This window comes from Capra hircus, chromosome 5 (genome assembly GCF_001704415.2).
Source record: "Capra hircus breed San Clemente chromosome 5, ASM170441v1, whole genome shotgun sequence".
Classification (NCBI taxonomy): Eukaryota; Metazoa; Chordata; class Mammalia; order Artiodactyla; family Bovidae; genus Capra; species Capra hircus.
Window position 1 is genome coordinate 101,210,829 of NC_030812.1, and position 144,179 is coordinate 101,355,007.

The 144,179-nt window shown below is 42.6% G+C and overlaps 3 pseudogenes across 1 annotated transcript; all 3 read left to right on the plus strand.

The window, feature by feature from the left end:
• Positions 545-63,932, plus strand: LOC102185542 (annotated as a pseudogene). The gene is made up of 21 exons (XR_001918146.1): positions 545-560; positions 10,602-10,922; positions 23,813-24,121; positions 24,210-24,527; positions 27,790-27,882; positions 27,959-28,273; positions 38,394-38,708; positions 48,607-48,921; positions 53,006-53,314; positions 53,444-53,761; positions 57,119-57,210; positions 57,284-57,598; positions 58,816-59,129; positions 59,490-59,531; positions 59,620-59,933; positions 60,188-60,220; positions 60,769-60,906; positions 61,295-61,384; positions 61,649-61,696; positions 62,186-62,329; positions 63,747-63,932. The product of XR_001918146.1 is annotated as an antigen WC1.1-like (transcript).
• LOC106501783 lies at positions 86,077-94,559 on the plus strand (annotated as a pseudogene).
• The window catches only part of LOC102185816, a 298,507-nt pseudogene continuing 264,972 nt past the window's right edge, over positions 110,645-144,179 (plus strand).

Here is a 144,179-nt window from a genome sequence, read left to right on the forward strand (position 1 = left end):
ACAAATATTCTTGTATTTCAAGTCTTCTTCTAGTACTCAGCTTCCACCCTGAGCTTAGCACTTGGAAGATCAGTGCTTGATTCCACTAGAGTTATTCCCCATGGGCCGATTGAGTCCACAACCTGACCCTGCAAAATCTCACAGTCCTTGGGGATTGGCCAGGGTGATCAGAGGAAAGAAAGGTACTCATAGTTTTCTACACCAGCCCTGATTACGGGGCCTGACTCTCAGGACCACGGAAGGAGGAGGTCAAAAGACTGTGTTGCTCATATAAGGAGATGTTGAAGATTCAGAAGCTTATTGGTGTCTGAGCTTCAGAAAGTGGCTGAGGCAGCCTCCGATAGTGCCTGAAATGGTGAGAGGTGTTGCTATTGGCTCTCAGGAGGGAGGGTGTAAGGGGTGGTCTATATAGACCCCAGTCGGCACCCTGACGCCTCCTCACCGGCTGATCCTGCAGCTGGGACTGTGACCTTGAGAACGTGGGGTCAGGATGGCTCTAGGCAGACACCTCTCCCTGCAGGGACTCTGTTTCCTCCTCGGCACCATGGTGGGTGGTCAAGGTAAGAGCTGCCCCTCTGTTCTGGGTCCACATCAGGCAGTGCATGTCTTTGTGAAGGGAAAGGTGTTTGGAGTTCTGGAACTGAGCCTCAGTGTTTTTGACTAAAAAGAAGCCACGCTGACTGTGAACACTGGTCCGTCTCCTGTGCGGGGTCCACTGGTCATAGCAGCAGATTTTACAGAGCAGTGAGGTTTGGTCTGGACCGAGCTGGGTCAGCCTGAGTCCCCTCCGCTGTTTCCCTTGTTCTCAGGGAGCTTCTAGGGTCCCAGTGGCTCCCAGTGTGTGGAAGGTCCAGCGGCTGACCCCAGCTGGGACTCTGGGCTGTTCCCACATGCTCCACGTGCCTGGTGTGTGAGCACTGCCCCTGGGTCCCTGTTTCCTGCCTATGCTCCTGTGGGCTTTGTGCTTGTATGAGTGTATGTGAGGGTGAGAGAGGAGTGTGTAAGGGTGTGTTTGTGTGAGGGCAGGTGAGAGTGTGTGTGTGGGGTGTGTGAGAGAGTGTGTGTCAGGGTGTGTGTGTGTGTCTCAGGGTGTGTGAAGCCTGTCTGTATGAGAGAAATGGGGCTGCTGAGCAGGGACTGAGTCTGTTGGTCTGTGAAGCACACAGGGTCCCACAGGGCTGGGTCACTGCATGTAACCAGATCAGAGACAATCGTGCCCCTGCCTGCCTCTCTCTGGCTCCTCTCCCCCACTCCCTGGGCTCTCCTCTGCTTGTTGCCCTGTCTGCCCAGCATTGGGCTCTGTAACAGACTCTGCCTGCTGGCCTCGCCTGTTCCTACCAGGTGTCCACTGTGGAGCAGAGGAGCCAGCAGCCAGGAGAGGGGACCTCTTGTCTGTAGAGATCAGTTGATACACAGCCCCAAGTGTATAAGTTCCCGAGTCTCTGCCCTGGTTCCCGTGACTTGTTTCCTGATGTGCTGGGGGCCTGGGATGGTCCTTTCCCCTCCCAGGATCTGCTGTGACTCTATGGGGAATACTTTCTTTTTCGTGCCCTCTCCAGTCCCTCCCTAGAGCTGGTTTCCCCTGAGTGAAAGGATGGTGGGGGTCAGGGCTGGGGCTGCAGAGAATTTGGTCTCCAGCCTGGAGGAGGTGGCTCTCTCAGATGTGGGTGCTGGTCCGCTGAGACTCAGTGCAGCCCTGTCTTATCTCAGAGCTCACTCTTGTCCCCTAGATCGCAGCCTCTAGTCTGCAGCTCTCCTTGGGAAACCCCCTCCCTCTTTGTCTCTGCTCCTTGAGTGCTGGGTGCTGGGTAGATGCTGATGAAGTGTCTCTTCTTGAGGGCTCTGGAGGACAGAGGTGGATTTTGTACCTCCGAATGGGGAGACAACTTGTGTTCTTTGCAAGGCATCCACCCTTACTAGAAAACTAGGAAACTTCTTTAGAAGTTACTTATGAAGCAAGACCATTTTGCCAAAGGAAGTGTTCTTCTCATTTTGTTGTTCCAATGAAACAACACTGTTCATTATTATTCTACCAAAAAGTTTATTCTTATTTTACTTCATACAACATTTGTCTTGTATAACAGTGGTCTCCTTGTATAACAATATTCCTGGCTTCTGTGAGCATTTGATGATTTCTAGGATCGGCACACATTATAGGAGTCTCCACCATGAGATCCATGATGGGCATTGGTGAAAAATGGTCCCTTCCAGCATAACAGATATCCTTATACACAATAACATAGACCCTCAAGATTAGGTAATTATTTTGTAACCTGGTTTTAAAAGTTAACAATATATTTTGCACATATTTCTATATCATTATGGGCTTTCCTTGTGGCTCAGATGTTAAAAGAATCTGCCTGAAGCCAGAGACCAGGGTTCAATCCCTGGGTCAGGAATATTCCCTGGAGAAGGGAATGACTACACACTCCAGTGTGCTTGCCTGGAGAATCCCATGTACAGAGGGGCCTGTCAGGTTACACAGTTCATGGGGTGGCAAAGAGTTGGGCACGACTGAACGACTAACACTTTTACATCATTAAGTATTCTTTCACCCAGCAAAAATGTTTAGTCATAGTATTACAAAAATATAAGATATTCCAGGGAAAATATGGAATTTTTTAATTTCCTCCAGTTATTTTGCTACATAATTAAAACACAATATACTCACCTAATCACCTGTGTTACACATATCAAAACAAATTCAATTAACAATCAAGTTAAGGAGGAAAAAAAGGAATTTTATTCCACCCACATTGAGGCTAATAACCTTGGAAGCAGCTATTTGGAAAAACTCTGGGTAATCTTCATGTTAGAAGATGAAAGCATAGTCATATACAATTTTGAGACAAAGGATCATATATCAGAATGATATACTGATATATTTTACACGAAGTTCACCAAGTATATATATATATATATATATATATATATATATATATATATATATATATATATATATATGTCAGTTAAGCATCAAGTCACCATGACCCCCAACAGAGCTGGGAAAGAATGCTAGTCTTTTAACAAGTTACAATGCTATTATCAGAAGAAAAAAATAATTCGTCTTCCAGGCCGAGCAGGCACTCCCATACTTGAGAAGTCCTGGTTACTCTGCAATACAGATGCACACTGCACATTAGGAGGAGGACCAAACAAACATACAGAAACATTTTATTTAACGTTTTTTGTCCTGCCTTAAAAGATAAATTTTATTTCGTCAGGCATTTAGTAGTTTCCGACATTTCTGCTATCATGAAAAGAGTTGCTCTGAACTTTTCTGTATTTAAATATAAGGACCATTCATAATTATTTCTCTTAACAATATTTTCTAGCTGGAATTGCTATTTTATAGGTTATGAATATCTTTAAGGCTTTTGGTACATAGAGATTAAGTGCCTTTTGAAATATTTGCACTGAATTTTATTTCTACTAGTATTGTGTGAGACTATTAGATTCCACTTATCCTCACTAACATTTGCTTTTTTTTGGGGGGGGGGGGTTTGGTTTGTTTGTTAACCTTTTTTAAATTTAATTTTATTATTATTATTTTTATTTTTACTTTACAATATTGTATTGGTTTTGCCATACATCAACATGAATCTGCCACAGGTGTACACGTGTTCCTAATCCTGAACCCCTCTCCCACCTCCCTCCCCATACCATCTCTCTGGGTCATCCCAGTGCACCAGCCCCAAGCATCCTGTATCCTGAATTGAACCTGGACTGGCGATTCATTTCTTATATGATATTGAATCAGTTCTAAAGAGGTGGATGAATCTGGAGCCGATTATACAGAGTGAAGTAAGCCAGAAAGAAAAACACCAATACAGTATACTAACGCATATATATGGAATTTATTATTATTTTTAAAAATTTTCATTTTTACTTTATTTTACTTTACAATACTGTATTGGTTTTGCCATACATTGACATGAATCCACCATGGGTGTACATGCGATCCCAAACATGAACCCCCCCCACCTCCCTCCCCACAACATCCCTCTGGGTCATCCCCGTGCACCAGCCCCAAGCATGCTGTATCCTGCATCGGACGTGGACTGGTGATTCAATTCTTACATGATAGTATACATGTTTCAATGCCATTCTCCCAAATTTAGAAAGATGGTAACGATAACCCTGTATGCGAGACAGCAAAAGAGACACAGATGTATAGAACAGTCTTTTGGACTCTGTGGGAGAGGGAGAGGGTGGGATGATTTGGGAGAATGGCACTGAAACATGTATAATATCATATAAGTAACATTTGCTTTTTACCTAGTTTTAAAATCTTACCCAGCTTCATAGGCAAAAAACTAGTGTGTATTCACCAATTTAATGCTTCATGTATCCCCTCATTGCTTGTTCACATTTGTGCTTTTTAAGTTGTGATGTTTGTCATTTTGTTATGATTTATATGGGAGCTCTTTACACTATGACTGTGACTGCTACACTACCAGGTACCTATATGAACTTGAGTGCACAACAGTCCTACTAGGCAGGGTATTTTTATCACAAAAAAATATTTCAGGAAACTGAGGCAAAGCAAAGTTAAATCACTTGCCTAAATAATACAGGTATGTGAGTAAATTGTACAGGTAAGATTAGAACCCAAGCTTCCAGGTGGCACTAGTGGTAATGAAGCCACCTGCCAATTCAGGAGCTGTAAGAGACACGGGTTCAATCCCTGGCTCAGGAATATCCCCTGGAGAAGGAAATGACAACCCACTCCAGTATTCTTGCCTGGAGAATCCTGTGGACAGAGGATTCTGGAGGGCTGCAGTCCATGGGGTCGCAGAGTCAGACACGACTGAGCAAGCATCTCGGATACCTTGTTTCTCTTAATGATGTCCATAATACCTGTAGGTTTTTTAAAAAAATTCCTTTTCATTCTTTTTACTCCTCTGTATAATTTCAACTGATCTTTCTTTTAACCCATTGATTCTTCTGCTTGGTCGTCTTTTTTTTTTTTTAACCTTTTATTTTATATTGTAGTATAGGCATCTGGCCCCATTATTGCTTGGCAAATAGAGAGGGAAAAGGTGGAAATAGTGACAGATTTCCTCTTCTTGGGCTGCAAAATCACCGAGGATGGTGACTACAGCTATGAAATGAGAAGACAACTGCTTCTTAGCAGGAAAGGGATGACAAACCTAGACTGTGTTGAAAAGCAGAGACATTACCAACAAAGATCCATATAGTCAAAGTTATGGTCTTCCCAGTGTCATGAATGGTTGTGAGAGCTGAACCATAAAGAAGTCAGGATGCCAAAGAATTGATGCTTTTAAACTGTGGTTCTGAAGAAGACTCTTGAAAGTCCTTTGGACAACAAGGATATCAAACCAGTCAACCTTAAGGGAAATTGACCCTGAATATTCACTGGAAGGACTGATGCTAAAGCTGAAGCTCTGGTATTTTGGTCATCTGATGTGAACAAACAACTCTTTGGAAAAGTCCCTGATGCTGGGAAAGATTGAGGGCAGAAGGAGAAGAAGATGTCAGAGGATGAGATGACTGGACCGCATCACCGATGCAATGAACATGAACTAGGTCAAACTCTGGGAGACCATGAGGGATGGGGAGGCCTGGCATGTTGTAGTCCGTGGGGTCGCAAAGAATCGGACATGACGGGATGACTGAACTGTTGCCCTAATGGTCCGGGAGTGAGTGATGAAAATGAAGAGAGAACATGAAATCTGGTGCAATGGGTCTGGGGGCCTGCAGCCTCTGTTGGACTGAGGTGCAGAGTCCACTCGGAATACAGCTTTTATTCCTAATTGCAGACTCAGTTCAGTTCAGTTCAGTTGCTCAGTCGTGTCTGACTCTTTGTGACTCTATGGACTGCAGCACGACAGGCCTCCCTGTCCATCACCAACACCCAGAGTTTACTCAAACTCATGTCCATTGAGTCAGTGATGCCATCTAACCACCTCATCCACTGTCATCCCCTTCTCCTCCCACCTTCAATCTTTCCCAGCATCAGGGTCTTTTCAAATGAGTCAGTTTTTTCCCATCAGGTGGTCAAAGTATTGGAGTTTCAGCTTCAGTATCAGTCCTTCCAATGAATATTCAGGACTGATTTCCTTTAGGATGGACTGGTGTTATCTCCTTGCAGTCCAAGGCACTCTCAAGAGTCTTCTCCAATACCACAGTTCAAAAGCATCAATTCTTTGGTGCTCAGCTTTCTTTATAGTCCAACTCTCACATCCATACATGACTACTGGAAAAACCATAGCTTTGACTAGACAGACCTTTGCTGGTAAAGTAATGTCTCTGCTTTTTAATATGCTGTCTAGGTTGGTCGTAACTTTTCTTCCAAGGAGCAAGCTTTAATTTCATGGCCGGAGTCACCATCTGCAGTGATTTTGGAGCCCCCCAAAATAAAGTCTGTCACTGATTCCCCATCTATTTGCCATGAAGTGATGGGACCAGATGCCATGATCTTAGTTTTCTGAATGTTGAGCTTTAAGCCAACTTTTTCACTCTCCTCTTTCACTTTTATCAAGAGACTCTTTAGTTCTTCTTTGTTTTCTGCCATAAGGGTGGTGTCATCTGCATATCTGAGGTTATTAATATTTCTCCCAGCAATCTTGATTCTGGCTTGCGCTTTATCTAGTCCAGCATTTCTCATGATGTATTGTGCAAATAAGTTAAATAAGCAGGGTGACAATATACAGCCTTGATGTACTCCTTTCCTTATTTGGAACCAGTCTGTTGTTCCATGTCCAGTTCTAACTGTTGCTTCCTGACCTGCACACAGATTTCTCAAGAGGCAGGTCAGGCGGTCTGGTATTTCCATCTCTTTCAGAATTTTCCATAGTTTATTGTGGTCCATACAGTCAGAGGCTTTGGAATAGTCAATAAAGCAGAAGTAGATGTTTTTCTGGAACTCTCTAACTTTTTTTGATCATCCAATGGATATTGGCAATTTGATCTCTGGTTCCTCTGCCTTTCCTAAATCCAGCTTGAACATCTGGAAGTTCATGGTTCGTGTACTATTGAAGCCTGGCTCAGAGAATTTTGAGCATTACTTTACTAGCATGTGAGATGAGTGCAATTATGCAGTAGTTTGAGAATTCTTTGGCATTGCCTTTCTTTGGGATTGGAATGAAAACTGATATTTTCCAGTCCTGTGGCCACTGCTGAGTTTTCCAAATTTGCTGGAATATTGAGTACAGCACTTTCACAGCATCATCTTCCAGGATTTGAAATAGTTCAACTGAAATTCCATCACTTCCCCCAGCTTTGTTTGTAGTGCTTCTTCCTAAGGCCCCCTTGACTTCACATTCCAGGATGTGAACCTGGAATGGCTTTAGGTTGGTGATCACACCACTATGATTATATGGCTCATGTAAATCTTTGTTGTATAGTTCTTCTGTGTATTCTTCCCACCTCTTCTTAATATCTCCTGCTTCCGTTAGGTCCATACTATTTCTGTCCTTTATTTTGCCTATCTTTGCTTTTTTTGATCTTATTTTTTCCAAGACACTGCACTGACATAGTCCAGATCTCCTTGTTTTTACCTTGCTAGTCTCAGCAACAATCAGTAAGTGCATAGGCAGTGTTCATGCCTGATGCCAACCCGATGTTCCAAGTTCCATGCTTTCATGATCCCAGTCATACTCCCTTCTGGGTCTGGCCTTGGGGTTTGTAACAAGGAGATTATTCTTTTTTTTTTTCAGATTATTCTTAAGAAAAACACAGTTTCTTAATATATGCTGTTTTTCCAGGTGCAATTTCTGTGAAATTTTTTCAAGGCTGTGAAAATACATTATTAGGAATTCCCACTACACTGAACAATGAACATATCCAATTAACAATGTTATGATAGTTTCAGGTGAACAGCAAAGACACTCAGGCATAAAGATCCGTGTATCAATTCTCTCCTAAACTACCCTCCCATCCAGGCTACCACATAACACTCAGTAGAGTTTTCTGTGCTGTATAGTAGGTCCTTGTTGATTATCCACTTTAAATATAGCAGTGTGTAGGAGTTGATCCCAAACTCCCTAACCCTTCACCCTATTATTTCCCCATAACAAACACAAGTTCAGTTCTCTAGCTCTGTGAGTCTGTTTCTGTTTTGTAAATAAGTCCACTTTTTCATTTCTTTTTAGATTCATATATAAGGGATGTCATATGATATTTTTACTTCTCTGATGGTCAAGACTGTTTCTGATGCTCTGTATTGAATTCTTCAGTTCACTAATTGTATTATTCAGCTCCAGAATTTCTGGTTAGTTTTTCTCCCTTTCTTCTTGTTTTATGTTTTCTATCTCTTTGAATCTCAGTGAATTTACATGTTCCCTTCAGAGTTGGCTCAATTTTCCCTTCCTACTTTATCAGGTCTTTAATGTTTTTAAGATAATTTTTAGTAAATTAATTATACTTTTTCAACAGAAAAAATAGCCTCAATAAGCAAGCCCACCGTTACTGAGAAAATCTAGAATTTTTCACAGTAATGAAATAATCTCCTTGTTTGTGTCATGAACTAGATAAAAACTACATGTAGGCGAGGACATTGTCTTACTATATTCTGTATTTACAGTACTTAAAAAGGCCTGGACCTCTCCAGGTCTATGGACTGAATTGTGTCACTCCATAATTAATATATTGAACCCTAGCCCCTAGTTTGACTCCAGTGGAAATAGGGTCTTTATGAAGTAACTGAGGTTAAATAGGCTTCCCTGGTGGCTCAGTGATAAAGAATCCTTTTGGCAATGTAGGAGAGGTGAGTTTGACCCCTGGGTTGGAAAGATCCCCTGGAGAAGGAAATGGCTATCCACTGCGGTATTCTTGCCTGGGAAATTCCATGGTCAGGGGAGCCTGGCAGGCTAGAGTCCATGAGGTCGCAAGAGTTGGACATGACTTAGTGACTAAACCACCACCAACAACGTTAAATAAGATCATAAGGATGTGGCCCTAATCTAATAGGAGACTTTATAAGAAGAAGAAGAGGCAGATCTCCCTCCCTCTTTGGTAGATCTCTCTCCCTCTCTCCCTGTGTACCTGTCCTGAGGAAAGGTGAGGTGAGCACACAGTGAGGGAGCCATGGCCTGCAAGCCAAGATCAGAAGTCTCGTAATGAACACAGCCCTGCTAGCACCTTGATCTTGACTTACCAGCCTCCAGAACTGTGATAAGATAAATACGTTTCTGTTGTTTAACCAGTCAGGCTGTGATATCTTGTTGTGGCCACCTGCCTGAGCCGACTACGCACCAGGATCTTCTCCAGTTCAGCATTTCCCCAGATGTCCCCTTTGTGATGTACCACTTCTTTTTCCAGAGTGAGAGCACGTGGGGGGGGTCATGGACCTGAGAAGTGTGAATCGTATGCCAGGGACCACTTCTCCTTAGACTATAAGATTCTCATTTTCTGACCTGAGTTAAAACCTAATGGAGCTGATTCATGGAAACTCATTTCTCAGTTCCCAACAGAAAGGCAGGAGCCTGGGACATAGGGTGAGACCTGATGTGACAGAGAGTAATGGTTTGGGTTCTAGTTACAGGTGGGACCAAGCAGCAGACCTGGTCACACAGAAAGAAGTCTCATCTGGGTGAAGCAGTGAGGGCTCATGTATAACCCCCCAGCTTGCTGACCCCTTTCTTCTGACTCTGGACAGAAGCCATGCATTAGTTATATGTCATTGAGCAAAAAATTAGTTCTGAACTTGGAAGCTTAAGTCAGCAAATGCCTAGTATCTCACACTTTCTGTGGGCCAGGAATTGACATATCCTATCTGGGTTCTCTGACTCATTTCATATCTTGCAAGGATGCAATCACCTGAAGGTTCAACAAGGGCTCGTTATCGCCGAAATGTACTCACCTGGATGTTGGCAGCATCCAGACCTTGGTGGACTGTTGAACTGAGAGACTCAGTCCCTTCCTGGCTGTTGGCTAGGGCCCTCCCTCCTTTCCTTGTCATGAGGGTCTCTCAATAAGTAGTTCACATGTGGCAGTTGGCTTATTCAGAGCAAGAGAGAGAGCAAGATATGTCACCAAAGGAAAAACCAAAATCATCTTGAAGCATAATCTCTTCAGCGGCATCTCGTCATTTTTGCCATATTCTATTTGTTACATGCATGTTACTATGTACGTTCCAGTGTAGGGATTACACAAGGACGTGAACACCAGGCAACAGTAATAATCAGGACATTTTAGAGCCTGTTACCCAGCCCTCTGTTCCTAGGCTGGATGAGATGCTCCCTATGGACAGGGAAAAAGAGGCAGGATTCCTCCCTAGATCCTGGGCCATGAGCTGTAACTGAGATGGGGAAGCTGGGCCCTTGTAGTCTTGAGCACATCTATAGGGAGGGCAGCATCCAGAGTCTCTGAAGGCCTCAGTGGTGTCCCTGGAGCTGGTTCTGCAGGCTCATGGGAAATACCTGGCGCCTCCCTTCCTGCTCCACGTTCAGTGATGGCACATTTGGAGATTTGAGTTGGCCATTATAGGAATATTTATACCACAGAAGTCAAGAAATGCTATTCACAAGGATTTTCTTTTTCAGAGATCAGAGTATTCATTTTTTAATCACTTGCCAGTATACTACTGCATGGTATCCTAAAATCTCTCCTGTGTCCTGTGTCTGTGTCTCTTACAGCTGCGAGTCTGAGGCTGAAGAATGGAGGCCACCGCTGTGAGGGGAGAGTGGAAGTGAAACACCAAGGAAAATGGGGCACAGTGAATGATTACAAGTGGAGCTTAGAAGAGGCAGCTGTGGTGTGCAGACAGCTGGGGTGTGGAGCTGCTATTGATGCTCCCCAAGGATCTTATTTTGGACCAGCAGTTGGCCCCATTTGGTTTCCTTTTATTTCCTGCACAGGGACAGAGTCAGCTCTCAAGCAGTGTAGGCATCCTACAGTGAAAGACTATCGTCCTCAGGGTTATTCCCATGACCATGATGCTGGAGCACTTTGCTCAGGTAAGTCCTGTCTGATACAGGATGGGATCACCAGCAAGGAAAGCCTCAGTCTCATTCCCAGAGTAACCATGAGAATACAGATCACCTTTAGTATATTCTTGGGTGAAGATTCCAGTCACACAGTTATTCCTAGAGCATTAGGTGTTGAAGGGAGCAGAAGAGTTTGCTTGGCCCTGGAAGTAAAGACTCCAGATCCATCGGTCACTGGGCCCTTCAGGTCTGTGTGATATGTCATAGGAGGCAGGGAGGTGAGGCCAAATATTTCATACAGGTACAACTGCCTGGTTGAACCTACATTAATTAGGTTCATCATGGTAGCGTGTTGTATTCTTTCATGGGATGGTCAGACAAGTACCGCTATAAGAGGGGATATAGGAAAGGTGCAGGCAAGGAGGGGTGTGAGTTTATTATACTCACAACTCCTAGAGAGACAAAGCATCATCAGGTGGGTACTTGGGGGAAGTGCGAATAGAACCCGCTGACCCAAGCAGTGGTGACCCCCAAATGGGGTGTGAAGACCCATGGACAAGTGACAATACATATATAAGGGTCTTGTTTTTGTTTTCATCCAGCCAGTCTATGTTTTTTGTTTGGAGTACTGAATCAGTTTACATTTAAGTTAATTATAGATATGTGTGTTCTCACTGACATTCTGTTAATTGCTTTGTATTTTTTTGGTAGGTCTTTTTTTCTTCCCTTCCTCTTTGATTCTCTTCTCTTATGATTTGATGGTATCTTTAATGCTGTGTTTGGATTCCTTTCCTTTTTTGTGTGAATATATATTGTAGATTTTTGGTTTGTGGTTTCCATGAGGATTTGATATGCAGCCTATTGTAAGTTGCTGGTCTCTTAATTTCCAAAGCATTTCCAATAGTCTGCATTTTAACTCTCCTCCTGATTGCTAGTTTTGGTATCATATTTGTGTGTGAATTTTTTCGTACCTTTACTGTATGTTTGCCTTTACTGGTATGCTTTCTCATTCATAATTTTCTTTTTTCTTCTATGTCTTTATTTTCTTCCTAGAAAAGTTCCTTTAGCATTTGTTGTAAGTTGGTTTAGTGGTGTTGGATTCTTTTAGCTTTTGCTTGTCTATATAGATTTTGATTTCTCCATAGAAACTTAACAAGAACCTTGCTGGGTAGAGGAGTTTTGATGGTAGGTTCCCCCCTTTATCTGTTTAAATATATCATGCCACTCTCTTTTGGCCTGCAAAGTTTCTGCTGAAAAATCAGCTGATAAACTTATGAGGATTCCTTGTAAGTTATTTGTTGCTTATAATAGTTTCTCTTTGTCTTTAGCTTTTGTCAGTTTGATTAATGTGTGTCTTGACATGTGCCTTCTGGGGTTTATACTGGACTTCAGTGGCTATTTCCCTTCCCATATTAGGGAAACTTTCAGCTATTATCTCCTCAAATATTTTCTCAGGCCTCTTGTCCTTCGGGGGCCCCTAAAATGTGCATGTTTGTGCATTTAATGTTGTCCCAGAGGTTTCTTAATGTTGTCCCAAAGATTATCTTCACATTTTTACATTCTTTTTTCTGTCCTACAACAGTGATATTCACCATTCTGTCTTCTAGCTCACTTATCTGTTTTTCTGCCTCATTTGTTCTGCTATTGATTTCTTCTAGTATATTTTTTCATTTCTTTTACTGCATTCTTCAACTCTGTTCTGTATATCTCCTAGATCTCTGTTAAACATTTCTTGCATCATCTCATTCCATGCCTCCATTCTTTTTCTGAAATCTTGGATCATCTTTACTATCATTACTCTGCATTCTTGTTCAGGCAGATTGCCTATTTCAACTTCACTTAGTTGTTCTTCTGGGATTTTATCTTGTTGCTTTGTCTGGAATATATTCTTCTGCTATCTCATTTTGTCTAACTTTCTGTGTTTATGGTCACTCTTTCACAGGCTGGAGGATTGTCTTGCTTCTTCCTTTTGGTGTCTGCCCCTGGTGGGTGAGACTCATCTAGAGGCTTGTGCAGGCTTCTTGGTGGGAGTGACTGGTGTCTGACGACTAGTGGGTGGAGCTAGTTCTTGATCTTCTGTGTGCAGGACCATGTCAAAAGATGTGTATAGAGGCAGCTGTGAGCTCAGGAAGAGTTTCGGTTCAGTTCAGTCACTGTCATGTCAGACTCTGTGACCTCACGGACTGCAGTAAAACAGGCCTCCCTGTCCATCACCAACTCCAGGAGTTTACTCAAACTCATGTCCATTGAGTTAGTGATGCCATCCAACCATCTCATCCTCTGTCATCCCCTTCTCCTCCTGCCTTCAGTCTTTCCCAGCATCAGGATCTTTTCAAATGAGTCAGCTCCTCGCATCAGGTGGCCAAAGTATTGGAGTTTCAGCTTCAACATCAGTCCTTCCAATGAATACTCAGGACTGATTTCCTTTAGGATGGACTGGTTTTATCTCCTTGCAGTCCAAGGGACTCTCAGGATTCTTCTCCAACACCACAGCTCAAAAGCATCAATTCTTTGGTGCTCAGCTTTCTTTATAGTCTAATTCTCACATCCATTCATGACTACTGGAAAAACCATAGCCTTGACTAGATAGACCTTTGTTGGCAAAGTAATGTCTCTGCTTTTTAATATGCTGTCTAGGTTGGTCATAACTTTTCTTCCAAGGAGTAAGTGTCTTTTAATTTCATGGCTGCAGTCACCATCTGCAGCCCCCCCAAAATAAAGATTTTGGAGCACCCCAAAATAAAGTCTGTCACTGTTTCCACTGTATCCCCATCTATTTGCCATGAAGTGATTGGACCAGATGCCATGATCTTAGTTTTCTGAATATTGAGTTTTAAGCCAAATTTTTCACTCTCCTCTTGCATTTTTATCAAGAGGTTCTTTAGTTCTTCTTCACTTTCTGCCATAAGGGTGGTGTCATGTGCATACCTAAGGTTACTGATTCCAGCACAAGTGGAATCAAGATTGCTGGGAGAAATATCAATAACCTCAGGAAGAGCTATGAGCTTCCCTCATAGCTCAGTTGGTAAAGAATCTGCCTGCAATGCAGGAGACCTGGGTTCGATCCCTGGGTTGGGAAGATCCTCTGGAGAAGGAAATGGCAATCCACTCCAGTATTCTTGCTTGGAAAATCCCATGGACAGAGGAGCCTGGTGGGCTACAGTCCATGGGGCTGCAAGAGTTGGACATGACTTAGTGACTAAACCACCACCACAGGAAGAGTTTAGAGTGCCTGTCTGCTAAAGGGCAGGGCTATGTTCCTGCCCTGTCGGTTGTTTGACCTGAGGCATCCCAGCACTGGAGCCTGCAGGCTGTTGGGTGGGGCCAGATCTTGGTTTCAAAATGGCAGCATCCAAGGGAGCTCACACCAATGAGTACCCCTTGGTACCTCTGCCACCAATGTCCTTGTCCCTGCAGTGAGCCACAGCTGTCCCCACCTCCCCAGAAGGCCCTATAAGACAAGCAGGTAGGTCTAGTCTTTGCCTCTGTGAAGTCATGACTTTTTCCCTGGGCCCCAGTGGGCTTCCCTGGGAGCTCAGCTAGTAAAGAATCTGTCTACAATGCAGGAGATCCTGGTTCAATTCCCGAATTGGGAAGATCTACTGGAGAAAGGATAGGTTACCAACTCCAGTATTCTTGGGCTTTCCTGCTGGCTCAGACAGTAAAGAATCTGCCTGCAATGCGGGAGACCTGGGTTCAGTCCCTGGGTTGAGAAGATCCCCTGGAGGAGGGAAAGGCTATCCACTCCAGTATTCTGACCTGGAGAGCTCCATGGACATAGGAGCCTGGCAGGCTACAGTTCATGGGGTCACAAAGAGTTGGACATGACTAAGCAACTTTCACTTCACTTCACTTCGCTTCACTTCCCTTGTTTCTGTAGAGTTCCTATGATCAAGCCCCCTGGCCTTCAAAATCAAGTGCTCTTGGGGCTGCTCTTCCTATGCCAGACCCCCAGGGTGGGGAGCTTGACCTCAGTTTCAGAAACATTCTGTGGGGAATCTGTCATATAATTATTTTCCAGTTTGTGGATCACTCACCTGGTGGGTATGAGATTTAATTATATTGTAAATTCACCCCTCCTACCATCTTATTGTGGCCTCTTTGTCTTTGGATGTAGAGTATCTTTTTTGATAGGTTACATGCTTTTTAAACTGCTATTCAGCAGTTAGTTGTTATTTTGGTGCCTTTGTGAGAGGAGGTGAGCTCAAGTCCTTATACTCATTCATCTTGCTCATTTTACCTGAAAATGATAAGTGAAAACTGAAAATCACTCAGTTGTGTCCAACTCTTTGTGACCCCATGGACTATACAGTCCATGGAATTCTCCAGGACAGAATACTGGAGTGGGTTAGCCTTTTCCTTTTCCAGGGGATCTTCCCAACCCAGTGATCAAACCCAGGTCTCCCGCATTGCAGGTGGATTCTTTACAATTCTAACAAGGGAAAACTAAGAATATTGGAGTGGATAGTCTATCCCTTCTCCAGCAGATCTTCCCAACTCAGGAATCAAATCAGGGTCTTCTGCATTGCAGGTGTATTCTTTACCACCTGAACTATCAGGGAAGCCCTTAAAATAATAGCTTGTCACTTAACAAATAATGAAACAAATTAATAAATCTTATAAAGTGTTGTGGTTATTTTTGCCTTCAATATTCTATTATTTCAAAAATGTGCAATAGTTTTTGTATTTACCCACAGAATTATCATTTAGAGCAGTCTTCATAGCTTTGGACATTTTTCTTTGGCTTGAATGCTTTACTGTAACATTTTTTGTGTGTAGCGATGGTCTGGTGGTCTCAAATTCTATCATCTTTTTTATATGAAAAAAATTTAACTATTAATAATTTAAAAAAATATTTTCACTGGTGACTGAATTCTATTTTAGAAAATTTCTTCACACTACTTAAAGATGCTTTTACATTGGCCTATGACTAGCATTGCCTCTAATAAATAGCCAGTAGTACTTATTTTTGTACCCCTTTACATAACATGTCAATATTTCGTGGTTGCTTCTAGGATTTTTTGGGGGGGATTATCACTGGTTTTCCACAATTATATTATCAAATGTCCTGGATGTTCTTTGGAAGGAATGATGCTAAAGCTGAAACTCCAGTACTTTGTCCACCTCATGAGAAGAGTTGACTCATTGGAAAAGACTCTGATGGTGGGAGGGATTGGGGGCAGGAGGAGAAGGGGACGACAGAGGATGAGAAGGCTGGATGGCATCGCTGACTCAATGGCCGTGAGTCTGAGTGAACTCCGGGAGTTGGTGATGGACAGGGAGGCCTGGCATGCTGCAATTCATGGGGTCACAAAGAGTCGGACACCACTGAGTGACTGAACTGAACTGAACTGAGGTAGTTTTCCTTATTTTCATATTTTAGAGTTTGTTTAGCTTTTTGGTTTATAGCTTTCATTAAATTTGGAAAAATTTCATCCATTATTTGCAACTAGTTTTCTACTCATCCCTTATTTTGAGTCTCCAAATACACATATTTTTGCATGGTTTACTCTTGTCCCAAGTGCCAGAGTTTCCATTCGTGCTTTGTTTTTTTTCTTTTTTCCTCTCTGCTTCAGTTTGAATAGTCTCTATTGATATGTGCTTAATTTCCTCATCCCACCCTTTTTTTTTGTTCTGCCATATCTAATTTCTTTTTATGTTAATCCAGATAATTTTTCATTATATATATTGATTTTTCAGTTTTAGAAACTCCATTTGGTTATTTTTTTGTCTCTGCTTTATTTTTTTGCTGCATAAAAAGCATATTTATGTTAGTGTCTTAAAATATTAGCAGCCAGTTAAATAATTTCTGTAATTCTTGAATCTGTTTTTAGTGGCTGCTCTTTTAAAATTTTGCTATGATTTATATTTTTCTTTTTCAGAAAGTCTTGTGACGTTTGGATTGGAAGTTGGACATTGCTAGGCAGTCGTTTAACAGAAAGAATTCTAGCAATAAATAATCAGAAAAGAGTCTGATAGCAGGGAATTGCACTTGATGAATCAAACAATGTTTTTCATTGCATTCTTTTCAAAATATGTTCCTTGGGTGGCAAAGTGATGAATTTTTATTTAAGTTTCTCTTCTTTATCTTCAAAACTTCTTGTTATCCCATTTTGCTTGCCACATACCCAAATTACACTCCACTTCTACAGCAGTTGCTTTCCCTTTTCCATTTTGTTTGCCATCCATCCATATCTTTTAAAATTGCATTTGCTTCTCTGAAGTGGGAGAAATGAGAAAGGATGGAACAGTTAGGTGGCATATGAGAGGAGGAGAGTGAAATGAAATATGCTAATTACTAATTTGACAATTATTTTCCCCAAATACTTGTACATTTTATACAGATTGAGGCTTTTGAAACTCAGAATTCTACAAATTAGGCCTTACTTGATTTCTGCTTCCTTCTTCTTACTCCCTTCTCACTCTCTTTTGGCAGCATGTCACCTTCTTTCAAAATTGTAAAACATATATGAAAAAAATTAATGAAGATATAGATAAATGAAAAATGTCTTGTGTTCATGGATTGGAAGAATCAATATTGTTAAAATGTCTATACCGCTCAAAGTGATTTACAGGTTTTATGCAATCCCTCTCAAAAACCTAATGGCATTCATTATAGATATACAAAGTATAATCCTAAAATACAATCTAAAATATGTATATTGTTTACTTTCAATCTATTCATGATTTTTTTTATTTCTTACCACTGTTGACTTTTTTTAAAAATTTTATTTTTACTTTATTTTACTTCACAATACTGTATTGATTTTGCCATACATTGACATGAATCCACCACTGGTGTATACGAGCTCCCAATCCTGAATCCCTCTCCCACCTCCCACCCCATATCATCTCTCTGGATCATCCCCATGCACCAGCCCCAAGCATCCTGTATCCTGTATCGAACATAGACTGGCACTTCGTTTCTTACATGATAGTATTCATGTTTCAATGCCATTCTCCCAAATCATGCCACCCTCTCCCTCTCCCTCAGAGTCCAAAAGTCCATTCTATACATCTGTGTCTCTTTTGCTGTCTCGCATACAGGGTCATCATTACCATCTTTCTAAATTCCGTATATATGTGTCAGTATACTGCATTGGTGTTTTTCTTTTTGGCTTACTTCACTCTGTATAATCAGCTCCAGTTTCATCCATCTCATTAGAACTGATTCAAATGTATTCTTTTTAATGGCTGAGTAATACTCCATTGTGTATATGTACCACAGCTTTCTTATCCATTCATCTGCTGATGGACATCTAGGTTGTTTCCATGTCCTGGCTATTATAAACAGTGCTGCAATGAACATTGGGATACATGTGTCTCTTTCAGTTCTGGTTTCCTCAGTGTGTATGCCCAGCAGTGGGATTGCTTTAGTTTCATTCCATTGTGTTCAGAAAAGATACTTGGAATAATTCAAATTTCTTGAATTTGTTAAGACTTGTTTGTAGCCTAAATACAAGTGTTTTTTTTTTTTAAATCACAGTAACACACTCATTGCAGAAAATGTGTAATCTACACAAAAGTATAAAGAAGAAAAAAATCACCCATTATACCATTATTCACAGATAACCATGGTTATTATTTTTACATTTGCTTTACATCTCTTTCCATGCATTTCCGGTCTGTTTTCTTGTACCTTAGATATTACTACCATGACCTTATATATTACTACCGCTACCTTATATATTACTACTGCTACTACACCCATGATACCACTAAAGACTTGTATTTATCTTGGAAAATATTCCATGTGGGCTTGAGAAGAATGCATATTGATTTTCTTTTTGAATGATCAATTAATTATAGAGAGTGGGAAATTGAAGTTTTCTACTGTTAATGTATCACTTCTACTTCTCCCTTAAGAGCTGTCCATGCTGTCTTGTATGTTGAAATGCTATAATGTTCCATGCATATATATCTGTAGTTGCTATATCTTTCACTTGAATGGTCTCTTGTGACAGCTTTTGACGCAAAGTCTCTTTTGCCTGACTTTGATCTCTTTTGGCTATTATCTGCATGGCATGTCTTTTTCCACCTGTTCACTTTCAACCTACGTGAGTCATAATATCTAAGGTGAGTCTCTTATATACAGTATGTAGTTGGATCTCACTTTCAACCCATTCAGATAATCTATATATTTGATTGGAAAGTGTAGTATATTTATATTTATAATCATATTGAAAGGTAAGGACTTACATTGCCATTTTATTCATTGTTTTATAGTTTCTGGATCCTGCTTTCTTCTGTGTTGTATTTGTGGCTTGATGATTTCTTATAGTGGTAGTCAGTTCAGTCAGCTCAGTCACCCAGTCGTGTCCAACTCTTTGCAACCCCAAGAATTGCAGCACGCCAGGCCTCCCTGTCCATCATCAACACCTGGAGTTCATTCAGACTCACGGCCATTGAGTCAGCGATGCCATCCAGCCATCTCATCCTCTGTCATCCCCTTCTCCTCCTGCCCCCAATCCCTCCCAGCATCAGAGTCTTTCCCAATGAGTCAGGTCTTTGCATGAGGTGGCCAAAGTACTGGTGTTTCAGCTTTAGCATCATTCCTTCCAAAGAAATCCCAGGGCCAATCTCCTTCAGAATGGACTGGTGCCCTGATTAATTTCTCTTTTTCTGTGTGTATGCACTATACTTTTTATTGTAGTTACCATGGAACTTGTATCTAACATTTTATAACAGTTTATAGCTGAAGTTAAGTACTGTTATAAAAACAACTTAATTTCAACAGTATGCAGAAACTGCATTTTACTCCTCCCCTACACTTTAAGTGATTGATGTCAGATTTTGCTTGTTTCTATAATGTGTTTCCAACAGTAGCTTTCTGTAATTATAGTTACTCTTATGATGGCTTTTGATTTATATTTACATACTAATATTAAAAGCAAGTTATGTATCACTATTACAGTATTACAATATTCTCTATTTCTCTCTAGATTTACCAGTAAGATTTACAAATTCATATGTGAAGATACTTTTGTATCATTGTTTTGTGTATTCATTTAAACTTGAAGAACTCTTTTTAGCACTTCGGTATTGTAGTGATGATGAATTCCCTCAAATTATGGTTGTCATATATATATATATACACACATGCTTAAAGCATCACTATGAACAAAGCTAGTGGAGGTGATGGAATTCCAGTTGAGCTATTTCAAATCCTGAAAGATGATGCTGTGAAAGTGCTGCACTCAATATGCCAGCAAATTTGAAAAACTCAGCAATGGCCACAGGACTGGAAAAGGTCAGTTTTCATTCCAATCCCAAAGAAAGGCAATCCCAAAGAATGCTCAAACTGCCATACAATTGCACTCATCTCACATGCTAGTAAAGTAATGCTCAAAATTCTCCAAGCCTTGCTTCAGCAATGTGTGAACTGTGAACTTTCATATGTTCAAGCTGGTTTTAGAAAAGGCAGAGGAACCAGAGATCAAATTGCCAACATCTGCTGGATCATCAAAAAAGCAAGAGAGTTCCAGGAAAACATCGACGTCTGCTTTATTGACTATGCCAAAGCGTTCGACTGTGTGGATCACAAGTGTGGAAAATTCTGAAGGAGATGGGAATACCAGACCACCTGACCTGCCTCTTGAGAAACCTATATGCAGGTCATGAAGCAACAGTTAGAACTGGACATGGAACAACAAACTGGTTCCAAACAGGAAAAGGAGTATGTCAAGGCTGTATATTGTCACCCTGCCTATTTAACTTATATGCAGAGTACATCATGGGAAACCCTGGGCTCAAAGAAGCACAAGCTGGAATCAAGATTGCTGCAATAAATACCAATAACCTCAGATATTCAGATGACACCACCCTTATGGAAGAAAGTGAAGAAGAACTGAAAAGTCTCTTGATGAAAGTGAAAGAGGAGAGTGAAAAAGTTGGCTTACAGCTCAACATTCAGAAAACTAAGATCATGGCATCTGGTCCCATCACTTCATGGCAAATAGATGGGGAAACAGTGGAAACAGTGTCAGACTTTACTTTTGGGGGCTCCAAAATCACTGCAGATGGTGAATGCAGCCATGAAATTAAAAGACGTTTATTCCTTGGAAGGAAAGTTATGACCAACCTAGATAACATATTAAAAAGCAGAGATATTACTTTGCCAACAAAGGTTCATCTATTCAAGGCTATGCTTTTTCCAGTAGTCATGTATGGATGTGAGAGTTGGACTGTGAAGAAAGCTGAGCACTGAAGAATTGATGCTTTTGAACTGTGGTGTTGGAGAAGACTCTTGCGAGTCCCTTGGACTGCAAGGAGATCCAACCAGTCCATCCTAAAGATCAGTCCTGGGTGTTCATTGGAAGGACTGATGCTGAGGATGAAACTCCAATAATTTGGCCACCTCATGCAAAGAGTTGACTCATTGGAAAGGACCCTGATGCTGGGAGGGACTGGGGGCAGGAGGAGAAGGGGACAACAGAGGATGAGATGGCTGCATGGCATCACTGACTTGATGCACATGAGTTTGGGTGAACTCTGGGAGTTGGTGATGGACAGGAAGGCCTGGTGTGCTGCAGTTCATGGGGTCACAAAGAGTCAGACATAACTGAACGACTGACCTGAACTGATGTATGTGTGTATATGTTTCCCCAGTGGCTCAAATGGTAAAAAATCTGCCTTCCATGCAGGAGACTCAGGTTTGATCCCTGGTTTTGGAAGATCCCCTGGAAAAGGGATTTTCTACCCTCTCTAATATTCTTGCCTACAGAATTCCATGGACAGAGGAGCCTGGTGGGCCACAGTCCATGGAGTCTCAAAGAGTTGGACATGACTGAACAACTAACACACACACACAAATGTATACGTAGTATGTATACATTATATAGCATATACACACATGTATTATATAACATATATAATATGCATATATTGTTGTTGTTTTGGTGGTGGTGGTAGTTGGGATTGAACCTGCATCTCCTGCATTGCAGATTCTTTACTGCTACCTGGGAAGCCCTTTTGTGTGTGTGTATACATATACACACACGCATATATATATCTAACCTCCATTTTTGAAGGACAGTTTAGCTGGGTAAAGTTTTGATGATTGGGTTGGCAGGGTTTTTTCCTCGTGGTAGTTTTGATGCATCATCCTGCTCTCTTGGCCTTCAAGGTTTCTAGTTTTAAAGGTTTTTGTCTTGGTGACAAGTCACTTTATTTTCTGTTTTCAAAAATTTTTTCTTTGTCTTTAAATTTTGGTAATTTAATCATAGTGTGTCTTGGTGTGGACCTCTTTGGGTTTCCACCTATTTGGGGACTCATGGGCCTCATGAGTCAAGATGTCCATTTACCTCCCTAGGTTTGGGAATTTCTCAGTTATTATTTCTTTGAATAAGCTTTCTGCTCCTTTCTTTCTTTCTTTCTTTCTTCCTACTGGGATCCTCAAATATATATATATTGCTTGTGGTATCCCATATCTGCTATGTGTTCTATTCACTGTATTTTCTTTTTGTTTTTCTAACGATAATTTCAAATGGAATGTCTTCAAGCTTACTGATTCTTTGATTTCCATGATAGAGTTTGCTTGATGCTTTCCTTTGGATTTTTAATTCAATTATTGAATCCTTGAGCTCCAGAATTTCTGTTTGGTTCTTTTTCTTTTCTTTTCTTTTTCTTTCTTTCTTTCTTTCTTTCTTTTTTTTTTTTTTTACTGTTTTCTAGTTCTTTATGAAGCTCCTAATTTTCTCATTTTTATAGTTTTGCCTATAATTGTTCATGTATACTTGTGTTTATTTGTCTCTCTGCATTCTCTTGTAGGTCACTGAGCTTCAAAACAATGAATTTGAATTTTGTGTCAAGCAGTTCATAGATCTCTATTTTCTTAGGATCAGTTTTGTTGCTGGGGATACCCTGTTTCTGTGAGAGAATGAGAGCAGGGGAATCTCCTTTTCTGTCATCTTGATGTCAAATATGAATACAGAATAAGCACAATAACAGAATTAAAATCAGTTAAATATCACCCCTTTAGCATTTTCCATGACTCCTGTCTCAGAAGAAAAATCTGTAACAGGAACTGTTTGGCACAGTCCTGAAACTTCCAATCAGAACTCACTCTCTCTCAAGTTCATTGACAAATCCTGGGGTTTCAAGAGAGATGGTTAGGACCACACCACCTCTTCTATGACTCTCTGAGCTTTCTTAAATCATGTTCTTTCCCACTGAAGTCACCTGAGAAATTCCTGGAATTTTTTCCATTAGAAATTATCAGAAAAATCTAATACAAAAACCATAAAAGTGGATTATTTACAATGTCTATATTTCTTCTCTCAGACAACCTCTCTACAGGGTGGCATGCACTCATGGATCCTGCTTCATGATTTTCCTTACCTAAGTCACTTGAAGACTAGCTCCTGGGAGAGAAAACTATTCAAAATAATAGCCTCACAAGTCTCAGGACAGTTTTTTAACATTGTCTGGATGACAGATCTCTACTCTGTCATAGTCCATGTCTCTCTGGGGTGGTTCTGTTATTCATATCTCTGCATTCATGTTTGAGGGCCAACACACTATGCAATTTCCTTGGGCTCTGTAAACCTGGGCTCCTAAATGTGAAATTCACTTCTCCAATCAATGATAAATTACATGTTCCTGGTATTTAGCCATTTCTGACGATAGGTCTTGTGCTCTGTAGTTTCCAGGCCTGTAGAAAAGGAATTCATTTTTCCAAACAAGTTCAGAGTATCCATTGTTGGGATACAGTCATCCCAAACTGACCCTGCAAATTCTTTTGAATTTCTCTTCAGATTCTTGTTTATGAAAAGGCAATTCTGATGCCAACTATCAAATTCTTTCTCCATGTCCACTCCTGGAAAAGAAAAGCATTCACATCATTGCCTATGATGTGTTGTTTCCATTTTTCAAGTCAGGATCAAGAACACTCACTGGGTTTCCTTGTTTGTTCCTCTTAGGATTTATGCGTCTAGCTGATGGAGACAGACCCTGCTCGGGGCGAGTAGAAGTTCATTCTGGAGAAGACTGGACCCCAGTGTCTGATGGGAACTTTACACTCCCCACTGCACAGGTCATCTGTGCAGAACTGGGATGTGGCAATGTTGTGTCTGTCCTGGGACACGTGCCCTTCAGAGAGTCAGATGGCCGGCTCTGGGCTGAAGAGTTCAAGTGTAAAGGGGAGGAGCCTGAGCTCTGGTCCTGCCCCAGAGTGCCCTGTCCAAGGGGTACTTGTCACCACAGTGGAGTTGCTCACATTGTCTGTTCAGGTGAGATGTAGATCAGGTTTATAACTTCTCTGCTTACCTTGTTCAGGTGAGAAAAATCAGACTTTGTTGAAACCCTGTCTTCTACCAATATACACAGAAGTCCGACTCATGAAAAATGGCTCCTCTCAGTGTGAGGGGCAGGTGGAGATGAATATTTATGGACGATGGAGAGCACTCTGTGCCTCCCACTGGAGTCTGGCCAATGCCAATGTCGTCTGTCGTCAGCTCGGCTGTGGAGTTGCCATCTCCACTCCCAGAGGACCACACTTTGTGGAAGGAGGTGATCAGATCTCAACAGCCCGATTTCACTGCTCTGGGGCTGAGTCCTTCCTGTGGAGTTGTCCTGTGACTGCCCTGGGTGGTCCTGACTGTTCTCATGGCAACACAGCCTCTGTGATCTGCTCAGGTAAGAGAGGGAAGGGCTACTGGTGCTCAGGATGCTCCTGGAGTGAAATGTCCTGAAGAGCAGGGAGTGACAGGAAACTGACATCAAAAGTCAGATATTTCATGGTGAAATGTGGTTCTTCTCAGTGTTCATTCATTTTCCAAGTCAGGGCAAGAAGTAGAAAGGGGAAAGGGGAAATAATGTATTCTTAAGCAACAATATTATTAATATTATTTAAATATAATCGTAGAAAACAATGTATAAGCAGTAAGTGTAGACTTCAGTCATGTACCAAGATCAGCAAAGAGAACATTCCCAGCACTACAGTCACTGTTGTTTTCCCATAATTGTGTCTCCTTCCTCTCCAGTTAAGACTGTTTACCTAACTTCTACTACCATAGAGTGTTTCACTGTTTGAACTGTATATAAAATTATGCAGTATATTTCCTTTTGTGTATAACTTTGAGTCACCATATTTGAGATTCATCCATGATGTTGCTTAAAGAAGCATTTTATTCATTTTTATTTCTGTAGAGTAGATCTTTGAATGATCACATGACCATGAATTGATCCATTCCACAATAGATAGTAGAGATTTGAGTTGTTTCCTATTCTTGACTAATGCAAATATGATGCTACAACTTACCACGACAATGACTTTGGGTACAAACATGTTATTTATCTTGTGTGTTTAACCTTTAGTCTTTCATTTTCATTTTCTTAATGGTATGGTGTCCTTTGATGAGCCAAGCTCTTAATCTTAAGAAATAATAACTTACCAACTTCTTCCTTTACTTTTAACACTTCTTATATCCTTTAAAAAGAACTTTGTCTACTCCAAGACCATAAAAACATTCCCCAAGAGTATCTCATAGAAGTTTAACTCTTTTTCTCTTGCATAGAATTGTGCATCCCTTCTGCAACTGATATCCGTGTAAGTTAAGATCAAGTTTCATATGACATCCAATTGACTCAGAATCTTTTTCTGAGAAGACTCTTTTCCCCACTGCAGTGCCACCTTTGTCATAAGAAGAAAAGCATATGTCTGAGTCTTTTTAAAGACTGTCTATTCTATTCCATTGTATCATTGTCTATCCTTGCACCAATATTACATTTTCTTAATTATTATAATGTAAGTCTGGGTAATTTGAATGTAAAGAGTTACTTTATATTATTCACTCTTCTACCTTTGTTGCTTTGTTGGTCAACTGTATTGGTCATTCTTGTTCTTTTTTATTTTATCTTAATTTTGGAATCAGCTTTTCATTTTCTTAAAAAATTATATATCTACGGTGTTGGGTGTTAGTTGCAGCACATGGATCTTCATTATGTCTTGTGGGATCTTCTGTCTTGACACACAGAGTGCCTAGTTGTGAGGTTCTAGCTCAGATGCTCTGTGGCATGTGGGATCTTAGTTCTCACATCAGGGATCGAACCTGAGTCCTCTGCATTGCATGGCTGATTCTCAACCATTGGACCAGGAGAGAAATCCCCCAGCTTTTCATTTTTCACCAAAAAAAAAAAAAGCATAAGCATATTTTGTTTGAAAAGAGTTAATCTACACAGAAATTGGGGGTGATTGACTGACAATGTTGAGTTTTTCAATTCATTGACATTATATATGTTTATTCCTCCATTTAGTTAGGACTCCAATTTCTCTCAGAGGTTTTGCTCATCTTCTGCTATGTTTTTCTCCTAGGCATTTAAGTTTTTGATGTTATAAGCATTTCTTTTAGTGGAAGTGTCCTAGGAATGATTTATCTCTGACTTGTTTTTACCTTTCCCTTTTTAAATTTTGATGTAATTTGATACTTACAGAAAAGCTGTAAGAATAATATAAAAATCCAGAAGACTTTTAGCTGGATTTCCCAATGTTAGTATTCTGCTTTGATCTCTTCCCTAGTTGACATCTCGCTCTATCTCTGTTTCTGTCTTTCCTTCTTTGTCCCCCTCCCACCACATTTCTCCATGAATATGTGAAATCCTTCTGAATTAGGTTGCAGACATGATGTCTCTTTACCCCTAAAATTCTTCAAGGGATTTCCGTATGTAACCACACTTCAGTCAAGTCATCAGACCACTTCAGCCCCAGATGACATCTAAGTGCAACCACATGAAAGACTCTAAGACAGAACTGCCAAGTGGGATCTTTCCCAAATTATTTATCCAGGAAGTCTTAAGCAAAATGAGGTATATATAATATACCTTTTGCTTAAGTGGCTAAATTTTATGGGCAAATTTATTACACAGCAATATAACCAGGACACGCTTCCCTGGTGGCTCAGTGGTAAAGAACCCACCTGCCAAGTCAGGAAACATGAGTTCCACCCCTGGGACTTGACGATCCCCCGGAGAAAAAAATGGAAACCCACTCCAATATTGTTGCCCTAGAAATCCCAAGGACAGAGGAGCCTGGTGGGCTACAGTCCATATGATCGCCAAAAAAATCAGACATGATTGATTGACAACAGACATGATTGCTAAACAACAACTATAGCAACAGGACACTTATTATGTGACTTGCATCTCTGAATAGAAGACTATTTGTCCTCTTATCTTCTATTTAGTGTTTCTACCTTATGCCGAGCTAATGTGCTGAAACGCTCGTCCTTTACTTAACATCGGCTGTTAAGTTTTTCAGCTCTATAATTTTTATCTGTTGTTATTTTGTCAATTTCTTTTGTCAGTTAATTCCACGAGGCCTTCAATAATGCCGAGTTAAATTCTCCATCAGATAACCCTAGTAACTGAATAACTTGGGAAATTCTTTCTAATGTCTTTTTCCTCCTGGTTTTCCATGAGATCTCTTTTATATGTGTATTGTTTTTAATAACAGACATTGTAGATGAAAAAGTGGTAGAATCCCTTTGGAAAAGATTTTATTCTGTTTTTCCTGTTTACACATATATTTAGAGACAAAACAGCTTACTTAACTCACTCTTAGTGCAATGGTTGGCTGAAAATAATTGTGGCACTGTCGGAAGAACTCTCCCTGCTGCTGCTGCTGCTAAGTTGCTTCAGTCGTGTCTGACTCTACGACCCCATGGACAGCAGCCCTCCTGGCTCCCCCGTCCCTGGGGTTCTCCAGGCAAGAGTACTGGAGTGGGTTGCCATTGCCTTCTCCACAGAGCTCTCCCTAGAGAAGGTGAATCCTAAGATCATGATAACCTTACTGTTATGTTAACATTGCTTATCTCAGACTTCATCACTAGGTCACTATTTAGCTTAATTCAATTTCTTATTCTTCAACCCATGAACCCTCTGATCATTGCTGTTTCTGCAGGAAACCAGACCCAGGTGCTGCCCCAGTGCAACAACTCCCGCTCGGAACCAGCAGGCTCTGCAGGTTCAGAAGAGAGTGCCCTCTACTGCTCAGGTGAGGGTCCTACAGGACAGAAGACCATTCTCATCCCCCAGGTCAACGCCCTATTGTTCCTTTTCTCTCTCCTCAGACAATAGACAGCTCCGCCTGGTGGAAGGAGGCGGTCCCTGCGCCGGGAGAGTGGAGATCCTTGACCAGGGCTCCTGGGGCACCATCTGTGATGACAGCTGGGACCTGGACGATGCCCGCATGGTGTGCAGGCAGCTGGGCTGTGGAGAAGCCCTCAATGCCACGAGGGCTGCTCACTTTGGGGCAGGATCAGGACCCATCTGGCTGGACGACCTGAACTGTACAGGAAATGAGTCTCACGTGTGGAGGTGCCCTTCCCAGGGCTGGGGGCAGCATGACTGCAGACACAAGCAGGACGCGGGGGTCATCTGCTCAGGTCTGTGCTGCACACTGTCCACAGGCTAGGGGAGGGGTGATAGCCCTGGAGAAGGGGAGGTCTGAACCCTGAGGAAAAGGTGCTGAAACGCTAGAGAAGGAAGCTTCCTCCCATGAAGCCTGTCTTTCCAGCAGATGTGAAGATGAGGTGCTTTCACTTCCTCCTGCAGCAGCTGACGTTCTAGTCCTTTCTTCTCAGCACTGTTTCCTGGCAGAGCCAATTCTTCCAAGTCCAGCTGAAAGTTAGGCTCACCTTGCCTTACATATGTGAGGAAAATCTTAAGCCCATGGTACTAGTTCCTGTTTGCTTCTGTAACAAATTGCCACATATTGTTTTAAAAGAGCATCTATTTATTTCCTTTTTTTTAACATTTTTTTAAATTTTTTATTTTTTTTAAATTTTAAAATCTTTAATTCTTACATGCGTTCCCAAACATGAACCCCCCTCCCACCTCCCTCCCCACAACATCTCTCTGGGTCATCCCCATGCACCAGCCCCAAGCAAGCTGCACCCTACGTCAGACACAGACTGGCGATTCAATTCTTACATGACAGTATACATGTTAGAATTCCCATTCTCCCAAATCATCCCACCCTCTCACTCTCCCTCTGAGTCCAAAAGTCCGGTATACACATCTGTGTCTTTTTTCCTATCTTGCATACAGGGTCGTCATTGCCATCTTCCTAAATTCCATATATATGTGTTAGTATACTGTATTGGTGTTTTTCTTTCTGGCTTACTTCACTCTGTATAATTGGCTCTAGTTTCATCCATCTCATCAGAACTGATTCAAATGAATTCTTTTTAACGGCTGAGTAATACTCCATTGTGTATATGTACCACAGCTTTCTTATCCATTCATCTGCTGATGGACATCTAGGTTGTTTCCATGTCCTGGCTATTATAAACAGTGCTGCGATGAACATTGGGGTACCTGTGTCTCTTTCAATTCTGGTTTCCTCAGTGTGTATGCCCAGAAGTGGGATTGCTGGATCATAAGGTAGTTCTATTTGCAATTTTTTAAGGAATCTCCACACTGTTCTCCATAGTGGCTGTACTAGTTTGCATTCCCACCAACAGTGTAGGAGGGTTCCCTTTTCTCCACACCCTCTCCAGCATTTATTGCTTGCAGATTTTTGGATCGCAGCCATTCTGACTGGTGTGAAGTGGTACCTCATTGTGGTTTTGATTTGCATTTCTCTAATAATGAGTGATTTTGAGCATCTTTTCATGTGTTTGTTAGCCATCCGTATGTCTTCTTTGGAGAAATGTCTATTTAGTTCTTTGGCCCATTTTTTGATTGGGTCGTTTATTTTTCTGGAATTGAGCTGCATAAGTTGCTTGTATATTTTTGAGATTAGTTGTTTGTCAGTTGTTTCATTTGCTATTATTTTCTCCCATTCAGAAGGCTGTCTTTTCACCTTGCTTATATTTTCCTTTGTTGTACAGAAGCTTTTAATTTTAATTAGATCCCATTTGTTTATTTTTGCTTTTATTTCCAGAATTCTGGGAGGTGGATCATAGAGGATCCTGCTGTGATTTATGTCTGAGAGTGTTTTGCCTATGTTCTCCTCTAGGAGTTTTATAGTTTCTGATCTTACATTTAGATCTTTAATCGATTTTGAGTTTATTTTTGTATACGGTGTTAGAAAGTGATCTAGTTTCATTCTTTTACAAGTGGTTGACCAGTTTTCCCAGCACCACTTGTTAAAGAGATTGTCTTTACTCCATTGTATATTCTTGCCTCCTTTGTCAAAGATAAGGTGTCCATATGTGTGTGGATTTATCTCTGGGCTTTCTATTTTGTTCCATTGATCTATATGTCTGTCTTTCTGCCAGTACCATACTGTCTTGATGACTGTGGCTTTGTAGTAGAGCCTGAAGTCAGGCAAGTTGATTCCTCCAGTTCCATTCTTCTTTCTCAAGATTGCTTTGGCTATTCGAGGTTTTTTGTATTTCCATACAAATCTTGAAATTATTTGTTCTAGTTCTGTGAAAAATGTGTCTGGTAGCTTGACAGGGATTGCATTGAATTTGTAAATTGCTTTGGGTAGTATACTCATTTTCACTATATTGATTCTTCCGATCCATGAACATGGTATATTTCTCCATCTATTAGTGTCCTCTTTGATTTCTTTCATCAGAGTTTTATAGTTTTCTATGTATAGGTCTTTAGTTTCTTTAGGTAGATATATTCCTAAGTATTTTATTCTTTTCGTTGCAATGGTGAATGGAATTGTTTCCTTAATTTCTTTTTCTACTTTCTCATTATTCGTGTATAGGAATGCAAGGGATTTCTGTGTGTTGATTTTATATCCTGCAACTTTACTATATTCATTGATTAGCTCTAGTAATTTTCTGGTGGAGTCTTTAGGGTTTTCCATGTAGAGGATCATGTCATCTGCAAACAGTGAGAGTTTTACTTCTTCTTTTCCAATTTGGATTCCTTTGATTTCTTTTTCTGCTCTGATTGCTGTGGCCAAAACTTCCAGAACTATGTTGAATAGTAGCGGTGAAAGTGGACACCCTTGTCTTGTTCCTGACTTTAGGGGAAATGCTTTCAATTTTTCACCATTGAGGATAATGTTTGCTGTGGGTTTGTCATATATAGCTTTTATTATGTTGAGGTATGTTCCTTCTATTCCTGCTTTCTGGAGAGTTTTTATCATAAATGGATGTTGAATTTTGTCAAAGGCCTTCTCTGCATCTATTGAGATAATCATATGGTTTTTATTTTTCAATTTGTTAATGTGGTGAATTGCATTAATTGATTTGCGGATATTGAAGAATCCTTGCATCCCTGGGATAAAGCCCACTTGGTCATGGTGTATGATCTTTTTAATGTGTTGTTGGATTCTGATTGCTAGAATTTTGTTGAGGATTTTTGCATCTATGTTCATCAGTGATATTGGCCTGTAGTTTTCCTTTTTTGTGACATCTTTGTCAGGTTTTGGTATTAGGGTGATGGTGGCCTCCTAGAATGAGTTTGGAAGTTTACCATCCTCTGCAATTTTCTGGAAGATTTTGAGGAGGATAGGTGTTAGCTCTTCTCGAAATTTTTGGTAGAATTCAGCTGTGAAGCCGTCTGGACCTGGCCTTTTGTTTGCTGGAAGATTTCTGATTACCATTTCAATTTCCGTGCTTGTGATGGGTCTGTTAAGATTTTCTATTTCTTCCTGGTTCAGTTTTGGAAAATTGTACTTTTCTAAGAATTTGTCCATTTCTTCCACGTTGTCCATTTTATTGGCATACAACTGCTGATAGTAGTCTCTTATGATCCTTTGTATTTCTGTGTTGTCTGTTGTGATCTCTCCATTTTCCTTTCTAATTTTATTGATTTGATTTTTCTCTCTTTGCTTCTTGATGAGTCTGGCTAATGGTTTGTCAATTTTATTTATCCTTTCAAAGAACCAGCTTTTGGCTTTGTTGATTTTTGCTATGGTCTCTTTTGTTTCTTTTGCATTTATTTCTGCCCTAATTTTTAAGATTTCTTTCCTTCTACTAACTCTGGGGTTCTCCAACTCTTCCTTTTCTAGTTGCTTTAGTTGCAGAGTTAGGTTATTTATTTGACTTTTTTCTTGTTTCTTGAGGTATGCCTGTATTGCTATGAACTTTCCTCTTAGCACTGCTTTTATAGTGTCCCACAGGTTTTGGGTTGTTGTGTCTTCATTTTCATTTGTTTCTATGCATATTTTAATTTCTTTTTTGATTTCTTCTGTGATTTGTTGGTTATTCAGAAGTGTGTTGTTCAACCTCCATATGTTGGAATTTTTAATAGTTTTTCTCCTGTAATTGAGATCTAATCTTAATGCATTATGGTCAGAAAAGATGCTTGGAATGATTTCAATTTTTTTGAATTTATCAAGTTTAGATTTATGGCCCAGGATGTGATCTATCCTGGAGAAGGTTCCATGAGCACTTGAAAAAAAAGTGAAATTCATTGTTTTGGGGTGAAATGTCCTATAGATATCAATTAGGTCTAACTGATCTAATGTATCATTTAAAGTTTGCGTTTCTTTGTTAATTTTCTGTTTAGTTGATCTGTCCATAGGTGTGAGTGGGGTATTAAAGTCTCCCACTATTATTGTGTTATTGTTGATTTCCCCTTTCATACTTGTTAGCATTTGTCTTACATATTGCGGGGCTCCTATATTGGGGGCATATATATTTATAATTGTTATATCTTCTTCTTGGATTGTTCCTTTGATCATTATGTAGTGGCCTTCTTTGTCTCTTTTCACAGCCTTTGTTTTAAAGTCTATTTTATCGGATATGAGTATTGCCACTCCTGCTTTCTTTTGGTCTCTATTTGCGTGGTATATCTTTTTCCAGCCCTTCACTTTCAGTCTGTATGTGTCCCTTGTTTTGAGGTGGGTCTCTTGTAAGCAGCATATAGAGGGGTCTTGTTTTTGTATCCATTCGGCCAGTCTTTGTCTTTTGGTTGGGGCGTTCAACCCATTTACGTTTAAGGTAATTATTGATAAGTGTGATCCCGTTACCATTTACTTTATTGTTTTGGGTCCGAGTTTATACACCCTTTTCGTGTTTCCTGTCTAGAGAATATCCTTTAGAATTTGTTGGAGAGCTGGTTTGGTGGTGCTGAATTCTCTCAGCTTTTGCTTGTCTGTAAAGCTTTTGATTTCTCCTTCGTATTTGAATGAGATCATTGCTGGGTACAGTATTCTGGGCTGTAGGTTATTGTCTTTCATCACTTTAAGTATATCTTGCCATTCCCTCCTGGCCTGAAGAGTTTCTATTGAAAGATCAGCTGTTATCCTAATGGGAATCCCCTTGTGTGTTATTTGTTGTTTTTCCCTTGCTGCTTTTAATATTTGTTCTTTGTGTTTGATCTTTGTTAATTTGATTAATATGTGTCTTGGGGTGTTTTGCCTTGGGTTTATCCTATTTGGAACTCTCTGTGTTTCTTGGACTTGGGTGATTATTTCCTTCCCCATTTTAGGGAAGTTTTCAACTATTATCTCCTCAAGGATTTTCTCATGATCTTTCTTTCTGTCTTCTTCTTCTGGGACTCCTATAATTCCAATGTTGGAGCGTTTCATATTGTCCTGGAGGTCTCTGAGATTGTCCTCATTTCTTTTAATTCGTTGTTCTTGTTTCCTCTCTGATTCATTTATTTCTACCATTCTATCTTCTATTTCACTAATCCTATCTTCTGCCTCCGTTATTCTACTAATTGTTGCCTCCAGAGTGTTTCTGATCTCATTTATTGCATTATTCATTATATTTTGACTCTTTTTTATTTCTTCTAGGTCCTTGTTAAACCTTTCTTGCATCTTCTCAATCCTTGTCTCTAGCCTATTTATCTGTGATTCCATTTTGATTTCAAGATTTTGGATCATTTTCACTATCAATATTTGGAATTCCTTCTCCGGTAGATTCCCTACTTCTTCCACTTTTGTTTGGTTTGGTGGGCAACTCTCCTGTTCCTTTACCTGCTGTGTATTCCTCTGTCTCTTCATCTTGGTTATATTGCTGCGTTTGGGGTGGCCTTTTTATATTCTGGGAATTTGTGGAGTTCTCTTTATTATGGAGCTTCCTCACTTTGGGTGGGGTTCTATCAGTGGCTTGTCAAGGTTTCCTGGTTAGGGAGGCTTGTGTTGGAGTTTTGGTGGGTGGAGCTGGGTTTCTTCTCTCTGGAGTGCAATGGAGTGACCTGTAATGGGTTACGAGACATCAAAGGTTTTGGGATAATTTTGATCTGCCTGTATATTGAAGCTCAGGGGAGTGTTCCTGTGTTGCTGGAGAATTTGCATGGTATGTCTTGTTTTGGAATTTGTTGGCCCTTGGGTGGAACTTGGTTTCGGTGTAGGTATGAAGGCATTAGATGGGCTCCTATTGCTTAATGTTCCCTGAATTCAAGAGTTCTCTAATGTTTTCAGGCTTTGGATTTAAGCCTCCTGCTTCTGGTTTTCAGTTTTATTTTTACAGTAGCCTCTAGACTTCTCCATCTACACAGCACCGATGATAAAACATCTAGGTTAAAGATGAAAAGTTTCTCCACATTGAGGGACACTCAGAGAGGTTCACTGAGTTATAAGGAGAAGAGAAGATGGAGGGGGTAGTTAGAGGTAACTGGAATGAGATGCGGTGAGATCAAAAGAGAAGAGAGCAAGCTAGCCAGTAGTCACTTCCTTATGTGCACTCTATAGTCTGGACTGCTCAGAGGTATTTACAGAGTTATACGGGGAAGAGGAGAGGGAGGAAGTAGACAGAGGTGACCAGGAGGATCAGAGAGAGGAATGAGTAGGAGAGAGACAAATCCTGCCAGTAACCTGTTCCTTAGGTGTTCTCCACCGTCTGGAACACACAGAGATTCACAGAGTTGGATAGAGGAGAGATGGGGGAGAAAAGAGACAGAGGCCACCTGGTGGAGAAAAAGGAGAGTCCAGAGGAGGAGAGAGTGGTCAAGCCAGTAATCTCGCTCTCAGGTAAACTGGGATAGTGAAGTTTGGGTTTTTAAATGTACAAAATTGACCACAAAAACCTAAGAGCAAAGATTAAAAATCTAGAGTAGAGGTTGGATTTTCAAAGATACAATATTAGAGAGAAGCAGAAGGAAAAAGGAAGAAAGAAAGAAAGAAAAAAAAAAAGAAAGAAAAAGAATTATTAAAAAACAAACAAACAAACAAACAATAAAAAAAAAAGCCATCAACAACCATCCAAAGACTGTATATGGTTTTTGCCTTAAAAAAAAAAGTCTTTTTAAAAAACAAAAAAAATATAGTAATAATAGGTTATAGAAATAAAAATTAGAGGAGAAATAGAAGACTTAACAATTAAAAAAAAGTTAGGAAAAAAAAGCAAAAAAAAAAAAAGGAATGATTTTAAAAATATTAAAAATATCTGGCCCTTTCTGGTGTAATGGGCCGTGTGGGATCACTTCCAAGGTGGTTCCCTCTGTTTAACTTCTTCTGTTTGCTGGCTTTTTAGGCTCACTAGTTCAGTTGCGCTGTGGGGAGGGGGGCTGCTGCTAACAAATAGCTCTGTCGTGTGCACGCAGTATCTCTGCCCGGCTTGACCTGTCCTTTCTCGCTGCACACAAACCGCTCCGACTCTAGGATGCTCAGCCGGGAACCATCTGGGGCCGGCCCTAGGCTGCGTGCACTTCCCCGGTCCAAGCCGCTCAGGTTCGGCGCTCAGGCAGCCCTCAGAGGCACAGATTCGGCTGGAACTGCGCTTTGTGCCCTTCCCGGGTCCGAGTAGCTCAGGAGTTTGGCGAGCACGATCGCCGCGGCTTGTCACCTTTTCTGCCGCTGCTGCTCAGCTTTCTGGGCGGACCGCTGGCGCACCCCGTGCAGTAGATTGTGGCTGTCCAGCACCCCCAGAAGTCTTAGCAAAGGAGCTTGCTTGCAGCTAGGTAAGTAAAGTCTCTCCGAGTCTGCAATTGCCCCTTTCCAGTCCTTACGACTCTGGCTGCCTGTCCCCGGCGGGGGATGGTCTTTTCCCGTTCCGTCCTTTGTTCTGTGCTCGGTCCTGGCGGTGTCTTATGTTCGAGCTTTTCGCTTGGTAGCTATCCCACAGTCTGGTTTGCTAGCCCAAGTTAGATCGTTCTGGTTGTGCGTGGGGCGTTCCTGCCCGATTCTTACAAAGCTCTGCAGCCCGCGCCTCCCGCGCGTCCCTGCCCTGCCCCCAATTCCCAGTGGCGGATGCAGGCGTCTGTGCTGCTTTTCCGCTGGGGGAGTTACTGTTGGGCTTGTAATCTGTTGGTTTTAATTATTTATCTATTTTTCCTTCCTGTTATGTTGCCCTCTGTGTTTCCAAGGCTCGCCACAGACTCGGCAGGGAGAGTGTTTCCTGGTGTTTGGAAACCTCTCTTCTTAAAATTCCCTTCCCAGGACGGGCTTCCCTTCCCGGGACGGAGCTCCCTCCCCACCTCCTTTGTCTCCTTTTTCGTCTTTTATATTTTTTCCTACCTGTTTTTGAAGACAATGATCTGCTTTTCTGGTTGCCTGATGTCCTCTGCCAGCCTACAGAAGTTGTTTTGTGAAGTTTGCTCGGCGTTTAAATGTTCTTTTGAGGAATTTGTGAGGGAGAAAGTGGTCTTCCCGTCCTATTCTTCCGCCATCTTTCCCTCTCCCCCCTATTTATTTTCTTAAAGTTCCCTAGGTTTGATGTTCAGCAGGATCTCCCTGGAATCAAGGTTTCAACAGGGCCACATCACGTCTGAGGCTTTGGTGAAGAATCCCATTTCTTATATCAAGTTTCTTTTCAAACCACCTGAATTCCTTGGCTCATAGACCCCCTTGATCCATCATCAGACCAGCAATGCTGCACCTCTTTAATCATTATCCAGAGTCACACCTCCCTCTAGCCAGAGCCAAGAAAGAGTGCTTCTATTGGTTTGGCCAAAAGGTTCCTTCGTTGTTTTTTTTTTTTCGTAAGATGGTCTAGTAATACTTAGCTCTCTTTCACTTCATTTGAAACAATTTGGTTAGATTGTTTTTTGGCAGCTATCATATCAGCACACATATTTTTTTTTTTAAACCATCAAAATGAGTGAATTTCTGTGTAGCAATTTTAACATTGAAAATGGAAGAAAAAAGCAAAATTTTCTTCATATCATGCTTTATTATTTCAAGAAAAGTTAGAAACGCAACTGAAATGCAAAACAAATTTGTGGAGTGTATGGAAGTATGGTGACTGAAAAAACTCATCAAAAGTTGTTTATGAAGTTTTGTGTTGGAGATTTCTCACTGGACAGTACTGCAGAGTAAGGTAGACCAGATGAAGTTGATCACAGTCAAATTGAGATATTATTTGAAGACAATGTTATATGATGTAGGAGATATCCAACATACTCAAAATATCCAAGCATTGAAAGTCATTTGTACCAGCTTGGTTATATTAATTGCTTTGAGGTTTGGGTTTCACATAAGTGAAAAAAACCTTCATGGCAGTATTTCTACATGAGATTCTCTACTTAAACATAAAGAAAACGTTTTGCTTTTGAAACAAATTGTGATGTGTGATGAAAAGTGGATACTTCACAATAATGTGGAATGGAAGAGATTGTGGGGCAAGTGAAATGAACCACCACCAACCACACCAAAGACCAGTCTTCTTCCAAAGAAGGTGATGTTGTATATGTGGTGGTATTGGAAGGGAGTCCTCTCTTAAGGGAGTACCTTCCAGAAAACTGAATGCTAATTCCAACAAGTACTGTTCCCTATTAGACCAGCTGAAAACAGCACTTAATGAAAAGCATTCAGAATTAACCCAAAGAAAATGCATAATCTTCCATCAGGATAATGCAAGGCCACATATTTCTTTGTAGGCCAGGCAAAAACTGCCACAGTTTGGCTAGTTCTGATTTATCAGCTGTGTTGACCAGACATTGCAATTTTGGATTTCCATTTATTTTGATTTTTACAAAATTATCTTAATGGAAAAAAATTATATTCACTGGAAGACTATAAAGTGCACTTGGGTTAGTTCTTTGCTTAGAAAGATAAAAGTTTTGGGAAGAGGGAATTATGAAGTTGCCTGAAAATGGCAGAAGGTAGTAGAACAAAATGATGAATATGCTGTTCAATAAAGTTCTGTGTGAACTTGAAAAGCGTCTTTTATTTTGACTTAAAAACAAAAGGAACTTTCTGGCCAACCCAATAAGAATGTGATTAGACTGGGTTCACATAGTTAATCCACAATAGTCCAACTTAACTTCACCATCCCATGATTCTTACCTTAATCACATCTGTGAAATCCCTTTTGCCAGGTTAGGTAACATATTCATGTTTCCAGGGACTTGGATGAGACTTCTGTGTGTTCATTATCCTGCCACCACCTCAATATCCGTATCACATCCCTTTCACATTCTCTTAGAAGTTTAGTCAAGAAGCAGAATTCAGCTCTCCTCCCTGAAGGTGCCCAGGTGGCTCTTCCTCTCTGCTCATATTCACTCCATCATTGTGGTAGAAATGTTTAAAAAGATAGACACAAATGGATAAAGTCAGGTAAAAGGGAGACAACTTTCACTCTTATTACCTAATGGGTATCTCTTCAGCTGGTTCAGGGATGAATGGGCACTATTTCTGGGAGAGAGGAAAACCCAGAGCACTGACAGTTCTCATCAGTCCTGATTTCTCCCTTTTTATCTTAGAGTTCCTGGCCCTCAGAATGGTGAGCAAGGATAAGCAGTGTGCTGGGTGGCTGGAAGTTTTCTACAATGGGACCTGGGGCAGTGTCTGCCGAAGCTCCATAAAAGACATCACTGTGTCCATCATCTGCAGTCAGCTTGGCTGTGGGGACAGTGGAAGTCTCAACTCTTCTGTTGCTCTTAGAGAAGGTTCTAGACCCAGGTGGGTAGATGGAATCCGGTGTCAGAACACTGACACCTCTCTCTGGCAGTGTCCTTCTGACCCTTGGAATTGCAGTTCATGCTCTCCAAAGGAGGAAGCCTACATCTCATGTGCAGGTGAATTACTGTCTGTTTCTGTGTCTGTCTTAAACCCATAGAATGTTAATAATGAGATTTTATATTTTCATATTTAAGTAATTAATTTAACATAGGTCCACAAAATGAAGTTAAGACCAGCTCAGTTCAGTCACACAGCTGTGACCAACTCCTTGCAACCCCGTGGACTGCAGCACACCAAGCTTCCCTATCCAACACCAACTCCTGGAGCCTACTCAAAATCATGTCCATTGTGTTGGTGATGCCATCCAACCATCTCATCCTCTGCCATCCCCTTCTCCTCCTGCCTTCAATTTTTCCCAGCATCAGGGTCTTTTCCAATGAGTCAGTTCTTCCCAAAAGGTGGCCAGAGTATTGGAGTTTCAGTTCAGCATTGGTCCTTCCAGTGAGTATTCAGGACTGATTTCCTTTAGGATTGACTGGTTTTATATCCTTGCAGTCTAGGGGACTATCAAGAGTCTTCTCCAATGCAGCAGTTCAAAAGCATCAATTCTTTGGTGCTCAGCTTTCTTTATAGTCCATCTCTCACATTCATACTGGACTAATGAAAAAAACCATGGCTTTGACTCGATGGACCTTTTTTTGGTAAAGTAATGTCTCTGCTTTTTAATATGCTGTCTAGATTGGTCACAGATTTTCTTCCAAGGAGCAAGTGTCTTTCAATTTCATGACTGCAACCACTATCTGCAATGATTTGAGAGGCCCCTCAAATAAAGTATCTCATCTATTTGCCATGAAATGATGGGACTGGATGCCATGATCTTAGTTTTCTGAATGTTGAGTTTAACACCAATCTCAAACTCAAATGTTGAGTTTTTAGAGAGTTTTATCACTCTCTTCTTTCACTTTCATCAAAGGCTCTTTAGTTCTTCTTCGCTTTCTGCAATAAGGTTGGTGCCATCTGTGTATCTGAGGTTACTGATCATTTTCCTGGCAATCTTGATTGCAGCTTGTGCTTCATCCAGCCTGGCATTTCACATGATGTACTCGCATATAAGTTAAATAAGGAGGGTAGCAATATACAGCCTTGATGTACTCCTTTCCCAATTTGGAACATGTCTGTTGTCCCATGTCCAGTTCTAACTGTTGCCTCTTGACCAGCATTACAGATTTCTCAAGAGGCATGTCAGGTGGTCTGGTATTCCCAAGTCTTTCAGAATTTTCCACAGTTTATTGTGGTCCACACAGTCAAGGTTTTGGCATAGTCAATAAAGCAAAAGTAGCCATTTTTCTGGAACTCTCCTGCTTTTTCAATGATCCAGAGGATGTTGGCAATTTGATCTCTGGTTTCTCTGCCTTTTCTAAATACAGCTTGAACATCTGGAAGTTCATTGTTCACATATTGCTGAAGCTTGGCTTGGAGAATTTTGAGCATTACTTTGCTGACTTGTGAGATGAGTGCAAGTGTGCTATAGTTTGATCATTCTTTGGCATTGCCTTTCTTTGGGATTAGAAGGAAAACTGACCTTTTCCAGTCCTGTGGCCACTGCTTAGCTTTCCAAATTTGCTGACATATTGAGTGCAGCACTTTCACAGCATCATCTTTTAGAATTTGAAATACCTCAACTGGAATTTCATCACCTCCATTAGCTTTGTTTGTAGTGATGCTTCCTAAGGCACACTTGACTTCACATTCCAGGATGTCTGGCTCTAGTTGAGTGATCACACCATTGTGGTTTTCTGGGTCATGAAGATCTTTTTCATATACTTCTTCTGTGTATTCTTGCCACCTCTTTTTAATATCTTCTGCTTCTGTTAGGTCCATACCATTTTTGTCCTTTATTGTTCTCATTTTTGCATGAAATATTCCCTTAGTGTCTCTAATTTTCTTGAAGAGACCTCTAGTCTTTCCCATTCTTTGTTTTCATATATATATATACATATATATATATATATATTTTTTTTCACTGATTGATGATGAAGGCTTTCTGATCTCTCCTTGATACTCTTTGGAACCCTACATTCAAATGGGTATATCTTTCCTTTTCTCCTTTGCCTTTAGCTTCTCTTCTTTTCTCAGCTATTTGTAAGGCCTCCTCAGACAACCATTTTGCCTTTTTGCATTTCTTTTTCTTGAAGACTGTCTTGATCACTGCCTCCTGTAGAATGTCACAAACCTCTGTCCATGGTTCTTCAGGCACTCTGTCTGTCAGATCTAATCCCTTGAATCTATTTGTCATTTCCACTCTATAATGATAAAGGATTTGACCTAGGTCATAGCTGAATGATCTAGTGGTTTTCCCTACAGACACTGAGCCAGAACTATGTCTGGGTGTCTCCTGTGGAGGTGCAGGTCAACACTGGCCTGCTGCAGAGGCTCTGGGTGCAGCAGACCTGGGTATAGCATAAGCCCTTTTGGAGGAGGTCGTCATTAACTCTACCATAGAACCACCATAAATCACACAGGACTGGGGAAACAGACTCTTGGAGGGCAGAAACAAAACCTGTGTGCACCAAGACCCAGGAGAAGAGCAGTGACCCCACAGGAGACTGACTCAGACATGCCCATGAGTGTCCAGGAGTCTCTGACAGAGGTGTGTGTCGGCAGTGGCTTGCTTCAGAGTTGGAAGCACCAAGTGCAGCAGTGGGTGCAGGGGACCTTTTGAAGGAGGTCACCATTATCTTCAGTACCTCCACCATAGTTTGGCCTCAGATCAAGCAACAGGGAGGAAACAGCCCCACTCATCAATAGAAAATTGGATGAAAGATTTACTGAACATGCCCCTGCCCATCAGAACAAGACCCACTTTCCCCCTCTGTCTGTCTCTCTCATCAGGAAGCTTCCATTAGCCTCTTAACCCTATCCATCAGAGGGCAGAGAGAATGAAACTACAGTCACAAAAACTAACCAAACTGATCACATGGACCACAGCCTTGCCTAGCTCAGTGAAACTATGAGCCATGCTTTGTAGGGCCATCCAAGACAAACAGGTAATGGTGGAGAATTCTGACAAAATGTGGTCCACTGGAGATGGGAATGGCAAACCATTTCAGTATTCTTGCCTTGAGAACCCCATGAACAGTATGAAAAGGCAAAAAGGTATGACACTGAAAGATGAACTCCCCAGGTTGTTAGGTGCCCAGTACACTACTGGAGAAGTGTGGAGAAATAACTCCAGAAAGAATGAAGAGACAGAGACAAAGCAAAAACAACACCTAGCTGTCGATGTGATGGGTGATAGAAGTAAAGTCCATTGCTGTAAAGAGCAATATTGCATAGGCACCTGGAATGTTAGGTCCATGAGTGAAGGGAAATTGGAAGTGGTCAAACAGGAGATGGCAAGAGTGAACATTAATATTTTAAGAATCAGTCAACTTTCTTATCCATTCATCTGCTGATGGACATCTAGGTTGCTTCCATGTCCTGGCTATTATAAACAGTGCTGCGGTGAACATTAAGGTACATGTGTCTCTTTCAATTCTGGTTTCCTCAGTGTGTATGCCCAGAAGTGGCATTGCTGGGTCATAAGGCAGTTCTATCTCCAGTTTTTTAAGGAATCTCCACACTGCTCACCATAGTGGCTGTACTAGCTTGCATTCCCACCAACAGTGTAAGAGGGTTCCCTTTTCTCCACACCCTCTCCAGCATTTATTGCTTGTAGACTTTTGGATAGCAGCCATCCTGACTGGTGTGAAATTGTACCTCATTTTGGTTTTGATTTGCATTTCTCTGATAATGAGTGCTGTTGAGCGTCTTTTCATGTTTGCTAGCCATCTGTCTGTCTTCTTTGGAGAAATGTCTGTTTAATTCTTTGGCCCATTTTTTGATTGGGTTATTTATTTTTCTGGAATTGAGCTGCAGGAGTTGCTGTGGTACATATACACAATGGAGTATTATTCAGCCATTAAAAATAATACATTTGAATCAGTTCTAATGAGGTGGATGAAACTGGAGCCTATTATACAGAGTGAAGTAAGCCAGAAAGAACACCAATACAGTATACTAATGCATATATATGGAATTTACAAAGATGGTAATGATAACCCTGTATGCGAGACAGCAAAAGAGAAACAGATGTATAGAACAGACTTTTGGACTCTGTGGGAGAGGGAGAGGGTGGGATGATTTGGGATAATGGCCTTGAAACATGTATAATATCATATATGAAACAAATCGCCAGTCCAGGTTCAATGCAAGATACAGGATGCTTGGGGCTGGTGAACTGGGATGACCCAGAGGGATGGTATGGGGAGGGAGGTGGGAGGGGTGTTCAGGATGGGGAACACGTGTACATCCTTGGCAGACTCATGTTGATGTATGGCAAAACCAATACAATATTGTAAAGTAATTAGCCTCCAATTAAAATAAATAAATTTAAAAAATCAGTGAACTAAAATGGAAGGGAATGGGTGAATATAACTCAGAATTTAACATGAAGCTGATTTAATCCACATGTTCCAACACTACTTTTTAAAATTTGTAGTTGACATATAATTCACATTACAATATTAGCATTAGTTTCAGGTGTACAACATAATGCTGATGTATTTGTTCATTTCAGTTCAGTTCAGTCACTCAGTCATGTTCAATTCTTTGCGACCCCATGAACTGCAGCACGCCAAGCCTCCGTCCATCACCAACTCCTGGAGTCTACCCAAACCCATGTCCATCGAGTCGGTGATGCCATCCAACCATCTCATCCTCTGTTGTTCCCTTCTCCTCCTGCCTTCAATCTTTCCCAGCATCAGGGTCTTTTCAAATGAGTCATCTCTTCGCATCAGATTGCCAAAGTATTGGAGTTTTAGCTTTAGCATAAGTCCTTCCAATGAACACCCAGGACTGATCTCCTTTAGATGGACTGGTTGGATCTCCTTGCAGTCCAAGGGACTCTCAGGAGTCTTCTCCAACACCACAGCTCAAAAGTGTCAATTCTTCAGCCCTCAGCCTTCTTTATAGTCCAACTCTCACATCCATACATGACCACTGGAAAAACCATAACCTTGACTAGGTGAACCTTTGTTGGCAAAGTAATATCTCTGCTTTTTAATATGCTGTCTAGGTTGGTCATAACTTTCCTTTCAAGGTGTAAGTGTCTTTTAATTTCATGGCTGCAATCACCATCCGCAGTGATTTTGGAGGCCCCCCAAAATAAAGTCTGACACTGTTTCCCCATCTATTTGCCATGAAGTGATGGGATCAGATGCCATGATCTTAGTTTTCTGAATGTTGAGCTTTAAGCCAACTTTTTCACTCTCCTCTTTCACGTTCATCAAGAGGCTCTTTAGTTCTTCTTCACTTTCTGCCATAAGGGTGGTGTCATCTTCACATCTGAGGTTATTGATATTTCTCCCAGAAATCTTGATTCCAGCTTGTGCTTCTTCCAGCCCAGCATTTCTCATGAGGTACTCTGTATATAAGTTAAATAAGTGGTAAAGAATCCCCTTGCCAATGCAAGAGACATAAGAGATGTGGGTTCCCTCCCTGGGTTGTGAAGATCCCCTGGAGGAGGAAATGGCAACCCTACTCCAGTATTTTTGCCTGGGAAATCCCGTGAATAGAGAAGCCTCTCAGGCTACAGTCCATGGGTTACAAACAGGTGGACAAGACTGAGCATGCACACATTAACTGTACTCCCCATACTGTACACTACATCCTCATGACATTAATTTTAGTGCTGGAAGTTTGTGCCTTTTGACTACCTTCATCCATTTTGCCCACCTTCATCCATTTTGCCACATCAACACACTTCTGGCAACAGCAAATTGCTCTTTGCATCTCTGAAACCTTTTTTTAAAAATCTATTTTAAGATTCCACCTATAAATGAGATCATATGACATTTTTCTGTTTCCATTAGGTTTAGCTCACTTAGCATAATGCCTTCAAGGTACATTCATGTGTTGCAAATGATGAGAATTTCTATTTTTGGTGACTGTATGTATATATAAACATTATATATATATATATAAACATTATATGTAAGTTTATATATTATTTGTATACAATATATCTTATATATTATCTATATTTACATATAAATGATATTGTATATATAAACATTATATATATTTATAAACATTTTCTTTATCCATTCATTCATCAATGAAGGCTTACATTATCTGGTTATTGTAAATAATTCTGCAGTGAACATTGGGTTGCACATATATTTTCAAGTTAGTATTTTCATTTCCTTCAGATAAATACTCAAAAGGAAAATTGCTAAATCATACAGCAGTTCTGTTTTTAATTTTTCAGGAACCTCAAAACTTTTCCATAGGGGATGCTCAACTTACATTCCCTGAAACTGTGTAGAAACTTTTTCTTCTCTTCACATTATCACCAATTCTTGCTATTTCTTGTCTTTTTGATAAAAGCAATTCTGTGAGGTGATATCTTATTGTGGTTTTTATTTACATTGACCTGGTGGTAACTACTAATATTGTGCACCTTTTCATGTACTTGTTGGCCAAATGGATGTTTTCTGTGAAAAAAAAAAATGTCTATTTAGGTCCTCTGCCCATTTTGAAATCAGACATTTTTTTTATTCTGCTATTGAGTTGCAAGTTCTTTAAATATTAATAGTTTGGATATTAACTCTTCTGAAGTACATATTATTTGGTAATATCTTCTTTAATTCCACAGATAGTCTCTTCATTCTGCATATCATTTCCTTTGTGCAGAAGTTTTTAAGTTTTATGTAGTTTCACTTGGCAGTTTTGGTCTTCTTGCCTTTGTTTTTGGCATCAAATCCAAAATATCATCACAAAGACTGAGGTCAAGGACATTTTCCCCTTGCTTTTTCTTCTAGGATTTTTATGACTTCAGTACTTATGATTAAGTTTTTAATCCATTTTGAGTTGAGTTTTGTGAATGGTGTATGGACAGTGGTGCCATTGCATCTTTTGCATGTAGCAGTCTAATTTTCATAACACCATTCATTGAAGAGACTGTCATTTTCCCATTGTAGATTCTTGGCTCCTTTTTCAAAATCTAATTGGCTGTATATATTTGGATTTATTTCTGGGCTGTCTATTCTCTTCTGTTGATATCTGTGCCCATTTTTATACAAATACCATACTGTTTTTATTAGTACAACTTTGTAATATAGTTTGAAATCAGGATGCATGACACCTCCTGCATTGTTCTTTCTCAAGATTGATTTTGACATTCAGGGTCTTTTGTGGTTCCAGAGAAACTTTAGGATTGTTTATTCCATATGTGTGAAAATTTCCACTTGGATTTTGTTAATGATTACAGTGAATCTGTAGATTTCTTTGTGTAGCATGAGCATTTTAACAATATAAGGTCTTCCAACCCATGATCACAGATTATCTTTCCACTTATTTGTGTCTTCTTCAATATCATTCATCACTGTCCTATAGCTTTCATAATTCAAGAGTTTTACCTCCTTTGTTAAATTTATCCCTAAGTATTTTATTGGTTTTGTACAATTGCCTATGTTTCATACTGAATAATAGAGAAGAGTAGCTTATAATCTATTTAATAATTTTCCTTTAACATTATGTAAGTGAAATTTTGAATATAAATTAATTCTGTACTTAGAGACAAATTAATTTTGTTGTTGTTGTTGAATCACTAAGTTGTGTTCAACTCTTTTCCACCCCATGGACTGTAGCCTGCCAGGCTCTTCTATCCATAGGATTTTCCAGGCAAGAATACTGGAGTGGGTTGCCATTTCCTTCTCCAGGGGATCTTCCTGACCCTGGCATCAAACCTGCATCTACTGTATTTCTAGCAGATTCTTTACCACTGAGCCCACTGGGGAACCCAACAATGCCTACCTAATAGCAATGCTGTGTGGTAAATTAAACTTATTTTTAATATGCACTATTTATTTTCACAAACCATTGCTTTTAACTTACATTTGCTTTACTATTGATGTTTCATTGATTAGCATGAAGCTAAAGGACTTCTGTTTCACTGAATTTTATTTGTCTACACATTTATTCAATAAATATTTATTAAGTAACTATCAAGGTATTTAGAAAAAGTTCTCCATATACATACTTGTTGAATCTTGTTGAATGAGTGCATACAATATGTAGGTAACTGTCCTAACAGCAGAAAAACAGGGTAAATAAAAAATTCAAAGTCCTTCCTCTAGTGAAACTTTAATTCAGGTAGGGGTGTGTGTATGTGTGTGTTCACATTTGTAGATGTCTGTATGTCTGTTTTTATATTTGTTATCAGATGCAGGGAGTGATAAACAAGTAAATATTTAAAGTTATTTTAGAAGACTTTATGATAGCTTTCATTACCATTTTTCTCTAGAATGTTTAAAATTTTCTTTTTTATTTATCAGTCAGTTCAGTCACTCAGTCATGTCTAACTCCGTGTGACCCCATGGACTGCAGCATGCCAGGCTTCCCTGTCCATCACTAACTCCCCGAGCTTGCTCAAACTCATGTCCGTTGAGTCAGTGATACCATCCAACCATCTCTTCCTCTGTTGTCCCCTTCTCCTGCATTCAGTCTTTCCCAGCATCAAGGTCTTTTCCATTGAGTCAGTTCTTCCCATCAGGTGGTCAAAGTTTCAGCTTCAGCATCAGTCTTTCCAATGAATATTCAGACTAACTTCCTTTAGAAATGACTGGATCTCCTTGCAGTCCAAGGAACTCTTAAGAGTCTTCTCCAACACCACAGTTCAAAAGCATCAATTCTTCAGTGCTCAGCTTTCTTTATAGTCCACATCTCACATCCATACATGACTACTGGAAAAACCATAACTTTGACTAGACAGACCTTTGTCTGGCTTCCCTGGTGGCTCAGTGTTAAAGGATTTACCTGTCCGTGCAGGAGATGCCTGGCTGATCGATGGGTTGGGAAGATTCCCTGGAGAAGGAAATGGCAACTTACTCCAGTAGTCTTGCCTGGGAAATCCCATGGACAGAGAAGCCTGGCAGACTACTGTCCATACAGTCACAAGAGAGTTGGAAATGACTTGGTGACTCAAAAACAACAATGCAGAACTCTACAAATCAGAAGATTAATACCAATAGGACTTGGGTGACATCAGCTGTCTCACACTACTCAGTAGGGTAATATTTCCTATTTTTGCCTCTTTTCAACCTTATTATTCTCATTGCTACTATGAGATACCAGACCCAGGTGCTTCAGTTCAGTCGCTCAGTTGTGTCCGACTCTTTGCGACCCCATGAACGCAACAGGCCAGGCCTCCCTGTCCATCACCATCTCCCAGAGTTCACTCAGACTCACATTCATCGAGTCAGTGATGCCATCCAGCCATCTCATCCTCTGTCGTCCCCTTCTCCTCCTGCCCCCAATCCCTCCCAGCATCAGAGTCTTTTCCAATGAGTCAACTCTTCTCATGAGGTGACCTAAGTACTGGAGTTTCAGCTTTAGCATCGTTCCTTCCAAAGAAATCCCAGGGCTGATCTCCTTCAGAATGGACTGGTTGGATCTCCTTGCAATCCAAGGGACTTGCAAGAGTCTTCTCCAACACCACAGTTCAAAAGCATCAATTCTTCAGCGTTCAGCCTTCTTCACAGTCCAATTCTCACATCCATACATGACCACAGGAAAAACCATAGCCTTGACTAGACGGACCTTAGTCGGCAAATAACGTCTCTGCTTTTGCATATACTAACTAGGTTGGTCATAACTTTTCTTTCAAGGGGTAAGCGTTTTTTAATTTTATGGCTGCAGTCACCATCTGCAGTGATTTTGGAGCACCTCCTCCCAAAAAAAATAAAGTCTGACACTGTTTCTACTGTTTCCCCATCTATTTCCCATGAAGCCATGGGACCAGATGCCATGATCTTCATTTTGCTTGCCGGAGTGCAAAGCTCCGTGTCTCAACCAGCAGGCTCTGCAGCCTCAGAGGAGACTCAAGACCTGAAGACTCTTCTCATTCCCACCACCCGGTCCCAGGCCCCTACGCCCCGTCAACCCCTCATTGTCTCATTTCTCTCTTCTTAGACAGCAGGCAGCTCCGCCTGGTGGACGGGGGCGGTCCCTGCGCCAGGAGAGTGGAGATCCTTGACCAGGGCTCCTGGGGCACCATCTGTGATGACGGCTGGGACCTGGACGATGCCCGCATGGTGTGCAGGCAGCTGGGCTGTGGAGGAGCCCTCAGTGCCTTGCAATTTGCTGAATTAGGTCGGGGATCAGGGCCCATCTGGCTGGATGAACTGAACTGCGGAGGAAAGGAGTGCCACGTGTGGAGGTGCCCTTCCCGGGGCTGGGGGCAGCACGACTGTAGTCATGCAGAGGATGCTGGGGTCGTTTGCTCAGGTACGGTCAGTGCATTGTCCATGGGCTGAGGAAGTAGAAAGTCCCAAGGAAGTTGGTGTCTGATCACCTGACGATAGAAGATGACTGAGTTATAGAGGTCTAGACATCTACCCATCCTCCCTGAGGGCACATTTATCTGTGAGGATGGGCTTCCTACTTTCCTCTTGTCAGTCTCTGATATTTATTCTCCAGTGATCTTACCTGACAGAGTTTAATCTATTATTTCCAATTATAATTGATCTTCATAATTTTTATATAATTTTTGGGAGAATGAAATACTTGCAAATCACCACACACAGACCTCTTTGCACAGTGAACCCATATAAGGGGGGGACAAGAATGAGGGTCCACCTCCCTGGGTGGAGTTGTTTCTGTAGTTACCCTATGATACACTATTTTGCACTAGGTCAGTAGGAGTGGAGGAACAGGGGACATCATTAAACAAATCAGAAAGCAATTTATGGATTTATGCCAAAGTTCAAGTCTCCTTTACAAATTTAAATGTAAATATTCACAGCCATTTGGCTGGTAGAACCAGAGAACTGTGGATGAAATGCTTCTCCTTCCATTGTAATTAGAAAAGATTCTTTGTCCATATTTTCTTTTAAAACATCTGCATAAACCAAATCTTTGAAAGAACACGTTAGCCATGCACTGACACATCAAAGGTGGAGGCAATGAAATACTGATTTTGTGTTTTATAGTAAGAGATTATATAGTTTACACCTGATGATTTCAGCGATATAAGAGAATTGCAATTGGGAGTTTATTTGCTAGAAATAGAAGTAAGGGGACAAGCTGGAATAAGAAGCTGGAAGAGAGTTATCATAGCTAGGAGGGATGGAAGGGCAATGGGAGCTGACAAAGTCACCTGTGGGGTTCTCTGAGCAGCACTGAAGGTCCAGGTGTGGTGTGGAGGATGCTACGTGCACCTAAGGACACAGGATGTCTGTACAGCAAGAGAAACCAGACAAGGATAAATCTGACCAAAGTTTCATTTTGCCTTTGTTGCAGTCTATTCATATAAATAAATGGCCCTCTGGAAGGGCAATTTTCCCTTTCTTTGATTATCCAAGTCTCTCATAAACATTTTGGAGGGCTTTGAACTGTCTACTTGTTTTTCTCCTGCACTTCTAAAAAGATAAGGGCATTGTTTTATTGTGACTTACATTCCCAACATCGGTCAAAATTCTTGAATATAACAGTCTCTAAAAAGGTGCTTGTATTTGTAATAAACCACATGAAAATAGATTCTCAATATTACCTTCAAGTAACATCCTCCTACTTAAACATCAGACCTCTGCAGAGGATTCAGATATGACTCCCTTGTAGCCTCTCCTCTCTCTCTCCATTTCATTTCCCAATCAGAGGTTCTATTTCTGGGCCTCTAGGGATGCACTCTCCTTGGCCTTTGCTGCACCTTGATGGAAAGGTCACGCTGATCCCCTCTGGCTCTCAGAGGAGAATGGGCAGCCAAAGGGTCGAGGGCAGGTCTGGTCTTCCAGGAAGATACTTGATCTTTGTGGATCTCTGAGAGGCCACATCCCTCACCCAACAAGGATATTTCCTACACCTCAGGCCACACAGTACTCTGTTCCAGTCAAGCCAGTAGGAGTCCAGAGAGATGGGTGAGGAGCCAGAGGGTCCAGGGTCAGGTCAGGCTGAAGGTCAGAGGGCTGAGAGTTGGTCTGGAGGCAGATGCATCACAGCTACAGGGAGAAGAGAGGAGGCCACCTTGGTCAGAGGGAGAGAAGTAAGGATGTGATCTACATGAACAATGATGAAAATCTACCTGGTCCCTCAGGCTCTCGTGGTTCCCTGGATAAAATCCAGCCCCAAAGTTATTACAGTGAGATAGCCTTTGGGACAAAGGGCCCTAAGCAGAAGCTGAGATACAGAAAATCAGGGCTCTCCCAGGCTCAGGCATAGGGGCAGAGAGAATCCTTTCCTGACAGCCTGGTCCCTGAGGTCCCTCCTATGGCTCAGGTTGATGTTTCTTTTGCAAATGGACTAAACCTGGAAAATGGGGGCCAAAAAGTGTTTCAGCACTATTTATTGAACAGTCTGTCCTCTCTAATGATATAAAATATTACCTTCTTCAAATACTAAATTTCTGTGTGTATATGTCTTTGTGTCTGTTAGATATTTATATTCTGTCCCATTCTCTCTATTGTTATATAAGAACATGGTTGGTTTTATTACTTTTAATAACTTATCCCCTCACATCATCCTTCTAGTTCATAAATTTTCTTGCAATGTTCCCACACTTATTTTTTCCATTTGAAAGCAAATATAAAGTAAAAAAAGAAATAATAATAATTTGTCTTGGGAGACTATCCTGATGTGTATAAGACTCATTCTGAATATAGTTGAGAGTCTAACATGTGTCAGGCTATCTACAATAACATGTAAGCAATATTTGTTCTTTCTAAATTCATAATCTGGTGGGACTAATACAGAAACTAACAAGGTGTTGAGTAAAAATTATTTAATTAGAAAGAGTGATCTGTGACTGAACTCCCCATCAGACGAGTTTGATCTCTTTCAGTTTTATACTCCATCCACTCCCAGTTTAACCTACCACACACCCCACCCACACTCCACTCCTACAGAAGTTCTTCCCTTTCAGAGTCTCCTTTCCATCCATTTGTAGCTTTTATGATTGTTCTCTTGTCTGGTGTGGGTAAAATGGGAAAGTGTAGCAGGGTTAGATGGCCAGATGGGAGGAGCACAGTGGATAAAATCTGTCAAAAATATTTTCCTCAAGTCTGTCTTCATCCATATTGAAGTTTTTGCATTTGGAAATCTCTAAATTACAAATGGCTTGCTTGCTCTCTGCTCTCTTTCTCTCCCTCTCTCTCTCTCTTTTTTTTTTTAATGCATGCTAGCTATTTCTCAAGAATCCAAATAGGAAAGGAATACGCAGTTAGCATATATATAGGATTAAAACACATTAAATTATCATCATTTCTTAGTATTTGCTAAGATTCCCATGTCTTAGATCCCCATGTCTAGTAGAAAGTAATCAAACTCAGCTGATTTGCATACTCCCACTGAAATCTCATTCTCTCCCTTGATAAATCCTAGGCTTTCAAGAAAGATGGCTAGGACCAGCCCCTCCCTCTTCTATGGCTCTCTGAACTTTCTTAACTCATCTATTCAAACTCATCTATGGACAACTTCTTTTCACAATCAAGTCACCTAAGAAATCCTGGGAATCTTTCACCGTCAAGAATTATGAGAAATATATGTGAAGTCATAATGTGAAAGTGAAGTCACTCAGTCATATCTGACTCTTTGCGACCCCATGGACTGTAGCCTACAAGGCTCCTCTGTCCATGGGATTTTTGAGGCAATAGTACTGGAGTGGATTGTCATTTCCTTCTCCAGGGGGTCTTCCCGACTCAGGGATCAAACCCAGGTCTCCCACATTGTAGACAGACGCTTTACCGTCTGAGCCACCAGGGAAGTCCCGAAATCATAATAAGCTTGTTATAATATAAAAAAATCATAATAGACTTGTAGACTTGGTATGATGTCTAGCTTTCCTCCCGTGAGCCATAAGTCTGTCTACAGTCTAGCCTGAATTAATAGATATCCCACTATGAAGTCCCCTGTCTTCAGTGACTTGATTATTGGCTCCTGAGAGAAAACTGGCCAGAATTCTAGCTCCAGAAATCTCAGATGGCCTTCTAACCTTGTCTGGCTCTTAGTCCTCTAAACTATTGAATCCCATAAACTACTTCACTCTGAGTTAGTTCAGCTCTGTGCTTGTCTGATGCCTGCTGCAGTGTAGTTTCCTTGGGTCTTGTCATTTCCAAGTGCCTAGATGAGGAATTCTCATCCTAATCAACCTCCAAATATACGTTCTTAATGACTGCAAATTTTTCTGGGTTTCTTTCCATAAACTCGCTCATGAAATTACTAATACGATTCTGACAATAATTGTCAAATTCTCTCTCCATGCCCCACTCCTAGAGATGAAACACTTTCACATCCTTGCCTATGATGTGCTGTTTCCAATGCCAAGCAAGGACTATGAATAGTCACAGGGTTTGTTGCTGCTGTTGATTGTTCCCCTTAGGATTTGTGCGTCTGGCTGGAGGAGAAGGACCCTGCTCAGGGCGAGTAGAAGTGTATTCTGGAGAAGACTGGACCCCAGTGTCTGATGGAAACTTCACACTTCCCACTGCGCAGGTCATCTGTGCAGAGCTGGGATGCAGCAAGGCTGTGTCTGTCCTGGGACATGTGCCCTTCAGAGAGTCAGATGGCCGGGTCTGGGCTGAAGAGTTCAGGTGTGAGGGGGAGGAGCCTAACCTCTGGTCCTGCCCCAGAGTGCCCTGTCCAGGGGGCACTTGTCACCACAGTGGAGCTGCTCAGGTTGTCTGTTCAGGTGAGATGCAGGTCAGGACTTAACCTCCCTGCACACTGTGTTCAACTTTTTGTTTTTCCTCCCTCTTCTCTGTTCAGGTTTTTTTTTTTTTAAATGAGATTTTGCTGACATCCTGTCTTCTTCTACCAGTGTATGCAGAAGTCCGGCTCATGACAAACGGCTCCTCTCAGTGTGAGGGGCAGGTGGAGATGAATATTTCTGGACGATGGAGAGCACTCTGTGCCTCCCACTGGAGTCTGGCCAATGCCAATGTTGTCTGTCGTCAGCTCGGCTGTGGAGTCGCCATCTCCACCCCTAGAGGACCACAGTTTGTAGAAGGAGGAGATCATATCTCAACAGTCCGATTTCACTGCTCGGGGGCTGAGTCCTTCTTATGGACGTGCCCTGTGACTGCCCTGGGTGGTCCTGACTATTCCTATGGCAACACGGCCTATGTGATCTGCTCAGGTAAGGGCAGCAGGGGGGAGGCTACTGGTACTCACGGAGTGAAATGTTCCCAAGAGCAGAAAGTGAAGGAAACATGGCTTCAAAAATTAGATATTTCATGGTGAAATATGCTTTCTCTCATTGTTCATTCATTTTTCAGGTCAGGGCAAGAAGGGTGAAGGGGAATAATATATTTTTAAGCAGCATTATTATTTACAAATAATCATAGAAAATGATGCACCAGCAATAAGTGTAGACCTCAGTCATGATCCCCAACCCAGATAAGCCAAGAGAACACACCCAGCACTACAGAGTCACTGTTGCCTCCCAGTTACTATGTCCTGTGTCCTCTCCAGTGAAAACAGTTTAACTTCTACTACCATAGAATATTCACTGGAAAGACTGATGCTGAAGCTGAAGTTCCAGTATTTTGGTCTTCTGATGTGGATAGATGACTCATTGGGAAAGTCTCTGAATCTAGGAAGGATTGAGGGCAGAAGGAGAAGAGGGTGTCAGAGGATGAGATGGCTGGATGGCATTACTGATGCAATGAACATGAACTTGGGCAAACTCCAGGAGACGGTGAGGGACAGGGAGGCCTGGCATGCTGCAGTCCATGGGGTCACAAAGGTTGGACATGACTGGGCAGTTGGACAACAACAATAACAACCATAGGATATTTTATTGATTTTTGAACTTTATATAAAATCATGCAGTATGTTTCTTGGGTGTCTCACTTCTTTGACGCAACATTACGTTTGGGATTCACTCATGATGTTGTTTATAGCAGCTGACTATTCATTTTTATTACTGTAGAGTAGTTCTTTGAATGATCACATGACAATATACTGATCCATTTGACTGATGGTAGAGAGTTGAATTGTTTTCTGTCCTTGACTATTACAAATATGATGCCACAACTTACCATGACAATGACTTTGGGTGAAAACTATGCTATTTATTTAATCCTTGGTCTTTTATTTTCATTTTCTTAATGGTACCATGTCCTTAGATGAGTGAAGTTCTTAATCTTGAGGAAATATAACTTACTAGTTTTTCCCAGTATATTTAGTACTTCTTAAATCCTTTTGAAAAGAGCTTTGCTTACTCCAAGACCATAAAAACATTCTTCAGTAGTATCTTATAGAAGTTTATTTTTCTCTTGCATATATTTGTATATTCCTTCTGAGATTGACATCTATATAAGTTAAGGGTCAAGTTTCATATTGACATCTAATTGACTCAGAATCATTTTCTGAAAATATTTTTGTCTCCACTGTGTGCCACCTTTGCCATAAGGAGAAGGGCATATGTGTCTAAGCCTTTTTTAGACTCTCTGTTCTATTCCAGTGTATCATTTGTCTATCCTTGCACAAATACTATATTTTCTTAATTATTGTAATTTTATAGTAAGATTGGGTAATTTTAATTTAAAAGAGTTTCTTTATATTAACTAACTTTGTTGCTCTTCTTTCCAACTGTGTTGGTCATTCTTGGCCTTTTATGTTTAAAAAAATTTTGACATTAGTTTGTTATTTTTCACCAAAAGAAACTTCATAACTGTATATTGATTGAGATTATATTTAATCTACCAGAAATTTGAGGATGATTGACTTTGACAATTTTGAGTCTCCCAATTCATTGACATGACATATCCCTCCATTCAGTTAGGTCTATCAGAGGTTTTGCCCATCTTTTACTAGATTTTCTCCTAGGTGTTTCACATTTTTGAAATTATTTTTATTTCTTTTAGTGGAAGTATCCTAGGAATTCTTTCTGACTTATTTTCACCTTTTAATTTTTTTATTTTGACCTAATTTGAGACTTGAAAGTTGCAAAAATAATATAAAAATTCCCAGATGTCTTTTACCTGGATCTCCCAATATTAGTATTTTACTGTAATCTTCCTCTCTTTCTCTCTCTCTCTCTGTCCCCCTCCTGCCCCATTTCTCCATAAATATGTAAAGTCTTTCTGAATTGGGCTGCAGTCATGATGTCCTTTTATCCCTAAAATAATTCAAGATATTTCTTTATTAACCAAAGTTCAGTCAAGTCCTCAGCTGACTTCAACCTCAGAGGACATCCAAATGCAACTACATGAAAGATCCCAAGACACAACTGCCAAGTTGAGTCTTTCTCAAATAACTGACCCAGGAAGACTTAAGAAAATGAAGAGTGTGGGTATATATATATATATATATATATATCTTCAGAGGCTGTTTTTATAATTTGTTATACAGCAGTGTAATTGGGACACTTACTGTGTGGCCTGCACTTCTAAATAGAGGTGTGTTTGTCCTATGACCTTGGACTTTATTGATTCTCCCTTATGCTGAGCTAATGTGCTGATACGCTCTTTCTTTAGTTCTTAATTTCAACTAGTAAGTTTTTCAGCTCTAGAATTTTAATTTATTTTTGTTGTTGTTGTTGTTGTTAGCATTATTTGTTCTTTTCCATCAGGGTGTGCATTTTCTCAGTTAATTCCGTGGGCACCTTAATCAAGCCTCTTTAAATTCTCTGTCAAGTAACTCTAGTAGCCAAGTATCCTGGGGAATTGTTTCTAATGTCTACATTTCCTCTTGGTTTCTTATGAGATCTATTTTCAATAAATATTTTTTTAAAATGCAGACACTGTAGATGACAAATTGTAGAAATACTTCAGAAAGTGTTTTATTTTGCTTCTTCTATTTAGGGGTAGATTTGGGGACAGACAGATTTGGGGCTTCTCTGGGGGCTCTGCCTGCAATGTGGGAGACCTGGGTTTGATCCCTGGGTCGGGAAGATCCCCTGGAGAAAGAAATGGCACCGCACTCCAGTACTCTTACCTGGAGAATCCCATGGATGGAGGAGCCTGGTAGGCTGCAGTCCATGGAGTCGCAGAGTCAGACACAACTGAATGACTTCACTTTCACTTTAGGGATAGAAATTATTTAACTCATTCTTAGTGCTAGAGACAAAAATTGCGGCACTGTCAGAAGCAGAACTCTTCATAGCGAAGGCGAACACTACAGTTATGAAAATTTTACAGCTATGTTAACCTAGGTTTCCCCAAAGGCTCAGTGGTAAAGAATCTGCTGGCCAATACAGGAAATACAGGAAATACAGGAGATGACATTTCGATTCCTCGTTGGGGAAGATCCCCTGGAGAAAGAAATGTCAATCCATCCCAGTATTCTTGCCTCGAGAATCCCATGGACAGAGGAGCCTGGAGTGCTACACTCCATAGAGTCAAAAAGAGTTGGAAACTACTGAGCAACTAAAGTGCAAAAACTGCTATGTCACATTTTTCTTCTCAGACCCCACTGCTTGTCATTATTTAGTTTAATTCAGTTTCCTGTTTTTCAATCACCAACACCCTGATCATTGCTGTTTCTTCAGGAAACCAAACCCAGGCGCTGCCCAGTGCAATGACTCCCTGTCAGAACCAGCAGGCTCTGCAGCCTCAGAGGAGAGCGCCCCCTACTGCTCAGGTGAGGGTCCCACAGAAGAGAAGACTCTTTACAACCCCGTCACCGCCCCATTGTCCCATTTCTCTCTCCTCAGACAGCAGGCAGCTCCGCCTGGTGGACGGGGGCGGTCCCTGCGCCGGGAGAGTGGAGATCCTTGACCAGGGCTCCTGGGGCACCATCTGTGATGACGGCTGGGACCTGGACGATGCCCGCGTGGTGTGCAGGCAGCTGGGCTGTGGAGAAGCCCTCAGCGCCACGAGGTTTGCTCACTTTGGGGCAGGATCAGGGCCTATCTGGCTGGACGACCTGAACTGTACAGGAAATGAGTCTCACGTGTGGAGGTGCCCTTCCCGGGGCTGGGGGCAGCACGACTGCAGACACAAGGAGGACGCGGGGGTCATCTGCTCAGGTCTGTACTACACTCTGTCCACATTCTGGGGCAGGGGTGGGGCCCTGGAGGACGGGAATCTGAGCCCTGATGGAGAGATGTTGAAAGGACCAGAGTAGGAGGCTTCCTCCCGTGGAGCCTGTCTTTCCAGTAAATGTGAAAACGAGGTGCTTTCACTTCCTTCTGCATCAGCTGAGGTTCTGGTCCTTTCTTCTCACCAGTGTTTCCTGACAGAGCCATTTCTTACAGTTAATACTTGAAAGCAGGGCTCATTCTGCAGTTACTTGTGGTAGTAATATCTTGAAATCCTGGGCTTCCCAAGTTGCCCTAGTGGTAAATAACTTGCCTGCCAAAGCAGGACATGTAAGAGATGTGGGTTCAGTCCCTGGGTTAGGAAGATCCCCTGGAGGAGGATATGACAACCCATTCCATTATTCTTGCCTGAGAATCCCATGGACAGAGGAGCCTGGCATAGCGAAAGCTCAGAATTTTCCTCAACAGTTCTGTTTGCTAGGAGTCTGAAGAGAGTCTCCATGGGCCAACATCCCAGTGTCCACAGGGCTATATTCTTCCTGGAGTCTCTGGGAGGACTCCTTTCCCAGCCTTTTGTGGTTTCTGTGTGGTCTCATTTCTTGGCTCAGAGCCCTCTTTATTCTTCTTCAGACAACAGTGCCTCTTCCAACCGTTCTCCCTCACTCACATTTCCCTTTGACTGGAGCTGGGAAAGACGATGCATTTCTCAATGTAGTGAGTTTAAAGATGTGTTAGGCGGGGCTCACATAGTTAATCTTCAATATTTGAGCTCTATCTCTCCATCCCAAGGTCCTTATTAATCACATCTGTAAAGTCTCTTTCAAAATGTAAGGTAACATATCACAGGTTCTGGGATTAGGCTATGGACATCTCTGGGGGTCCGTTATTCTGCCGACCACTTCACTATCCACATCACATTCCGTTCTTTTAGAAGTTTTGTCAGGAAGCAGGAATCAGCTCCTGTCACTGCAGGTGCCCAAGTTGGTGATGCTCTCTGTTCATATCTACATTGTTGTGGTAGAAATAGATGTACAGACATTAATGTTCAAAGTCAGCTGAAAGGGAGGCAAAAGTCAGTCTTGTCACCCAGTGGGCATCTCCTCCACTGAGTCAAGGATGTATGGTCACAACTTCTGGGGGAGAGGAAAACCCAGAGCACTGAGTGGAATGCTCACTCTGTCCCATCCCCTCCCTTTCAATCTCAGAGTTCCTGGCCCTCAGGATGGTGAGTGAGGACCAGGAGTGTGCTGGGTGGCTGGAAGTTTTCTACAACGGGACCTGGGGCAGTGTCTGCCGCAGCCCCATGGAAGACATCACTGTGTCCATGATCTGCAGACAGCTTGGCTGTGGGAACAGTGGAAGTCTCAACTCTTCTGTTGCTCTTAGAGAAGGTTCTAGACCACAGTGGGTAGATGGAATCCAGTGTCGGAAAACTGACACCTCTCTCTGGCAGTGTCCTTCTGACCCTTGGAATTACAACTCATGCTCTCCAAGGAGGAAGCCTACATCTCGTGTGCAGGTGACTTACTGTCTGTTTCTGTGTCAATCCCAACCATGTAAGATGTTGTTAGTAAGATTTTATATTTTCAAATCTAATTGATGGGCTTTGGTTGAGTCTGCAAAATGTAGGTGTATGTTTATATTTGTCTCTGTGTCTGTTTCCTTTTGTTATGGAAAGTGGAGTCTGGTAAATTGCTAATTAGATAAAGTAATATCAGCTGATGATAAGATGCAGCGACCTTCTCAGTCAAGTAAATGATGAAGGTTCTGTTGTCTCTTGTCATTTGACTGTGACAAAAAAACCCTTAGTTACTCATGTATGGGAACAGCTGTCCCACAGCTGTCCCTGATGCAGAGCTTCCCGTCATTGTTTCTGCAGGAAGAAGACCCAAGAGCTGTCCAACTGCTGCCCCCTGCACAGGTACGTCAGCCCCGCCCCCTCCCCTGTGGCTCCCAGGGGCTCCTTCCTCCCACCAGGGCAGTCACAGGAAGGGCTGCTGCCTTTTCAGACAGGGAGAAGCTCCGGCTCAGGGGAGGAGACAGCGAGTGCTCAGGGCGGGTGGAGGCTGGCACAGCGGCTCCTGGGGCACCGTGTGCGATGACTCCTGGAGTCTGGCAGAGGCCGAGGTGGTATGTCAGCAGCTGGGCTGTGGCCAGGACCTCGAAGCCGTGCAGGCCACCATGTTTGGCCCTGGAAATGGGAGCATCTGGCTGGACAAGGTGCAGTGCGAGGGCTGGGAGTCCTCCCTGTGGGACTGTGCTGCAGAGCCCTGGGGGCAGAGTGACTGTAAGCATGAGGAGGATGCTGGTGTGAGGTGCTCTGGTGAGTGAGGGGCTCGGGGTCCACTCTGGATGAGCTGGGGCATCGCGGGGGCAGTGGGCTGGCCTGGGAGTGGTGCAGAGTTTGTATTGAGACAGTGTCTGGGTGCTGAGGCTCTGATCTAGGGCGGGAGAGCTGGGAAGACTGGACACTGGTGTTGTGGAGACTGAGGGGTGATTTCAGGCTCAGGAGGGAAAAATGGACTGCCCTGCATTCTGGTCAATTACTCTCCTCCAATCTGCTGTTTTTCTCTTTAGGTGCAAGGAAAACGTTGCCCCCAAATACAGCAGGTACTGTGGTCCATCCATGGGCAGGGGAGAATACTCAAATACTCTCAAATACTCTGTGGGCTCTCTGACAGCTCAGGAGAGGAAGAGCCTGAGGAGCCCTCACTGATGGGGAGGATCTGGGGCATTACTTTGGGGAAATCCCCTGCCTTGGTTCCTGGGGTCAGAAGGTTCTCATGCCCAGGATCCAAGTGAGTCTGGTTCCCATGGTGCAGATTCTAAGGTTCTCACACCTGAGTGTTGATCCTCATCACTGAGGCGCGGGTTGCAGGACTGTTTGACGCCTTGTTTCCTGAAGCCCAAAGAGAGGGGTTGAGCCGGGTCCTCAGAGGCTTTCTTCGCAGGGCATCTCCCTGACTCCCCAGCTCTGCCTCAGCTGGAGTGGAGGAGACTCATCTCAGGACAATACCTGGAGGACCCCAGTCACTGTCAGTGCACCTGTGTCTGAGGCTGGGACGCCATTGTCCAGAGCTCCCTGGAAATGCTGGCACAGGGGGTTTCTCTGTGCCTCTACGTGACCTTCTCCACACCCACTTGCCTTGTTCTCCTAGGGGCCAGAACAACCTCAAATCCCCTCCCTGGCATCTTCTCCCTGCCTGGGGTCCTCTGCCTCATCCTGGGGTCCCTTCTCTTCCTGGTTCTCGTCATCCTGGTGACTCAGCTGCTCAGATGGAGAGCAGAGCGCAGAGGTGGGCTGCAGAGGGAACTGGGGACCAGAGAGAGTGTGTGCACGCAGGAGATGGGGCAGGTGTGAGGAGGGGAACCTGGGCCAGGTCTCTGTTCTGAGTTGCAGAACTCCATGTGCTCTGTGATAAACTCTTAGGGCTGAGTATACAGAGGTTCTTAGGACTGGGGTGTGAACTCTCATAAGCCATGGCCTCTCCTATGAGACCAAATAGAGTCAGGGCTGAGCTGTGGATTCAGGTCAGACAGGGGAGAAGGTGCTGACATGGGGCATGGGGTGGGAGGTTAAGCCGAGGCCTTGGCAAGCCCCATGTGAGCACTGGGAGATGAAGATGGGCTGGCTGGATTGGGGTGTCTGGGGCGGCTTCTCTGACCTTCTAGGGGATCTCTCAGCCTTATCCAGCTATGAAGATGCTCTTGCTGAAGCTGTGTATGAGGAGCTCGATTACCTTGTGACTCAGGAGGGTCTTCTGGGCATCCCAGGTGGGTGTCTCTGTCTGCCCTCCTGGGACCTTTGGTTGTCACCACCCACTGGCTGTGAGGGTCTTCTCGGTGTCTTCAGACCCAACGCATGCCCCATTCTCACAGAGGCAGCTCCTATAAAGTCGTAGGATGGACTTTCAGAGCCCTAAAAACCCCCCGGCTACACTGCAGGGGCTAGGTCTGTCCCTTCCCAGCCTTAACACAGGTCCCGTGAGTGTGGGGAGGGTCATTCTGTGTGTTCTGTGATGTTTGTCTCCACATTAGCCTTCCTGTCAGATGGTGAGGACAACAATGACTTCAGGTCTGCTCGAGGTAATAGAGGTGGATCTGCCTCAGCTGGGATTTGGGAAGGAGAGTTTCCCTCATGGAGATGAGATGCAAGGGGAACAGTCTTCATCTGATGGACCAGAGTCATCTCTTGTGTCCAGATGGGGTCCGTCCTTCCCCTTCTCTGGCCGTTCTGTGATGTCTCACATTGGGGCTGGGCTCTCTGTGTCCAGAATCACAACAGGCACACAATGTTTTTTAAAATAACATCTGTAAAGCACAATTTATCAAAATAGTTTAGTAATAGTTTAGTAATGCTCAATGGTATAAGTTGCTTTGAGAAAGATGTGTAAAATCATGTTTTGGTTTATGGACACTTCAAACTGAAACATGATCTTAGAGAAAAAAAAATCTTTTGAAACAATGTGCCTCTATTTAGCAGCTCAGAAACTCTGGGTCAGAAGAGATCTTAGTCATTTCCCAGACCAACCCACTTACTTTGGTATCATCTGACCCCTGCTCTGCCCTTGGAAGCCCCAGATCAGAGGACTGATGCCCCTGGTGAGGATTACGACGATGCTGAAGAGGTACCAGTGCTTGGGGTTCCTCCTGCTTCACAGAGGAGGGAAGAGGAAGTGCTCCTAGAGAAGGAAGATGGGATCAGGTCCTCTCAGACAGGTGAGTGGTGTTAGCTGATCTCCTGCAATCTTTTCTTTCTGTCCTGGAAAGGGTGAATTTGAGCTTCTCAATTCCCAGCTTCTCTAGAGTTTTGCTTTAGGGTAATCTCATGCATTCGATGGCTCAGATGGTAAAGAATCTGCCTGCAGTGCAGGAAACCTTGGTTTGATCACCAGATGAGAAGATCCCTTGGAGAAGGGAATGGCAACCCACTCCAGTATTCTTACCTGGAGAACCCCATCGACAGAGGAACCTGGTGGGCTGTAGTCCATAAGGTCACAAAGAGTTGGACATGACTGAGTGACTAACACTTCACTTCTCAACCATATGCTGCCTTTAATGGTGTCATACTCCTTGGGAGTGAGTAATCACTCTACTTTTGGCATTTATGTCTCCATACTACAACATAAATTATGTGATATGCTTGCATTAGAATTTACAGATTAGGGCATTTCCTGACAAATCAGTGGTTAGGACTCTGCACTTTCACTGCTGGAACCTGAGTTCAATCCCTGGTCAAGCAACAAAGATCCAACAAGCATTGCTCAGTGGCCAAAAGGAAAAGAAAACATAGATTAATTGAGCATATGTACAATATCCAAAATAGAACAAGTGTTTTGATAACACCTCTGTGCTGTCTTATACATGAAAGGTAGCTAGAGATTTTAAAAAATGTACTGCAGTATTGAATTTGTGAGGCATTCTGATAATCCAAGATGAGCTCTGTTTATATGTCAGCACTAACATGTACAAATCTATGATACACAGTGGCCTTAACATTAAGCCAATTTGGTGGGTCATGGACTCAGAGTTTGAGGTCAGCTGAAGTCTAATTTGCTCCAGACGTTTCAGTAGCTGAGAGAAGACACTCATTCTCTGGAGAAAAACATTTCTCCCCATCTGAGGGCCCATGTGGTCCCTGGGGAGGGTCCTCTGTGGCTCTGTTATAGTATTTGTGTACATTTGGGAACAGGAGTCAAGTCAACTAAGAGCAGAACTGGTTTGTGATTGAGGAACACAGGTTTTCCCTTCTCCACTCTCCCTCTCATTGTGATTTCACATCTGTCTGTTGTGAGAGGAGAACATTTAAATTCATTGTTATGATCTTTACCATTCTTGGGCATCTCCTTGCTGATTGTGTAGCTCGGAGGCAGGTCTTCCCAGAGCTCCTGTGTGAGCACAGGTCTCCTGTGATGCAGGATTTCCACGTGAATTGAGGCCCCAGAAACCACATGGACTGGATCTGAGAGGACAGTCGGGATCCATCCTCACTGTAACTGATGCGGAATAGCCTGAGCCTCCTTCCCACACCTGGGTCCCAGGGATGCTTTGTCATCACCACACGCTTAACTCGCTTCCACCACACTGTCTGGTCCCCTTGTCTCAGTTCTAATCATATTTCTCTTTCCTCTTTCAGACTCTTTTCTAAACGTCTCTAGAGAGGAAGCTAACCCTGGGGAAGGAGAAGAGAGCCCCTGGCTGCTCCAGGGGGAGAAAGGGGACCCTGGGTACGATGATGTTGAACTCAGTGTCCCGGGAACATCCTCAGTGATTTTCTCGTGATGGTGTATTAAATATGAGATGAAGCTTCAGATATTCTAATTGCCCGTATTTCAATACAGTAATGCTGACCTGTAATTGTGTTACATGAAAATTGCTCAAAATGAAATATTCTGAATCAAGTAACTTTTTTGCTTTGTTGGTAATTTAGCAAGTTCCATGTCAGATGCTTTTAGATGATTGATCCTCAAACACCATTTTCCTCAAAGGAAATACACGATGAGCGCACTGCCCTGTTTTCTCACCTCCTTCAAAGGCTAACGAGGCCATGACTTTGCCTGAGATCACAAATGCTCCAGGTCACTCCTACTTAGAAAAAGAGTCTAAACTAAGTCCACATTCACACCCTCCTTCCTAGCAAGATGAACTTCTCAACCAAAAACTATAGTCAGAACCTGAAAGTAGTTTTATTTTATTTGGTGGGAATGTTTAGGACTCCAGGCCCTGGAGGCAGCATCTCAGTAACTCTGAGTAAACTGCTCCAAAAAGGCAAGAGGGGAAAGCAGGCTATACATGAGTTTGCAACAAAAGGTGCAGGCAGTCTGAAGATCAAAGATCAGGTACCAAGTTAAGGAATGTAGCGTTCTATGTATGGGAAGATGCAAGCCTCTGGACTCACTGAATGCAATTCTTTCATATGCAGCTCAGCTATCTGGGGCCAATCCTGTTTCTTTGTTCACCTTAAGGAGTGAGTGGCAGATGGCTGCTTCTTGCATTCCCCAGCTCCTCAGCAATCACCATGGTGGGTGGCAGCATCCCCCGGATCAAAGTTTTGGGAGCCCTCACTTACATTTGGAGGCCAGAAATCATTGATGGCTGTGACATTTCTTGTTTATTGATATGGCAAGAAATGTTTTTTCCATTCTTTCCTCTCCATCACTTCCTACTATTTCTTCCGGATGCTGCTATTTCTTGTCTCTCCAGTTATCTCTCCTTCTAAGTGAATTATATCAGCTTACATATCTCTTTAAGTTGATGGAGGGCATATTGTTGCTCACCCATACCCTGCATCCAGGTTGGACAAGAGGGCAAGAAAGACCTAATCAGATGGGATCTAGAAGAAGTAATGTAGACATAATGATCAGGAACATTTAGCTACTTGTTTCAAAGATGTGGATGGAGGAGTCTGATACGATTAAACTCTAAAAGGAAGAATTTAAGACTAATGGACTTCTCTGAAAACATGCTGTTTCAAGATGGCCTTAATCTGGCTACTACTGAAAATATAAACATGATCCTGCTGTGATTCCTCAGGGTAGAGAAAGCTGTCATGCAAGAGTTCCTAAGTAAAGATTACATTTACCCACCCACCCACCCCCCATTCCATTGTGGACATGTGGAGAAGCTGCTGTTCTAACATAAGACCTGAGAGTGGTGGCCTGGGTGTGAGCTGAACCCACCCATTTACTATGTTGATAGCCTGCATGGAATCCAGGGCTCTGACCTACACTCCTGCCTTCAGTCCTCATAGTTCTAGGCTGTGCCTGGGGATGGGTAGATGCCCAGGACTTCTCCCAGTGCAGCTCACATGGCCATTCACCATTGAGAACTGATGAAATAAATGACATTTCATGAAAGAAATAAATGATATCTGTTAGGTAGTTAGAATACGACAAAAGAGTTCAGAATCAGTTCAGTTCAGTTCAGTCGCTCAGTTGCATGCGACTCTTTGTGTCCCCATGAACCGCAGCACGCCAGGCCTCCCTGTCCATCACCAACTCCCACAGTCCACCCAAACCCATGTCTATTGTGTTGTTGATGCCATCCAACCATCTCATGGTCAGTTATTCCCTTCTCCTGTTCTCAAACTTTCCCAGCATCACGGTCTTTTCAAATGAATCAGCTCTCCCCATCAGGTGGCCAAAGTATTGGAGTTTCAGCTTGAACATCAGTCCCTCCAATGAACACCCAGGACTGATCTCCTTTAGGATGGACTGGTTGGATCTCCTTGCAGTCCAAGGGACTCTCAAGAGTCTTCTCCAATGCCACAGTTTGAAAGCATCAATTATTCTGTTCTCAGCTTTCTTTACAGTCCAACTCTCACATTCATACATGACTACCGGAAAAACCAAGCCTTGATTAGACAGACCTTTGTTGGCAAAGTAATGTCTCTGCTTTTTAATATGCTGTCTGGGTTGGTCATAACTTTCCTTCCAAGGAGCAAGCGTCTTTTAATTTCATGGCTGCAATCACCATCTTCAGTGGTCTTGGAGCCCAGAAAATAAAGTCATCCACCGTTTCCACTGTTTCCCCATCTATTTGCCATAAAGTGATGGGACCGGATGCCATGATCTTTGCTTTCTGAATGTTAAGCTTTAAGCCAACTTTTTCACTCTCTTCTTTTCACTTTCATCAAGAGGCTTTTTAGTTCCTCTTCACTTTCTACCATAAGGGTGGTGTCATCTGCATATCTGAGGTTATTGATATTTCTCCCAGCAATCTTGATCCAAGATTACATAAGCAGGGTGACAATATACAGCCTTGATGTACTCCTTTCCCGATTTGGAACCAGTCTGTTGTTCCATGTCCAGTTCTAACTGTTGCTTCCTGGCCTGCACACAGGTTTCTCAAGAGGAAGGTCAGGTGGTCTGGTATTCCCATCTTTCAGAATTTTCCACAGTTGATTGTTATCCACACAGTGAAAGGCTTTGGGATAGTCAATAAAGCAGAAATAGATGTTTTTCTGGAACTCTCAGGCTTTTTCAATGATCCAGAAGATGCTGGCAATTTGATCTATGGTTCCTCTGCCTTTTCTAAAACCAGCTTGAACACCTGGAAGTTTACAGTTCACATATTATTGAATCCTGGCTTGGAGAATTTTGAGCATTACTTTACTAGCATGTGAGATGAATGCAATTGTGTGGTAGTTTGAGCATTCTTTGGCATTACCTTCCTTTGGGATTGGAATGAAAACTGACCTTTTCCAGTCATAAGGCCACTGCTGAGTTTTCCAAATTTGCTGACATATCGAGTGCAGCACTTTCACACCATCATCTTTTAGAATTTGAATTAGCTCAACTGGAATTCCATTACCTCCACTAGTTTTGTTCATAGTGATGCTTCCTAAGGCCCACCTGACTTCACATTCCAGGGTGTCTGGCTCTAGGTGAGTGAGAATGATCACACCTTTGTGATTATCTGGGTCATGAAGGTCTTTTTTGTACAGTTCTTCTGTGTATTCTTTACACTTCTTGATATTTTCTGCTTCTGTTGGGTCCATACAATTTCTGTCCTTTATCGACCCCATCTTTGCATGAAATGTTCCTTTGGTATCTCTAATGTTCTTGAAGAGATCTCTAGTCTTTCCCATTCTATTGTTTTCCTCTATTTGTTTGCATTGATCCCTGAGGAAGGTTTTCTTATCTCTCCTTGCTAATCTTTGGAACTCTATATTCAGCTGGGTGTATCTTTCAATTTCTCCCTTGCTTTTTGCTTCTCTTCTTTTCACAGCTATTTGTAAGGCCTCCTCAGACTGCCATTTTGCTTTGTTGCATTTCTTTTCTTGGGGATGGTCTTGTTCCCTGTCTCCTATACAATGTCACGAACTTCCATCCATTGGACTTTCATCCAATGTCCATGAACTTCCAGTTCATCTCGCACTCTATCTATCAGATCTAGTCCCTTAAACCTATTTCTCACTTTGACTGTATAATCATAAGGGATTTGATTTAGGTCATACCTGAATGGTCTAGTGGTTTTCCCTACTTTATTCAATAAGTCTGAATTTGGCAATAAGAAGTCCATGATCTGAGCCACAGTAAGCTCCCAGTCTTGTTTTTGTTGACTGTATAGAGCTTCTCCATCTTTGGCTGCAAAGGATATAATCAGTCTGATTTCGGTGTTGACCATCTGGTGATGTCCATGTGCGGAGTCTTCTCTTTTGTTGTTGGAAGAGGGTGTTTGCTATGACCAGTGTGTTCTCTTCGCCGAACTTTGTTAGCATTTACCCTGCTTCATTCTGTACTGCAAGGCCAAATTTGCCTCTTACTCCAGGTGTTTCTTGACTTCCTACTTTTGCATTTCTGTCCCCTATAATGAAAAGGACATCTTTTTGGGGTATTAGTTCTAACAAGTCTTGTAGGTCTTCATAGAACCGTTCAACTACAGCTTCTTCAGCATTACTGGTCTGGGCTTAGACTTGGATTACTGTGATATTGAATGGTTTGCCTTGGAAATGAACAGATATCATTCTGTCGTTTTTGAGATTGCACCCAAGTACTGCATTTCAGACTCTTTTGTTGACTATGACCATGATGTCCAGAATGGCAGTGGCTAAGACAAGTAAGAGAAAAGCCCAGGAAAATAGAAAAAAAGGAAGGCCTGAGAGCCAGACTGAAGACCTCAGGTAAAACAAACAGCATTCCTGGCTAGCTCAATTTACACAGGGCAGGCCCAGGGAGAGGAGAAAAAAACACCTAAAAAGAGGAGCCAAAGGGCTCTCTCCTTCTCTGTCTCTCTGCCTTTCTGCCTCCTTGCCTTTCTCTCTCACTCCCTCTCTCCCTCTCTCCCTCTCTCCCATGCTCTCCTGCACTCTCCTGCTTTCTCTTCTGCTTTCTCCTGGTCACTCTCTCTCTCTTCTCTTCACGTCTTTTGGGTCGGCATGCCTTCATGCCTCGAGGATGCATTTTCCTTTATTTTCTAAATAAAACTGAGCTGTGACACGGAGCTATAACCCTGATCTGTCTGAGAGCTGTAACATAGTCCAGGGCTGGTAACATAGTCCAGCTGTAACCAGTCCAAGGGCTGGTCCGTTGCTTCAAATTTTTGTTGTGATGAGACTGAACTGAGGAAAGTTCAAACTAATGGCAATCCACTCCAGCACTCTTGCCTGGAAAATCCCATGAACAGAGGAGCCTGATAGGCTACAGTCCACGGGGTCGCAAAGAGTCGGACATGACTGAGCAACTTCACGTTCACTCACTTTCCGACATCTATGGTGCTGTGACTTGGATTTAACCCGGCTGAAACAACCTCAGCATGGACCCCACAAGGAGGAGGGAGGCTAAGCACAGCAGGAGCCCAATTTGGTGAAAGCTCCCGTGGTGGAAGTGGAATGAGAAGAAAACCAAGCGCAGTGGAAGTGACAAGAAGCCCAGTATGTGGGAAACCAGGACAGTGAAAAACAAACTCAGCAGAAAGCTCACATGGCTCAGTCTCAGATTCCAGAAGACCTTCAGTTAAGGTAGGAGGTCTTCACTCCTATGGCTGGAGGGACATATGCCTAACAAAATCTTAATTCCATCACAGTCTCTCGTTTCTTGTTTCCTTGAACCCCCTGGGAGCAGGTGAGTGGCAGTGGGTGCAATTGAAGGACTCCGGAGAGGCTGCTCCTTAGTATGTCCCAAAGGCTTCACGATCTGCTGAGCCCCAGTAGCTGTTACTCAAGCTGGTGGAGGTTCTTCTATCCTTAATCTTTTTTGTGTCAAGGATCAGGCCAATGAAATCTATGAGCACAGGTCAGGTATTTAGCAGATTTTCCAGAATCTATGAAGGGGATTCCTTGGCACATTTTTCCCACTGCTTTTTCCTCCTGTCCTTTAGCTCCTCTCTCCCAGGACTTGAGCCCAGACAAAACCCATGACACCTGGCTTCAGGACCTAATGAAGCTCAGGCTCTGATGTCTCATTGCAAAAATTCAGTTAGAGACACAGCAACGGATAAGAGGTGGATTTGTTAGAATTCAGAGAGAAGCACACTCTGCAAGGTGTGGGCCATTGCAGAGGGCAAGGGCTTCTGCCATGGAATGTGGTCTGGCTAGGTTTTGCAAGCTGGAAGAATTCATAGATCATCCCAACCATTGGGGAACCACCCACTCTTCCATCCTTTGACAGTGCCTTGGAGCTGTCCTGCCACCTCTAAGTATGTCATTTAGTTTACAGATTGGGGATTAAAGTTTACTTGAATTTGACTTGTCATCTTGGACCCAATTGCTTTTAATCAGTTTATGTTATGCCTTTGTGCTATGTCATTCTTTCAAAAGTTGTGCCCTGCCCCCTTCCCTTTTGGTTCATGCTCTTTTCCTGAGCTCTGTCCAGGCCCACAATGTTGCCTCCACAATCTTCTGGAGGGACAACCAGAAAATAGCTGGCTCTTGGAAGGAAAATACTGTATAATATCCAATCCCTTTAGATAGTCAGGCCTTCATCTTCCATGTTTCCTACAACATGTGCAACATCAGCATCTCTCAGTGAACCTGCTAGCGTGGGAGACAGGCAAACAATGCCTGGTAGAAGTCCATCTATTGGCATCCCTTCAAAGGCAATTGGGCTTCCAGGAATAATGTTTACCACCTTGGGCGTTAGCCCTGCAGGCCGTTTGGGCCCAAACCCTTACCACGCTTCTCCTAAAGTTACAAACATATCGCTGGATCAAAACTCCACTCCACTTTTATGGAACATCTGCTCTGTTGCCTCTTACCAATTTGTTCTTAAGCCAATTACTAACTCCTACAACCAGGACCCTGCCCCCTTGTAGGCAACATTGCTCCACTCAGCCTGTTATTATAATACTTAAATGCCCCTAACAGGGCCAGATAACCCTCTCCTTTGTCATTACTTCTGTTATTACTTAAAGTGGGTCTATGACAATGAAATGCTTACCATTGGAGACACCCTAACCTGCTCTTATGGGGGACTAAGGGAGGAAATCAGTGACTTACAATTCCTTAGAGCTGTAAGAGGATCAGTTTCCCAGTCTCAGGGCACAGGCTTGGATTGTTTACATCATGATACCTATTCCCATCTGCAGTGAACAAACTGGCAATGAGTTAAAATTACAACCCCTAAATCAAACCCAGCACTGGTCATGCTGGAGACCTTGGGGATGCCCAACTCCAGTCTAGGGGGTCTCAGGAGGTCATTCTGCCTTGATCTGCCTAGGGATCTGGTCCTTGAAAGGTTCTCATGCCTCAACCTGCTCGGGGATCTGCCAGTCCAGGGGTCCCAGTAGGTCATCACACCTTGACCTGCAGGGACCCAATTCTAGGGAGGTCGACCTGCCTTGACCTGCCAGGGGATTCAAGCTGAAGGAGGCTGTCATGCCTTAGCTTGCCTGAGGATCTGCACCCTGACCTGGGGACTCCTGGTTCTCAGGTTGCAATAGTGCTGGGTATAATAAGTCTCAAAAAGACTCAGCCCTAAGGAAGTTCACCCATGTAAATAGTTCAATCATGGAAATGGAAGGAAGCCTATTACTTGTGGGACTGTGCCCAGTCTCAGCTATAACTCAGCAACACAATAAGAATCCCATTGCCTTTTTGGAAAGGCTAAAAGAGGCCCTCCAAAAGTTTACCAATTTGGACTTAGACTCTTATGAGAGACAGGTGATTTTAAAGGAAAATCCCTGTCCCAATGCACATCAGACATCAGAATAAAGTTACAACAGCTATAGCAGCAGGACCCTGCTGCCTCTTTAGATGAGATAGTCCAGACAGCCACCAATACCTTTTATAACAGAGAACAGGAGAGGGAGGCCAAGGCCCAGGAGAGGGAAAAAAGGGAAGAGACAAGCCATGCCCAGATGCTTGCCACCCTCAAGGGAAGCCCTATGGCAAACCCCGAATCCTTGAAGGACAAGGAAGGAGGTAAATGCCTAATCTGTAGACAGGAGGGGCATTGGGTCAAAGAGTGTCCCAACCGTGACAAGTCTCCTAAAATGGCTTGCTACAAATGCCATCAATTGGGACATTGGGCAGTACTCTGCCTTTGGGACCCAAGAGGCTCAAGGTCAAGTGCCAAGCCTTCCCTCGCAATGGTTCAACAGGACTGAAGCGGCCCACTCCAGCCAGCCAGCCTGTCACAGATAACCATCATGGGGCTGGAGCCAAGGGTGTAACTGGATGTGGCAGGTAGGTCTGAGATTTCTTGGTTTATACAGGGACTACCTATTCTGTCCTGACCTCCTACTCCAGAGCCTTCTCCTCCCAAGCCTACATCATTTTGGGTGCTACAGGACAAACAATTACAAAAGATTCACCTGAGCACTTTGTTGCTAGGATGGACAAATATTTTCCCACCAGTTTCTAGTGGTCCCTGACTGTCCACCTCCCTTATTGGGAAGAAATCTCTCCCTGCCTTTGAAACCTTGCAGCTATTGCAGTCCTGATAGAAGATGCTTTAAAACTCTCTTTGGGGGGCAAATTAACTATTTTTTACCAGCCACCAAGTGAAAAAACTCCTAAGTGGAAGAGGCCATTTATGGATGTCTGATCAAAGAATCCTCAGATTATCAAGTAGTGCTGATGGAAAATCCAAACCTGACTATATCCTCTTGTGAGGTTCTTAAATCAGCCACCCTCTTGCCTACCCCCGAGGGCTCTCTCCCCTTTCACTCTTGCCTAGAAACCTTGGATCACTGGACAAAACTCCAAGAGGGATTGTCAGAAGATCCTCTGACCAATCCTGAGGAAATCTGGTACACGGATGGAAGCAGCTTCATCTTGGATGGAAAAAGAAGAGCTGAATATGCAGTAGTCTCCAATTTTTAGATCATAGAAGCTAAACCTTTGCCATCAGGTCAGAAAGCTGAAACATGCAATGCCAGTTCAACAAGGACATATAAAGCTACAGCCTACCATGGAAAATATCACTCACCCTTAGATGGATACCACTATAAAGACTCTGAGGCCTGAAACTAGCAAGAGCGGGAGGCCCAATGCCCCTCACCATCCCAGTTCAGCAGGAAGTAGCTAGAAAGACCTCAATGTCCCTATTCCCAAAGAATTGGGCCTCCCATCTCTTGGGGTGGGGGGAATGTTAGGTAGTTAGAATGGGGCAAAAGAGTCCAGAATGGTGGTGGCTAAAAGACAAGTAAGGGAAAAGTCCATGAAAATAGAACAAAGGAGGTTCTGAGGATCAGACTGAGGACTTCAGGTAAAAAAACAGCACTCCTGGCTAGCCCAACTTACATAGGACAGGCCCAAGGGGAAGAGAAAAAAAAACACACAGAAAGAGGAGCCAAAGGGCTGGGGGTCTCTCTCCCTCTCTGCCTCTCCCCCTCTCTGCCTTTCTGCCTCTCTCCCTCTGTCCCTCACTCCCTCTCTGCCTGTCTGCCTCTCTCCCTCTCTCCCTCTCTCCCTCTCTCCCATGCTTTCCTGCTCCCTCTCTCTCCCTTCTCTTCAGATCTTTAGGGTTGGCATGCCTTCATGCCTTGAGGATGTATTTTCCTTTATTTTCTAAATAAAACTGAGCTGTAACACGGAGCTGTAACATTGATCTGCCCGAGAGCTGTGACACAGTCTGTCCAAGGGCTGGTCCATCGCTTCAGATTTTTGTTGTGACAAGACAGAACTGAGGAAATTACACACTCCCCTGACATATCCAACAAGAAATCCAGTGAACTCCAAGAAAACACAAATACACTATTAAACAAATTCAGGTAGAGACTATGTGAACAAAACAAGGTTTTTAAAAAATTACTTATTATCATTATTATTGTTGTTTTTAATTTTTGGTTGCACTTGGTCTTTGTTGCTGCCACCAGCATTCTCTAGTTGTGGCAAGCAGGGGCTACTCTTCTTTGTGGCTTCTCTATACAGTGGCTTCTCTTGTTGCAAAGCACAGTTTCTAGACAAGCAGGTTTCAGTAGTTGCAGAATGCCAGCTCATATTTGTGGCTCAAAGTTCCTACAGCATGGATTCAGAATTGGTTGTGCACAGGCTGAGTTACTCTGTAGAATAAATTAAGGTTTTTTTTTTTTCTTTACAGAGATAGAAATCATAAAAAAGAAAGCAAACAGGGAGTTTACTGATGGTTTAGTGGTTAGGATTCTATGCGTTTACTGCTGTGTCTGGGTTCAGTCCTGGTCAGGGAACTGAGATCCCTCAAGCTGTGCAGTGAGGCAAAGGGGGGAAAAAAAAAAAAAAAGAAAAAGCAAACAGAAAAGTGAACCAAACATAAATTCTGTTGTTTAACATTACAGTGAATGAAATGCAACAAAATAAAAAATGCTACAGAGAGCATAAGCAACAGCAGAAGACTCTGTAAGGCTGAAGACAAGACAATTGAATTACCCAGCCAGGGGACAAAGAAGAAAAAAGAACAAAAAGGTGTGAAAGAACCTGTGTGAACAATGGGATGACATTCACAGGAACAACATTATTGGAGTCCCAGAAGCAGAAAAGAGGGAGAAAGGGACAGAGACTGCACTTAAAGAAATAATACCTAAGATGGCAGAGGAATAGGACAGGGAGACCACTTTATCCCCCACAAGTTCATCAAAAGAACATTTAAAAGTTGAGTAAATTCCACAAAACAACTTCTGAATGCCAGCAAAGGACATCAGGCACCCAGAAAAGCAGCCCATTGTCTTCGAAAGGAGGTAGGAAAAAATACAAAAGACAAAAAAAAAAAAAAAAGAGAGACAAAATAGGTAGGGATGGAGCTCCGTCCTGGGAAGGGAGTCTTAAAAAGAGAGAAGTTTCCAAACACCAGGAAACACTCTCACTGCCGAATCTGTGGTGAGCCCTGGAACCACAGAGGGCAACATAACTGGGAGGAAAAATAAATAAATAATGAAAACCCACAGATTATGTGCCCAATGGCAATTCTTCCAGCGGAGAAGCAGCGCAGATGCCTGCAGCCACCACTAGCAAGCAGGGGCTGAGCAGGGAGGCGCAGGCTGCATTGCTTAGAGTAAGGACCAGGCCTGAATGCCCCAAGGGCAATCTGAGGGAACTAACTTGGGCTAGCAAACCAGACTGTGGGATAGCTACAATTCGAAAAGCCCTAACCTAAGACACTGCCAGGCCCACCCACAGAACAAAGGACTGACTAGAGCTACGCGAAAGGCCCTAACCTAAGACACCATCAGGCCCACTCACAGAACAGAGGACTAAACAGAGCTAGCTGGCTGCAGACTATCCCCCTCTGGTGACAGGCAGCCAGAGCCGGAAGGGGGCAATCGCAGCCACAGAGAAACATTATCTACCAAGCTGCAAGCAGGCTTCTTTGCTAACTAAGACTTCTTGGGGTTCTGGACAGTCAACATCGGCTTGAGAAGGTGCTCCAGTTGTACACCCAGAAAACTGGGCAGCAGGGACAGGGGAGGCGATAAGTCGCAGCAACCACACTCACCAAACACCTCATCACCTGAGCTGCTCGGACCTGGGAAGGGCACAGAAAGCAGGCCCAACCGACTCTGCGCCTCTGAGGACTACCTGAGTGCCTAAACCTGAGCAGCTTAAACCCGGGAAATGCATGCAGCCCAGGGCTGGCCTCAGATTGTTCCCGGTGGAGCAACCTAGAACCTGAGCAGTGTGGGCAGGGAGGGCACATGTGCTGTGAGCGGAGGCAGGCCCAGTGTGGCTGCAACACCTGAGCGCACGCCAGTGTTATTTGTTTACACCGTTCCTCCCTCCTCACAGCACGACTGAACAAGTGAGCTTTAAAAAGTGTCCACCATGGCCCCCTTGTGTCAGGGCAGAAATCAGACACTGAAGAGACCAGCAAACAGAAGAAGCTAAAACAGAGGGAACTGCCTTGGAAGTGACAGGTGCAATAGATTAAAACCCTGTCATTAGTACCAACTACATAGGAAGGGGCCTATAGATCTTGAGAAATATAAGCTGGACCAAGGAACTATCCGAAAATGAACTGACCCCACACTGCCCATAACACCACCGGAGAAAGTCTTAGATATATTTTTACTATTCTTACTATCATTCTTTTTTTTTAATTTTTTTTTAATTTTAAGTCCTCTATTACAGGAACACATCCCTGAGCTTCAATATACAGTCTGCCAAAAGTTACTCCAAACCCACTGACATCTCATAACTCATTACTGGACACTTCACTGCACTTCAGAGAGAAGAAATCCAGCTCCACCCACGAGAACACCGACACAAAATTCCCTAACCAGGAAACCTTGACAAGCCACTGATACAACCCCACCAACAGCAAAGAAACTCCACAATAAAGAGAACTCCACAAACTGCCAGAATACAGAAAGGCCACCCCAAACGCAGCAATATAAACAAGATGAAGACCCAGCAGGTAAAGGAACAGGATAAATGCCCACCAAACCAAACAAAACAGGAAGAAATAGGGAATGTACCTGATAAAGAATTCTGAATAATGATAGTGAAAATGATCCAAAATCTTGAAATCAAAATGGAATCACAGATGAACAGCCTGGAGACAAGGATTGAGAAGATGCAAGAAAGGCTTAACAAGGACCTAGAAGAAATAAAAAAGAGTCAATATATAATGAATAATGCAATAAATGAGATCAGAAACACTCTGGAGGCAACAAATAGTAGAATAACGGAGGCAGAAGATAGGATTAGTGAGGTAGAAGATAGAATGGTAGAAATAAATGAATCAGAGAGGAAAAAAGAAAAATGAATTAAAAGAAATGAGGACAATCTCAGAGACCTCCAAGACAATATTAAACGCCCCAACATTTGAATCGTAGGAGTCCCAGAAGAAGAAGACACAAAGAAAGACCGTGAGAAAATACTTGAGGAGATAATAGTTGAAAACTTCCCTAAAATGGGGAAGGAAATTATCACCCAAGTCCAAGAAACCCAGAGAGTCCCAAACAGGATAAACCCAAGGCAAAACACCTCAAGACACATATTAATCAAGTTAACAAAGATCAAACACAAAGAACAAATAGTAACAGAAGCAAGGGGAAAACAACAAATAACACAAGGGGATTCCCATAAGGATAACAGCTGATCTTTTAATAGAAACTCCTTAGGCCAGGAGGGAATGGCAGGACATACTTAGAGTGATGAAAGAAAATAATCTATAGCCCAGATTACGGTACCCAGCAAGGATCTCATTCAAATATGAAGGAAAAATAAAAAGCTTTACAGACAAGCAAAAGCCAAGAGAATTCAGCACCACCAAACCAGCTCTCCAACAAATGCTAAAGTATCTTCTCTAGACAGGAAACCTAAAAAGGGTATATAAACTCGAACCCAAAACAATAAAGGAAATGGCAATGGGATCATCAGTTCAGTTCAGTTGCTTAGTCGTGTCTGACTCTTTGCGACCCCATGAAACACACCATGCCAGGCTTTCCTGTCCATCATCAACTCCCAGAATTCACTCAAACTCACATCCAGTGAGTCGGTGATGCCATCCAGCCATCTCATCCTCTGTCGTCCCCTTTTCTTCCTGCCCCCAATCCCTCCCAGCGTCAGAGTCTTTTCCAAATGGCCAAAGTACTGGAGCTTCAGCTTTAGCATCATTCCCCCCAAAGAACACCCAGGGCTGATCTCCTCTAGAATGGACTGGTTGGATCTCCTTGCAGTCCAAGGGACTCTCAGGAGTCTTCTCCAACACCACAGTTCAAAAGCATCAATTCTTCAACGTGATCATACTTATCAATAATTACCTTAAATGTAAATGGGTTAAATGCCCCAAAGAAAAGACAAAGACTGGCTGAATGGATACAAAAACAAGACCCCTATATATGTTGTCTACAAGAGACCCACCTCAAAACAGGGGACACATACAGACTGAAAGTGAAGGGCTGGAAAAAGATATTCCATGCAAATAGAGACCAAAAGAAAGCAGGAGTAGCAATACTCATATCAGATAAAATAGACTTTAAAACAAAGGCTGTGAAAATAGACAGAGAAGGACACTACATAATGATCAAAGGATCAATCCAAGAAAAAGATAGAACAATTATAAATATATATGCACCCAACATAGGGGCATCGCAATATGTAAGACAAATGCTAACAAGTATGGAAGAGGAAATCAACAATAACACAATAATAGTGGGAGACTTTAATACCCCACTCACACCTATGGATAGATCAACTAAACAGAAAATTAACAAGGAAACACAAAACTTTAAATGATACAATAGACCAGTTAGAACTAATTGATATCTATAGGACATTTCACCCCGATACAATGAATTTCAACTTTTTCTCAAGTGCACACGGAAAGTTCTCCAGGATATATCACATCCTGGGCTGTAAATCTAGCCTTGGTAAATTCAAAAAAATTGAAATCATTCCAAGCATCTTTTCTGACCATAATGCTGTAAGATTAGATCTCAATTACAGGGGAAAAACTATTAAAAATTGCAACATATAGAGGCTGAACAACACGCTGCTGAATAACCAACAAAGTACAGTGAAATTTAAAAAAAAGTAAAAATATGCATAGAAATGAATGAAAATGAAAACACAACAACCCAAAACCTGTGGGACACTGTAAAAGCAGTGCTAAGGAGAAAGTTCATAGCAATAGAGGCATACCTCAAGAAACAAGAAAAAAAGTCAAATAAATAACCTAACTCTACACCTAAAACAACTAGAAAAGGAAGAAATGAAGAACCCCACGGTTAGTAGAAGGAAAGAAATCTTAAAAATTAGGGCAGAAATAAATGCAAAAGAAACAAAAGAGACCATAGCAAAAATCAACAAAGCCAAAAGCTGGTTCTTTGAGAGGATAAATAAAATTGACAAACCCATTAGCCAAACTCATCAAGAAACAAAGGGAGAAAAATAAAATTAATAAATTAGAAATAAAAATGGAGAGATCACAACAGACAACAGGGAAATACAAAGGATCATAAGAGACTACTATCAGCAATTATATGCCAATAAAATGGACAACGTGGAAGAAATGGACAAATTCTTAGAAAAGTACAACTTTCTAAAGCTGAACTAGGAAGAAATGGAAAATCTTAACAGACCCATCACAAGCACAGAAATTGAAACTGTAATCATAAATCTTCCAGCAAACAAAAAGCCCAGGCCCAGACGGCTTCACAGCTGAATCCTACCAAAAATTTAGAGAAGAGCTAACACCAATCCTACTCAAACTCTTCCAGAGAATTTCAGAGGAAGGTAAACTTCCAAACTCATTCTATGAGGCCACCATCACCCTAATACCAAAACCTGACAAAGATGCCACAAAAAAAAAAAAGAAAAGTACAGGCAATATCACCGATGAACATAGATGCAAAAATCCTTAACAAAATCCTAGCAATCAGAATCCAACAACACATTAAAAAGATCATACACCATGACCAAGTGGGCTTTATCCCAGGGATGCAAGGATTCTTCAATATCCGCAAATCAATCAATGCAATTCACCACCTTAACAAATTGAAAAATAAAAGCCATATGATTATCTCAATAGATGCAGAGAAAGCCTTTGACAAAATTCAACATCCATTTATGATAAAAAAAAAAACTCTCCAGAAAGCAGGAATAGAAGGAACATACCTCAACATAATAAAAGCTATATATGACAAACCCACAGCAAACATTATCCTCAATGGTGAAAATTTGAAAGCATTTCCCCTAAAATCAGGAACACGACAAGGGTGCCCAATTTCACTGCTACTATTCAACATAGTTTTGGAATTTTTGGCCACAGCAATCAGAGCAGAAAAAGAAATAAAAGGAATCCAAATTGGAAAAGAAGAAGTAAAACTCTCACTGTTTGCAGATGACATGATCCTCTACATAGAAAACCCTAAAGACTCCACCAGAAAATTACTAGAGCTAATCAATGAATATAAAAAATTCCAGGATGTAAAATCAACACACAGAAATCCCTTGCATTCTTATACACTAATAATGAGAAAATAGAAAGAGGAATTAAGAAAACAATTCCTTTCACCATTGCAATGAAAAGAATAAAATACTTGGGAATGTATCTACCTAAAGAAACTAAAGACCTATATATAGAAAACTATAAAACACAGGTGAAAAAAATAAAAGTGGACACTAATAGATAGAGAAATATACCGTGCGAATGGATCAGAAGAATCAATATAGTGAAAATGAGTATACTAGCCAAAGCAATCTATAGATTCAAAGCAATCTGTATCAAGCTACCAACAGTATTTTTCACAGAGTTAGACCAAATAATTTCACAATTTGCATGAAAATGCAAAAAACCTCGAATAGCCAAAGCAATCTTGAGAAAGAAGAATGGAACTGGAGGAATCAACCTGCCTGACTTCAGGCTCTAACACAAAGCTACAGTCATCAAGACAGTGTGGTAATGGCACAAAGACAGAAATATAGATCAATGGAACAAAATAGAAAGCCCAGAGATAAATCCACGCACCTATGGACACCTTATCTTTGACAAGGAGGCAAGAATATACAATGGAGAAAAGACAGTCTCTTTAACAATTGCTGGGTACACTGGTCAACCACTTGTAAAAGAATGAAAGTAGAACACTTTCTAACACCATACACAAAAATAAACTCAAAATGGATTAAAGATCTAAATGTAAGACCAGAAACTATAAAACTCTTAGAGGAGAACATAAGCAAAACACTCTCCGACATAAATCACAGCAGGATCCTCTATGACCCATCTCCCAGAATACTGTAAATAAAAGCAAAAATAAACAAATGGCACCTAATTAAAAGTAAAAGCTTCTACACAACAAAGGAAACCATAAGCAAGGTGAAAAGACAGCTTTCAGAATGGGAGAAAATTATAGCAAATAAAGCAACTGACAAACAACTAATCTCAAAAATATACAAGCAATTCATGCAGCTCAATTCCAGAAAAATGAACGACCCAATCAAAAAATGGCCAAAGAACTAAATAGACATTTCTCCAAAGAAGACATACAGATGGTTAACAAACACATGAAAAGATGTTCAACATCACTCATTATCAGAGAAATGCAAATCAAAACCACAATGAGGTACCATTTCACACCAGTCAGAATGGCTGTTATTCTAAAGTCTACAAGCAATAAATTCTGGAGAGGGTGTGGAGAAAAGGGAACCCTCTTACACTGTTGGTGGGAATGCAAACTAGTACAGCCACTATGGAAAGCAGTGTGGAGATTCCTTAAAAAACTGGAGATAGAACTGCCTTATGGCCCAGCAATCCAACTGCTGGGCATACACACCAAGGAAACCAGAATAGAAAGAGACACATGTATCCCAATGTTCATTGCAGCACTGTTTATAATAGCCAGGACATGGAAGCAACCTAGATGTCCATCAGCAGATGAATGGATAAGAAAGCTGTGGTACATATACACAATGGAGTATTACTCAGCCATTAAAAAGAATACATTTGAATCAGTTCTAATGAGGTGGATGAAACTGGAGCCTATTATACAGAGTGAAGTAAGCCAGAAAGAAAACCACCAATACAGCATACTAATGCATATATATGGAATTTAGAAAGATGTTAATGATAACCCTGTATACGAGACAGCAAAAGAGACACAGATTAATAGAACAGTCTTTTGGACTCTGTGGGAGAGGGAGAGGGCGGGATGATTTGGGAGAATGGCATTGAAACATGTATAATATCATGTAAGAAATGAATTGCCAGTCCAGGTTTGATGCAGGATACAGGATGCTTGGGGCTGGTGCACTGGGATGACCCAGAGGGATGGTACAGGGAGGGAGGTGAGAGAGGGTTTCAAGATGGGGAACATTTATACACACGTGGTAGATTCATGTTGATGTATGGCAAAACCAATACAATATTGTAAAGTCATTAGCCTCCAATTAAAATAAATAAATTTAAATTTAAAAAGAAATAATACCAGATAGGTTTCACATCTGATGATATATAAAAATATAAAGTTCATGTAGCTAATAGGTCATCCCTCGGAGTTCACTCAAAATAATTGTATCCAATACACAGTGTTTAAAATGAACACAAAGAGAATATTTTAAAAGCATCAAGAGAAAAGCAAATGCTCACAAAAGAGAAATTCCCTTAAGAATATCAGTGGACTTCTGAGAAGAAACATGTCAAGCCAGGAGAGAAGAGATGATATATTCAAACTGATGAAAGGAAACCTGCCAGCCAAGAATACTTTTTTCAGGAAGGTTGTCTTTCAGAAATGAAGATGAGATACAGATGTTCCCTAACAAACAACAGTTGTGGGAGTTCATCAACTCAGGCTTACCTTAGAAGATTGCTGAAGGGAGTTCTTCAAGCTAAATGAAGGATGTTAATTATTATAGGAAAGAAGTGAAAATATACAACACACTTGTAAATGTAAACATGTAATCCAATTCAGAATACTCTAACACTGTAATATAGTGTGCTAACCAATTGACTCTAGTCTAAAGGAAGTATTAAAATAACTATAGAAAAAATATTTTGTTATTTAATATACAATATAAAGAGAGGTAAACACTGACATCAAATATAGGAAATATAGAAGGGGATAAAAATGTAGAGCTTTAGTATGAGATTGAAATTAATTTGTTATCAGTATTATATAGACTTGTGTCTATTTGTGTTTTTCTTGCTCAGTCATCCCCAACTTTTTGCCACCCCAGGGACTATAACCAGCAGGCTCCCCTGGCCATGAATTCTCCAGGCAAGGATACTGGAGTGGGTTGCCACTTCCTTCCCCAGGGATCCCAACCCAGGCATCAAACCTGGGTCTCCTGACTCTTTTGAGTCACCAGTTGTGTCTACAAGATGTTTCATGTGAATCTCATGGCAACAAAAATGTAAAAACCTACAGTAGATTCACAAAAAGTAAAGAGAAGGGAATCAAAGCACGACATTATCCCAAATTATCAGTTCACAGTTCTAACTGTTGTGCAGAACAGTTGAGTTGACCCAGTCTCTTAAAGCATCCTTCGATATCAGCAGAAGAGGACTTTCCTTATACAACGTGAAGAACTAATTAGGCTGTTTATGTTTTTTTTTGAGCCAAAGAACTCTTTCTGCAACTCTTTGTTATGTCATACAGACAGTACAGCTGTACTTTTTTAATTGCAAATTTTCTTCCTGTGATATTCTTGTGTGGTTTTATTGAAAAACTACCAATTGATAAATCATATGAATGCCTTTTCTTCTCTGTTGGTTCTGATTAAGACTTAATAAGAAGTCATATGTCAGTATGTTGTGGTTTGTCCTGTGTATCCTTAGAGACAGAGATTTCCAGAGTTCGTTGTGACATGTCTGTTGGTGACAATCTCCTTCTTTTTGAAAATCAAAGTTTGCCTTGTTAATTGCTGAAAACATTTGCCTTTAAAACAAAAATATCAAGAAGCTAAATGATGTCTTCAAAAATATTTCTTTATATTTGCTATCAGTTCAGTTCAGTCGTTCAGTCATGTCCGAGTTTTGCGACCCCATGAATCGCAGTACACCAGGCCTCCCTGTCCATCACCAACTCCCGGAGTTTACCCAAACTCATGTCCATTGAGTTGGTGATGACATAGAGCCATCTCATCCTCTGTCGTCCTCGTCTCCTCCTGCCACCAATCCCTCCCAGCATCAGGGTCTTACCCAATGAGTCAACACTTCCTATGAGGTGGCCAATGAATTGGAGTTTCAGCCTCAGCATCAGTCCTTCCAATGAACATCCAGGACTGATCTCCTTTAGTATGGACTGGTTGGATCTCCTTGCAGTCCAAGGGACTTGCAAGAGTCTTCTCCAACACCGCAGTTCAAAAGCATCAATTCTTAGGCACTCAGCTTTCTTCATAGTCCAACTCTCACATCCATAGATGACCACTGGAAAAACCATAGCCTTGACTAGACAGAACTTTGTTGGCAAAATAATATCTCTGCTTTTGAATATGCTATCTAAGTTGGTCATAACTTTCCTTCTAAGGAGTAAGTGTCTTTTAATTTCATGGCTGCAATCACCATCTGCAGTGATTTTGGAGCCCCCCAAAATAAGGTCTGACACTGTTTCCACTGTTTCCCCATCTATTTCCCATGAAGTGATGGGACCAGATGCCATGATCTTCGTTTTCTGAATGTTGAGCTTTAAGCCAACTTTTTCACTCTCCTCTTTCACTTTCATCAAGAGGCTTTTTAGTTCCTCTTCACTTTCTGCCATAAGGGTGGTGTCATCTGCATATCTGAGGTTATTGATATTTCTCCTGGTAACCTTGATTCCAGCTTGTGTTTCTTCCAGCCCAGCATTTCTCATGATTTACTCTGCATATAAGTTAAATAAGAAGGGTGACAATTTACAGCCTTGACATACTCCTTTTCCTATTTGGAACCAGTCTGCTGTTTCACGGTCAGTTCTAACTGTTGCTTTCTGACCTGCATATAGGTTTCTCAAGAGGCAGGTCAGGTGGTCTGGTATTCCAATCTCTTGAAGAATTTTCCATAGTTTATTGTGATTCACACAGTCAAAGGCTTTGGCATAGTCAGTGAAGCAGACATCAATGTTTTCGTGGAACTCTCTTGCTTTTTGGTGATCCAGCAGATGCTGACAATTTGATCTCTGGTGCCTCTGCCTTTTCTAAAACCAGCTTGAATATCTGGAACTTCATGGTTCAGATATTGCTGAAGCCTGGGTTGGAGAATTTTGAGCATTACTTTACTAGTGTGTGAGATGAGTGCAATTCTGCGGTAGTTTGAGCATTCTTTGGCATTGCCCTTCTTTGGGATTGGAATGAAAACTGACATTTTCCAGTCCTGTGTCCACTGCTGAGTTTTCCAAATTTGCTGGCATATTGAGTGCAGCACTTTCACAGCATCATCTTTCAAGATTTGAAATAGCTCAACTGGAATTCCAACACCTCCACTGGCTTTGTTCGTAGTGATGCTTTCTAAGGCCCACTTGACTTCACATTTCAGGATGTCTGGCTCTAGGTGAGTGATCACACCATCATGATTATCTGGATCATGAAGATCTTTTCTGTACAGTTCTTCTGTGTATTCTTCCCACCTCTTCTTAATATCTTCTGCTTCTGTTAGGTCCAGACCATTTCTGTCCTTTATCGAGCCCATCTTTGTATGAAATGTTCCCTTGGTATCTCTGATTTTCTTGAAGAGATCTCTAGTCTTTCCCATTCTGTTGTTTTCCTCTATTTCTTTGCATTGATTGCTGAGGAAGTCTTTCTTATCTCTCCTTGCTAATCTTTGGAACTCTGCATTCAGATGCTTATATCTTTCCTTTTCTCCTTTGCTTTTTGCTTCTCTTCTTTTCACAGCTATTTATAAGGCCTCCCCAAACAGCCATTTGTTTTTTTTTGCATTTCTTTTCCATGGGGATGGTCTTGATCCCTGTTTCCTGTACAAGGTCATGAACCTCATTCCATAGTTCATCAGGCACTCTATCTATCAGATCTAGGCCCTTAAATCTGTTTCTCACTTCCACTGTATAATCATAAGGAATTTGATTTAGGTCATACCTGTATGGTCTAGTGGTTTTCCCTACTTTCTTCAATTTAAGTCTGAATTTGGCAATAAGGAGTTCATGATCTGAGCCACAGCCATCTCCCGGTCTTGTTTTTTGCTGACTGTATAGAGCTTCTCCATCTTTGGCTGCAAAGGATATAATCAATTTTATTTCGGTGTTGACCATCTGGTGATGTTCATGTGTAGAGTCTTCACTTATGTTGTTGGAAGAGGGTGTTTGCTATGACCAGTGCATTCTCTTGGCAAAACTCTATTAGCCTTTGCCTTGCTTCATTCTGTACTCCAAGGCCAAATTTGCCTGTTGCTCCAGGTGTTTCTTGATTTCCTACTTTTGCATTCTAGTCCCGTGTAATGAAAAGGACATCTCTTTTGGGTGTTAGTTCTAAAAGGTCTTGTAGGTCTTTATAGAACCGTTCAACTTCAGCTTCTTCAGTGTTACTGGTTGGGGCATAGGCTTGGATTACTGTGATATTGAATAAACCTGCCTAGGAAACGAACAGAGATCATTCTGTCTTTTTTGAGATTGCATCCAAGTACTGCATTTTGGACTCTTTTGTTGACCATGATGGCTTCTCCATTTCTCCATTTCTCCTAAGGGATTCTTGCCCACAGTAGTAGATATAATGGTCATCTGAGTTAAATTCACCCATTCCAGTCCATTTTAGTTCGCTGATTCCTATAATGTTGATGTTCACTCTTGCCATCTCCTTTTGACCACTTTCAATTTGCCTTGATTCATGGACCTAACATTCCAGGTTCCTCTGCAATATTACTCTTTACAGCATTTGACTTTGCTTCTATCACCAGTTACATCCACAGCTGAGTATTGTTTTTGTTTTGGCTCTATCTCTTCATTCTTTCTGGAGTTATTTCTCCACTGATCTCCAGTAGCAGATTGGGCACCTACTGACCTGGGGAGTTCCTCTTTCAGTATCTGACCATTTTGCCTTTTCATACAGTTCATGGGGTTCTCAAGGTCATTATTTACCTTAATTCAGTTTCCTTTTCTTTAACCCTCCCAGCCCTCTGATCACTGCTGTTTCTGCAGGAAACCACACCCAGGCACTGCCGCACTGCAAAAACTGCATGTCCATAATGGCAGACTCTGCTGCCTCAGAGGAGAGCGTCCCCTACTGCTCAGGTGAGTGTCCCAAAGGACAGAACACTCTTCTCATTCCCCAGGTCAATGCCCCATTGTCCCATTTCTCTCTCCTCAGACAGAAGACTGCTTTGCCTGGTGGATGGAGGTGGTGCTCCCAGGGCTCCTGGGGCGCCATCTGTGATGACGGCTGGGACCTGGACGATGCCCACATGGTGTCCAGGCAGCTGGGCTGTGGAGAAGCTCTCAGTGCCAAAAGGTCTGCTCACTTCTGGGCAGGATCAGTGCCCATCTAGCTGGACGACCTGAACTGTACAGGAAATGAGTCACTCGTGTGGAGGTGCCCTTCTGGAGGCTGGGGGCGGCACTACTGCAGACATAAGCAGGACGTGGGGGTCATCTGCTCAGGTCTATGCTGCACTCTGTCCACAGGCTAGGGGATGAGTGGAGCCCTGGAGTACAGGAGTCTGAGCCCTGAGGGAGAGACGCTGAAATGACCCGAGTAGGAGGCTTCCTCCCATGGAACCTGTCTTTGCAGCAGACGTGAAGGCGAGGTGCTTTCACTTCCTCCTGTAGCAGCTGATGTTCTGGTTCTTTATTCTCAATAGTGTTTCCTGGCAGAGCTGGTTCTTAGTTTCCACTTGAAAGCAAGGCTCTGTCTTCAGTTTCCTGTGGTAGTACAGTCTGGAGATATTGTTGATGTTGTATTGAAAGCACAGATATACTCTATTCAGCTCTGTTTGATAGGAATCTGACTATGGTTCCGTGGGCCAACATCCCAGTGTCCACAGGGCTGCATTCTTCCTGGAGACATGGGGAGGACTCCTTTGCCAGCCTTTCCTGGTTTCTATGTGGCCTCATTCCTTGGCTCGGAGCCCTCTTTCTTCTTCAGACAGACAACAAACTGTGTCTCTTCTGAATATTCTTCCTTATATTTCCCTCTGACTATAGTTGGGAAAGTTTATCCACTTCTAAGTTGGGGCTAAGGAGATAATTAGACTGAGCTTATGTGTTTAACCAACAATATTGTAGGTTTAGCCCACAACCCCAAAGTCCTTACTAATCGTATCTGTAAAGCTCCTTTTGCAGGTAAGGAAACATATTTACAGGCCACAGGGATTAGGATATGAACATATCTGTGGGTTCATTATTCTGCCAGTTATTCATTATTCTCCAATATCTACTTCACTTGCTATTTTAGCGGTTTTGTCAGGAAGCAGGACTCAGCTCCCCTACCTGGCAGGTACTCAGGTTCATCTTGCTCTCTGTTCATATCCACTCTATCATCTCGGTAGAAATAGAAAGACAGACTTTAATGGACAAAGTCGGGTAAAATGGAGATAAATCTCATTCTTGTCATCTAGTGGGCATCTCCTCAGCTGGGTCAGGGATTTGTGGTCACAGTATCTGGGAAAGAGGAAGACCCAGAGCACTGAGTGGGCTGACAGTGTCCTGTTTTCTCTCTTTCAGTCTTAGAGTTCCTAGCCCTCAGGATGGTGAGCAAGGACCAGCAGTGTGCTGGGTGGATGGAAGTTTTCTAAAATGGGACCTGGGGCAGTGTCTGCCACAGCCCCATGGAAGACATCACCGTGTCTGTGATCTGTAGTCAGCTTGGCTGTGGGAACAAGGGTACCCTCAACACTGTTGTTGATCTTAGGGAAAATTCTAGATCCTGGTGGGTGGATGGAATCCGGTGTCAGAAAACTGACACATCTCTCTGGCAGTGTCCTTCTGACCCTTGGAACTACACCTCATGCTTTCCATATCAAGAAGCATATATCTCATATGCAGGTGACTTACTGTCTGTTTCTATACCAACCCTGATGGACATTGTTAGTGTAATTTTATATTCTCCCATCTAAATGACAAGATTAGGTTGGGTCTACAAAGAGGTGTATGTGCCTGTGTTTCCAGTGTGTTTGTGTTTGTTGTGGAGACTGGTAAACAGTAAATGGACAAAGTGATTTCAGCTGGTGATCAGATGCAGTGAATGTCTCAGCCCAGTAGATAATGAGCCTGTGTTTACACTTGCCCTTTGCACTGAGCCTAGGACTTAAGATAGTTTTGTTTGGGGAAAAGACTACCTCCAGCTGCTCCTAATCCAGCACATCCTTACTTATGCAGGAAGGAGACACCAGAGCTGTCCAACTGTTGCCCCTTGCACAGGTATGTCAGCCCTGACCACTTCCCTGAGGTTCCCAGAGGCTCCTTCCTCCCACTAGGGGCAGTCACAGGAGGGGCTGCTGCCTTTTCAGACAGAGAGAAGCTCTGATTCAGGGAAGGAGACAGCGAGTGCTCAGGGCGGGTGGAGGTCTGGCACAGCGGCTCCTGAGGCACTGTGTGCGATGACTCCTGGAGCCTGGCAGAGGCCGAGGTGGTGTGTCAGCAGCTGGGCTGTGGCCAGGCCCTGGAAGCTGTGTAGGCCATGGCATTTGGCCCTGGAAGCAGGAGCATCTGACTGGACAAGACACAGTGTGGGAGCTGGAAGTCCTCCCTGTGGAACTGTGCTGCAAAGCCCTCGGGGCAGAGTGACTGCAAGCATGAGGAGGATGCTGGTGTGAGGTGTTCTGGTGAGCGAGGGACTCAGGGTATACCCTGGTGAGTGGAGGACCAGGTTTGAGGCTGTGACAGAAGGAGGTGTGAGCTTGTACCGAGAAGCACTTCTTTGAATAGCCTGCTGCTTTGTACTCTGGCTCTATGAGAGGCAGTTGCCTGATCTCCTGGAATCTGGGAGATATCAGCCTGCCCATGATGACAAGCATGTGTGCTAAGTCTTTTAAGTCATATCTGACTCTTGCAAGCCCATAAACTGTAGCCTACCAGTCTCCTCTGTCCATGGAATTTTTTAGACAAGAATACTGGAGTGGGTTGCCATGCCCTCCTCAAGGGGATCATCCCAATCCAGGGATCGAACTGGCATCTCTTATGTCTTATGTTGACAGGCAAATTCTTTACCAGTAGTGCCACCTGGAGAGCCTGATGATAGACATATCCTATGGCTTTTTCAGGCAAACTTGGTACAATAATCCATTGTTTTTTTTTCCTTTTTTCCTGGTGAGAGGACAAGTTCCCCACACCTATGGAAGTAAGTGGTTCTGGCTGGTCTGAGCTGTGTGATAGAGGAGACCCCCATATTTTCAGTGGCTCTAGTGGTAAAGAACTTACCTGTCAATACAAGAGACATAAGAGATGTGGGTTCCATTCTTGGGTCGGGAAAATCCCGTGGAGAAGGAAATGGCAACCCACTCCAGTATTCTTGCCTGGAGAATCCCATGGACAGAGTATCCTGGTGGGGTACAATTCACAGGGTCACAAAGAATCGAACATGACTGAAGCGACTTAGCATGCACTATGTATCTTTATATTTCTGACAAAATTACCCATTTCAGTACAGGAAAGCTTAATGATTTTGTGTTTACAGTCCTGTTAAGCAGTGGCAGCTGGAGTCCTCCAGAGCTTTACCAACTGTCATCCTGTAAAAATCCTCTAGAATCAGACTGAAAAGACACTTTACATAGCTTAGGGAAGCACTTGTGTCAATCACAACTTGAGCTTCAGGAAAACCCACTGTATCTGAATCATGACTTCATAGCCTTGAAGGCTCAGAAGAGGACCAGGATAAGGACAGAGGGGTTCTTCTGGACTTATGAACCTCATAAAACCCTATGGCCATCTTCTCTCCTCCAGTACCATTTTAGGTTCAGGTCCAAACCCTGGCATCTTCTCCCTTCCTGTGATCCTCTGCATCATTCTGGGAGCCCTTCTCTTCACGATCCTCATCATCCTGGGGATTCAGCTACACAGATGGAGAGCAGAGCACCAAGGTGAGGCTTCAGTTCAGTTCAGTTCAGTTCAGTTGCTCAGTCGTGTCCGACTCTTTGTGAACCCACGAATGGCAGCACGCCAGGCCTCCCTGTCCATCACCATCTCCCGGAGTTCACTCAGACTCATGTCCATCGAGTCCGTGATGCCATCCAGCCATCCCATCCTTCTCCTACTGCCCCCTCAATCCCTCCCACCATCAGAGTCTTTTCCAATGAGTCAACTCTTCTCATGAGGTGGCCAAAGTACTGGAGTTTCAGCTTCAGCATCATTCCCTCCAAAGAAATCCCAGGGTTGATCTCCTTCAGAATGGACTGGTTGGATCTCCTTGCAGTCCAAGGGACTCTCAAGAGTCTTCTCCAACACCACAGTTCAAAAGCATCCATTCTTCGGCGCTCAGTCTTCTTCACAGTCCAACTCTCACATCCATACATGACCACAGGAAAAACCATAGCCTTGACTAGACGGACCTTAGTCGGCAAAGTAATGTCTCTGCTTTTGAATATGCTATCTAGGTTGGTCATAACTTTTCTGGATGCTAAGTGATCTGGAAAATGCTGGGAAAGGAATTGAATCTGTTGTGACATCAAGAAAGTGCACAAGTATTGATCTCTGTCCTCATTATCTGGCAGAATTCCACATTTTCTACAGTAGACATCAAGATTTGAAAGAGTTGAATCCTTGGTTCTGGTTTGAACGTAAGATGTCTTAAGAAGTATGACTTCCTGTGTGAAAAGGGTCAGTGGAAATTGATTGTGGGATCAAGGTCAGGTTCAGGAAACCTACTTCTGTTCCATATAGCTAAGAAAGAAGCCTGAGCAGCTCAGAGGGGTTCCCCATGGGTTAATATTGGAGAACATTAAAAGCTTTGCCTATTGGTAAACGGAATATCTCTAGGGTGAGTCTCTAACTCAAGCCACTTTCCCAGCTTTATCTGCTTTCAAAGATGTAGTTGGTGGAGGCTTGTACCAGGAGATTGATGATCTCATAAAACCAGGGAGGAAGGACCTGTTGGACAGCCAAGATAAGTCCCATGTCCTCCCCTCTGCTCATGAGCTGGCTATGTGTTGATTTCAGCAAACAGAGACCCAACCTCACTAACCCACCTTCACGTAGAGCTTCAAGCCTTCTGTCTACAAGTCTGAACTGTCAGTATTTCCTCTAAACTATGACAGCAGGCATCCTACCAGGGTAAAGGTTTCCATTTTTCTATGATGATTTTCTCCCTACCAGTTAACCTGTCTGATGACTCAGCAACTAACTCTGCTCCAGGTAGCAGGTCTTCCCTTGGATGGTGGAGATGTGGAGGAGGAATCTTGTCTGAGGATCTCTTCCTGTGATTAAGATGGGAAGGATCTCTTTTCTCTAGTTCACAACAATGTTTTCCCTCTCTTGCCTGCTCTGTGACCTCAGAAATGGAAAGATCAGACCCAGTTCTCTGTATCCACAATCACTTGTACCCAGTTACAGACTGGGTATGCATCTAATCGGGCTTCCCAGGTGGTGCTAGTGGTAGAGAACCCACCTGCCAATGTGGGAGACTGAAGAGATGCTGGTTTGATCCCCGTGTCAAGAAGATCTCCTGGAGGAGGGCATGGCAACCAACTCCAGTAGTCTTGCCCAGAGAATCCACATGGACAGAGGAGCCTGGCAGGCTACGTTCCAAGGGATCACAAAGAGGCAGACAGGACTGAAGCAACTGACGATGCATGTATCTAACTGAGCATGCATGTATTAAAGATTTTAAGACCATTAAAAAAGAAAAGAACATCGGAAACAGATAAACTCAAAATTGTATGGCTAAAGAGAACACTGGCAACTATAGTTGGTTCCAGAGTCTGATATTTTAATCATTTCATGGCCTTTTTTATGTATTGAGACAAAAGTATTGCTATTGATAAGCCCTGGAATCTATGGAGAGATCAGTGCTAGTACTTATCAATTACCAGAAACTCTTTCTTACAAGGAATTGGAGAAAAGAGAATGTCCTCTCTGGGTCTTCTCCAGATAGTAAAGATGGACAGCCTCTGGAGGTGAGATCCTAAGGTCAACCAAGGTCTAGAAGGGACTGAAGCGTCCTGTGACTGGGATGGTGGGATATCCTGTCTCTGAGTAACAAATGTCCAGGATCCCTCTCCAGCCAGCTCTGGGTTTCCCAGACCTTCAGAGGTCATATGAATGCCTGGTTCAGATTCATCCTCCCCGGTCACTGATATGCGCATAGTATGTGTTACAACTCTGTACCATATGTTTGAAAATAGTACCTGAAACTTTTATAATAGCTTTTATAATAAATTTTTCATAATAGCTTTTGTTGATTCTTTATGATATGAGAGATAATGTTAGAAAAATATGATTGATCCTGATATATTGGAATAATTAGAAGATTTAAATGATTTATGAGCACATTAAGATCAAATACATGCCTTTGACACAGGCTTGGCATATAGAATCTATATTTATCAGTTATTTGAACCTCTGCACACACAGAGAGAAAGGAGAATGGCTTCCTGGGTTTTCTCCAGATAGTAAAGATGGACAACCCCTGGAGGTGAGATCCTAAGGTCTACCAAGGTCTAGAAGGGACTGAAACCCAGGTGTCCTATGACTGGGATGGTAGGATATCCTGTCTCTGAGTAACAGATGTCCAGGCTCCCCCTCCCACCAACTCTGTGTCTCCCAGAGTTTCAGAGAGCACAGAGACACCTGGGTTCTCTTGGTCCAGACTCATGCTCTGCAGTCACTGGTATGGTACAGTGCATAGTATGTGTTACATATACTATGTACATATACATATATACTATGCATATATAGTGCATAGTATGTGTTAAAACTCTGTACCATATGCTCAAAAATAGTATCTGAAACTCATAGCATAATAGCTTTTGTTGATGCTTTTTGATATGAGAGGCCATGTTAGAAAAATATGATTGACCCCGATATATTGGAATATTTAGAAGGTTTAAATAATTTCTGAGCACACTGAGATCAAACACATGCCTTTGACAGCCCTGGAATATGGAGTATATATGCATCATTTATTTGAATCTCTGCCTGAGAAGGGACTTAGGGCATCACTTAATCCAGCACATACTTTGTTATTCCACCTAAGTTCTTGTCTGTTTTCAGAACTTCCAGGACAGAACATCAACACCACAAGAAATGGTTATGATGATGTTGATGAGTTACCTGTTCCCATAAATCCTTTCTTCCCTGGGATGAATGAGAATTACTTTTCCCCAAAGGACAGAGGTGGTGCCAGGTATTCCCAGACAGGTGAGTTGACAGCTCAGTAGTCTGACTTCATCATGGTGGAGAAGATGAGTTTAGACCCACTTCAACAGTCAGTGTTTCTTTACTATCAGAACTGGCGTAGCCTCATATACCTAGATGGCATTCCAGGTGGCACAGTGAAAAAGACTCTTCCTGCCAATGCAGGAGACAAAAGAGACTTGGATTTGATCCCTGAGTCAGGAAGATTCCCTGGAGAAGGAAATGGCAACCCACCCCAGTAATTTTGCCAGGAAATAATGTAGACAGTAGAGCCCGGCATGCTACAGTGCATGGGGTCACAGAGTCGAATACAAGTGAGCATGCATGCATCACATGTATCAGATATTATCAACTCTTCCTTATCCCTGGAATATTGGAGCTACTTCATCTCTTCTGAGAGGATAACATACTGTGTTCTCTTGTCCATGTCCATCATCAATTGGATATAGACACATCTGTACACATTGTTACAGGCTTTGTTCCTATTTTCATACCCCAAATTGAAATATATATTCTGACAATAAATTTGGGGATTTTTCATAGTGAGAATTAATCTGAAATGGTTTTTAATGGAGATGTAAATTCAATCTATGAGCTGTAAAGCTTGTTTTGAGAGATTTGTGTAACCAAATGTTTAAAGTTGATTGCTCACTATTAAAGCAGAATCTGAAATAGCCTTAACTAGAGAATCATAAAATCTCAGCACTAGACGGGAACCACGAGAAAATTTTCTCTCACTGGTTCAATTGTCAGATGAAGACCCTCATTCCCAAGGACTAGGCTTTCTGCTTATATGTGGCGATGTGGTCCTTGGGGAGCAGGAGGTTGTGGAATTTGGTTGAGTTGTCTTCTTCTGGCATCTGACAGAGGACCCAGAGTGTTCTCATGAAGCTTGTAGGTCAGGCTGGTTCTGTTGTTGACTTGCTGAGAAGACAGCATCTGAGACATTCTACAGAGGTCTTCTCTTGTCTCCACTCCCGGGGAAATCAGACCCACTGGGTGTGGAAAAGGCATGCACATCTATTTTCCATTCCTTGCTACTATTGGTCCACCTTCTTTCCAATTGCCAAGGTCCAGACAAGACGTTGCATGGAGTAGCTGAGTCAGTATGAAGTAGCTCCATCCTTTTAGACAATGCTGGGTGCTCCACCCCCCATCTCAGTTATTTTGTGGCCCCTTTTACTATCCTTCCATCAGATGTTATGTCTTGTCACTTTGTAACCACTAAAACCAGGTTCTCTTTACTGTTTCAGGCATCTCTCTGAAGTCTCTGAGAGAAACTGTCAACTCTGGGGTGAAGGAGAAGGAGTCCTCATTGATCTTGAGACTAGAAGAGCCTGGATATGATGATGTTGAGCTTAGCACTATGTAGTGCCATTTTTGAAGCAAGAAACTCTTGAAAGACATCCCTGTAATGTTGTTTTTCAAATAAATGAGAATCCTGTCTTCGTTATAACTGCAGTTTTTACACAGTATTATGGTTAAAGGAAATTATTCATAATTTTAAAAACCTAGATATATTCACTACCACCCTTAGAAAATTCAGTATTTAAATATGCCCCAGTCCTCAATGAAATCTCAGTTGAAACTCAGAGTTATTACTTCCCCATAGCCTACATGTTTCCATTCCTTTAGGTACTGAGAAAGTCACACTTAAATAGCATAAACGTCTGAAATCTGGCCCTGAAAGTGTTTACTCTTAGAAAGGTAAACTCAGAAGCACATAACTGAATATTCCAAAATATTCTACATGCCGTCTACTAAAACTGAGAAGTGAGACTCACGGTGAATGGGTTGATCAGGTGGAATGGGAATGGTTGCAGCTCTTCTGATTTTGCTCAAATTTTTATGGAATGTTAATCACAAAAATATGTTACTAACAGTATCTTTTACTCTAACTGCCTTCTCTTTTTTCTAGTTATTCCATAACATCCTTAATCTTCCCCTTCACCATCAAATTGTATATTCTAATTTTCATAAATCCTCTTGTTCTCCATCCTTTTCTATGAGTATCTGTTTTCTGTTCCACTCTCTGGCTGTTTTTATGGTGACACCCAGTGGCTCTAACCTTCCCATTTGTGAATTTTTTTAAGTGGCTGTATTAACTTTAATGACTTCTCAGGTGGTGGTAGTGGTAAAGAACCTCCCTGCCAATGCGACCCCTGGGTTAGGAAGATCCCACGGAGAAGGGGAACCTACTCCAGTATTCTTGCTTGGAAAATCCCTTGGACAGAGGAGGCTGGTGGGTTACAGTTCATGAGGTCACAGAGAGTTGGCACTCTCTGTCAACTGAGCAGCTACCTAGGATTAACTTTAAACTTGCCCATCCCAAACCATCCTCACATATTTTTTGGAGTTGTGTCAAAAGAGAGAGCTGGCTGACAAGACAAGACAGGCAAGCTAAACAATGCTCTTTTCATGCTTAAAAAACATTATGGTTCATAATTAGCTGTATAGAAAAGTTTCCAAATATTTTTTTTTTTTGCATTCCAGCAGAATGAATGTTCTCACAACCATATTCTAATGGTACAATTACTTAACTAAGATTTTCTTTATGTTTACTATCTTTTTAAGTTAAGTATTTTCTTTAAAAATGGAACATGCATTACTGCTAAAAAATATCCATGAAATAATGGAAAACTTTTTAAACTCCACTATATGTACAGGTATTTTTGCAAAATCCCCATGCAGTAACTTAAGCCAAAATTTGGGATGCAACAAACTACATTAGGAAGCTTAAAAACCTTAACTCAAGTCTCTGATGCTCTATGTTTGGAATTTTTCTTTCTATCCTCAGCCTCACTATACCTTTAGAATCATTTCAGGAACAAGCAATACTGACCTAAGCAGCATTCCCTAAACACATCAGATTCTTTTGCAACTTTGTGTCCTGCATGCGTTTCTTCTCTCTGTAATGGCATTCTTTACTCTCTGGTCCTAACGCTCTTCTCTTATCTCTCCCAATTTTGAGTAAGTTGTTGGATTTTTTTACTTACATCACTTATCAATACAATACATTAAATTGAGTTAGTATACTCATCAGATAACTAATGAGATATAATCCTATTGGATAATAACTATTAATTATTTATTTGATACTACATAATTAACTAGCATTTTGGAAAATACCCTGATTCTGGGAAAGATTGAGGGCAAGCGGAGAAGGAGGTGACAGAGGATGAGTTGGTTGGATGGTATCACCGACTCAATGGACAAGAGTTTGAGCATACTCTGGGAGATGGTAAAGGACAGGAAAACCTGGCATGCTGCAGCCTATGGGGTTGCTAAGAGCTGGACATGACTACGTGACTGAACAACAACAATTAACTAGTTTTAAGAATGAATAAAATTCTCATTCCAATGAATATATCCCTTGGCTATTTCCACTTTAAAAATGCATGTCTTGAACGAATGCTATCTGATCCTGTTCTCATAAATCCTTTTGCAAGAAATAGTAAAACTAGAGGCGATTCTGTTCCAATGTGACTCAAGTACAAAGGACAGACAGAAATGACATTCTCTCCAGCTACCCAACCCAGAGCTTTTGGAATCTCTAGTTTCATTCAACCATCAAAGGAGGATTAAGACAAATTCATTAACTGATGAGCCTGGTCTTTTTGCACATCAATCTTTACCTTTTTGTGTATCCTGCTAGAAAACATTGCCTGGATCTCTCCAAGTAGTAATTCTTCTCTGGACCAAATCTGAGTTTTATTCCCCTGACAATTATCCTAACCACATTATATAGAAAAGCTACCCAGGTTAGAGAAGATTCAGTTCCCATTGAGAGGCAATAAGTTTGAAAGAGGAGTAAGACCTATTTGCTAAATCAGGATCAGGCTCTCTGCAGCAAAATAGCAGCATAAAGCAAAAAGAAACCATTTAACTGTGATCCACAAGATCCTCTTGCCCTAAAGAGAGTTTGAAAGAATGACTTTGTATCAGCTTCTGTGTGAGGACTCTATTCCTGTCACCATCTCCTCCAACCTAGGTCTAAACCAACACAGGGATCCCCGTGACAGAGTCAGGCATCCACCTGGGATAATGGAAATCATATAGACAATTAGATCTGTTTGCTCTATTTAGATATAAATGCAGAAATACAATTTACAAATATAAATCAATATTTAAATTAAAATAAAATGAAGAGGAGTTCTGTAGGATAAAATTCTTGTATCTCTACTCTCTGTCAATCAAGAAAACATCCAACCATACAAGAATAAATGTCTAGCAGCTTTCACAAGAGGCTATAAAAACTATGTGATAGGGTAAAAGAGCAGAGGGACTAAAAAAAACATAGCTTGAATGTTAATTTGGATTTCTTATTGAGACGGTAAAGCGTCTGCCTACAATACAGAAGACCCGGGTTCAATCCCTGGGTGAGGAAGATCTCCTGGAGAAGGGAATAGCAACCCACTCCAGTATTCTTGCCTCCCCACCCCACCAAAAAGGGGCTCAAAAAAATACTGGGGGCTTCCCTGGTGGCTCAGAGGTTAAAACGTCTGCCTGCAATGTGGGATACCTGGGTTTGATCCCTGGGTCAGGAAGATACCCTGAAGAAGGTAATGGCAACCCACTCCAGTATTCTTGCTTGGAGAATCCCATGGATGGGGGAGCCTCGTGGGCTACAGTCCACGGGGTCGCAAAGAGTCGGACACGACTGAGAGACTTCACTTTCACTTTAAAAAGCTGAAGTGTAATGGTTCTGTGAAGACATGCAAGAACTTCCAGCACTAACATCCAAATAAGATGTCCTTTTCATCATAAGAGTTTAGAATGCAACAGTTGAGGGAGTTCACCAATATTAGGCTTGCTTACAAGATTGCTGAAAGAAGTTCTTCAAGCTAAACGAAGGATGCTAATTACTACATGAAAAAAGTGAAGATGTACAATAGATTAGTAAATGTAAGTATTTAATCCAGTTCAGAATACTAACACAGTAATATTGTAGTGTGTTAAGCAGTTAACTCTAGTCTAAAGGAAGTATTGAAAATAACTAAAGAGAAAAATATTTTGTTAGTGGATACACAGTATAAAAAGAGGTAAATTCAGACAACAAAAACATAAAGTGGAGGAGGTTGCTGAAAAGGTAGAGCTTTTGTATGTGATTGAGATTAATTTGTTATCAGTTTAATATAGACTATTATGTGTATAAGATGTTTTATGTGAGCCTTGTGGCCAACAAAGATATAAAAACATAATAGATTCACAAAAGATAAGAGAGGGAATCAAAGCATAGCATTATTCAAAACTATCAGTTCACAATTCTAAGGGTTGTGCAAAACTGTTGAGTTATTCTGCTCTCTAGAGCATCCCTCAAGATTAGCCCAAGAGGACTCTCCTTTCTTGAAGTGAAAGACTAATTAAGCTGTTTGTTATTTTAAGCCAAAGAACTCTTTCTGCACCTCATCTCCTTCCTTATGTCATACAGACAGTGCCGCTGTATTTTTTAATTGAAAATTTTCTTCCTGTTATATGCCTGTGTGGTTTTAATTGAAAAACTGCCAAATGATACATCATATGAATACCCTATCTTCTCTCTTGCATCTTATTAAGACCTACTAAGAGGCCACATGTTACTATGTTGTACTCTGTCTTGTGTATCCTTAGAGACAGAGATTTGCAGCACTTGTTGTGACATATTTGTTGGTGATAAGCTGCTTCTTTTTGAAAATCAAAATTTGCCCTGCTAATTGCTGAAAACATTTGCCTTTAAAGCAAAAATATCAGTTAGCTAAATAATGGCCTCAACAATAGTTCTTTTTACTTAAGATATTTTCTCTTAAATGTCTGCTGCTGCTGCTGCTGCTTAAGTCGCTTCAGTCATGTCCGACTCTGTGTGACCCCATAGATGGCAGCCCACCAGGCTCCACCATTCCTGGGATTCTCCAGGCAAGAACACTGGAGTGGCTTGCCATTTCCTTCTTCAATGCATGAAAGTGAAAAGTGAAAGTGAAAAGTGAAAGTGAAGTCACTCAGTCGTGTCTGACTCTTAGCGACCCCATGAACTGCAGCCTACCAGGTTCCTCCGTCCATGGGATTTTCCAGGCAAGAGTACTAGCACAGTGCTATTCAGTCATTCAATAAACATTAGCTGAACAACTATTAACTTACAGACGGTAGAAATACAGAGCTTATACTCAGATATGGGCCTCACTCCAATCCTGTGCCCTGGCAGGGCCTCAGGAGATTCCTGCAGCCTGTAGGAGCCTTGGTTAGCATGCCCAGATGGGGAAGGACTTGATCATAATGTAAAGAGAATCTGTTACAGACTTTTTGATGTTAAAGGAGGAACATATTTTGCTGCATTTCCAGGGTTGTTAGGTTGGTGTGCTTGGTGGCTCAGAGGGTAGAGCGTCTGCCTGCAATGCGGGAAACCTGGGTTCAACCCCTGGGCCAGGAAGAGCCCTTGGAGAAGGAAATGACAACCGACTCTGGTACTCTTGCCTGGAAAATCCCATGGACGGAGAAGCCTGGTAGACTTCATAGGGTCACAAAGAGTCAGACACAACTGAGCAACTTCACTTTCACTTTAGGCTGATGTGCATGCTGGACTCAGCTGCACCAAAGCTCCTTGTGCAATAGAGCATCAGTTCAATAAAGTTCAAGTTTGAGCCACCACACAAGCTTTGAACTCTGTGCCACTCCAGTGACAGTAACCTTGGGTTTAAGTGGTTTAAGAGTCACCACCCACAAGATCTCAATCACTTTGGAGTTGGTAATTACATCAACTCTGAGCAGAGGCAGATTAACCATGAACTAATGACGTTTGATCTTCACAGCCCCTCCTTGCACCAGCTCCTTCCAAGGCCCAATGGGGGTCCCTAGTGCTGTGCTCACAAGGAAATAGGTTTTTAATGAGCTGCTTTCTTGAGTTGAGGAAAAGAAGCAATTCAGTAAAATTATTTCTAACCTAAAGTGAAAGAGGAGAGTGAAAAAGTTGGCTTAAAGCTCAACATTCAGAAAACTAAGATGGCATCTGGTCCCATCACTTCGTGGCAAATAGATGGGGAAACAGTGGAAACAGTGTCAGACTTTATTTTTGGGCTCCAAAATCACTGCAGATGGTGACTGCAGCCATGAAACTAAAAGACGCTTGCTCTTTGGAAGGAAAGTTATGACCAACGTAGATAGTATATTCAAAAGCAGAGACATTACTTTGCCAACAAAGGTACATCTAGTCAAGGCTATGGTTTTTCCAGTGGTCATGTATGGATGTGAGATTTGGACTGTGAAGAAAGCTGAGCACCGAAGAACTGATGCTTGAACTGTGGTGTTGGAGAAGACTCTTGAGAGTCCCTTGGACTGCAAGGAGATCCAGCCAGTCCATTCTAAAGGAGATCAGTCCTGAGTGTTCACTGGAAGGAATGATGCTGAAGCTGAAACTCCAATACTTTGGCCACCTCATGAGAAGAGTTGACTCATTGGAAAAGACTCTGATGCTGGGAGGGATTGGGGGCAGGAGGAGAAGGGGGCGACAGAGGATGAGATGGCTGGATAGCATCACCGACTCAATGGGTGTGAGTATGTGTGAACTCTGAGAGTTGGTGATGGACAGGGAGGCCTGGCATGCTGCAATTCATGGGGTCGCAAAGAGTCGGACACGACTGAGCAACTGAACTGAACTGAACTCAAAGGCAAAGAGGAGAAGGCAATGGCACCCCACTCCAGTACTCTTGCTTGGCAAATCCCATGGACGGAGGAGCCTGGTAGGCTGCATTCCACGGGGTTGCTAAGAGTCGACTCGACTGAGTGACTTCCCTTTCACTTTTCACTTTCATGCATTGGAGAAGGAAATGGCAACCCACTCCAGTGTTCTTGCCTGGAGAATCCCAGGGACGGGGGAGCCTGGTGGCCTGCCGTCAATGGGGTCGCACAGAGTCAGACACGACTGAAGCGACTTAGCAGCAACAGCAGCAAAGGCAAAGAAGTTAATTAAGTGCATAAGCACAAAATTCAGGAATCAGATTTGTTCAGGAAATCAGCAAGAAACTGAAGACATTTAGAAAGCACATGCTGCCTTTTCATTAGTACAAGATCGGTGGAAGGGTAGAAATAAGATAAATTAACTATCTCAGAGGAAATAAGAGCTGTTTAAGGATAAAGGTCAAGGTGCTAAGAGATAAACTGGGGAAATGGAAGCATGACTCTCAGCACAGTAAAGGTGAAAGGAGATGTACCAGGTGTGCGTGCTCTTAAACAGGAATCCAGATCTAAATTTTGGTCAGCAGGAAAGGTGACTGAGAACTAACCAAGCCCAACAGAGGAAGCAGCTGAGACCTGAGGGAGCAGCTTGGGATGAAACACAGAAGGAAGAGGAGATTCAGGAAAGTACCTGCTTCTTGTGACAGATTCTGTCTTCTTTCCAAGTCTGCTTTCTCTTTGGATCCATCAGAAAAGACTCTGCTCTGCTGATGGAACAAGTAATCCCCAAATTTCAGTCATACACACACACACATACACACACATTGACATCCACATACACACACACACATACACAGAGGGACACACACATATACACATACAGTCACACAGATGTGGACACACATATACACAAACAGACACTCACATACACATACACAGATGGACATAAACATATATACATACAGACACACATGAACACACATATATGCATACACACTCACACACACATACACACAATACACATACACACATATACAAACTTATACACACACGTATACACATTTATACATGCACACACTCATCACAACCTACAGATGTTTGTGGTCAGTGAGGCTCTTGCACGTGCTCCATCTGGAACACGCAGCTTCTGGGGCAGGAAAGGGAGAGACTAGAGAGTCACACTTGAGCTTTTCACGCCTCCACTCAGAGGTGACACAGGAGACACCACCCATGATTCACTGGCCAGAATGAATCACTGAGGACTGGAAAAGTAACTATTTGATGACTATTAATGTCTATCCACATCCTTCAGTAGAACTTAATAGAAGTGCTATCAGTTTTTTCTCACCTTGAGGCACCAATTTGTGCAGAAACTGAACATGATCTTATCCTCCCCAGAGTGAGATTTGAAGGCCTTTTCTATCTGATTCCTTTGGCTGGTGTGTCTCTGACTCCTTTTTCACTTCAGTCTGTGCTGAGTGGGATTTGTCAGATTTGTGTCTCTGCTGCCCCCACTTCCCTTCCCCCAAGTAGTCACTAACTACAGGGTTATTTTCAGCCTTTGTTCATGCAATCATTTCTTCAATTATCCAATATTTCTTAAGCTCTTTCTATGCGTCTTTACTTGGCCCTAAAAAGACACTGAAGAATAAGACGTAGTCTTAGCTCTTGTTGCTGCTGCTGCTGCTAAGTCGCTTCAGTCGTGTCTGACTCTCTGCGACCCCATAGACGGCAGCCCACCAGGCTCCCCCATCCCTGGGATTCTCCAGGCAAGAACACTGGAGTGGGTTGCCATTTCCTTCTCCAATGCATGAAAGTGAAAAGTGAAAGTGAAGTCACTCAGCCGTGTGCGACTCTTAGCGACCCCATAGACGGCAGCCCACCAGGCTCCCCTATCCATGGGATTGTCCAGGCAAGAGTACTGGAGTGGGGTACCATTGCCTTCTCCATAGCTCTTGTTAAGCTTCTGCTTTAAAGACAGTAAGCAAATTTCTGCACACTAAATAGAAACAGCAGTAATTTTAGGCTGGAGGAATTAGAAAGACTTCATAGAGGTGAAAGCTCTGTGCATTTATAAGCATGGAATGATTTACAAATTTTCTGCCTTGAAAATGTATTGTCTACAATTCAACTATGCATAATGTTCTCTATTTTTGTAACTGACTTCATCCTGTTCACTAGCAAGGGGTGTTTGTGTGGATTGAGAGTCCCTTTAAGGTAACACAGAGTCCCCCATTTAAAATCCATCCCTCAGCTTAGGTCAGGTTCACTGTAGTCATTGTCTTGTCAGTTCTCAGTTCCAGGTCCCTGTTGAGATTGGCTTTCCTCTTCATGAGGAGGCACCTTCTCTGTCTCCTCCCAGGGATGTTGTCCGGGATAAGGGGCTTCTTCTCTAGTGGCAGTGAGAACAGGTCCTTGGCCTGCATGCTCTCACTTAGAATCAGCTTGTCTTTGATTTAGTAGTTTTGATTTGTTCTGGTCTCTGAGCATCTGATGCTGGACCTGTGGAGAAATGTGTGTACTGTGCTGTGTGTATCTGCTTCAGTCGTGTTGGACTCTGTGTGACCCTATGTACCATAGCCCACCAGCTCCTTTGTCTGTGGATTCTCCAGGCTAGAATATTGGAGTGGGTTGCCATGCCCTCCTCCAGGAGAAATGAATGAGGCCAATTCAGTGCCAAACTCTTTGTTAGATATTGCTGATCATAGACTCCAAAGGGCTGAACAAGGAGGATGGGCTGGACCTCAGCCAGTTCATGACCTTACTCTTTCCCTCATGCCCCTGTGATGAAGTGGTTATCAGTAAAGTAGCCTTTACTGATCTTAGGTCCATTCAGGCAAGGAACACAGATAGTGAGAGGGGTCTCCAAATCGTTGGTATAACAACTCTATTATTTTCTTTTTTTTAATTTTAATATACATTTATTTATTTTAATTGGAGGTTAATTACTTTACAATATTGTATTGGTTTTGCCATACATCAACATAGTTGCATAGATAGTTTTAATTCAAAAATATTTTGCATATTGGTCACTCTGATTTGTCCTGAAAATGTCCCTCAAGCAAGGATGCTTAATTATCAACTTTCCTAGCAAGAGATTACTAAACCTCTCAAATCTCCTTTTACTCATGGTAATTTGGGAATAACAATGCTACATATTGTATTGCTTTACAATCCATAAGGCCAATTAAGCAGTTTCCCTAAGTAAAAGAAGAGAATTCTTTCTGCTTTTTACTTCTGCACTTTCAATTCAATATAAATATTTTTTATAACAAAATTTTCTTCCTGTTACAGTCATGTGTGGTTTGAATTGAAAGTGAGCCAAATGATAAACATATAAACATCCTTCCCACTTGGCCATATCTGATTAAGACCAAAAGAGGAGGCTTCATGGTGCTCACCTGTCAGTGAGCTGTGGTTTGCCAACTGTATCTTTGGATATACACAGATACTTGCAGCATCTATACTGTTTAGAACTGGCCGTCTCAGCACCGCTCTGGGAATGGGGTTGTGTTTGTTTCTGGATATTGGAATTTACTGCATTTATTGCAAAAATGTGTTGTAGTGAACCATACATAACTCATACCATTTAGTGTTGAAATGTCATTACAACAAATGATGCAACTTGCAGTTGCCCTGAAGCCCTCACAAAAAGGTAAATTACATTTTTAAAACAGTGTTTTTAATTAGAATGATTTCTATAAAACACCTACCAGAGTGACATTCATTCATTTATTTATTCAATAGACATGGTCTGTCCATTTTAATTACCCAGGTATTAGAGATATGGAAGTGAATTAGAAGTTTTACTAAGTACCTTCCAGCTTATAGGGTAAAATAAACAAGTAAACAACTTAATTCACGAAAGTTCACAGCTGGTAAGGTCGAGGTTCATGAGCAGTAGAATGGGGGCGTGGAGAGAAGGGGCGTTGTGTGGAAGACTCACAACTCTGATTGGCACCAGTGACCATCACACCATGTGGTTCTGGGAGAGTTCTGACAGATCCAGTCAAGGCGGGTAACAGAATTGAATTCCTGTTCTAGAGTGCTGTGAATCCTGGAATGGAAGGTAGAGTGATGCCATGATACTGCTTCTCTACCAGTACTACCACATACTACCGTTAGCTAGCAGTTATAATGTGTCTGTGTGTGCTCAGTTGCATCCCACCCCAGGGGCTGTAGCCCGCCAGACTCCTCTGTCCATGGAATTTTTCAGGCAAGAATACTGGCATGGGTTGCAATTTCCTACTAGAGGGGATCTAGAGGAAATGGCATTTCCAACTCAGGGATCGAACCTGAGTCACCTGCATTGGCAGGTGGGTTCCTTACCACTGGTGCCACCTGGGAAGCCCATAGCAGTTAATGCTTACTAATGCCAACTCACATCTCCTCACCAAAACTGTTATCTAGACTCAATCAAAACCTTCATTTTACAGATGAAGCCACTACACATAGTGTAAGAACACTGTTTAAGGTCGCACACATGGTACGTGGCTGAACTCTGAGTTAGGACAGGGCAGACTGACTCCTGAGTCTGTTCTCCTGACCCCTGCACTGCACTCTCTCAAGTTCACTGTGGACACAGCTGGTTGGAATCCTCCCTAAAACTTTCCTCTTTCAAATCTTTGATGAGATTGGACACTGAGATTTCCTTATGTGCCAGAGAAGACGTGACTTCATTCGAGAGTGAGTTGGTCCATGCTGACCTGCATTCCCAGTTCTGGGGTAGAGGGTGCTGTGCGGCAGCCTGCCAGCCCCAAATTAGCCCCTTCTTTCCAGCCCACCCCTCCCTGTAACAGGAGCCCCTAACAGTGTCTTACCTGTGAGATCTCCATCCCAAGGTGAGACTGTGTGTGCCTGTTTTACAAAAAGCATCCATGTGTCATCCGGTGGGAGGGATACTGGACCCCAGAAAGCACGTCCTGTGTTCTAGGAGTCTGTCCTGTGGTTTCTGGTGATGGTGTGGAGTCCACAACTGGGTAAGGAATGATGACTTTGGGCCCAGAGGGAGTAGAGCATCAGTTCTAAGTGACTGAGCATTTCCTGGTCCTACTCCACCACCTCAGTTTACATTCTGGTTCTGATATTTACAACTAGTTATTATCATTAATGTGTTAAGAATCCTGATATAGAAGGAGATGGGGTTCTATCATGGGACCTGGGAGTGGGAGGAAAAGATGACAAGTAAGTAATTCTTCTATGATTAGTGGGTTGATACTAGTACATTTAAGTAGAGGGAGAAAAGCATGTGCTCTATTGTCTCTTCTCCCAAGGCTCAAGGAGGAAGGATGGGCATGGCAGGACAGAAAAGCTAAGTCTACTGACCGGGTTGAGGGGTCCTACTGGTGGAGGTGTTACAGGGCTGTGGACTGGCCCACAGCGGCCCTCGTGTTGTCCCCACTGAGACCTTAAGGTATGGGAGGGGGAGAGCATGAATCCATCTCTGAGCGCTGGTGGGGACTCTGGGGTGTGTGTGTCACAGGTATATCCTTCCCACACCTGAGATGAAATGATGAGAGTCAGGGCGGGGGGGGGGGCCCTCAGGGTGGGCTTGTGTGGACCACAGGGCTGTACCATGGGAACCCTGAGCCTGAGGGGCCTTGAGGAATGGGGGCAGAATGTTGGTGATCTGGAGTTTTGAGGTGGGAGCTCTATTGTGCTTCCCCTAAGGCCCTTCTCAGTCTCTCTACTCTTCCCAGTGCTACTCTCTGGGGACCACCTGGGAACTTCTCTGATCGGCGGAAACAGAACAAGACAGCAATGGCCACCCTGGACATCAGCCCCTTCTGCTTGGATCTGCCCCCTCAACCCACCTGGGCTTCCATTCTTGCTGCCACTTTTCCTCTTAAATGCAGAATGAAGGAGTTGGGGGTCACTGCTGGCTGCAGGCAGCATGGACCCCTTCTCTTCTCTGCTTCACTTGTCTCTTCTTTGCTCCCTCCCTTGCAAACACCCTCTAGCAGAAGGTTTTCCCCTTCTGTCAGGAGCTGTTCCCTTAAATTATATTTTGCATACCTTTTAGTTACGGTTTATAAGTGTATACAGAATGTTACCAAACTAAATTTTCAATATACAAAGGGAAAAAATGAAGTTTAGGAACTCTTAGACTTTTTAACCTATCTATTTTCTTCTCAGGACCCCAAACTTCTGTTTTGGAGGGCTAGAGTTGAATGCTGACTCCTACTTTCTCTTTATTTCCTTTATATATAAATCTTTTTCTCTCCTGAAGCCTAATTTTGAGACTAGCAGAAAGGGATATTTCATAAAATGAAATGTGATAAATGGAAAGAAATTTAGTATGTCTGCTAAGTCGCTTCAGTCGTGTCCGACTCTGTGAGATCCCATAGACGGCAGCCCACCAGGCTCCCCCGTCCCTGGGATTCTCCAGGCAAGAACACTGGAGTAGTTGCCATTTCCTTCTCCAATGCATGAAAGTGAAGAGTGAAAGTGAAGTCGCTCAGTCGTGTCTGACCCTCAGCGACCCCATGGACTGCAGCCTTCCAGGCTCCTCCGTCCATGGGATTTTCCAGGCAAGAGTACTGGAGTGGGGTGCCATTGCCTTCTCCGATATATGCATCAGTCTCTCTATTTACCTATTGCTGTCATTACCATCAATCTGTCAGCTCATCTATCGAATCTATTTCTTTAGTATCTATATTTCTATGCTAATAAATTTATAGTTAAAACAATGAAACTGATGTCTTCATCAATAGACCCTTCTAAGATGTTTTAATATGAAAATAATAATAGTGACCTTTAAATAAACTATCAAGCACTTCAATTTTTCTTGACACCAGCTTCCAGGAATTTGTCATTCCCAACTCTGCCACCGTGTGGTGATCGTATAAACTGCACACGTGCAAAGCGGAGCCCGATGCTATCAGACCAGCAGCATCCATGGTAGAAGCTGAAACGTTCATGTAAGGGACAAGTGCAAGGATACAGTGAGTGGATTACAATCTGACCTTGGACAGTCATTGTAAAAATTAATCATTTAAGTATCTGGAATTCAGAAGGCTAGAACCACCTGCTGCTGCCGCTGCTGCTAAGTCACTTCAGTCGTGTCCGAGTCTGTGTGACCCTATAGACAGCAGCCCATAAGGCTCCCCTGCCCCTGGGATTCTCCAGGCAAGAACACTGGAGTGTGTTGCCATTTCCTTCTCCAATGCGTGAAAGTGAAAAGTGAAAGTGAAGTCGCTCAGTCGTGTCCGACTGTTCGCGACCCTATGGACTGCAGCTTACCAGGTTCCCCGGTCCATGGGATTTTCCAGGCAAGAGTACTGGAGTGGGGTGCCATTGCCTTCTCCGAGAACCACCTAGGACTATGTAAAGACTCAGTGTCTACTTGACCCACAGACAGGTAATGAGCTTGGGGAAATGGGTGGGGTACAGATTGAGGGAAGCCATTAGCACAGATGTCGCCTCTACCTGGAAAACTCCCACCTCCGCCACTCCTGGGAGACACAGTAACCTGGGCCTGGAGTGGAGTGAAAGAGAGAGGTTTATTTTTTCCCTTTCCTTTTTCAAGAAGGTTGAAAGATTCAGAGGAGAACAGATAGACTTCCGGGTGCTCTGTGGCAATATGGTAAAAAAAAAAAAAAATGCAGTATTTTTGTCATTTGAAAAATAATGAGTTTCTATTCTTCAAATATAATAATTCCTGTTCTGAGTATCAATTACAAGTAAATAATCTGAAATATGGACAAAATACATGTGAAAAAAAACTTTATGATAACATTAATCACATAAAAATGAGGCTATGAAATTTTTCTTCCTTCATATTGTTCGTTTCTTCCTTGTCCTTTCTGATAATGATTGATAAATTATCACCATTAAGGAAGCTAACTGTTAATATGTCCTATTCTCAGAAGCGTATGAAATGTCTACTAACTGCAACTTTTCATGAAGCAATTGAAATTTAAAAAAGAATGACATTTTAAAAACTCGTTCTGGGAATGGTGAGTGTCAGATGGGCTGGAAATGACCTGAATGTGACTAGAGCATCTTCAAACTGTCCCCTCAGACCTGAGCCTGGAAGGTGCTGGGGTTAGATTGTGGCCTTGCAGGGGAGAGTCAGCCTGAGGCCTGACCTCCCCTCCATCCCCTCTCCTCCCCCACAGCCAGGGGCCTGGCCTGTGAGCAGGCACTGAGCCCAGTCTGTGTGTCTATGTTCCCTATGAACCTGCATCTTCAAACCTCGATGTGCAGAAGAACAACCTGGAGGGACTGAAACGTGACACACAGAGGCTATTCGCTAGGCTTGGGTGTGGCCTGAGAACTTTCATTTGTAACAAGCTTCTGGGTCTTGCTGGTGCTGCCTGGAGTGACCACACTATGAGATGCCCTGGTCTAAACTGCACCCTCACCTCCACAGCAAACAGCCGGCCTCGGTCACCCTCAGGACCAAGGTTGCTCACCTGTTGTCCCTTCTCTGGTGGACGTGTAGAGAAGAAGCTGACAGTTCTTGAAGCATCCTGGGCTCCATTTGGGTAGGAATTCCTGTTCTGAGACCCCTGATTTGTCTAGAAGGGGGATGGCAGGGACTCCCTCTGGGTGTGGGTATCCTCTCATGAAACCTTCTCCCTGGTGAGGGAATGGCTGGGAACATCCAGAGCAGTGTCTTGTACTGTGCAGCATCCAGGGTGGGGCCTGTCTGGACCGAGTCTAAGGGGAGTTCTGCACACATTCTAATCTCTGCACTTAGCCTGTGTTTTGCAGGAAGAAACATGTCACAAGTGCATCAGCAGATGGCTCTGGGGGCAGGACTTCTGCCACTGGGCAGCGCAAAGAGAAGAGGGGTTGGGTCTGTAAATACAGAAGACCACATCCCCTCTCACTCTGCAGAAAGGGAGCATAGCCCAAGTGACACAGCTCAAGGACAGAGTGGTCTTAGGGGCTAAGAAAGATCTGTGACGGGAATAGTTAGGTTCAGTCAAAAAGTGTTATTTACTCAGTCGTGTCGTGTCTGACTCTTTGGGACTCCATGGACTGTAGCCCGCCAGACTCCTCTGTGAGATTTTCCAGGCAAGAATATTGGAGTGGGTTGCCATTTCCTCCTCCAGGAGATCTTCCCAACCCAGGAACTGAACCTGTATCTCCTGCATTGTGGGAAGATTCTTTACCATCTGAGCCACCAGGGAAGGTTCTGTCAAAGCCCTGTGTTGTTATGACACCCCTGTGCTCCAGGACCTTGTCTCCAGATCATTCTGAGAAGGAGGGAATGACCAGCAATCTCATACCCTCAACTCGATGGTTCCCACCTCACCACCTCCATGCTCACCTGTGAGTTCCTGTGCTCCTGTCCTCATTTCTGCTGACCTGATAATTTACTTTTGTATTTTCAGCCTGCTTGCAGTTCTCTTCTTTGTCCCTGAGCCCAGCCCTGGGGGATATCAATGCCTGATTCCACCAAAATTATTCTTCATGGGCCATTTGATCCCAGACCCTGACCATGTGAGATCTCACAGTCTGTAAATTGTGGCCAGGATGATCAAGGGAGAGAGAGTCACTCACATGACTTAATGCAACTTTCTATACCAGCGCCGGCCATGGGGCCTGGCTCTCAGGACCACAGAAGCAGGAGGTCAAAGGACCGTGTTGCTCATATAAGGACATTTTGAAGATTCAGAAGCTCATTGGTGATTGAGCTGCAGAAAGGGGCACATGCAGCCTCCGATAGTGCCTGAAATGGTGAGAGGTGTCGCTATTGGCTCTCAAGAGGGAGGGTGTAAGGGGTGGTTTATATAGACCCTGGTCGGCACCCTGACGCCTCCTCACAGGCTGATCCTGCAGCTGGGACTGTGACCTTGAGGACGTGGGGTCAGGATGGTTCTGGGCAGACACCTCTCCCTGCAGGGACTCTGTGTCCTCCTCCTCGGCACCGTGGTGGGTGGTCAAGGTAAGAGCTGCCCCTCTGTCCTGGGTCCACAGCAGGGAGTCGACCCCTTGGTGAAAGGAAAGGTGTCTGGAGTTCTGGAGCCAAGACTCAGTGTTTTTGATCAAAAAGGAGCCACACTGACTGCGAACACTGGTCTGTCTCCTGTGCGGGGTCCACTGGTCATAGCGGCAGATTTTACAGAGCAGTGAGGCTTGGTCTGGACCGAGCTGGGTCAGCCTGAGTCCCCTCCACTGTCTCCCTTGTTCTCACGGAGCTTCTAGGATTCCAGTGGCTCCCAGTGTGTGGAAGTTCCCGCGACTGAGCTCAGCCGGGACTCTGGGCTGTTCCCACATGCTCCACGTGCCTGGTGTGTGAGCACTGCCCCTGGGTCCCCGTGTTTCCTGTGTCTATGCTCCTGTGGGCTCTGTGCTTTTGTGTGTGTGTGTGTGAGGGTGTGTCTGTGTGTAAGGAGTTTGTGTGCAAGGATATGTATGTTTGCGGGGGTGTGTAATGAGTGTGTGAGTGTGTGTGTGAGTGTGTGTGTCTGTGTGTGTGGAGTGTGTGAGGAGTTTGTGTTTGTGTGCAAGGGTATGTATGTTTTTAGGGGTGTGTGAGGAGTGTGTGAGGGTGTGTGTGTGTGTGGAATGTATGAGGAGCTTGTGTGTGTCTGTGCGTGAGGGTGTGTGAGGGTGTATAAGGAGTGTATGAGGAGTTTGTGTGTGTGTGTGTGTGTCTGTGTGTGTGGAGTGTGTGAGGAGTTTGTGTTTGTGTGCAAGGGTATGTATGTTTTTAGGGGTGTGTGAGGAGTGTGTGAGGGTGTGTGTGTGTGTGGAATGTATGAGGAGCTTGTGTGTGTCTGTGCGTGAGGGTGTGTGAGGGTGTATAAGGAGTGTATGAGGAGTTTGTGTGTGTGTGTGTGTGTGTGTGTGTGTGAGGGTGCATGAGGAGCTTGTGTGTGTGTGTGTGTGTGAGGGTGTGAGGAGTGTGTTTTGTTAGCATGGGAGGAGTTTGTGTGTGTGAGGGTATGTGTGGAGTGTGTGAGGAGTTTGTGAGTGTTTGTGTGAGTGTGTGAGGAGTGTGTGAGAGTATGTGTGTGTGTGTGTGTGTGTGTGTGTGTGGAGTGTGTGAGGAGCTTGTGTCTGTTTGCGTGTGAGGGTGTGTGGAGCTGGTCTGTGTGAGAGGAATGGGGCTGCTGAGCAGGGAGTCCGTTGGTCTGTGAAGCACACAGGGTCCCACAGGGCTGGGTCACTGCATGTAACCAGATCAGAGACAATCGTGCCCCTGCCTGCCTCTCTCTGGCTCCTCTCCCCCATCCCCTGGGCTTCCCTCTGCTTGTTCCCCTGTCTGTGTAGCACTGGGCTCTGTGAGAGGCTCTGCCTGCTGGCCTCTTCTGTTTCCACCGGGTGTCCATTGTGGAACAGAGAAGCCCACAGCCAGAGGGGACCTCTTGTCTGTGGAGTTTAGTTGATGTGCAGCCCCAGGTGTATAAGTTCCCAAGTCCCTGCCCCAGTCCCTGTGACTTGTTCCCTGATGTGATGAGGGCCTGGGATGGTCCTTCCCTCTCCCAGGGTCTGCTGTGACTCTGTAGGGAGCCCTTTCTCTCTTGTGCCCTCTCCTGTACCTCCATGGACCTGGTTTCCCCTGAGTGAGAGGACGGGGAACACCATCCTCTCAACCAGTGAGGGCTATGGCTGCAGAGAATCTGGTCTCCAGCCTGGAAGAGGCATCTCTTTCAGATGTGGGTGCTGGTCCACTGAGACTCAGTGCAGCCCTGTCTCCTCTCAGAGCTCACTGTTGTCCCCTAGACCTCAGCCTCCAGTTCACAGCTCTCCTTGGGAAGCCCCCTCCCTCCATGTCTCTGCTCCTCAAATGCTGGGAAGATGCTTCACCTGAGAGCTCTGGAGGGCAGAGGTGTATTTTGATCCCCTGAGGGGTGAGACAACATGTGTTCTGATGAAAGGCCCCACACTTACTAGGACAACTGTTGAAAGTTTCCTGAGACATTACTTATGAAGCAAGACCATTTTGCCAAAGGAAGTACTCTTTTTATTTTTCCTGAAACAACACTGTTCTGTGTTTTCCTCCTAAAATTTTCTTCTTCTACTTCATATGACATTGAACTTGCTACTCATAAAACAATAGTCTAGGCATTTGTGAGCATTTGATGATTGCTGAGCTGGGCAGACATCACAAGAGTTTTTACCAGGAAATTCATGATGGACATTGCCAAAAAATTATTCCTTGAAGCATAATTGATGTTATTATACACAATAATGTAGACCCCCCCAAGATTAGATAATTCAATATATAATATTTTTGTAACATGTTTTCAAAAATTAACAATATATTTTGCACATCTGTATATATTAATATTGTTTTTGTTGTTGTTTTGACTTAGTTTTTTGTTTATTTTTAAAATATAAATCTATTTATTTTAATTGGAGGTTAATTACCTTAAAATATTGTATTGGTTTTGCCATACATCAACATGAATCCACCACAGGTATACACGTGTTCCCCATCCTGAACCCCCCTCCCTCCTCCCTCCCCGTACCATCCCTCTGGGTCATCTCAGTGCACCAGCCCCAAGCATCCAGCATCATGCATCGAACCTGGACTGGCGATTCATTTCATATATGATATACATGTTTCAATGCCATTCTCCCAAATCATCCCACCCTCGCCCTCTCCCACAGAGTCCAAAAGTCTGTTCTATACGTCTGTGTCTCTTTTGCTGCCATCTTTCTAAATTCCATATATATGCGTTAGTATATTGTATTGGTGTTTCTCTTTCTGGCTTACTTCACTCTGTATAACAGGTTCCAGTTTCATCCACCTCATTAGAACTGATTCAAATGTATTCTTTTTAATGGCTGAGTAATACTCCATTGTATATATGTACCACAGCTTTCTTATCCATTCATCTGCCGATGGACATCGAGGTTGCTTCCATCTCCTGGCTATTATAAACAGTGCTGCAATGAACATTGGGGTACACGTGTCTCTTTCAATTCTGGTTTCCTCAGTGTATATGCCCAGCAGTGGGATTGCTGGGTCATAAGGCAGTTCTATTTCCAGTTTTTTTTAAGGAATCTCCACACTGTTCTCCATAGTGGCTGTACTAGTTTGCATTCCCACCAACAGTGTAAGAGAGTTCCCTTTTCTCCACACCTTCTCCAGCATTTATTGCTTGTAGACTTTTGGATAGCAGCCATCCTGACTGGCGTGAAGTGGTACCTCATTGTGGTTCTGATCTGCATTTCTCTGATAATGAGTGATGTAGAGCATGTTTTCATGTGTTTGTTAGCCATCTGTATGTCTTCTTTGGAGAAATGTCTATTTAGTTCTTTGGCCATTTTTTGATTGGGTCGTTCACTTTTCTGGAACTGAGCTGCTGGAGTTGCTTGTATATTTTTGAGATTAGTTATTTGTCAGTTGCTTCATTTGCTATTATTTTCTCCCATTCTGAAGGCTGTCTTTTCACCTTGCTTAGAGTTTCCTTTGTTGTGCAGAAGCTTTATTTTTTTTAATTTAATTTAATTTATTTATTTATTTACAATACTGTATTGGTATTGCCATACATTGACATGAATCCACCACGAGTGTACATGAGTTCCCAATCCTGAACCCCTCCTCCCACCAGCCTCCCCATATCATCTCTCTGGGTCATCCCAGTTCACCAGCCCCAAACATCCTGTATCCTGTATCGAACCTAGACTGGCAATTCGTTTCTTACATGACAGTATACATGTTTCAATTCCATTCTCCCAAATCATCCCACCCTCTCCCTCTCCCTCAGAGTCCAAAAGTCTGTTCTATACATCAGAGTCTCTTTTGCTGTCTCGCATACAGGATTATCATTACCATCTTTCTAAATTCCATATATATGTGTTAGTATACTGTATTGGTGTTTTTCTTTCTGGCTTACTTCACTCTGTATAATTGGCTCCAGTTTCATCCACCTCATTAGAACTGATTCAAATGTATTCTTTTTAATGGCTGAGTAAAGCAGAGACATTACTTTGCCGACTAAGGTCTGTCTAGTCAAGGCTATGGTTTTTCCAGTAGTCATGTATGGATGTGAGAGTTGGACTGTGAAGAAAGCTGAACGCTGAATAATTGATGCTTTTGAACTGTGGTGTTGGAGAAGACTCTTGCAAGTCCCTTGGACTGCAAGGAGGTCCAATACAGTCCATTCTGAGGGAGATCAACCCTGGGATTTCTTTGGAAGGAATGATGTTAAAGCTGAAACTCCAGTACTTTGGCCACCTCATGCGAAGAGTTGACTCATTGGAAAAGACCCTGATGCTGGGAGGGATTGGGGGCAGGAGAAGAAGGGGACGACCAAGGATGAGATGGCTGGATGGCATCACTGACTCGATGGACGCGAGTCTGAGTGAACTCCGGGAGTTGGTGATGGACAGGGAAGCTTGGCGTGCTGCGATTCATGGGGTCGCAAAGAGTCGGACACGACTGATCTACTGAACTGAACTGAAGTTTAATTAGGTCCCATTTGTTTATTTTTGCTTTTATTTACAATATTCTGGAAGGTGGGTCATAGAGCATCCTGCTGTGATTTATGTTGGAGAGCGTTTTGCCTATGTTCTCCTATAGGAGTTTTATAGTTTCTGGTCTTATGTTTAGGTCTTTAATCCATTTTGAGTTTATTTTTGTGTGTGGTGTTATGCTGCTTTTACACAGTAAAATTTTTTATTGTTTTGATGTGTGTGTGTGTGCACTCAATTGTGTCTGACTCTTTGTGACGCCATGGACTGTAACCACCAGGCTTCTCTGTCCAGTGGGATTCTCCAGGCAGGAATACTGCAGTGGATTGTCATGCCCTCCTGAGGGGATCTTCCCAACCCAGGGATTGAATCTGCATCTTTTTTTTATCCCTGGCACTGGCACACAGATTCTTTGCACTGCTTAGGAAGTCCATTGTATTGATGGAATTACAAAAGATAGGATATTCCAGGGATAACATAGAAAATTTAAATCCTACAATTATTTTATTTTATAATTGAAATGTAGTATACTTTCCTAATCACCAGTGTTAAGCATGTTGATGAAAAATCAATTAACAATTTTGTTAAGGAGAAAAGCAGGGGATTTTATTCTACCCAAACTTTGGATAATAACCCGGGAAGCAGATTTTCAGAAAACTTCAGAGTCATCTTGAATCCTAATCTCTTAAGTGAAATCTCATTACTTTTGCCAAATTCCATTTGTTAGACTCATGTTACTAGATACACACAAGTGTGGGGATTACACAAGGACATGAACACCAGGTGGCAGGAATAACCAGGACACTTTAGAGCCTGTTACCCCAGCCCTCTGTTCCTGAGCTGGATGAGGTGCTCCCTATGGACAGGGAAGGAGAGGGAGGATTCCTCCTGGGATCCTGGGTCATGAGCTATAACTGAGGTGATGGGGAAGCTGGGTCCTAGTAGCCTTGGGCACATCTACAGGGAGGGCAGCATCCAGAGTCTCTGAAGGCCTGTCCTCAGTGGTGTCCCTGGAACTGGTTCTACAGTCTTGTGAAAAAAAGAACCTGGTGCCTTCCTTCCTGCTCCATGTTCAGCAATGGCACATTGGGAGCCTAGAGTTGGCTGTGGTGGGAATATGTGTATCACAGAAGTCAACAAATACTATATATAAGGAATTCTCCCTCTCAGCTCATTTTAAAAATGTTTATACCATTGCCTTGTCTCCTAAAATCTCTCCCGTGTCCTGTGTCTGTGTCTCTCTTGCAGCTCTGGAGCTGAGGCTGAAGGATGGAGCCCACCGCTGCGAGGGGAGAGTAGAAGTGAAGCACCAGGGAGAATGGGGCACAGTGAAAGATTATGATTGGGGCTTGGAGCAGGCAGCTGTGGTGTGCAGACAGCTGAGGTGTGGAGCTGCTGTTGAGGCTCCTCGAGGTGCTTACTTTGGACCAGCAGCTGGCCCCATTTGGCTTTACTATATTTTATGCAGGGGAACAGAGTCAGCTCTCACTGAATGTCAATATTCTAGTATTAGAGACTTTAGTGATGATGGTTTCATTCATGACTCGGATGCTGGAGCAGTCTGCTCAGGTGAGTCCTGCCTGGTCTGGGTGGGGGTCCCCAGCAGAAAAAGCTTTGGTTTGATTCCCAGAATAACTATGTGAGAATATGGATCACAGCCTTTAGAGTCTACTTGGGTGAAGACTCTAGTCCCACATGATTTCTAGAGCATTGTGTGCTCAAAGGAGCAGAAGGAATTGCTTGGACTTGAACAGTAATGGCTCCAGACCAACTTCTGGGTTGGACCTGTCTGAGTTAATTTCATCATGGTAGTTGCTTTTTATTCTTTTTTAGGATGGTTTGAGAAGTACAGCTACAGGGTGGTATATAGGAGAGATGCTGGCAAACAAATCGTATTGTATTCATGTTCCTAGGAATTATTATCTGTCCTATGAAAAAGACAGAGTACCATCAGGTCGGTACATGGGGAGATTCCAATAGAACAAGCTCAACCTAGCAGTCTTAACCAAAATGGGGCGTGAAGATTCAGGGACTAGTGACAGTACTGTGGGTCAAGAGGCAGTTACACAAGGGAAAAGACACGAGGGGATTTCACTGGTGTGTTTTAATGTCACTAGGTCACAGTCAGTCAGGGGTGGCAAGAAGGGGGACTCCTGGCAGGGGATAGTCTCATCACACTGGTGCACCTGCTCACCTGGGTGGGGAGCTCATATCCTTTTGTGGGTATGTTGAAGCTGCAGAAAAATATGAAGCTTTGAAATTTATACCACAGTAGCTGAAACAAAGCAAGTGTTAAGGCAGTGAGGCTAAAAGAACCTGAAGTGACTCATAAGAAGTGTTCAGTGCTGTCTAAGTGTAACTGACTTGTGTCAAATTGGAGGCAGTAAAGACAGCAGTGAAACTGGAGTGTGAATGGGTGGTCTCAGGAACTAAGAACATCTCAGTTGTTATCACAATGGTGGATGAGACGGCCAGGACATTATCCATAAGAGCAACTGGATTAGAGGAAAAGTCAGAAATCACAGTGAATTCCCTGAGGGAGGTGGTTGAGTCTCAGGAAAGGGTTGATGGAAAGGTGATCTTTTCCAATCCCACCTTCAGCAGATTTTTGATGATACTAGTTGAAACCCTTAAGAAAACAGTTATTTTCTTTTTAGAAAATACTTTATCCAGGCATTCAGCTCAGTTCAGTTCAGTTCAGTCGCTCAGTCATGTCTGACTCTTTGCGACCCCATGAAGTGCAGCACGCCAGGCCTCCCTGTCCATCACCAACTCCCGGAGTTCACTCAGACTCACATCCATCGAGTCCGTGATGCCATCCAGCCATCTCATCCTCTGTTGTCCCCTTCTCCTCCTGCCCCTAATCCCTCCCAGCATCAGAGTCTTTTCCAATGAGTCAACTCTTTGCATGAGGTGGCCAAAGTACTGGAGTTTCAGCTTCAGCATCATTCCTTCCAAAGAAATCCCAGGGCTGATCTCTTTCAGGATGGACTGGTTGGATCTCCTTGCCTTCCAAGGGACTTGCAAGAGTCTTTTCCAACACCACACTTCAAAAGCATCAATTCTTCAATGCTCGGCCTTCTTCACAGTCCAACTCTCGCATCCATACATGACCACAGGAAAAACCATAGCCTTGACTAGACGGACCTTAGTCGGCAAAATAATGTCTCTGCTTTTGAATATGCCATCTAGGTTGGTCATAACTTTTCTTCCAAAGAGAAAGCGTCTTTTAATTTCATGGCTGCAGTCACCATCTGCAGTGATTTTGGAGCCCAAGAAAATAAAGTCTGACACTGTTTCCACTGTTTCCCCATCTATTTGCCATGGAGTGATGGGACTGGATGCCATGATCTTCATTTTCTGAATGTTGAGCTTTAAGCCAACTTTTTCACTCTCCTCTTTCACTTTCATGAAGAGGCTTTTTAGTTCCTCTTCACTTTCCACCATAAGGGTGGTGTCATCTGCATATCTGAGGTTATTGATATTTCTCATGGCAATCTTGATTCAAGCTTGTGTTTCTTCCAGCCCAGCGTTTCTCATGATATACTCTGCATACAAGTTAAATAAGCAGGGTGACAATATACAGCCTTGACGTATTCCTTTTCCTATTTGGAACCAATCTGTTGCTCCATGTCCAGTTCTAACTGTTGCTTCCTGACCTGCATACAGGTTTCTCAAGAGGCAGGTCAGGTGGTCTGGTATTCCCATCTCTCTTAGAATTTTCCACAGCTTATTGTGATCCACACAGTCAAAGGCTTTGGCATAGTCAATAAAGCAGAAATAGATGTTTTTCTGGAACTCTCTTGCTTTTTTGGTGATCCAGCGCATGTTGGCAATTTGATCTGTGGTTAGAAAATACTTTATCCAGGCATTAATGACATACAAAATCTGTACATATTTAATGTTTTCAATATGATAAGTTCGGAAATCAGTATACATCTGTGAAACCATTACAACACCCGTGCCATAAACCTGTTCATCTCCTCAAAAGTTTTCATTCACCTTCTTTTTTACAGTATTACCCTCAAAAACAATTATTTTCAAGGAGATTTGACTTTCGGTTATAAATTTTTGCTTTAAGAAAGCCTTAATGTTTTTCAACATTTCAAGTGGCATTCCTTATTGGCACAATGTCCTAGTCATGGTTTCTTCTGAAGATAAACTTCTGGAGACACTACAGGAGGCTCTGCTTTATTTTGATAAATCAGCATCTAAGTTAAAATGGACTGTGTGCTGCTGGAGCTTCTAGTGATTGTTTTAAGAAAACTGATTTCTTGATATTAATTCCATTTAAGATGCATTTTAAAATAAGAGGATTTGTGAGTAGTCTGGCAATTAAATCTTGTGGTTTGTACTCCCTGACCACTATTGCTCTAACTTTGGCTCTCATACATTTATGGACAATTCCAGCTTACTTCTACTAATGTCTTTGTCACCAGTTTCCTCCCACTCATCTGTCTTTTCTCTATTTTCAGACATGTTTTATTTATATTTTTCAATTCTTTTTTAAATTAATTAATTTTAATTTTTATTTTTTTACTTTAAAATACTGTATTGGTTTTGCCTTACATTGGCATGAATCCACCACAGGTGTACATGAGTTCCCAGCCCTGAACCCCCCTCCCACCACCCTCCTCATATCATCTCTCTGGGCCATCCCAGTGCACCAGCCAGACATGTTTTAATAATGTGAAGGTAAGTCAAAGCGGTGGTGATGCACCAGAGATAAGAATAGAATAGCACATCTGTTCAGTTTTCTCAGTGGAATTGAGGTCTGGAAGTTCATTCCTCTCAGTCTTAGGAGTCAGGTATGGAAGAGAAATCTCAGCCTCTTCAGTGGATTGTTGGAAGTGAAGTAGGAGAAATCCAGAGTAGAAACAATCACTTGAGAAGAATGTACAGGAGTTTGTTGAATTAAAAAGTGGACTTCAAGGGCTTCAAGACAAAGGTTTGGGATGGCTTCACAAGCTGAGGACTGCAGTACAGAAGTACAAAATGATGAGGGGACGAAGATGCAAGGATTACAGGAGGGGAGGGTGGGTTCATGATCCAGGTCAACTATTACATTCACCGCAATCTCTGTGTACCCTTCCTTCCTGCCCTCTCTTCCTTTATCTTGATGTGGGAGTCATTTCTGCGTCCTATGGAAGTGCTGGCCATTGAAGGTTGCCATTTTATTTGTGGAAAGTTTTTATAATATTGAATCTATTTCTTTAACAAATATAGGACCAATCAGATTTTCCCTTTTTTGGTATCAGGTTCTGGTGAGTTGTGCTTTTCAAGGATTTGGCCTATTTTGCCTAAATTTTTGAAATTGAGTAAAATGTGCTCATATCTCATATCATTAAATTCACCAGTTGACTCTGTTGATTTCTTCATTGTACGTTTGCTTTCTATTTAATTGATTTCTGTTCTCAGTTTTTGTTCCTCTTTTTTGCTTACGATTTGTTGTTATTTTTGTAGATCCATGAAATGGAATCTTAGATCATTTCATTCAGCTTTGGTTTTTATTCTAATGTAGGCATCGAGAAAGCATCAGTTTTCCAAATTTTCTTATAGCCACCACTTTAATGTTAGCTCACTAATTTTGATACTACATAATTTCTTTAATATTTTATCATCATAAAATATTTCTTCTTTCTCTCTGAATATATTATTTGCCTTATACACTTACTTTATATAATACTAATATAAACACTACAGTTTTGTGCATAGTGTATAATATTATACACATTATAATATTTACCTCTTTATTAATAATTTGTTTCTGTGCTTATATTTGAACATGCATATTTATAGACAGCATGTGGTTTTACAGGGCTTCCCTGATAGCTCAGACAGCAAAGAGTCTGCTTGCACTGCCGGAGACCAGTGTTCAACCCTTGGGTCAGGAAGATCCGCTGGAGAAGGGCATGGCAACCTACTCCAGTATTCTTGCCTGGAAAATCCCATGGACAGAGGAGCCTGGTGGGCTACAGTCCATGGGGTGCAAAGAATCAGACACAACTGAGTGACTTCGCTTTCACTTTTCCAGTAGTTAAATGTTTTTACCTTGTCATGGGACTAGCATTGCCTCAAACAGAAAGTCAGAACTACTTATCTTATCTTATCGTCTCCTCCTGGCTTCAGTCTTTCCCAGCATCAGAGTCTTTTCCAGTGAGTCAGATATTTGCATCAGGTGGCCAAAGTATTGGAGTTACAGCTTCAGCATCAGTCCTTCCAATGAATATTCAGGACTGATTTTCTTTAGGACTGACTTATTGGATCTCTTTGTTGTACAAGGGACTCTCAAGAGTCTTCTCCAACACCACAGTTCAAAAGCATCAATTCTTCGGAGCTCAGCTTTCTTTATAGTCCAACTCTCACATCCAAACGTGACTACTTGGAAAATGATAGCTTTGATTAGATGGATCTTTGTTAGCAAAGTAATGTCTCAGCTTTTTAATGCTGTATAGGTTTGTTATAGCTTTTCTTCCAAGGGTCAAGCTTTTTTAATTTCATGGCTGAGGTCACAGTCTGCAGTGATTTTGGAGCCCAAGAAAATTAAGTCTGTCACTGTTTCCATTGTTTCCCCACTTATTTGCCATGAAGTGATGGGACCAGATGCCACGATCTTCGTTTTTTGAATGTTGAGTTTTAAGCCAAACTTTTAACTGTCCTCTTTCACTTTCATCAAGAGGCTTTTTAGTTATTCATTTTCTGCCAAAAGGTTGGTGTTATCTGTATATCTGAGGTTATTGCTATTTCTCCTGGCAATCTCAATTCCAGCTCAAGCTTCATCCAGTCTGGCATTTCCCATGATGTACTCTGTGTAAAAGTTCAATAAACAGCCTGACAATATACAGCCTTGATGTACTCCTTTCCCAATCTGGAACCAGTCTGTTGTCCCATGTCCAGTTCTAACTGTTGCTTCTTTACCTGCATACAGATTTCTCAGGAGGCAGATAAGGTGGTCTGGTATTCCCATCTCTTTAAGAATTTTCCACAGTTTGTTGTGATACACCCAGTCAAAGGCTTTGGTGTAGTCAATAAAGCAGAAGAAAATGTTTTATCTGGAACTGTCTTGCTTTTTGTATGATTCAGCAGATGTTGGCAATTTGATCTCTGGTTCCTCTGCCTTTTCTAAATCCAGCTTGAACATCTGGAATTTCTCGGTTCACGTACTGTTGAAGCTTGGCTTGTACGGTTCTTCTGTGTATTCTTGCTACCTCTTAATTTCTTCTGCTTCTGTTAGGTCCATAATATTTCTGTCCTTGATTGTGCACATCTTTGCATGAAAAGCTCCCTTGGTATCTCTAGTTTTCTTGAAAAGATCTCTAGTTTTCCCATTCTATTGTTTTCTTCTTTTTCTTTTCATTGATCCCTGAAGAAAGCCTGAGGAAGGCTTTCTTATCTCTCCTTGCTATTCTTTGGAACTCTGCATTCAAATGGGTATATCTTTCCTTTTCACCTGTGCCTTTAGCTTCTCTTTTTACTCAGCTCTTTGTAAGACCTCCTCAGACAGCCATTTTGCTTTTTTGCATTTTTTTTCCCCCTTGGGGATGGTTTGGATTAATGCCTCTTGTACAATGTCACTAATATCCATCCACAGTTCTTCAGGCACTCTATCAGATCTAGTCCCTTGAAATATTTGTCATTTGTATAACTATAAGTGATTTAATTTAAGTAATACCTGATTGGCCTAGTGGTTTTCCCTACTTTCTTCAATTTAAGTCTGAATTTTGAAATAAGGAGTTCATGATCTCCTGTTAAATTAATTATAATTATTTCAGTTAGTATAAATTTCAGGTCTACAAGTTCCTTTTTTTTTTTCCTAGTTTCATTTCCCTGTTTATTTTTATGCTTCATTAAGCATATTTGTATTAGTGATTTAAAGACTTTATCAGCCAATTCAATCATTTCTGTAATTTCTGAATCTGTTTTTAACGATTGCTTAAAGCACAATCAATGTGGTATGGGTTATATTTTTGTTTTTTGAAATTCTAGTGTAGTTTTTTCTTTTTATTTCACTGGATACTGAGAATTGTTAGATAGTCCTTTACTGGAAAGAACTTTAGAAATAAGGAATCAGAACACACTCAGAAACCAGGGACTTGTACGTGATGAAGTAAAATTTTTTTTTATTTGAGGTACCTTCATTTTCTTCGAAATGTGTTCCTATGATGACCAACTGACAAATGTTTATTTTAGTCTTCCTCCTTTAGTTTCAAAGCTTCCTGTGACCGCACATTACCTGCCACATGCCTCACTTACTCTCCATTCTACAGCAGGCGCTTCCATTTTTTCTTTTCTTTTCTATCCATCCATATCTCTTAAGATGGTGTTTGCTTGTCTGAAGTGGAAGAAATGAGAATTGATGGTAGGATTAGGTGGTAGATGTGAGAAACAGAAGGTGATATAATATGCAAAAAACTTATTCAACTAGTATTTTCCCAAATATTTATATATTTTATCCATACTGAGGCTTTTGTAACTTGGAGCTCTCCAAATTATGGCTTGTTTTTTCACTGATTCCTTCCTCTCATTCCCATTCTTTTCTTCCTTCTCCTTTACCTCCTCCTCATCCTTCTTCTTAATAGTTGGACACAACTGAGCGACTTCACTTTCACTTTTCACTTTCATGCATTGGAGAAGGAAATGGCAAACCACTCCAGTATTCTTGCCTAGAGAATCCCAGGGATGGGAGAGCCTGGTGGGCTGCCATCTATGGGGCCGCACAGAGTCGGACACGACTGAAGTGACTTAGCAGCAGCAGCAGCAGCATCTTTCTTCTTATTTTTGTTTTGGCAGCATTCCACCTTCTTTTAACATTACAAAACATTCATGAATGAAATTAAGTAAGAGGCAAATAAATGAAAAGTCATCTTGTGTTCACTGCTGCTGCTGCTGCTGCATTGCTTTAGTCGTGTCCAACTCTGTGCGACCCCATAGACGGCAGCCCACCAGGCTCCGCCACCCCTGGGATTCTCCAGGCAAGAATACTGGAGTGGGTTGCCACTGCCTTCTCCGTCCTGTGTTCACAGATTGGAATAATTAAAGTTGTTAAATATCTATGCTATTTGAAGTGAGTACAGACTTGATGCAATCCCTATCGAATTCTCAATGGCACTTTCTGGAAATAGAAAAGGCAATCTTCAAATATGAGTGTCTTGTTTAATTTTTAGGTACTCATTAATTTTCCTGTTTTGTTATCATCACTGAATTTTAGTTTCACTCCACTGTGGTCATAAAGATACTTGGAATGATGCTGCTCTTCAATTTGTTAAAACTTGTTTGTACCTAGCATGTCATCTTGCCAGGAGAACACGCCATGTGTGCTTGAGAAGAATGCATATTTTTATGTTGATAGGAATAAATAATTAGTACAATGGTGGTATTAAAATAAATTACTGTCACCCCGTTGTATTTTCTAAAACTCCTGTCTCAGAAGAAAAATCTCTAATAGGAGATGATCTGCAAACTCAGCTGTTTGGGAAACTCTCCTTGAGAACTCTCTCTCTCCCAGCTTCATTGACAAATGCTGGGATTTCAAGAGAGATGGTCAGGACCATGCCCCTACTATGGTTTTCCAGTAGTCATGTATAGATGTGAGAGTTGGACTGTAAAGAAAGCTGAGAGCCAAAGAATTGATACTTTTGAACTGTGGTATTGGAGAAGACTCTTGAGAGTCCCTTGGACTGCAAGGAGATCCAACCAGTCAGTACTAAAGGAAATCAGTCCTGAATTTTCATTGGAAGGACTGATGTTGAAGCTGAAACTCCAATACTTCGTCCACCTGATGCAAAGAGCTGACTCATTTGAAAAGACCCTGATGCTGGGAAAGATTGAGGGCAGGAGGAGAAGGGGACGACAGAGGATGAGATGGTTGGATTGCATCACCGACTCAATGGACATAAGTTTCTGTAAGCTTCCAGAGTTGGTGATGGACAGGGAGGCCTGGAGTGCTGCAGTCCATGGGGTTGCAAAGAGTTGGACATGACTGAGCGACTGAACTGAACTGAACACCCCTCTCTATGACTCTCTGAGCTTTCTTAACTCATCTTATTTTCCACTGAGGTAATCTAATGAATTCTTGGAAATTTTTGTCACCCAACTTTTGGAAAAAATATGATGCCAATTAGTTATAATATCCATAATTCTTTACTGGAGCTGTCATCTATCTAGAAGTTGGCATGGACTCATGGATACAGCCTCATGATTTTCCGTAACCTAAGTCACTAGCTTCTGGGAGAGAAACCTGGTCAGAATATTACCCCCAGAAGTCTCAGCAAAGCTTTCTAACCTTGTCTGGATGATACGTCTCTAATCTCATATCCACATCCCTCTGGGTGGGTTGTGTTCTGCATATCTCTGCATTCAAGTTTAAGTGCTCAACTGTTATACAGTGTCCTTGGGTCTGAAGGCCCCAGGCTTCTTAATAAGAAATTTTCTTCTCCAACTAATGCTAAAATATGTGTTCCTGGTATTCAGCTGTTCCAATGATTTGTCTTAGGCCAGATCTGTCCAGACTCCAAGACCAAGGAATTCACATTTTTAACCAATCTCAAAGTATATGTTCTTGGGATTCAGCCATCAAACTGACCCTGTAATCCTTCTGGATTTATCTTCAGAGACTTGCAAATGAAAATCCAGTTATGATGATAATTGTCAAATTCTCTCCCTTTTCCCTGTCCTAGGAAATAAAAGCTTTTACAGTGATGCCTGGGACATACTGTTTTCAATTGTCAAGCAAGGTCCATGAACATTGACTAGGTTCATTGTTTTTCTCTCAGGATTTGTGCGTCTAGCTGGAGGAGCTAGACCTTGCTCTGGGCGAGTTGAAGTACATTCCGAACAAGACTGGATCCCAGTGTCTGATAGGAACTTTGCACTCCCCACTGCCCAGGTCATCTGTGCAGAGCTAGGATGCGGCAAGGCTGTGTCTGTCCTGGGACACGTGCCCTTCAGAGAGTCCGATGGCCAGGTCTGGGCTGAAGAGTTCAGGTGTGAGGGGAAGGAGCCTGAGCTCTGGTCCTGCCCCAGAGTGCCCTGTCCAGGGGGCCCTTGTCACCACAGTGGAGCTGCTCAAGTTGTCTGCTCAGGTGAGATGCATGTCAGGACTTAACCTCCCTGCACACTCTGTTCAGGTGAGAAATCATTAGATTATGCTGAAATCCTGTTATCTCATATCCAGCATACTCAGAAGTCCGGCTCATGACAAACAGGACCTCTCAGTGTGAGGGGCAGGTGGAGATGAACATTTCTGGACGATGGAGAGCGCTCTGTGCCTCCCACTGGAGTCTGGCCAATGCCAATGTTGTCTGTCGTCAGCTCGGCTGTGGAGTGGCCATCTCCACCCCCCGAGGACCACACTTTATGGAAGGAGGTGATCAGATCTCAACAGTCCGGTTTCACTGCTTGGGGGTGGAGTCCTTCCTGTGGGAGTGTCCTGTGACTGCCCTGGGTGTCCCTGACTGTTTCCATGGCAACACGGCCTCTGTGATCTGCTCAGGTAAGAGAGAGGGACAAGAACTACTGGTACTCAGGATGCTCCTGGAGTGAAATGTCTCCAAGAGCAGAGAGTGAGGGAAAACTGGCTTCAAAAGTCAGATATTCTATGGTGAAATATGATTCTTCTTATTCTTCATTTGTTTTTCAGGTCAGGGAAAAAAGTATGAAGGGGAATAATGTATGTATATATTTTTGGAGGTGATGGAATTCCAGATGAGCTATTTCTTTTTTTTAATATAAATTTATTTATTTTAATTGGAGGTTAATTACTTTAGAATATTGTATTGGTTTTGCCATACATCAACATGAATCCGCCACAGGTATAAACTTGTTCCCCATCCTGAACCCCCCTCCCAGGATGGGGAGGAGGAATAATATATTTTTAAACAACATTGTTATTTACACGTGGTCATAGAAAACAATGTATAAGCAATAAGTGTAGACTTCAGTCATGTTCTCCAGTCCAAGTCAACAAAGAGAACATTCCCAGCACCACAGAATTATTGTTGCCTCCCCATAACTGTGCTCTCCCTCCTCTCCAGTGAAAATCACTTACTAACTTCTACTGTAGAATACTTCATCAGTGTTTGAAGTGTATATAAAATCATGCAGTATGTTTCCTTTTGTATTTAATTTATTTAATTTATTTTCTTATTTTATCTAATTTATTTAATGTTTGAGTCGCTGCTCAGTCACTCTGTCATTTGGCTACAGTGGCTACATTCTTTGCCACTGCATGGTCTGTAGCCCACCAAGTTCCTTTGTCCGTGGGATTTCCCAGCAAGAACACTGGAGTGGTGTGCCATTTCCTCCTCCAAGGATCTTCCAGTCCAGGGACTGAATCTGAGTCTCTTGCATTTCCTGTGCTGGCAGACAGAGTCTTTTCCACTGAGCCACCAGGGAAGCCCTTAGTGCTTCTCATATCCCTTTACAAATAACTCTAAAACAAAGTAAATGTTGCTCAGTCGTGTCCAACTCTGTGACGCCATGGACTGTAGCCTACCAGGTTCCTCCGTCCGTGGGATTTTCCAGGCAAGAATACTGGAGTGGGTTGCCATTTCCTTATCCAAGAGATCTTCCCAACCCAGGGACTGAACCCAGGTCTCCCGCATTGTAATAACTCTGCCTACACCATAAAACCATTCTCTGAGAGTATTGTATAGAAGTTTAATTATTTATCTCTTGCATGTTGTACTTTCCTTCTGGTATGGATATCTGTGTAAGATAATTGTCAGGGTTCATACAGACATCCAATTGACTCAGGTCTTTCTGAAAAGACACTGTTCCAGATTGCACTGCCACTTTGTAATAAACAGAAGGGTATGCATGTCTGAGTCTTTCTTGAGACTCTCTACTCTGTTCCATTGTATCATTTGTTTACCCTTGCATGTTTTCTTAATTACTGTAACTTTATAATAAGTCTGAAAACTTTTAATTTATAGGAATTACTTTATACTTAGTCTTCATTGCTTGTCTTGCCAACTGTATTGGTTGTTCTTGGTCTTTGCATTTTGTATAAACTTGTGAATCAGCTTATCATTTTTCACCGAAAAAGCTTAAGGTATTGTGACTGAGATTAGATTTAATCCGAATATTAATTTGAGGATGATTGACTATAGTAATGTTGAGTCTTCCAACTCATTGACACCATACATTCCTCTATTCAATTCGGTCTTGAATTTCTCTCGGAAGATCTGCTCATCTTCTACTAGGTTTTGTCTCCTAGGCATTTTATTTTTTAATGTTACTAGTATTTTTTTTTCCCTGTGTAAGTGTCTGAGCAATGAATTTTCTCTGCCTTGTTTTCACCTTTTAATTTTTTTTCTTTTGACCTAATTTGCGATTTACAGAAAAGTTGCAAGAATAGTTGCAATAATAAAACTTTCCAGATGACCTTCACCTGGATTTCCCAGTGTTGGTATTTCACTTTAATCTTCCTTTCTCTGTTTCTGTCTTTCTCTTTTCCTCTTGGTTTGCCTCTTGCCCCATTTCTCCCTGAATATGTAAAATCTTTCTGAATTAGATTGCAGACATGATGTATCTTTACCCTTAAAATACTACAGGGAATTTCCTTATGTAACCACAGTTCAGGCAAGTTCTCAGACAACTTCAGCTCCAGATGACATCTAAGTGCAGCCACATGAAAATCCCAAGACAGAACTGCCAAGTTTGTCTGTCTCAAGTTACTGACCCAGGAAGTCTTAAGCAAAATGAAGTTGTTGTTTTTTGTTTTTGTTTCTTTTCTTTTCTCCTACTGCTACTAACATTTTTGGAAAACTTTGTTACACAGCAATATAACCCGGACACTTACCATGTGACCTGCATTCTAGACAAATATTTGTCCTCTGATCTTCTATTTTACTGTTTCTACCTTGTGCTGATCTAATGTGCCGATACACTCATTCTCTAGTTCTTAATTTCAGTTATTAAGTTTCAGCTCTTGGAGAAGGCGATGGAAACCCACTCCAGTACTCTTGCCTGGAAAATCCCATGGGCGGAGGAGCCTGGTGGGCTGCAGTCCATGGGGTCGCTAAGAGTCAGACACAGCTGAGTGACTTTACTTTTAATTTTCACTTTCATGCACTGGAGAAGGAAATGGCAACCCACTCCAGTGTTCTTGCCTGGAGAATCCCAGGGATGGGGGAGCCTGGTGGGCTGCCGTCTCTGGGGTCGCACAGAGTCGGACACGACTAAAGCAACTTAGCAGCAGCAGTAGCAGCAAGTTTCAGCTCTAGAATTTTCATTTGTTTTCTTGTTATCATTTTTTTGACAAGATATATCTTGTCAACTAATTCTATAATCACTGTAATCACGACTACTTAAATTCTCTGCCAGATAACTCTAGTAGCTGAATACCTTTGGGAATACTTTCCAATGTCTCTTTTTTCCTCTTGGTTTTCCAGGAGATCTTTTTTATGTAAGTATTTTTAAAATGATAGACGTAGATGTAGAAAATTATAGAAATCCTTCAAAAAAGATTTTATTTTGCATCTTTTAATTAGAGATAGATTATTGGGGGCAGGAGGAGAAAGGGACGACTGAGGATGAGATGGCTGGATGGCATCATGGACTCGATGGACATGAGTCTGAGTGAACTCTGGGAGATGGTGATGAACAGGGAGGCCTGGCGTGCTGCAATTCATGGGGTCACAAAGAGTCGGACACGACTGAGCGACTGAACTAAACTGAACTGATGTAACATAATTTTTTTTAATTGAGTATAATTGCTTTACAATGTGGTGTTAGTTTCTGCTGTACAAGGAGTGAATCAGTTATATGTATACATATATCCCCTCCTTCTTGAAATGTAAATCAAAACTACAATGAAGTATTACCTCATACCAGTCAGAATGGTAATTATAAAAAAATCTACAATGATTACTACTAAACATGATGTGGAGAAAAGGGAACCCTCTTGTACTGATGGTGGAAATGTAAACTGATACAGCCAGTATGGAGAACAATATCAGTTCAGTTCAGTTCAGTTCAGTCGCTCAGTCGTGTCCAACTCTTTGCAACCTCATGAACCACAGCACACCAGACCTCCCTGTCCATCACTAACTCCCGGAGTTTGCTCAAACTCATGTCCATTGAGTCAGTGATGCCATCCAACAATCTCATCCTCTGTCATCCCCTTTCCTCCTGCCTTCAATCTTTCCCAGCATCAGGGTCTTTTCAAATAAGTCAGTTCTTCACATCAGGTGGCCAAAGTATTGGAGCTTCAGCTTCAACATCAGTCCTTCCAATGAAAATTCAGGACTGATTTCCTTTAGGATTGACTGGTTGGATCTCCTTGCAGTCCAAGGGACTCTCAAGAGTCTTCTCCAACACCACAGTTCAAAAGAATCAATTCTTTGGAGCTCAGCTTTCTTTATAGTTTAACTCTCACATCCATACATGACTACTGGAAAAAGCATAGCTTTGACTAGACAGACCTTTGTTGGCAAAGTAATGTCTCTGTTTTTTAATATGCTGTCTGGTTTGGTCATAACTTTTATTTTAAGAAGGAAGCATCTTTTAATTTCATGGCTGAGGTCACCATCTGCGGTGATTTTGGAGCCCAAGAAAATAAAGTCAGCCACTGTTTCTACTGTTTTCCCATTAATTTGATATGAAGCGATGAGATCAGATGCCATGATCTTAGTTTCCTGAATGTTGAGCTTTAAGCCAACTTTTTCACTCTCCTCTTTCACTTTCATCAAGAGGCTCTTTAGTTCTTCTTCACTGTCTGCCATAAAGGTGGTGTCATCTGCACATCTGAGGTTATTGATATTTCTCCTGGCAGTCTTGATTCCAACTTGTGCTTCATCCAGCCCCACATTCTCAAGATGTACTCTGCAAATAAGTTAAATAAACAGGGTGACAATATACAACCTTGATATAGTCCTTTCCCTTTTTGGAATCAGTCTGTTGTTCCATGTCCAGTTCTAATTGTTGCTTCTTGACCTGTATACAGATTTCTCAAGAGGCAGATCAAGTGGTCTGGTATTCCCATCTCTTGAAGAATTTTCCACACTTGTTGTGATCCACACAGTCAAAGGCTTTGGCATAGTCAATAAAGCAGAAATAGATGTTTTTCTGGAACTCTCTTGCTTTTTTGATGACCCAATGAATGTTGTAAATTTGATCTCTGGTTCCTCAGCCTTTTCTACATCCAGCTTGAACATCTGGAAATTCATGGTTCATGTACTGTTGAAGTCTGGCTTGGAGAATTTTGACCATTACTTTGCTAGTGTGTGAGATGAGTACGACTGTGTGGTAGTTTGAGCATTCTTTGGCATTGTCTTTGTTTTGGATTAGAATGAAAGCTGACCTTTTCCAGTCCTATGGCCACTGCTATGTTCCAAATTTGCTGACTGATTGAGTGCAGCACTTTCACAGCATCATCTTTTAGGATTTGAAATAGCTCAACTAGAATTCTATCACCTCCACTAGCTTTGTTCATAGTGATGCTTCTTAAGGCCCGCTTGACTTCACATTCCAGGATGTCTGGCTCTAGGTGAGTGATCATGCCATCATGATTATCTGGGTCATGAAGATCAGTTTTGTATAGTTCTTCTGTGTATTCTTGCCACCTCTTCTTAATATCTTCTGCTTCTGTTAGGTCCATACCATTTCTGTCCTTGATTGTGCCCATCTTTGCATGAAATATTTCCTTGGTATCTCTAATTTTCTTGAAGAGATCTCTAGTCTTTCCCATTCTATTGTTTTCCTCTATTTCTTTGCATTGATCACTGAGGAAGGCATTCTTGACTCTCCTTGCTATTCTTTGGAACTCTGAATTCAAATGGGTATATCTTTCCTTTTTTCCTTTGCTTTTTGCTTCTCTTCTTTTTACAGCTATTTGTAAGGCCTCCTCAGATAGCCATTTTGCTTTTTTGCATTTCTTTTTCTTGGGGATGGTTGATCCCTGTCTCTTGTACAATGTCATGAACCTCTGTCCATAGTTCTTCAGGCACTGTGCCTATTAGATCTAATCCCTTGAGTCTATTTCTCACTTCCACTGTATAATCATAAGGGATTTGATTTAGATCATACCTGAATGGTCTAGTAGTTTCCCTACTTTCTTCAATTTAAGTCTGAATTTGGCAATAAGAGTTCAGGATCTGAGTCACAGTCCTTCAAAACATGGGGATAAAATTAGCATATGAACCAGCAATCCCCCCTGCTGGGCATAAACAGTGAGAACACCATAATTCAGAAAGACACACGTAATTCATTCTTAGGGCAATGCATAGCGTAAAAGAAAATTTTTGGCATTCTAAAACACAGAACTCTCAATAGAGATTAAAATTACATTAACTTTGCTGCTATGTTATAGCTCCCATCTCAGGCTCCATCACTAGATCATTATTTAGCTTAAATCAGTTTTCAGTTGTTCAACCTCCCAGCCCTCTAATCATTGCTGTTTCTGCAGGAAACCAGACCCAGGTGCTACCCCAGTGCAAGTACCCCGTGTCTGAACCAGCAGTCTTAGCATCCCCAGAGGAGAGCGCCCCCTACTGCTCAGGTGAGGGTCCCACAGGAAAGAAGACCCTTCTGACCCCCTGTCCCCTCGCCCCCCTCACCACCCAGTCACCGCCCCATTGTCCCATTTCTCTCTCCTCAGACAGCAGACAGCTCCGCCTGGTGGACGGGGGCGGTCCCTGCGCCGGGAGAGTGGAGATCCTTGACCAGGGCTCCTGGGGCACCATCTGTGATGATGGCTGGGACCTGGAAGATGCCCGCGTGGTGTGCAGGCAGCTGGGCTGTGGAGACGTCCTCAGTGCCATGAAGTCTGCTCACTTTGGTGCGGGATCAGGACCCATCTGGCTGGACGACCTGAACTGCACAGGAAATGAGTCCCACGTGTGGAGGTGCCCTTCCCGGGGCTGGGGGCAGCACGACTGCAGACACAAGCAGGACGCGGGGGTCATCTGCTCAGGTCTGTGCTGCACACTGTCCACAGGCTGGGGAATGGGGGAGGGTGCTGGAGCATGGGGTTCTGAGCCCTGAGGGAGAGATGCTGAAAGGACCAGAGAAGGAGGCTTCTTCCCATGGAGCCTGTGTTTCCAGCAGACGTGAAGACGAGGTGCTTTCACTGCCTCCTGCAGCGGCTGACGTTTTTGTTCTTTCTTCTCAGCAGTGTTTCCTGGCAGAGCCGTTTCTTACTGTTTCCACACAACAGCAGAGCTCTCTCTTCAGTTCCCTGTGGTAGTAAAGTCTAGAGATCCCATTGATGCTATAATGAAAGCACAGATTTATTCTGTTCAGTTCTGTTTGCTAGGAGTCTGCTGACGGTCTCTGTGGGCCAGCATCCTGGTGTTCACAGAGCTGCGTTCTTCCTGCAGGCACAGGGAGGACTCCCTTCCCAGCCTTTCCTGGTTTCTATGCGACCTCCTTCCTGGGCTCAGAGCCCACTTCTTCAGATCTATAGCAAACTATGTCTCTTCTGAGCATTTTTCTTACATTTCCCTCCAACTGGAGCTTTGCAAGGTTATCCATCTAAGGATACCAGGAATAATGAGGTGATTAGGCTGAACTCAGGTGGTTAATTCACAATATTCCAGCTTAATCTCACCATCCCAAAGTCTTTACCTTAATAACATCTGTAAAGTCCATTTTCAAATGTAAGGTAACATATTCATAGGTTCCACAGATTATGATGTAGAGATTTGTGGGTTCATTATTCTGCCTACCCACCCCCCACCCCAGTATCCGCATCACATCCCATTCACAGATCCTTTTTAGATTTTACCAGGAAGCAGGATCTAGCTCTCCCAGCTTGCAGGTACCCAGATTGGTCTTTCTCTCTATTCACATCCATGACATCATTGTGGTAGAAATAGACACAAAAAGACAAACTAAGATGAAAGGGAGACGAATGTCATTCTTGTCACCTAGTGGACATCTCCTCAACTAGGTCAGGGATGTATAGTCATAAATTCTTGGAGAGAGGAAAACCCAGAGCACAGAGTTGGGTGTTCACTATGTCCTGTTTCCTCTCCCTTTCAATCTTAGATTTCCTGGCCCTCAGGATGGTGAGCGAGGACCAGCAGTGTGCTGGGTGGCTGGAAGTTTTCTACAACGGGACCTGGGGCAGTGTCTGCCGCAGCCCCATGGAAGACATCACCGTGTCCATGATCTGCAGACAGCTTGGCTGTGGGGACAGTGGAAGTCTCAACACTTCAGTTGCTCTTAGGGAAGGTTCTAGACCCCGGTGGGTAGATGGAATCCGTTGTCAGAAAACTGATACCTCTCTCTGGCAGTGTCCTTCTGACCCTTGGAAATACAACTCATGCTCTTCAAAGGATGAAGCCTATATCTCATGTGCAGGTAAATTACTGTTCTGTTTCTGTGTCTGTCCCAAGCCCATAGGATGTTGTTAGTGTGATTTTATGTCTTCCAGTCTAAGTGATGAATTTAGGCTGAATCTAGAAAAAGGTGGGCTGTGTTTCTGTTTCCATGTATTTGTATTCGTTGTGGGGTATGGACCTGGTAAACAGCAAAGAGATAAAGAAATTTCAGCTTGCGTCAAGATGCAGTTAATGTCTCAGCCCATTAGATGATGAAGCCTCTGCTTTCACTTGTTGTTTGGATTGAGCCAAGGACCTTTGATAATCTTGTTTGGGGACAAGACCAGCCCCAGCTGTCCCTCATCTAGCACTTCTCATCATTGCTCCTACAGGAGGGAGACACCAGAGCTGTCCAGCTGCTGCCCCCTGCACAGGTACGTCAGCCCCGCCCCCTCCCCTGTGGCTCCCAGGGGCTCCTTCCTCCCACCAGGGGAGTCACAGGAGGGGCTGCTGCCTTTTCAGACAGAGAGAAGCTCCGACTCAGGGGAGGAGACAGCGAGTGCTCAGGGCGGGTGGAGGTCTGGCACAGCGGCTCCTGGGGCACCGTGTGCGATGACTCCTGGAGCCTGGCAGAGGCCGAGGTGGTGTGTCAGCAGCTGGGCTGTGGCCAGGCCCTGGAAGCCGTGGGGGCTGCGGCATTCGGCCCTGGAAATGGGAACATCTGGCTGGACGAGATGCGGTGCGGGGGCCGGGAGTCCTCCCTGTGGGACTGTGCTGCGGAGCCCTGGGGGCAGAGCGACTGCAAGCATGAGGAGGATGCTGGTGTGAGGTGCGCTGGTGAGTGAGGGGCTCAGGTCCGCCCTAGTGAGTGGAGGGCAAGTGTGAGTTTGTATCCAGAGCACTTCCTGGGATAACCTGCTGCTTTGTGCTCTGGCTCCAGGAAAAGATATTATCTGATTTCCTGGGATCTGGGAGAGAATGATATGCCCATAATGATAGGCGTACCCTGATGATCAACTCAGTACAGTAATCCATTCCTTTTTTCCTTCTCACCTGGTGAGAGAACAGCAGTTCCCTGCAGCCATGGAAGTAAGTAATCCTGCTGCTCTGAGCAGTGTGATTGAAGAGTCCCCATATTTTCAGGCACCTGCACTATATATATTTATATTTTAACAAGACTACCCATATCAGTACAGAAAACTTTAACGATCTCATGTTTACAGTCCTGTTAAGCAGTGGCAGCTGCAGTGCTCCAGAGCTTTACCAACTTTCATCCTGTAACAATCCTCTAGAACCAGAATGAGAAGACACTTGACATAGCTCAGGGAAAGACCTCTGTTGATCACATCTTGGGGTTCAGGCAAACCCATTGTATCTTAATGGTGGCTTCATGGTCTTGAAGACTCAGAAGGATGAGGACAGAGGGGTTTCTCTGGACTTACGACCCTCCTAAAACCCTATGGTCCACTTTGACTCAGCTCCAGACCCTGGCATCCTCTCCCTTCCCATGATCCTCTGCATCATCCTTGGAGCCCTTCTCTTCATGGTCCTCATCATCCTGGGGATTCAGCTACACAGATGGAGAGCAAAGCACCAAGGTGGGCCTTAGGGATGCTAAATGATCTGGAAAGTGGTGGGAAAGGGATTGAGTCTGTTGTGACATCAAGGAAGTGCACAAGCATTGGTCTCCATGCTCATTATCTGATAAAATCCCACCTTTTCTACTGTAGACAACAGGATTTGAAAGAATGGAATCCTTGGTCCTGGGTCGAATGTAAAATTTCTTGAGAATTATGACTTCCCGTGTGAACAGTGCCAGTAGATATTGAGTATGAGATCAAGATCAGAGTCAAGAAATCTAGTTCTGTTCCATGTAGCTAAGAAAGGAGCCTGAGCAGCCCAGAGTGGTTTCCCAAGGGGCAATGCTGGAGAGCACTGAAGGCTTTTTCTGTTGATAAAGGGATTAACTCCAGGGTCAGTCTCTAACTCATGCTACTTTCCCAGAGGTATCTGATTTTGAAGATGTTGTTGATGAAGCCATGTACCAGGAGATTGATGACATCATAAAACCAGGGAAGAAGGACCTGTTGGACAGCCAAGGTAAGTCCCATGCCCTCCCTTCTGATCATGAGTTGGCTGTGTGTTATTTTCAACAGAGACCCAACCTTACTAAGCCAACTTCACATGGAGTTCAGCCTTCTCTCTACAAGTCTGAAGTCTCAATATTTCCTCTAAACTATGACAGCAGGCGTCCTACGATGACAGGGCAAAGGTTTTCATTTTTCTGTGATGATTTTCTCCCTACCAGGTAACCTGTCTGATGACTCAGCAACTAAGCTGCCATATTACACAGGAGACGATGGAGAGGATGGAGACCCCAACTCTGCCCCAGGTAGCAGGTCTTCCCTTGGATGGCGGAGATGTGAAGGAGGAATCTTGTCTGAGGATCTCTTCCTGTGATTAAGATGGGAAGGATCTCTTTTCTCTAGTTCACAACAACTTTTTCCCTCTCTTGCCCACTCTATGACCTCAGAAATAGTTCTCTTTTATTCACAGCCACTTCTCCCCAGTTACAGACTGAATACGTAGTGCTTCCCAGGTGGCGCTAGTGGTAGAGAACCTGCCTGCCAATGCAGAGAGATAAGATATGCTGGTTTGATCCTTGGGTCAGTAAGATCCTCTGAAGGAGGGCAGGGCAACCGACTCCACTAGTCTTGCCCAGAGAATCCCCATGAACAGAAGGGCCTGGCAGGCTATAGTCCAAGGGGTCTCAAAGAGTTGGACATGACTGAAGCAACTGAGCATGCATGTATCTAATAGTACATTATTATCTAATGTACCATTAAATATTTTAAGGCCATTAAAAAAAAATCTGAAACTGACAAACTCAAAATTGTGTGGCTAAAGAGAACATTGGAAACTATAGTTGGATCAGAATCAGTCTGATATTCTAATTATTTCATGGATTTTTGTATATATTGAGACAAAAATATTGCTATTGATAAGCCCTGGAATATATGCAGTGATCAGTGCTATTAATTACCAATTACCAGAAACTCTTACAAGGAACTGGAGAAAGGAGAATGTCCTCTCAGGGTCTTCTCCAGATAATAAAGATGGACAACCCCTCGAGGTGAGATCCTAAGGTCAACCAAGGTCTAGAAGGGACTGAAACCCAGGCATCCTGTGACTGGGATGGTGGGATAGCCTGTCTCTGAGTAACAGATGTCCAGGATACCCCTCCCACCAGCTCTGTGTCTCCCAGAGCTTCAGAGAGCCCACAGACACCTGGGTTCTCTTGGTTCAGATTCATCCTCCCCTGTCACTGATATGTGCACAGTATGTGTTACAAATCTGTACTATATGCTTGAAATAGTACCTGAAACTCATAGCATAATAGCTTTTGTTGATGCTTTACGATATGAGAAACCATGTTAGAAAAATATGACTGACCCTGATATATTGAAATAGTTAAAAGATTTAAATGATTTCTGAACACAGTGAGATCAAATACATGCCTTTGACACGACCTTGGAATATAGAGTCTATGTTCATCAGGTGTTTGAACTTCTGCATTAGAAGGGACTTAGGGCATCACTTAGTCCAACACATACTTTGCTACTCCACCTAAGTCCGTGTCTGTTTACAGATCCTCTGAGACAGCATATCAACACCACAGGAAATGGTTATGATGATGCCGATGAGTTACCTGTTCCTGTAAATCCTTTCTTCCCTGGGATGAATGAGAATAACTTTTCCCCAGAGGACAGAGGTGGCACCCGTTATTCCCAGATAAGTGAGTTGACAGCTCAGTAGCTGACTTCATCGTGTGGAGAAGATGAGTTTTGACCCACTTAACAGTCAGTTTTTCTTGTTGTTGGAATTGGGGTAGCCTCTTATACATAGATGGGCTTCCCGGGTAGTGCAATGATACAGACTCCACCTGCTAATGCAGAAGACACAAGAGGGTGTCTTGTGTCTTGATAGGGTTTGATCTCTGGGTTGGGAAGATTCCCTGGAGGAGGGCATGGCAAATCACTACAGTATTCTTGCTTGGAGAATCCCATGGACAGAGGAGCCTGACAGGCTATAGTCCATGGGGTCACAAAGAGTCAGACATGACTGAGCATGCTCACACACAGAGAGAAAGGAGAATGCCTTCCTGGATCTTCTCCAGTTAGTAAAGATGGACAACCTCTGGAGGTGGGATCCTAAGGTCAACCAAGGACTAGAAGGGACTGAAACCCAGGCGTCCTGTGACTGGGATGGTGGAATATCCTGTCTCTGAGTAATAGATGTCCAGGATCCCTCTCCACCAGCTCTGTGTCTCCCAGAGCTTCAGAGAGCAACACAGACACCTGGGTTCTCTTGGTTCAGATTCATGCTCCCCAGTCACTTTTATGTGCATAGTATGTGTTACAACTCTGTACCACATGCTCAAAAAGAGTACCTGAAACTCATAGCATTATAGATTTTGTTGATGCTTTGTGATATGAGAGACTATATTAGAAAAATATGATTGACCCTGATATATTGGAATATTTAGAAGGTTTGAATGATTTCTGAGCACACTGAGATAAACTACATGCCTTTAACAGCCCTGGAATATGGAGTATATATTTGTCTTTTATTTGAATCTCTGCCTCAGAAGGGACTTGGAGCATCAGTTCAACTCATATTTTGCTTTTTCACCTAAGTACTTGTCTGTTTTTAGAGCCTCCAGGACAGAACATCAATACCATAGGAAATGGTTATGATGATGTTGGTGATGTTGATGTTGATGTTGTTGATCCCATAAATCCTTTCTTCCCTGGGACGAATGAGAATAACTTTTTCCCAGACGATAGAGGTGGTTCCAGGTATTCCCAGACTGGTGAGTCGACAGCTCAGTAGCCTGACTTCATCATCATGGAGAAGATGAGTTTGACTCACCAACAGTCAGTGTTTCTTTACTATCAGAACTTGGGGCAGCCTTGTTTGGGTTTCCCTGGTGGTGCAGTAGTAAAGACTCTGCCTGCCAATGCAGGATACAAAAGGGACTTGGATTTGATCCGTGAGTCAGGAAGACTCCCTGGAGAAAGAAATGGCAACCCACTCCAGTATTCTTGCCTGGAAAATCTTGTGGACAGAAGAGCCTTGTGGGCTATAGTCCACGGGGTTGCAATGAGTCAAACACGAGTGAGCATGCATGCACCACATATACCAGGTATTATTGACTTTTCCTTATCTCTGGAATATTGGAGCTACTTCATCTGTTCTGAGAGGAGAACATACTGTGTTCTCTTGTCCATGTCCATCATCAATTGGATAAAGACACATTTGTATGAGTAACAGAGGCTTTGTTCCCATTTTCATACCCTAAATTGAAATATATGTTCTGACAATAAATTTGGGGATTTTTCAAATTGTGATAACTAATCTGAAATGTTTTTAATGAAGGTGTAAATTAAATTTATGAGCTATAAAACTTGTTTTGAGAAATCTATGTAACCATATATTTAAAGTTATTGCTCACTATTAAAACAGAATCTGCAATTGCCTTAAATAGAGAATCATAATCTCAGCACTAGATGGGAACCAAGAAAAAATTTTCTCTCATTTCAATTGCCAGATGAAGACCCATTCCCAAGGACTAAGATTTCCGCTTATATGTGGGGATGTGGTCCCTGGGGAGCAGGAAGTTGTGAATTTGGTTGAGTTGCCCATTTCTGGCATCTGACAGAGGACCCAGAGTGTTCTCATGAAGCTTGTAGGTCAGGCTGGTTCTGCTGCTGAGGTGCTCGGAAGAGGGCATCTGAGGCACTCTACAGAGGTCATTTCCTGTCTCCACTTCTTGAGAAATCAGACCCGCCGGGTGTAGAAGAGGCATGCACATCTCTTTTCCACTCCTTGCCATTATTGGTCCATCTTCTTTCCAACTGCCAATGTCCAGAGAAGATGTTGCATTGAGTAGCTGAGTCAGTATGCAGTAGCTCAATCTAGACTTTTAGACAATGCTGGGTGCTCCCCCTCACCTCAGATACTTTGTGGCCCCTTTTGCTATCCTTCCGTCAAAGGCTGTGTCTTGTCATTTTGTCACCACTAAAACCAGATTCTCCTTACTGTTTCAGGCATCTCTCTGAAGTCTCTGAGAGAAACTGTCGACTCTGGGGCGGAGGAGAAGGAGTCCTCATTGGTCCTGAGACAAGAAGAGCCTGGATATGACGATGTGGAGCTTAGCACCATGTAGCGCCATGTTTGAAGCAAGAAATTCTTGAAAGACGTCTCTGTAATATTGTTTCTCAAATAAATGAGAATCCTGTCTTCTTCATAATTATTATTTTTATTTGGAACTATGATTAAAGGCATTTTTTTTCTCTGTAGAAATCATATCATTACCTGTGACATAGGGTTTTACACTGAAAGTTGCCATGAAACAATCCCTGACATTTTCATGGCTTTGTAACTTATTCCACTCTGCCAGAATAAAGTATTTATGTGTGGTAAGTGTCTGTGAGGTTTCAGAAAAATCTAGAGACTTTCACTGGGTCTTCCCAAATAACATAGGACAGGCCTCCAAGCTTAACATGTTAAGTGCACTACTGATAGGAAAGAATTTCCTGTAAATAGTTTTCCCACATGACATTCTGGCTGCCTTGTCATAATTAATACTCTGCAGAGAAGTTTCCTAGTTTTTGTGACAGACCCTGAAATGATAAACCCTCCAAAACCACCCCTCACAAAAGGCCCCTTCACAGGCAACATGGATAACTTGGACTGATTGCCCTCATCTCCCTGATCTAAACAGTCCAAAAGTCTATTCACCAACTCCTGGCTGGTTTTGAGCACTCAATCCATAATAGGCTCATCCTGAGACTCTGCCAGGTCTAGGTGGGAAGTCTTGTCCTCCTCTCCTCTCCCATAATTTTATATGCTTTTTATCACCCAAAATTATAGTAACCAGCTATTTTGGCTTCATTGATACCATGAATCAGGAATAAAATATAACATTCTTGATGGGTACACTTTACTCTGTCACTTATTTCATCACTTCCCAATGGCAAATGGCCATGTGAGCTACACTTGGAGAAGCCCTAGGAATCTCTACTCCTCAGCATAGAAAAAAAAAATTACAGAGATTACAAGCATGAGTGTAGGTTGGAGCCCTGGACATCATCCAGGGCCATCAACTAAATAACAGGTTGGCCACAAATCATACTCAGGCCAGCACTCTCAGGTCTTTTATTAGTTCAGCAGCTTCTCCACATGTCCACAATGGAATGGGACAGGAGTCAGGGGTATTGTGGAAATGTATTGTTTACTTGGTCACCCCTGCAAGACAGCTCTCTCTACCCTGAAGAATCACAGCAGGATCACATTTACATTTTCAACAGTTACCAGATCAAAGCACTCTTTAAACAACATGTTTTCAGAGAAGCTTATTGGTCTGAAATTCTTCCTCTAAGAGTTCAGTCATATCAGACTCCTCCACTGACATGAATAAAACTCAAATAGCCAAAAATTACTGATCTTTCTGTCTATATCCCTTCTTCTAGATCCCCTCTGTCTTGTTCTCCAATTTCTTGCCCCTTTATCCCACCTGATGCCCCTCAGTGGTGGTTCGGATGGTAAAGAATCTGCCTGCTGGGCAGGAGACCTGAGTTCGATCCCTGGGTGGGGAAGATCCCCTGAAAAAGGGAGTGGTAACCCACTCCAGTATTCTTGCCTGGAGAATCTCATGGACAGAGGAGCCTGGCAGGCTACAGTCCACAGGGTGGCAAAGAGTCGGACATGACTGAAGGACTAACACTTTCTCTTTGTCCCACCTGGATACAGGGTGTGAGTTAGCACCAATTTGCCCTTCATCAACTTGGAGAGAGATACAAGCTGATATAATTCACTTTAAATGCTAGATAATTGGACAGACAAGAAATGACAACATCCTGAAGAAGTAGCAGGAAGTGATGGAGAGGCAAGACTGGATTTAAAAGGATTTGATAACCAACTAGACATGGGAGAAGAGAGATAAAGAGTCTGTATGCACTTGAGGAAAAAACAGAAAAAAAGTAACCTGGGGAATGGGAGATTAAAAGGAAGAGGTAGTTATGTAGAGTGAGATTTTTAATTGGCCTTGAGAATTTAGGCAGGGTAAGGAAAGCTGTATGCATTCTCTTCCACCAGCCAATTTCTTACCTTCGACTTTGAAACTCACACCCCATCTGGTGCCCAATAACTGAATAAAAACAGATGGTGTGACATCTCCAGGAAGGGGAAGAGCATATAGGAAGGTTCAGGATTTCCGCCCCCCACACAAGTTCACCTTGCTAAGAATGAAGGTGTGAGTGTGGACAAAGCTTAGAATCTGCTGTCTAAGGAAGAGTGACCTGGGGGACTTCTGAGCCTGAGTGAAGTCATGCCTTAATTAGCATTTGGGGGAGGTGAGACAAGTCAGTTCACTCATCTGGTATTTCCTTAGAAGGAAAATGTAATTGAGTACCAATCCTCTAAGAGCATTTGGAATGAATCTTGCCATTGTCAACAAAGCAAAAAGTTACTTTATTGAGAATATTTCATTATGAGCAATTTCCATACAATACAATTATAGGTCAGCACTACTCTATTGAAATATGGGCAATTAGAATATTGAGACAACATCTCATATTTAATACATCATGGGAAAGTAACTATGGATGTTTACAGGGCACTTAGTTCAACATCATCGTATCCAGTGTCCGCTTCCTCCCACTGGAGCAACCAGGGGCTCTCTTCTTCCCTAGGATCAGCCGCCTCTCTAGAGATATTCAGAGAAGAACCTGAAGTAGGAACGAAAAGTTTGATTAGAACTGAAACAAAGGGACCTGACAGAGCCCTGCGGTGGAAGTCAGTCAAGTAAATGATGATGACAAAGCATCCCTGGGATCCAGGTGTGCTCAGGGAGGCTCAGGCTATTTCATGTTTATTTCAGTGAGGATGGATCAGGGCTGTCTTCTCAGGATCCAGCCCGGGAATTGGCTAGTGGTCCAGTGGTCAGGACTTGGTGCTTTTACTTCTGTGGCCCAGGTACAATTTCTGTTTCAGGTGCTAAGACCTGCAAGTCTTGCAGCACTGCCCCTCCCCCCCCCCCAAAAAAAAAAGGATTCAGCCCATTGAGGTCTCAACTTAAATGGGAAATCCTGGATTACAGGAGATCTGTTCCCTGTCTATACAATCACCAAGGAGATGCCCAAGAAGGGAAGAGTCTCTAGAAGAAGTGTAAAATTTTCTTTTTTCGTAATTAACAGGTCTGAATCAACAAGGAGAGGGGGGTAGAAGATCACATCTGGAGAAATCTCAGCTCCTCACTGACCATCCAACTCTGCTCTTGGTGGTCTTGACTTGTGTTCCCCAAAGCCCACAAAAAGCAACCACGGGATCCTTCTGCAGTTGCCCCTCCCCCAGGAAACACATGAACCTCAGATGGAGAAATACCCTTCATGGAGAATGAGTGTATTTCCTTGGCCGCTGAAATGTCTGGAGCAGATTGACATGAACCTGCCCACAAATTCTAAGTCCATAATCCACCATCATGCTTTTGATTTTTAGGACCATATATACCATCTGCTTTATACATATTTGGGTTGACCTATGGTCAGAGTGCATTTTAAAGTATAAAAATGCTTTACAAATTCCAATACTAACATAGTCTTTAAAATCTCTAACTGCATTTCACATATGAGACAGCACAAAAGGTTATT